Below are 144,179 nucleotides of genomic sequence, written 5' to 3'. Positions count from 1 at the left end.
ATTAGCTAAATTGAAAATGAAATTAAATGGGTTGAGGAAAACAATTACATGGAGCCATTAAAGTGAACAAGCATCTACGTCCTGAAATGCTTGGATAACAATAATGTGAATCAGAATGCAAGAAATTACCCTTTCTGTTACCAGGTGAATCTTTGTCATTGACGAATATATGAATGAGATTTTGACAAAGATTTTTTTGAGGATCAAGTCTATCATTGACTATGTGAAAAACAATTTTGTCAATATCGCGCAAAAGTCTGTGACAATGACAAATCTCAGCACTGGCCAGAACTTTACATGATATATAATGTAAACTTATATGATATATGACGCTTCATTTATGTGCATCATATCGAACAGAAATTTACACTACTTTTCGAACTGTGCAGGCCCTTCGAAGTGAGAGGCAGTCACCCTTTCCACTGCACCACCGGAGCAGCTTTACCTACAACTTCTTCTTAGACGATCAATTATAGCGTTTTCAAAATATGATTTTTTTTTTTAAATAAAACCCATTTCTTACATGAACGGCGCCGGTGGTGTAGTGGTAAGCGTGATTACCTCTCACCCCAGCAGGCCTGGGTTTAATACCAGTCGGAGCCGCTGGGATGTTCTGAGGCATAACATCTCTGATCACGCCTTCCTTCGGATGAGAAGTAAAGCCGTTGGTCCCCGGTTCATGAGTTGATGGGTCGATAGGTAGGGTCCAGGTGTGGGAGCTGCCTTCCTGGCACGTCGGTAGCATTGGTGCTCAGCACGGAAAACAAGATCGACGGAAAAAACAAACCAAAGGAAAAAAAAAAAAAAAAAAATTCTTACATGAGCCCTTAAAAAAATTAGACAGATTTTATTATGTACAATGTCACTTTGGGTAGACAACCAACATATGAGCAAAGTTTCATCACAGACAAACAGACGTAACTCTTTGAAAAAGTTTTTCTTGAAAACATAGTATCTCAAAACATAAGACCTCAGTAACGACATCTCTCGGGCTTCTCACGGAAAACAAGCATGCTCGCTAACTCGCAAACAATATTGCATAAAAGTTCTATAGAATGTATAGAAGCGTCAAAGTGATCCGATGACAGCGTTGCGGCGAATAGTTCGCGGAACTGTTAATATTTAAATCAACCGTTAAATGCGTGAATGAAAATACACAATGAAGAGTTACCTCTGTTTGTCTGTGGTTTCATTCAAATCGAAGAGAGTCATGTCCAACCGATTTGCTATTTGGCGTGGAAATGCTCTTAAACCAAAAAGCCAAAATATTACATAATAGTTTTAATTTCAGATTCTGGTTCAGCAGTCTTCTTAAATGTTAAACGAGCTTCAAATCTCTCGTTCCGACGTTTCGGTCCTGGATTTGAACCTTCTTCAGAGATCCATAACTTATTACTTTGATCTTAATTAAATTATAAATTATTAATCCGTGCACCGTGCCAAAATCGAACGAATTTAGAAAATAATGTATTTTTACTCCTTGTGATTACAATGTTTGATAAAAGATTAATTATTATTAATAACGTCTATGACATAAATATAGGGGTGAGTACGCCAATACAATGTACATATTATGGTGGTTTTGGTCACTATAGAAGTATGCGAATCCATACGAAATGGAGAAATGTAATTTCCGAGATTTTTAAGCTAAATAAAGGTCCTTCAATCCATTTTGAGACATTTTACCAAACAATTATGTTCTTTAATTTTGAAAAATATATCGATTTTTATAAATCATCTGAAAGGACTTCGTTTTCCGATCGCAACGATATTTTTGTCGATACCATGTACTTCCATCTCGATTCTTAAATCAAGATTTAAAGCAAAAAAATCACCACTGTTTGACATAAATAAAACTAACAAATTGACACATCGCTCCCATGGAAAGTACCATCGAGGGGCGCCAAGATGAAGATTTTTGCTAATGTAAACACATTTATTTAAAATAGTTCCACTGCTCCAAAGTTGATAAAATTTTAAATATCGGTTCCATATGTAATGCAGATTACGAATATGCAATTACCTCAATACCCCTAAAGAGCCCAATTCGTTGTTGCTACTTGGTGACAGATCAGAACCAGTCACGAAATTTTTCCTATACACATTTTCATAGTGACATTTTTTATTTTGTAAAAAAAAAGATATCGTTACAACCTCTAGCGCAGCCAACATTTTTTTTTTTAAATCAGGGAGTCAGAGAAAATCTGCTAGGTGAATTAGTCAATTGCAACAGTTGGCGCGAATCCAGGTACATCACGCCATGGAATGCGCCTATGGGTAGCCGGTAAGGTTATATAGCAATGTAAGCACTTCTCATTAGACTGATGCAAAATTTGACTTTTTTGCTCCACAGTGCTTAAATGGTTTCAAATCGGGTCCTGATTAGCCTCCCAAAGTTACAACTCATTTGGTTGGAAACAGACTTCGCACAAGCCATTTGAAGTTTACATGTAAATTACTATGGGAAATCTCAACTTTTTGTTCATTGCCTTCTAGTCTTTTTCCACATTGAGCTGCGAAACGCTTTGATAGCCATTCTTATAGAAAATTTGCTCAGCTACAACTTTGCTGAAGTTCGTTTCTATTTAAAACGAGACATGAAAAAGTTATTAATTATTTAAGAGATTGGTAAACTTATGACATGATCAAGCAGCTGCTCTGTAGGCAACACTGTATTTTGCAGTGTGACATAGTAGCCATGATTGTTGTGTCCTATTCAATGCCCTAGAAACACCAATGTTGCCTGCTGAGCAGTTGATTGAGCATGATCATAAGACATCAGCGCATTGAACCATTGATAACTTTCGATCCTTGCAATTTATCAGAAAGTGGTCTTCAACAAAGTTGTAGCTGGAAAAATTTACTATAAGTACAGTTGAAAGCTTTTGAAGCAGATCGATATGGTGAATTATGAGATAGACATGAACACAAATCTTGGTTTTACCATAGTAATTCCCATACAAACTTCAAATGGTTTGTGCCATCTCAGTTTCTCACCAAATGGGTTCAAACTTTGAGAGTTCAGTCAGAATCCGATTTGGAATCGTTTAAGTACTGTGGAGCGAAAATTTTAAATTTTGCATCACTCTACTTCTCATCCATATAAGAAAACCGCGTAGGTGTTAAGTTGTGCTAAGTGAATAATAAATTGTGAACATTAGTTTTTATAATCAGTTGTTTTTATGCCCAGCATTTGACAGCCAAACAAGATTTCTGTTTCTCATGTCAAAATGAGCTTCACCAAATTCTATAAAGATTATTAAATAAGCATATTATGGTCAAATTTGCTAAAGATATGTAACGATTTATTATGAAAGTTGTTACGGGATTTTACAGTGCACCAATCTTGATACAGAGCGATATTTATTAGAAATACTCAGAGGGAGAGATGAGCGGAGAGAATGTTTTGAGCCAAATGAACTACCAAAATCTGAGCCAATCGAACATTCCCTTTAGAATTTGTCCGAGGATTTCTTATTCTTGCTAGATTAAATTTGAGAGTATTGCAATCGAACAGAAATTCAATCACCTTTATGTTTCGTGTGCTTCTCAAATTCAACTAGTTTTTGGAATCAAAAACAATATTCATCGATTGGCTTGGTACATTACGAAATGTCATTACTTTACAAGATCAATCAAGGCATTGGTCATCGGGGAATGGAAGAATTGTAAACAATTGTTACCTGACTAATATCGGAGAAGCCAAAAATCAGAAAAAATTTGCTGATTTTAAACTTGATGGAAGATCAGCAAATAGCGACGCCATTGGTGTGGTGGTCAGCGTGGTTGCCTCTCACCCCAAAAAGCCTAGGTTCAATCCCAGTCGGAACCACCAGGATTTTCTCAGGCATAACATCATGGCTCATGAGTTGATGGGTCGGTCCCTGCAGTCGGTAACATTGGTACTCAGTATGGAAAACAAGATCAACGGAAAACAAATCAAGGAAAAAAATATCAGCAAACTTTACAGCAAAATAATGATTCTTTCAGCAATTTGAACTTCTGTCGAAATGACAAAAATTTATTGAGTCTTCAGTAAAATTATAAATGTAGACGGAAGTTGCGGCATACGAATAAATGACAGCTTCTATTTGATCTTCCAGTAAATTTCAGCAAAATGTTACTGAATAAACAGTTATTTTATTTCATTTAATTTTTACTGATACTTCAGCAAGATTCAGCTTTATATGGCTCGACTAGCAGCCCTTTTTTCAATAATATTATAAAAATACTTTTCAAAGTAAAACTAAGCATATAATTGTTTTATCGGTAACATTTTTTACTATTTAAAACATAAAAAAGAACTTGAGCATGGTTATTTTTGCCGTCTACGTTCTGCAAACGAAACCTGAAAAAATAAAAGATTGTTTTTTTATTAAACATCTTACCAAATAGTTTTTAACATCCCACATATCTGCTGTGAATTTAAAGACAACAATTTAAATTTCCTGTTCCATTTTTTCACCAAACATCATATCTTTATATAATTATAAAAAATACACTCGTGCCCGGAATCACGAAAACAATGACACAGTTGAAATTTCAAGCTGAACATTGCATTAGGTCCCAAGTAAAATTGATCGATTCTCTTCGTCGACTTTCTCTTTCGTTAATAACTTGAGCACATAGGGGAATTTACGTATTCTCGTCAATCTAAGCAGCGTCCGCACTTCTATTAGCATTTTCACAGCGTCACGCACATATATGACGTGTCTGTTTGTTTCAATTCATCTGCTGCTTGCTTCTCTATCCATTCCTATCGACAGAATTCTTTAAAACTGTTTGAAAGCGTTTTTACAACGCTCTAAACTTCTCAGGTGAGTGTGACTATTGTCGGCAGCCTCTTTTTCTTCGGCAACCTTTCCATTAGAACTGCGTGTTAACCAGCTGTTCTATTATCGGCAACTCGAAATCAGCCCCATTTTGTAGTACGTATGCTTCATTTGAAGAAAAATCTGGCATAACAGGATTGCTCGGTCCTACAAATATAATTAGATTGAAGCTGAAAGACTAAAGAATCGTTTGGATACATTCAGGGAAGTGTGTTGATCGTAAAACATAGTGAAATTAACGTTTAAATTTTGGCTGCCGAAAACAGTCAATGGGTGCCGAAGCCGACATTTACCCTAACTGTTTCTTGTTGTGTTTGTCATATTAGATGCTAGATAAAAGCTTCTTTTATCGATCTGTGTACCGAAAATACCTGAGAATATATTTACATGGCCATGGGAATACAAAGAGAAAGTCGACGAAGAGAATCTATCAATCTTACTTAGGACCTAATGCAATGTTCTGCTTGATTTATTGTGTTTTTATTTTCCACGAGAGTACGTATATTTGTTATAATTCAGGTAGCACCGTAGGGGTGATTCAAATATGATGTTCTCTCTTGAGGTTAGGAGGACGGGGGATTTTAGGACCACGAATTTGAGACAGTACTGCCGCGGATAAACTTGTTTGACAAACTATGAGCATGAGCCTTATTTGCATAATACAACTCATGCTCGTCCATGGTCGCACTTCTATGGTTTTTGTATAGTGCTCATAATTATTATACATTATTATAGGTATGGGAAAAGCACAACACGGGCTAGGGAGAGCACTAAAAAAATCGAAAAACTTAAAATTAAAATCATAGAAAGAACCCTATGAACATAAATAACTTCATAATGAATACATATCCTTACTGATGTTCTGTTGTCCTCTTACTGAGCGTTGAGTATGTACCATCTTTGGATAAAGATGGCATCAATAGTATTTTAACTTGAAAGCAAATATATCAGTTTCAAATATCCATAAAAAACATTATGATTATTGTAAATTACAACAAATTTTACTCATAGTATTTTTCATACCGAGAAACTCTATACTATTATTGTTCACACTAAGATGGCACCACACTACCCCACAGCTACAACTTGCACGCAATAGCTTGCGTACAAGTTATTTTCGTAACATACAACATATAGAAATAAATCCACCCTCCTTCCCAACGGCATCCGTCGATGCATTCCCCTGCATCCTTCAACACGGGGTGGGCGTCCGTCGGTGATTGGCACTAGATTGCGGAACAGAGACCGACGTTAAATAAAGGAAAGAAGAAGAAGAAGGGTCGGCGACTTGTTGCTATTTGCTTTGACTAGCTTCCACTGGTTGACCCCAGAAGCATGCTCCGGAAACAAACACACCAGTTGAACTTTTATTTTCTAGCAACCTCGACCGCACCACGTGTGGCCACAGCTCCCGTTTTAAACAGTCGCCTGTTGAACCGAATACGGAATCAACACGTGTCAAAACACACCTGCAGGATTATTGCCCTACTTTTCCCGATCGTGGAACACGTGGTTCCCGAGCGCATTGCCCTCGGTTACGATTGTCCTGGCTACTGCGATTCCGTTTACACTAGGCCAACAATCTGACAAAATTTTCACTTCCAAGTTGAAAAAATGTTAAACCACAACGGTTTTGCAAATTTTGCGGAAAAATGTTGAGAAAAGTGCGGAAAGTTAAACCTAAAGCCAAACGAAACATCGAAGATGTTCCGTTCTACAAGTTCGTATACCGGAGGGATGAACTACCGTTGGATCCAGCGAGGAACTTCATAGAGGAACAAATATGTAATTTGCGTCAAATTTTGTCTCATTTTCTTGATTGATTAATTGTTGAAATAATTTCATTGAAGCGAAAATCAACGTAATTAAACCTCCCTGCTTCAACAAGGACTACAGTCTGTACCGCTATCCGCGAGGTGACGGTCAAGGCCTCCGGGACCTCTTGCTTCCGGAGAAGATAGCTTCAATCGAAACTGCCGAGTACCTTCCATCCGTCGTCTCCTCGCTGTCCCCGCTGGAAAAACGCCTTCCGGACGTAACCAGCCAACTGATAAAACTTTACAAGGATCTGCGCCTGAAAATTTTCCATGACCTAGCCCTCACCAGACCGGTCCTGCTGGGTAACGAGTTCTTTCGCCGTTACGGTCGAGTAAATCAAGATGGCCGCCGCAAGCTGCCTGCAATACGCCGCAAGAAGCGAGCACCGAAAAAGTTTCACTTCGACGAGTTTGCCTACCGCACCCCGGAGGAGAACGACGAAGCACTGCTGCGCATCCAGCGCCATCTGGACCGGATGATTGCGAAAAGCATCCGCGAGGCGGAAAAACGCCGCCAGCAGAAGGAGGAACAAGCACGACGGCCGCAGTTTGTGAGTAATTTTGCAGTTGGTCTTAAATTTAGCTTATTACGTGATGGTGGGCTGATGTGGGAAACCTTCTATCTAGTGCACATCGTCGTCGTCGTCGTCGTCGTCATCCTCGTCTTTGAAAGGCAACCGGAACGTTTATCCGACCAAGGTGAAGCGGAAACGGCTGACTAATGAGCAGTACATCAAAAAACTCAAAGTGGATGAAAGTCTGTAAGTATATGAAGCTGCGGTCGTTTCGAAACTGGTTCGCATTTCATTTGCGCAAATTAAGTTTCATTTGAAGCATTTGGAATAAAAATGTAGAAACCGTTGTACATAATTAAAAACAAAGTAGTTTAGTTATGATACGGTACTGTAATGAGACTCGGTGCTAGATAACTCAAACAAACCCATGCTAAGTTTCATTTATTTAATGAATGTTAAATGTTATGAAGCATTCGATGGAGATGCATGGTCATTTGCCAAAGCCAAGTTTTCAAAAATTTAACCCTTCATAGTTTTTTTTAAAGAAAACTCGGTATAGTTTATCCGGTTGAACCTGATCAAAAAAATGGTTTAAAAAACATGTGAATTTCTCACATCCTCTGCATGTTTTTATACCATATGTAATGCCAGTTCTTACAGTCAACTGTAGCGTACAAACCGGTTTTTTTTTTCTAGAATTAATATTTTCGTTTATAACCTTTATATTCAGTAGCAAAAAAAAATAAACATTCAGAAGCCTGAAATTTTTTCAGCATATAGAATAAAAATTTGATTTTTTTTTTTAAATTCTGGACATAAATATATTTTTTTTGAAATTATAAATAATTATTATTTAGAAATAAGAAATTTCCAAGAATTTTTTTCAAGGTATTTTCTAAGATCACATATTTGAAAAAAAAACATCAAGATTAAGGACCTTGCATAATTTTCACGCCTCATGATAATTTCCATGGAACTCATTCCAAAGGAGTTCTGGGAAGCAGCGAGGAAAACATCAAGTGCAATCGGCTTTCATGGTAGTCCTGAAGAACTCCAGATTCTATGTGAAACCTGAATACCAAGGTAGTTCTGAGTAGAAATCCAAGTAAGCTCTGAATAGGATTCAAACGAAATTTTAGTAAAAATTCATACGAATTTCAGAAGTTAATTCCAAAGGTATTCTAAAGAGGACTACATGGAAATTCATAGAAGAATTCTATATGAATTCTGAGGATAATTTCAAAGAATTCGGAGCATAATTCCTTTTGAACTTTCGGGGGAAACTTCGGGAGTATGTTTAAAAGAGGATTACAATTAAATCTGAAAATAATTCCAGAAAAACTTCAAAAGAACTCGGAAAAGAATTCCAGGAGAGCTTTGACTTGAACGCGAAATATTCTTTAATGAGAAATCTATGGATTTTTTTACTTCACTGCAAGCGAATTCTTAGGAAACTTTCAAAGTGAGAAGAATTCCAAGGGAAAGAGTAAAATTCAAAGGGATTTCTAAAATGAATTCATTGAAAATCATGAGAATAATTCCATAGGATTTCTTATAGAGGAGCATTTCAAGGTAATTCCAAGGAAAATTTCGTTGGAATTGAATTCCAAGGATGATGCCAAAGCAATTTTAAGCAACGTTTCATGGGAATTTTAATCATGTTCCGGTAATAGCTTTTAGTGAATTTAAAAAAGAGTTCCTAGGAAATCATGAGCCCAACGAAGTCACTTTCAATCGAAAATCGTCAAGCGACGACGAAACTGTCAACTTCAATTGAAAGTCATTCCGTCATCTCTTCGAGCAGATCCCCTTCAACTTCAACAGAACCACTTTCGATCAGTTTTCATGCTGTTTGTTTTGGCTTGACTCGTGTTCATTTCGTATGTCATTGTCAAATGAACTTACTTTCGTATTGAAGCGAAATTGTTCGATCCACACTCGCGTAGATTTTCTGACTTTTGTTGATTGTTCACTCATTTAAGCGCATGTGCACGTGGACGTAAAATTTATCATTGACGGGTGGTTGGTTTTCCCATCAATATGTGTATTTTTTTTATTCGGGGTGTCGTCTAGAAGCCGGAAATCGATATCCGATGGCGGCTTCCGATTCAAGAAAATGTGGAAAATACTGTCAAATACTAGAGCTGCACCGAACAGTGCTATTTGGCCTAGTATTCGGTGAATACATGCGAAGTTTCGCCAATATTCGACCATTTTCTTACAAATGAGTGGTCGACAAAACGATTGAGTGAAATTTTGTTAGTTCAACGTTTCATATTCGGCCGAATACTATGACGGGCAAATATTCGGTGAAGCACTATCAAATACCCATCAATATGTGTATTTTTAGAAACGGGATGACGTCTAGAGAATAAAATCAATATCAGACGCCATACAAAATGACGGCTTCCGATTTCTAAAAAGCTGGAAATACTGTAAAATACCCATCAATATGGTTTTTTTTTTTTAATCTAGAGGCCGGAAATCGATATCCAACGACATTTTGAAGTCCAAGATGGCGGCTTCCGATTTCAGAAAAAGTGGGAAATACTGCCAAATGTCCATCAAAATAGGTATTTTTGGAAGCAGATTGACGCCTAGCTGCCGAAAATCGTTTCATTTTTAAATAAAAAAAAATACTACTGCCATCCATATGGGTATTTTTGGAATCGGTATGACGCATAGAAAATGAAAATCGATATTCGACGCCATTTTGAATTCCACTACCTTATTTGCTTATCCTTGACAGATACGCGTTTTTCTTCTACAATATGCAGACTATTTCAGTGTCAAAATACTGAATACTGAAAAATTCCCATCAATATTTTTGCAATCGAGGTGGCTAGAGATTGGAAAAAGATATGCGACGCCATTTTTTAATTCGAGATGGTGGCTTCCAGGTTAAGATAAAGTGGGAAATACTATTAAATACCCATCAATATGATGACGTCTAGAGAATAAAAATAGATTTCCGACGCCATTTTGAAATCCATGACGGCGACTTCTGGTTTAAGAAAAATGTCAAATTATATCCAATAGCATACATATGTTTTTTTTTAGAATCATGTTAACGTCTAGAAGCCGGAAATCGATATTTTTTTGAGAAAAAGTATCAAATACCCTAAAATATGGGTATTTTCAGAACGGGGATGACACGTAGAGGCCGGAAATCGATGTCTGACGCCATCTTGAAATTCAAGATGGTGGCTTTTGATTTCTGCAGAAGTGTTAAATACCCTACAAATGGCATCGGATATCGATTTTCGGAATCCACGCGTCGTTCCCGTTTCGAAAATACCCATATTGTAGGGTATTTGACACTTTTGATGAAACTCGATGACCGCCATATTGGATTCCAAAATGGCGTTGGATATCGAAATTCGGCATCTACGCGTTGTTCCAGTTCCGAAAATACTTATATCTCAGGGTATTTGACACTTTTTTGAAAACCAATGGCCGCCATCTTGGATTCCAAATTGACGTCGAGTATCGATTTTCAGAATCTACGCGACGTCACCGTTCCGAAAATAACCATATTGTAGGATATTTGACACATTCTCTGAAAACTGATGGCTGCCGCCTTGGATTCCATATCGATTTTCGGCATCTACGCGTCGTCTTCGTTCCAAAAATACCCATATTTTAGGGTATTTGTGACTTTTCCTGAGCCCGATGACCGCCATCTTAGACTTCAGAATGGCCTCGTTAATTTAATTTTCGTTTAAAATAAAATAACAATTTATTACCAAATATAATCCGGATGCCATCCCTATCGGCAACCGATATTGACTATATGGATACTACATTTTGATGCCTGATGACGCGACGTGTGACAAGTCGAATGGGCCCCAAATTGAAGTGAAAGTGGAAAAAACGAAGGAAGCAGTTTTCGAGTCATTCATTGCATCAATTGAAACAAGTCTTTGCTTCAAATGAAATTAACTGATGCACTTGACGAACGAAAAAAAAAAACGATAGTCATGTCATGATTGACAGGAGGAGTGTTCATCGTGACTCGATAACAAGAAACAAAATGACTTACACGAAAATGATATTGCTCAAAATTAAGCGATTCTGCGGAAAGCTCATTTTCTTTTCTTTGTTTCGAAAATGCAGTCCTGAGCAAAACTTAAAGGGAATTGCTAAAAAAAAGTTCCTTATGAATTTTTGGATAGTACAAAGTGAATGTTGATTAGAACTCCAAGTTAATGTAGATCTATGTTAGCCATGAGTATTTGAATAAAATTATCGTTCTCTTCTTTGTAGTCGTCTCCCAAGAATATAATCTTATGTAACACCTCAAACATAAAAAAATAATCATCACTCGGGAACCAAAACAACTTTTCTAGATCGTACTACAAGAGAAAACTCACTAATGAGTCAATTTTTTACCAATTAAGGAGTATCTGTTCGTCTCCCGTTCATTTCCTTAAACCCTAACGGAGCACCCATCTTCCGTAGAAAACTGAAATACCTGCAAGCCCTGCTACCGGTTCACCCGGATGATCAGAAGCGCCAAATACTGCAAAAGTACGAAAAACGCTATTCGGAAGCCACCGCCAGCTTTGACAATGCCATGCGCCAACGAACGTTGAATGTGCTCGATGAACTCGCGGTGGAAAAAATCGAACACTACCCGTCCCACTTGATCAAGAAAATTCTGCCCCGTATCGACAGTCGCATAACGTACCTAAAGCAAGCGCACAAGTTCATTCTCGAGGAGGAAAAACTGTGGCCTAACATCTACCCGGAGGTGATTCTCCTCGATTACCTCTTCGACCCGGAGCACAACGTTCACCGAGATCAGGCCGTTTACTTGATCATCCTTCTGATGGATCTACAAGAGGACTACCGCTATCACGTGAAGCGATCGTTCGTTCGTTATATCCTTCGCTCGCACGAACAACGTAAACGTCTGCAGCTAGCGATTGAGCCCCCAGAGTTCCCAATTGCAACGATGATCGCCCCCGTTCCGTGGAAATGTTCGATACAGGTCGCCAAGAACCGACTCGAAGAGGTCCTCATGGTTAATCATCCCGTCCTCCAAGCCATCAACATGCTGTGGCATAAGCTGTACGGAAACCTACTGGTGGTAGATTCGGCCAAATTCTACAGCACAGACATTCCAATGCACGCAGATAAGATCACCGAAACGATTCACAATAGTTGTCGCATCACACGGGATGTAAGTGTTGGTTTGAAGTTGCTTTTGAGCGAGGTAGATATTGACGATTCACTTCTTTCAGATACTGATCAACGATTGGATGCCCCGAGTTGCCGATCTGGTCGATGTCATGCGTAAGTACTGGAAAGATCTGGTGCCACGTAACTCGATCCACGGTGGTCGAGGTGCGATCTTCTTCAATTGTATTCACGCACTGACGTCGTACCATTTGCAAGGGCTGATCAAGAAGAGTCTGGACCATTTGGTCGAAGCACTGGAAGCGTACCGTGGGGGAGATGCTCCGAATGGGACGCAATCCAATAAGCTTAAAATGAAACCGTTTATGACGCTGACTGTTTCCGTTGTTGGTAAACCGGATACCGAGATTGAGAAGAACACGGAGAAGAGTGATATGTCACTGTACGAAGCAGACGATGATGATCCGAGTCTGTTGACATCGGAGTCTACCGACGATCTAATGGCGACAGCAGCTGACGAGCGGAGAACTTCGTTCATCATGAATAGCAGCGGAAAGATCATCATCTATCCATACATGGAAGAACTGCCTGATCTGTTCAAGAGTTACTTCGTCAAAATTTTGAAAGTCGGCTACAAGATACCACGTTTGGAGTACTACTTGACGCAGGATACGAAGCAACTGGGCTATTTACACTACATACGAGATGATAATGCTGACATGGAGAAGCTCTACGAACGAGTAAAGAGCATCGTGATAGCAAATCAAACTGGTCCAACTATTTATTTGTACCCAATGTACGAGTACTACTTCCCCGTACTTGCTGCCAACAAGATGAAGGTCATTACGGAGAGCATATTCTCCCAACGAGACCTTCCAACGCTGGATATATTCAAGGATTTGGTCGATAAGTTTACTGAATTGTTGCATGGAATATACTTCCTGCGAGATTTTATTCCTCTGAACCTGTTCATGCTGGACAACAGTCGTCTTAATCGAGTCCTTGAAAACCTGGTCAAAGAGTTGAAAGCCTTCGTCATCAACTACTTCATTACGTTGAATCAGGTCGAAAATCGAAGGTAAGCTACTAAAGGTACAGTATCCGAACGGTAACGTGATCTATGCGGTTCCAGAATTTGCGACGAGTTTGAAGACATGTCCCTGCATGCCGGTGAACGTCCGAAAGAAACTCCGGAAGTGGTCGCCCTTCAAAATTACCTTACGCAGTGCCGAGAAGAGCGAATGTACCAGCTGAAGACCGAGATCAAGCAAGTCGCGCAGCGTGTTCTCTTCCTCCTGACCTACGCCATACTCGATCGTAATATGCGGGACCCTCGATTGGTTCGGGAAAAGTACACCCTACTGATGCTAGGCTTTATATTTCCAGCCGAAGATATCAACCTGAATTCGCGTCTCTTCCTGTGGCCGCAGGAGCTGGAGAAAGTGCTTGATCTCAGCGGCGCCCGTCTTGCGGTGGTACGTGATAATCTGGAAACGGCACTACGTGAACGGCGCGCTAAATTCGAGATCTATCTGAACACAGAAAAGAAAAAAATGGACCACTTCCGGACACGCGAGATACGCGAAATGCTCTCGCTGGACGATCTGCGTGAAAAGGTCGACACGGTGGATGGTTTGATGATGATCCTGGAGGTATTCGACTATCGTGCACTAAATGACCTCTACTCAATGTTTCCGAATTGCTTTCATACCATTTCAGAAATGCAGCAAAGAGGCGAAGGAGATCAATCAGGATGAGAATCTCCTGCAAATCGATCTTTCCTACTTCCCAGCATTGAACGAAATGATCGACAGGATGGCGCCAATCGAAAAGCTGTGGCATACGGCGTACAAGTTTGACTCCTGTCACGAAGTGTGGTACTTCGGTCCTTTCAAAGAGTTGGACTCCACGGTGATTAGCAATGCCGTTGATGAAATGTTCAATGCCATAAGTGTCCTACTGAAGGAGTTATCTGGAAGTCCACAAGCGAAACGTGTCGCTGAACAGATTCGCATGAAAATTGACAAGTTCAAGATCTACCTTCCGATACTGGAAGCCATCTGCAGGCAAGGGCTTTGTGAGCGCCACTGGACGCAGATATCCGAGGAACTGGGTCAAGACGTAAATCCAGAGATTCAAAATTCCCTTGGTCTGATGGTCGACATTGACGTGATGAAGATTCAGATCCGGCTGGAAGAAATTTCCAACGCTGCCGGAAAGGAGTACGAGCTGAACATACAGCTGGTGGATATGCAGGAGGAATGGGTTGACGTGAAATTTGTGTGCGTCCAGTATCGCGATTCGGACATGTCCATACTGTCCTCGGTAGACGATATCCAAACCCTGCTGGACGATCACATCTTGAAGGCGCAAGCGATGCGAGGTTCGCCTTACATTGCAGCGCTTGGCACGAAAGCTACCAATTGGGAAGACAAACTCATTTCTATGCAAGATATTATCGATACGTGGCTGCAGGTTCAAGCTACCTGGATGTACCTCGAGCCGATCTTCAGTTCCGAAGATATCATGCGCCAGATGCCCACCGAAGGGCGGCACTTCAAATCCGTTGACAAGATATTCCGCAAACTAATGCGTCACACGATGGCCGATCCGCACGTAATCCAGGCGACAGACTATCCAGATCTATTAAACGTCCTACGAACTGTCTTGAAAGACCTGGAAGACATACAACGTGGCTTAAACCTATATCTGGAGAAGAAACGGTTGTACTTTGCGCGGTTCTTCTTCCTTTCGAACGATGAACTACTTGAAATTCTCTCTGAAACCAAGGACCCAATGCGTGTACAACCACACATGAAGAAGTGCTTTGAAGGTATCAACTCACTGCAGTTCGACCCGCAAATGGAGATTACCGCATTTACTTCAGCCGAACAAGAGCAGATTCCCTGTACCAGGAAAATCAATCCCGCGCTTGCTAATGTTTGATCTTCACCATAATCTGTTTGCTTCTTTTATAAAATATTCGATTTTTCAGGGTCTGGTAGAAAAATGGCTCAAGGAGGTCGAAATCGTAATGCTCGAGAGCGTCAAAGAACAGATTTGGCAGTCATACGAATCGTATTTCAAAGATCCTCGAAAGGAATGGGTTCTGCACTGGCCTGGACAGGTAGTGCAGGTTGTTTCTTGTTTGAAATGGACCGAAGAGGCAGAAGAAGCTATCAAAGATGACAAACTGCCCGAGTACTCCAAGCAGTGCACGGCTCAAATCGGTGACCTGGTAGATTTGGTCAGAGGAGATCTCAGCACCGGAGCAACGATCACAATTTCAGCATTAATCGTTGTTGATGTTCATGGTTCCTAGTTATATGCAACAATCTAACCAACCAGGTCTTAACAACCATTTATACATTACAGCTCGTGATATCATCGACCTTCTCATTCAGAAGAACGTCACGGATTCCGGGGACTTTAACTGGTTCTCTCAACTACGCTACTACTGGAAAATTGACGACGATGACAAACAGAGCTACGTTGCCTGTAGTATGGTAACTACGGATCTTAAGTACGGAATGGAATACCTTGGTAATACGGGACGCTTAGTTACAACTCCGTTGACTGATCGCTGCTTCCGGACGTTGATGGGAGCGTTCAAGCTGAACCTGGGAGGTGCACCCGAAGGACCCGCTGGTACCGGCAAAACCGAAACTTGCAAGGACCTTGCCAAAGCAGTGGCGAAGAAATGCGTAGTATTCAATTGCTCCGATGGCTTGGATTACAAGGCGCTCGGAAAGTTCTTCAAGGGCTTGGCACAGTCCGGTTCATGGGCCTGTTTCGATGAATTCAATCGAATTGAACTGGAAGTGCTTTCGGTTGTTGCTCAGCAGATTTTGACCATTCAGCGGGCAATTGCTGGAAAGGTCGTTAAATTCGTGTTCGAAGAAACTTCCCTGAAATTGGATCCCACGTGTAACATTTTCATCACCATGAATCCAGGCTATGCCGGTCGTACAGAGCTACCGGATAATTTGAAGGTTCTGTTCCGAACGGTAGCCATGATGGTCCCGGATTATGCAATGATCGGGGAAATTACTCTCTACTCAAATGGCTTTGACGATGCAAGGATTCTGGCACAGAAAATTGTTCATACATACAAATTGTGCTCTGAGCAACTGTCATCGCAGTCCCATTATGACTATGGAATGCGTGCAGTGAAATCAGTTCTCACGGCTGCCGGAGCGCTTCGCCGATTGCATCCGGAATTGTCGGAAGCTCAGATTGTCCTGAGGGCAATCATCGACGTAAATCTGCCGAAATTCCTGCAGCAAGACATACCACTTTTTGAAGGCATTTACAACGATCTGTTCCCAGGTGTGGAACTTCCACCGGTAGGTAGACGGTTAATGGTCGGTTTTGAGCTTTTTCAAACAAACCTTTTTCTCCAGCCAGCACGTGAAGACATCGTCCGATTACTCCTGATCGAGCTGGTCAAACGCAAGCTTCAGCCAACGCCGTGGTTCATCGATAAGGTCATGCAAATCTTCGAAATGCTACTAGTGCGACATGGTCTCATGATCGTGGGGGAATCAATGGGTGGAAAAACCACAGCATATCAAGTCCTGGTGGAAACTCTACGAGAGCTACGTAGGGAAAAAGGTCATCTGTCAGAAGAGCAGGGTGTTTCCTATAGGATCATCAACCCTAAAGCCGTATCCATGGGACAGCTGTACGGTAGCTTTGATCCTGCCTCACACGAATGGTCCGATGGAGTTCTGGCCAATTCGTTCCGAGAAATGGTTTACACCACCAGTTTTGAGCGGCAATGGATCATATTTGATGGACCGGTGGATGCAGTTTGGATCGAGAACTTGAATACTGTGCTGGGTAAGATATATATATGAGGTATGGTGAAGAGAGTGTTATGCATATTTTTTTTCAGATGACAACCGGAAGCTGTGTCTGATGTCCGGCGAGATTATTCAAATGACCAAATGGATGAACTTGATATTTGAGACAGTTGACTTGGAACAGGCTTCCCCTGCAACGGTTTCACGGTTCGAAGCTTTGAACATCGTAATTTGAAACCCCTTATTTTTGGGATCTATTTCAGTTGCGGTATGATCTACATGGAACCATCACAACTAGGTTGGATTGCTTTGCACAAATCCTATCTGCTATACCTGGAAGAGAAGGGAGTCAATGAGATCAACATTGGTCTATTCGAACAGCTTGCAGAATGGCTCATTCCTCCGGCTCTGCATTGGCTAAAGTCCATAGGAACTGTTCTCAAGATCTCCGAAATGCATCATTACTCTGTTAGTGTGCTCCATTTCTAACATATCTTTATCTCAACCATATTCTCCCGCAGATCTTCTCGACCTTCTTCTCCATATTTCTATCACGCACTACCAGCTACAACCAGCTGTGGTTTCAACAGACTTTCATGTTCTGCTACGCCTGGGCGTACTTCTCGACCGTAACGGTCGAAGGAAGGAAGATGATCGACCCGCTGTTGAGGAAAATCCTGTACGGAGCAAACGAGGACCATCCGAAACCCAAACACTTCTCGCTTAACCGAGGCCAGATGTATCCGGAAAAAATGAACTTCCTCGATTACCGTTTCGATGAACAGGAAACCTGGTGGCCTTGGTTGAAATCGGAGGAACTTTCGCTCCCAGAAAACTGTATCGTTTCCGAACTGATGATTCCGACCAAGGAAACCGGGTACATTCTGTATTGGACGGAGATGTGTGTTTCCGCTGGTATGCCCATTCTTTTGGTAGGTCCAACGGGTACCGGCAAGAGTGCAACCATTGCGAACTACATTCGCGAGCTACCGAAAGCAAAGTTCATCTCCAACATAATCAACTGTTCGGCCCGGAGCACTGCCCAACAGATGCAGGATACGATCATGTCCAAATTAGACCGTCGTAGGAAGGGAGTCTACGGACCACCCGTCGGAAAGGAATGTGTCAACTTCATCGATGACGTAGCCATGCCCGCTCGAGACGAGTACGGCTCACAACCACCTCTCGAACTAATCCGCCAGTGGTTGGATCATAGGGTCTGGTCTGACCTGCGAGATACCTCCAAGATAGAATTGATCGATCTACTGTTTGTGGGAGCGATGGGTCTAATAGGAGGCAGCAACTACATTCCGCAACGACTGTTCCGTCACATGTTTGTCGTTTCGGTGGATTCATTTGAAGACACTACCCTGCTCAGAATATTCTCCTCAATAGGAGAGTGGCATTTTTCCAAAGGTTTCCCAGAACCGGTTTCACGATTGTGCAAGAACCTTTGTCAAGCAGTTATCTCTGTGTATCGTGGAGCAATCGCTAACTTCCTGCCAACTCCGTCAAAATCACACTATCTATTCTCGCTACGAGATGTCACTCGAATCTATCAAGGAATCGTTCTGGTCCCTGCCAAAAGGCTTCCTGATCCGGAGAAACTTGTTCGTCTGTGGGCTCACGAAACATATCGCGTATTCTACGATCGATTGATCGACGATAGTGATAAACAAATGCTACTGCGCTTGGTAGACGAAGCCGCCAACGGACAGCTTCGAATGAAGCTAGAAACTGCCTTTGGAGATCGTTTGGAAGGCAGCAAGCGAGTCGGAGATAGACATATGCGCGATTTACTATTTGGCAACTACATGGAACCAGATGCGGTCAGTCGAGTGTACGATGAAGTCGATAGCTGGGTGAAACTCGAAAAGAATATGAACTTTTATCTGAGCGAATACAATACACACTCAAAGTCACCAATGAACCTTGTACTGTTTAGGTTCGCAATTGAACATATTTCGAGAATATCTCGAGTTCTACAGATGCCACGCGGCCATTTGTTACTGGTTGGACTCGGTGGAGCTGGTAGGCGAAGTTCTGTCAAATTAGCTGCCAATATGGTGGACGCCGATGTGTTTCAAGTTGAGGTGACCAGAAGTTACTCGATGAACGAGTGGCGGGAGGATATGAAAAAAATGCTCATGAAAGCCGGGAATGAAGGCAAACCAACTGTGTTCTTATTCAACGATTCACAAGCGAAAGAAGAGGCATTTGTTGAAGACATCAACTCCCTTCTGAACACTGCTGATATACCGAATTTGTTCCAAACCGAAGAAAAGGCTGTCATTCTTGAGCAGATGCAAACGATCGTCAGACAGACTAACAAGCCCATCGACTCTACAGCCCTTTCCTTGTACAACTTTTTCGTAGAGAGAGTTCGCGAGAACCTACACATAGCCCTAGCATTCTCTCCAATAGGAGATTCTTTCAAGAAACGTGTCCGCATTTATCCATCGTTAATTAACTGCTGCACGATCGATTGGTTTACTGCGTGGCCGGATGATGCCCTGCAGAAGGTTGCTGAAAATTTTATACGATCCATGGACCTAGATCAAGAAACTACCTCGTCGAGTGAGCCTTCTGCTACCTCGCTCCAAAAAGAAGACGAGGAAAAAGAAAAACAAAAGACCCGAAAGCTGACCCGTCTCGAGAGGAAGCTTGTGGAGTTGGTAATGGTGTTCAATCGCGGAGTCGTCGAAAACTCCGAGCGATTCTTCCTGGAACAGGGGAGAAAGAACTACGTTACTCCTACGTCATACTTGGAGATGCTGCGATCCTTCCACACATTGTACCGCAAAAAGCACACGGAAATCATATCCCAGCGCGATCGGTATACTGTGGGTTTGGAAAAGTTGGACTTTGCCGCTGGCCAGGTGTCGGTAATGCAGGACCAACTTAAAGATTTGCAACCACAGCTGAAACAAACTTCGGACGAGACGGAAAGGATCATGGTCAACATAGAACGTGAAACGGCCGAGGCGGAGAAGAAGAAAGAAATCGTCGGGGCGGACGAAACGGCTGCCAATGAGGCTGCCGCCTCGGCTCAGGCCATCAAAGACGACTGTGAAAGCGATCTGCAGGAAGCGGTTCCAGCACTGGAAGCAGCACTCGCGGCGCTGGATACGCTCAAACCGGCCGACATAACCGTTGTCAAGTCGATGAAGAATCCACCGTCTGGAGTGAAACTGGTGCTGGAAGCGGTTTGTGTAATCAAGGGCATCAAGCCCGATCGCAAGACGGATCCATGTAAGTCCTTTTTTTTATCGGAGCGTGGATTCACAAAACAATTCAATCTGCGAGGTAGGTATGGTAATGCGACCGTTGTTTTGAATCTTTTTTCAGCCGGAAAAGTGCTCGAAGATTACTGGGGACCTTCGCAGAAGATGCTGGGCGATTTGAAGTTCCTGGATAGTCTCAAAGCCTTCGACAAGGACAATATTCCCATTTCGGTTATGAAGAAGATTCGCGATGTGTAAGTACCGCTTGGGTCGATAGTTATTGGTAAGATTCGTTATCATTTTTCATCCTGTCAGCTACATTGCGGATCGGGAGTTCGTCCCGGAAAAAATCAAAAACATCTCGATGGCCTGTGAGGGTCTCTGCCGATGGGTACGGGCAATGGAGATCTACGACCGGGTGGCAAAAATCGTCGCCCCCAAGAAGGTCGCTCTGGCCGGGGCCGAAGCGGAGCTCGCAATGCAGATGGAAAAGCTCAACGCCAAACGGGCCGAACTGCAGGAAATTTTGGACAAGCTACAGAAATTGAATGATTTCTTCGCAGAGAAGTCCCGGGAGAAAAAACGATTGGAGGACGAGATTGACAGCTGTGAGAAGAAGTTGATTCGCGCAGAACAGTTGATCGGTGGTCTGGGAGGCGAGAAGAAGCGTTGGTCTGAGTGCGCGGAAAGTCTGCACAAGTCATTGAAGAATGTTATTGGGGATGTCCTTCTGGCAGCGGGATGCATTGCCTATCTGGGATGCTTCTCGACAGAATTCCGAAGCCGTATTATTGAGGAATGGAACCAGATTACCAAGGAGAAGGAAATTGCTTGTACCGACAAGTTTTCCATGCTAACTACGCTGGGTAATGCCATGGAAATTAGAAGTTGGTCAAACTGGGGCTTACCAACGGACACCTTTTCGGTTGAAAATGGAATCATTGTGAAAAATGCCCGTCGGTGGCCTCTGATGATAGATCCGGAAGGCCAAGCCAACAAATGGGTCAAGAACATGGAAAAGGAAAACAACCTCAAAATCATCCAACAAATGGATCCGAACTATATGAGAACCGTGGAGAACGCATTGATCAACGGTCATCCGGTATTGTTGGAAAATGTTGGAGAAACTATAGACTCTGGGCTCAACACAATTCTGGAGAAGAACGTCTTCCATCAGAAAGGTGCCAATCTCATCAAATTTGGAGATAGCTTAGTCGAGTACAACGACAACTTCCGTTTCTACATCACAACAAACCTGAGAAACCCACACTACCTGCCGGAAACGGCCGTAATGGTAACACTGATGAACTTCATGATCACAGAACAAGGCTTACGTTCGCAGCTGCTGGGAACCGTCATAATTCAAGAACGGCCCGATCTGCAGGAAAAGAAAGAATCGCTCATCATCGAATCCGCTCAGAACCAGGAAGCTTTGTACAATGCTGAAGCAAAGATATTGCAGGTCCTTTCTTCATCTGAAGGTAACATCTTGGATGACGAGAATGCGATCAACATACTAACCTCCAGCAAACAGCTTTCGGAAGAGATTCAAGCCAAACAGCTGGTAGCAGATGCTACTGAAGCGGAAATCGATGCAGCCCGGCAACTCTATATCCCGGTTGCGCGCCACTCAGCGGTTCTCTTCTTCTGTACCACCGAGCTAGCGAACATTGACCATATGTACCAGTTCAACTTGACCTGGTTCCTGAACATATTTGTGCAGACGATTCTCAAAGCACCGAAATCGGACAGTCTAGACGAACGTTTACAACTGCTGATCGATTACTTCACCAAGGCGATCTACAACAACGTCTGTCGTTCACTGTTCGAAAAAGACAAGCTTATGTTTTCCTTCGTTCTTTGCTCGGGAATCCTACGCGGAGAGGGCAAAATCGTCGGCCAAGAACTCTCTTTTCTATTGACCGGAGGGCTTGCGCTAGATAACCCCTATCCAAATCCCGCGCCGGAATGGCTCACAGAAAAAGCATGGACCGATCTTGTCCGAGCCACTTCACTCAAGTCTTTGGCAAAGCTTCGTGAATCCTTTACAGCGAACATCGACGACTGGAGCACCTACTACAATTTGAGCAATCCCGAAGAGAGTGATCTCCCGGAACCGTACTCGGAGCACGATGATCTGGTGAAGCTCATCATCCTGAAGTGTCTTCGCCCGGATAAGGTCGTGCCAGCGCTACAGAGATTCATCGTTCAGAAAATTGGTCAATCCTACATCGAACCTCCTCAGTTCAACCTACGTACATCCTACGAGGACAGCTCATGTAGAATTCCACTCATCTTCATGCTGTCCCCCGGATCTGACCCAATGGACAGTTTGTTGACCTTTGCTAGCGAGAAGTACATGGGCGACGATTGTCGCGTGATTTCTCTTGGACAGGGACAGGGTCCCAAGGCTACCAAAACCATCATGGATGCCATCAAGCTTGGCCAATGGGTCATTTTACAGAACTGCCATGTTGCCGAGTCCTACATGGATGAACTGGAGAAGTTAGTTACGGATTCAAGTCTCTACGAACACGTACATCCTAAATACCGCCTCTGGTGTACATCCTACCCGAGCAACAAATTCCCCGTATCAATCCTGCAGAACAGTGTCAAGATGACCAACGAAGCACCGAAGGGATTGAAGCTCTATATGATGCGGGCGTACCGATCGGAACCACTTAACGGTGAAGCCTATCTGGATGGGGCATTCCATGGCGACACAACGCGGGTATGGACTCGGGGTGTCTTCTCATTGGTGTTCTTCCACGCGGTCGTTCAGGAGCGCTGCAAGTTCGGTCCGCTCGGCTGGAACATACCGTACGAGTTCAACGAGTCTGATTTGAAGATTTCACTGATGCAGCTGAAGCTGTTCCTAAATCAGCACTCGTACATTCCGTTCGAAGGGCACATCTATCTGACGGGCGAGTGCAACTACGGTGGACGAGTGACGGACGACAAAGATCGTCGACTGTTGATGGCACTGCTGAATCGTATCTACAATCAGGATACCATCGACCGGGATGGCTATGAACTTTCCGAATCCGGTACCTACCGGGTACCGGTTAATCCCGTCAAGGAGGAGACCTTGGAGTACCTATCGACACTGCCGCTGACAGCCCATCCCGAGGTGTTTGGACTGCACGAGAACGCTGACATCACCAGAAACATAGAGGAAACTAATTCGGTGAGTTAGAAAGGTTCTGTTTATCTTGCAAGTTATCTGAAAGCATTGTTTTGCAGCTACTGGATCGGGTCTTGCTAACTCAAACGCAATTGTTTGCTGGCAAATCTACTGGGAGCCGGGATGAGCAAACGACCGACCCGGTCCTGGTGATTTGCAGCGAAATCATGAGGAAACTACCGGAACCATTCGACGTTGAGACCACGGCTGAAAAGTTCCCGATCCTCTACATGAACTCGATGAACACCGTTCTGCGGCAGGAACTGACTCGCTTCAATCGTCTGCTGAACTTTATCAAAATAAGTCTGGTAGACGTCCAGCGAGCAATTCAGGGACAGATCAGCATGATACCGGAGCTGGAACGGGTCTACCGTTCGATGGGCATCGGGAAGGTTCCGGAAGCATGGCTTGCGAAAAGCTATCCCTCGCTGAAACCGTTGGGTAGTTATGTCAACGATTTCGTTCAACGGTTGGCATTCTTCCAACACTGGATTGAAGACGGTGAACCGAAGGTCTATTGGATGAGTGGATTTTACTTCACACAGTCGTTCCTGACCGGTGTCATGCAGAACCATTCCCGCAAGAATAAGCTACGTATCGATGATTTGGTAATGTCATTTGAGGTAACCCATTTTGAGTCGGAGGATAAGATTCAGAAGCGCACGGAAGTCGGCAGTTTCGTGAGGGTAAGTTGGTTTGTCAATAATGTATCGATTTTCTTTGTAAACATGCTTCACTTCCGTTACTTTGTACAATTTAAATGTCATATACATTGCACACTTTTCACGAAGGATCGTCGGGGTAAAAATGAGGATTTCGTAACATTCGACGTGAGTAAGACACATAAAGGGCCGTCCATATACCACATGGAGAGTTGGGAGATGGAAGGTGGTGGTTAGTGAATGATAGATGATTTCCCACCCAGGGGAAAAGGGGTTTAAAATCTCTCATAACCTGTGGTTTGTGGATAGCCCCTAACATCAACATGCAAACACAGACAGTATTCAATTATCATCATCAAATATTAATCTGGTCGTACGCTACTCTATCGGCAGGGCCTTTACTTGGAAGGTGCACGTTGGAATCGAGAGCTGAACTGTCTGGATGAACCCCTCCCGCGGGTGCTGTACGACACCTTGCCCATCGTCTCTATGACACCGACGCCGAAGAACCGCAAACCAGAACAGCAACGATACCACTTCGAATGTCCCATCTACAAGACAAGCGAACGACGCGGAGTCCTATCGACGACCGGCCATTCAACGAACTTTGTCATGTTCCTTGATTTGGACAGCGAGCAGCAGCCCGAACATTGGGTTCTTCGGGGAACTGCCTGTCTGTGTCAGTTGGATGATTAATTCCTAAAATCAAGATACTTTTACCCATATTTTTACATCAATTTTACGTTTGCTTTTCACTAACATATATTTGTACCGAAAATTTTCAAAGACTGTGTGCGATGTTTGTACTGATAGAGATAAAACTATGCGAGTGTATACTGCTTTGGTTTGAGTATTTCAACACTGCACTCGGTATCACCATTCCCATATAACACTCATTGTGGAACATGTTCATATCTTATCTAAGTGCGATTGCCATAACTACATTTCGAATCGCATACCACCACGCGGGAGAGGGTGCGCGCTCGAGGCTTATCTTATCAGGTCGCTTGATTCACCTGAAGGGAAATTGATACGCTCGAACAGGTCCTACTATACTCGGTTCGCACTACAAGGTCTAGTATTTGTGCGACTTTTGAAAGAACTTCCAGTGAAAAAAAAGGCGAACGACGGCGGTGTGCCACTTGGTGTTTGAAGATTAATTTAAATAAGTGAAATTATATTGAGATAATCCGACTAAGAACTTCACCGATCAACATGCAGCTGTTCAAGAGGAAAGCGTTCTACTTTGCTCTACTCATAGGTATGCGTTAGGAATTGTTTCAAATAGTTATGATTTACGCCCGAGGAACGCCCTCAATTCATGAATCATCGTTCATGTGAATAACGATTTCAAAATAATTATGAGTCAGTGCTAGTGAAGTGTTTCGATATTAGAGTCAATTTGGAGAATACTATCTCAGTTGCGTGATCGCCGTAAAAAAGGGATTCAACACCCAACCGGGTTGTGCAAGATTCTCTTACCGTTGTGGATAAAAATATTGGTAATCTGTAATAATTTACCGCATATACAAATTCTACAACGCGATCTTCGATAGGCATTCCAAATAAATATATAAAATGTTGGTTGACTTATTTAATTAAGTTGATTCCTAACTAAACATTAGACTTTAAATTTTGGCATGAGGACGTTTTGTATGAAAATACTACACAGAATGTAGGAAATATATAATGCATTTAATTGTGGTATGCGCGTACGCACATTGCTAAATGCGAAACCTGTTCCCTTCTGCAGAGGAGTAAAAGCTAACGGTTTAGTGCCTGTTGAAAGTCTTATCAGTACAACATACTTTTGGGGCTTCTTGCGTATTATTGACATACAGTACAGAAATGTGTGAAATCCTAGTACAAGCAAAAAAATAAACTGATCATATCAAACTGCATGGGAAAATTCGGTCTCTTGCGCGAAGTCCACAGAAACAATATAGCCATCGTTGATTGCTTAAATATTGCTGACTAAATGTGAATTCCATCAGGCAAGTAACTTGAACGTACACTCGGGACTGAGAACAGTAGTAGAACGAAAGATGCGGAAAACAGAGAGAATGTGACAAACGTTCTCTGCCGAGTGTAAGCTCGATTGAAAGCAGACCCAAATAGTGTTTGGTTTAGTAATAGAATCGTGTTAGTAGTTTAGCTTATCTGCATCAAATATTCTTTTCTTAGTATCAATAACTCACACTTCGTGCTATGATTAATGCTAGGGGCACGCAATAACCTTTAACTCCTACGCAGGCAACGGCTGTAATTAAATTAATTCCATTAAAGGGTGTCCACGATGAAATTGCCACACACAAAATTGATTCGCAAAATTCGAGTTTTCATCCGATTGCCATCAAATTTTCAGGGATTGAGAAATAACTATTAAACTTCATTTTACCATTTTACTCGTATTTTATTTACAGTCCATACGCAAATGCCCGCACCTTGGCCTTAACCCCGGCCATAAGATTCTGCACAACCTGTGAATCAACCGTTTTTTGCATGTAAACCCATACTTTCTTCAGTTCCTCGACTGTCTTCACTACCTTAGATCGTTTAAGAAGGTGCTGCTTCATAATCGCCCAGTACTTCTCGATGGGGCGGAGCTCCGGAGTGTTGGGAGGGTTGAACATTTTCGGCACGAAATTGACCTTATTGTCCGCATACCACTTCAGCACGTCCTTGGAGTAGTGGCGTGAGGCCAAATCCGGCCAGAAGATTGTTGGGACGTTGTGGGCCTTCAGGAGAGGAAGCAGCCGCTTCTGGAGGCACTCTTTTATGTACACCTGTCCGTTCATCGTGTCCTGGGTCACGAAAGGTGCACTCCGCTTCCCGCACGTGCAGATGGCTTGCCAAACCAGGAATTTCTTCGCAAATTTGGACATCTTCTGAGTGCGGACATGCTCCGGAACGCTGAACTTATCCTTGGCCGTGAAAAACAGGTTGCCGGGGATCTGTTTGAAGTCGGCCTTCACATATGTTTCGTCGTCCATGATGCAGCATTCAACTTTCGTCAGCATGTTGAGGTACAACTTCCTGGCACGGGTTTTGGCGGACTTGTTCTGCTTCTCGTCGCGATTAGGGGCCTTTTGTACCTTGAACGTTCGAAGCCCAGCCTTACTTTTGGCCTTCTGGACAAAACTTCGGCTTAGGTGCAGCTTCTTAGCCACATCCCTAACGGAGGCGTTCGGATTTCGGTTGAAGGCCCCAACTACGCGGTTGTGATTTTTGGTGTTGTACGGAATACTTTTTCCTTCACTTCTGGGCTTCCGATCGGTGGTCAACCGTTCCTCGAACCGCTTAATCACTCGCGACACCGTGGAATTCGCGATTCCCAACGTTTTAGCGATGGAACGATGCGAGAGATCCTTGTTCTCGTGATGAATGCGCAAGATTTTATCACGCACGAGCTGTTCTTTCGACTCCATTTCCGCGAGTTTTGATCACAAGACTTTAAAACTTGCAGGATGTAAATAATGCACTATGAACTAAATCCACCCAAATTTTCATTAAATTCTACCCAACGGTTAAAAAGTTAGAGCAATTTCATAGTGTGGCAATTTCATCGTGGACACCCTTTACCTACTGCTTTAATTACATTACTTACACAATGCAGAACATTAACTAGTTTATAACTCCTTATATTAGATTTAAAATTTTGTAATTCAAGTACATTAATTATATTTTCAATACTTTTAATTACATTAATTACGGATAGATAATTTTAATTACCATTAGCACTACTTCAAAACGCATACTTTAAGAACTTTTGATTGCATTTTAACTTCAACGCATCGGTTATTTGTATTGCGTGCCCCTCGGATTAATGAATGATTGACTGTCTTTATAAAACGTTCACTCTTCCAATGCAAACTAATCCGTTTGAAAATGTCTCAGCAAGGAAAAAAAGAATCAGGATTATTAAAAATCTGTTGCGATATTTTTGAGTGAAGTGCTTTCTGTTACGATTACCTAAGCATCCCTGGATTGAATTCAACCAACAGTTCTTGCACGACAATCATGCCTCATGATTAGTTTTAGCAGTATGACCAAAACAGTGAAATATGCCCCAATCCACAAATAGGGCGAATGATATGCAAACATCAGGATTTTTCGCAAGAACTTTTAGAGATACGGGAAATGGCTCTAGTGTTGGCCGATGGATCTAAGATTGGGCCCATCGCTAAAAAGCTGCTATTTATCAATTTTATCTATATCAACGCGTTATTTGGACGGTACTAATGGATATTTTTGGGGCCTCCCTTAGCTCAGTCGGTAAAGGCGCAGCTACAAAGCAAGAGAATGCTGGAGGTGGCTGGGTTCGATTCCCGGTCCGGTCTAGGAATTTTTCGGGTTGGAAAATTTCTCGACTTCCCTGGGCATAGAAGTATGATTGGACTTGCCACACAATCATATCAATGCAAAAATGGTACAGGCATCGAAAGCTCTCAATTAATAACTGTGGAAGTGCATCTAGAACACTAAGTTGAGAGCACGCAATAAGCTAATATGCGATATGCAATAAGCTTGAAATGCGAAAAAGAAGAAGAAGTAATGGATATTTTTGGTCGCTATTGAAAATTTAATCGATTGCTGAATTTATGTATGGGCCCAAGTTAGGGACATTTAGGCCGGCATTACATCCATTTCCCCTATATACCGTGCCGATTCAAATTTTGGACACTTAAACTCGAATTTCGGACACTTTTAAAAGTTGATTATCTCGGTCGAATATGATCCACATGTCTTGTAAATTTTAAATTTTTTTGACTAGTGCCCTCCACGATCATCTAACATTATTACTTTGTTTCTAACTGGATAATATTTAATTAAAAATGAAAGTGTCCGAAATTTGAATCGTCCGAAATTTGAATCGGAACGGTAGATTAAAATCAACCTTGAGTGAGTAAAGGTGACGCCTTACAAAAGTTTAGGGCTACTTTTAAGATTTAAATCACATTCACTGAAAAACAAACAAGCATTCATTTATTTGTATACTCTTCTCTGGTGAAGTAACGCTTCGATCTCCCGTTGAATTGCTCATCAGAATTCAATTGGAATGCTCTCAGAATTCACATGGAATTTTTCTCACATTTGTTTAGCAATTATACTCAAATAATCTTGCATTTTCTTCTCAATTTGGGATTCTACTAAGAATTAAATTGAAGCTCTTATCATGTGAAATCTTTTCAGAACTACCTAGGTCCTCAGAATTACCTTGAAAGCATTCCATAGATTTTGCTTGAAGTTCTCCTCAAAACTATAATGGGATTCCAGTCAGACCTCTATTAGAAAACTCCTTTGAATTCCTTTTGCGTTCGTCTCATAATTCTTCATATATGGTAATGCCACCAAATTCCAGAATCCTTAATATTTTTTTCAAGCCCATGAACCTTCAAAATTTTCTAAAATTCATTTAAATTATATTTGTTTTCAAATCTGGGATCTTGCAAAACATTTCAAGATCCGAAAGCTGAATCTTCATTCCAGAATCTTGTAAATTTCTTCAAGATTATTCTGACCTTAAACCAGGAATTGAACATTTTCTTCAACTCTATAAAATTTCCATTTTACAGAATCAGAGGATTCTGATTCATGAATTTCCTTTGAACCTTTCCTTTTCCGGTAGCCTTGTAAACTCTTGACCTGGGAGCTGCTTTAAATTCGCCTTGACGTATATTTCATCGTTCAATATAACGCTATGCGCAAGCAAAATTTTGAAACGCTGTTCCTCTTGCTTCGACGCCATTTTGACAACTGAATAGAAAATGGCAAAAACAAAATAGAGGCACAGAAATACAAAATGAGGGGTGTTCAAGTTTTTTAAATGCACGATTAAAAAAATTCGCCAAATTTGAGTTGACCAATTTTTGACCGTTCCACCCTTTATATTCAGATCACTGCAGTTTTTTAAGCAAACTTAAATGTTGAGGCATCTGACATATTTTACAAGGATGTATCCACGTTTTTGAATGATTTGTTGGTAGTTTATGTACTATGACCTTGATTGCAACTAAAAAAAAAATAAAACTAACCCTCAAATATTATTGCAGATTTGGGAAAAGTGTTACATTTTATATAAGAATTGTCCAAGAGCTTATGATTTAGGTAACTCAAAATGATTTAATGAGCGACTATGTTGCGTGACGTTACAAAGTTTTGCACTTCTTAACTACACTACCCAACAACTATGTTAATCTTTTAAATCACGTCAATACGAGAATGAATCCTCATGATTTATCAGCGCGATAGCTTCAGAATTGTTTCCAGCATCACAAGTTGCAATGGCCATCCTAGAGCAGGTTCTGGGTTCCCCGGGTGAAGTGGCCAATTTGGGACATGACCGGAACCATATCAATATGGGTGTCGAACTTCAAGATTTTGCAAGCCAATGCCATGGTAGCTTTTTCAGGTCCGGAGTTTGCCCCTGGGAAGTGGCCAATTTGAGACATTACCGGAACCATATAAATATGGGTGTCAAACTTCAATATTGATCAAACCATTGCCAATCGAAGATTTTCCATGTCCACAGCTTGCCCCAATTACTCTGGAGCAGTTTCGGCGTACCCAGGGTAATTCATGCAAAACCAGCTCCAAGGAAACCGTAACAAGCTCTAGACCTGAAAAGGCTACCATTGGCATTGGCTTGTGTGAAAATCCGCCGATATTAATTATGGGCAAATCACCCACGACACAGCTAATCAATGACCAACTTACCCGTGCAGCAGCTTGAATCCAAATGACCTTTCACCAACTGTCAGGAAATGTGTATGAAAAGTCATGACCTGCCAAGTTATTATCCATCTCATATATTCCCTCTTATTCGGTATAAAAGTTATAAAAAGTTTTTTTATTATTTTGAATATTAATTAATGATAATGAATCACTGAATGCTGTCAGTTTTAATTTCACTAATATCATGGCGACACCCACCTTTCTCTTGGCATAATGTTAGTAAAAAAATGTATGGAGAGTTGATTTTATTTCCATGTTTTTTTTTGTTTTTTTAGCTTAATCAGAGAAAACAATATTTTGTAGTTGTGTTCCGCAAAAATGTGTTAAACCACCAGTGTCAATTTTCACATTAAAACAAGCATTTCCCATTTTTTCATATAAGCAAAAACAAATCACCGTATCTTTTTCTAGCGACACCGGCGACATTGGCTGCGTCTAGAATTAAAAATCACTTTGACAACGTTAATCGACTGGAGATTTTCACATTAGTCTAGAACCAGATCACAGTATCTGCTGTTCGACTCGGACAATTTCTGCAGCAAAGCCTCAACGCGATCATTGTTGGACACAGGGGTTGACGTTTTTACTAAAACTCGCTTCGTTGTCGTGCGCGACAGTCTGTTTGTATTCATACACTCATGCTCTACCGTCGTCTCTCTCACACAACACAAATGGTAGAATAACATTCGAGCAAAAAGAAAATTATCAAATAACTATCATATGCAAGGGGTACTCTGCAAACCTCTATCTGTACCGAGAACTTTATCTGTGCCGAAAACTGTGGCAAGCGTTGCGTTGGGTCGAGTGTGCCGAAATGTGGCAATCAAACTGTCGATCTCAGTATCCCATGAATTTGGCAACCCTGTAGTTATGACTTTTGAGATTGTTTGTTTACATTGCAAAGTTCTCATGGATGGTTATACGAGGGTAATCACTGTGCCTGTCCTGTTAAAAAGTAAAACGTGCATCAAATAACACGACTGTGAGTTTTTCTTTGTACAACATTCATTCCTCTTGCTTTAACGATGATAAGATTGGTAAGCGCGAGATCGTCGGCCACTGCTGGAACTGTTAGCCAGTATACGCTTACCGTTGCCAACCATTAAGTTCAACTCCTCCACGAGAAGGAGAAGGGTGAGTGATGGCAGAAGCTATCCATCCATGACAAGAAATGTCTTTACCGTGTCTCATTCTGGTAGACGTTTGCCGAAACCTGTGCTTATGACCCACCCGGCAAGTGGAAAATGTACCTCTACATTATCATCATGGTACTCGGATAATGCTACAATTTAGGAATCAAGAAGGAATCGACCTAAAATTCCCACTGGCGATAGTAGAAGCAGCAATAGATCTTCAGTTTTTTTTCCTCTGTTCGGGACACCACACCACTGCGACCAGTAATTTGATCTATTGTAGTATATCCCGTGTCCTTAGTTTAGTGCATGTCGTTTTACTCCATCACTATTGAGAAATGATGAAGTATTCGGTTTTGATACAGTTGTCATTCTTGCCTTCATCGCACGGAATCGATTCTAACTGAAAGGTTCCGCTATTTATACCCTTCGGAGTGTTGAAACACCCTCCAAAGGCGCGCCCCTTTGTCAGTCAAAATTGGATTCCTTAGCAACAAAAACAAGCTATGAAACCGATAATGACCATGCATCAGAACCCTAGTCTTAACCACTTCAAACTAGGGAACAACGAATAGAAGATTATGAATCACATACATAGGTGAATACTAACTAACTCATTTTTTCCTTGTTTCAAGGTCATCCTCGGTCCAGGCAACCCGAGGACTTATCACTATCAACAAGGCATAAAAAGTAACAAGGACTAAGATGTGTTCCTTTGATTGCTGAAAAAAACCTGTTCCCCTAGTTTGAAGAAGTCAGGACTAGGAATCGGTGGTAGATCTTACATCCCGTAACGTACCACGAAAAGGTGATCTACCAACGTTACGGGGCTAGATTTCAGTTACTTCCTAGTGTTAGCTTTAACTTTTGGGTACTGAATTCATCTAAGTTTGCTAAACATATTTTGGTGGGAGAGTCAATCGACTACGTCCATGGTTTTGAACTTTTGAACATCCTAATAAATAAACAGGAGATTCAGGAAATCACAGAGATTGTTCATTAACAACACAAAAATAAATAGTGCTGCTCTTCTTCATTATCATGGCTCTAAACTATTTACTTTTAATCCGTTTATCCTCACCGTCCATCAAATAATTTCCAGCAGCATGCAAATGCGTATCTAGGATCTAGATACCGGTTGCCAACGTTTGATTACTACCTTCTCTTTGTATTTGCTTGTTGTTCCTTCATAAATTTCATCCTTACTTGGTTTTGCCGGAATTGCATACTTCTCCCCTGCTGGCGGTTCCGATCGCGTTTATAAATACCGCGATTCAGATTGGCTCCGTCGAGAGCTCCGTTACCTCCGGTGTGGTTACCTTCACAATTCTGTTAGCAGCATTAAGCTGGACTCACTCATTTTCTCAGAACGGCCGTCTCGGTCGCGTTCTCTCCTGTGGCTTTGCCACGGTGAGGAGCCGATTTTTGCAAATCCGTCCTCATTTAGAACGGCCGTCCCGGTCGCGTTCTTATCCTGTGGCAGTGTCACCACGAGATGATTTTTTTTTTTTCAAATCCTTCCTGACTCGTTTTCTTAGAACGACCATCCCGGTCGCGTTCTCTCCTGTGGCTTTGCCATGGCAAGGAGACGATTTTTGCAAATTCGTCCTCACTCGCATTCAGAACGGCCGTCCCGGTCGCGTTCTTATCCTATTGTCCATGCAAGTGGGTCTCCAAGATTCCAGGTTCGTCTCCTGGCAGGATCGCCAGAAATGTGAAAATCCGCCAATATTAATTATGGGCAAATCACCCACGACGCAGCTAATCAATGTCCAACTTACCCGTGCAGCTGCTTGAATCCAAATGACCTTTCACCAACTGTCAGGAAATGTGTATGAAAAGTCATGACCTACCTAGTTATTATCCATCTCAAAGCTTGCAAAATCTTGAAGTTTGACTGCCATGTTGATATGGTTCCGGTCAGAACATGCTCCAGGATGGCCACCGCAACTTATGACACTGAAAACGATTCTGAAGATATCGCGCAGAAAAATCATAAGGATTGATACCCATATTGACGTGGTCACTTTACCGGAACCGGTTTCAAATTAATGGGTAGATCTCGGTTGTTTCTCAACAGATCTTGAATCTGTGGCCAGCATTTAATTCAAAATTGATTCTAGAAGAAATATGAAATCAAATAAACTTTCATACCTGACAAAAATACAAGCGATGAAAAAAAAACTGTTTTTGACATGACCCCCAAAAATCCGGAATATCTTCGGCCACCACATATTTTCAAATGATTTACATAAACTTTTATAATTTTTTATGTAATTTTTGCACAGAAAACGATTTAAAATATCTCAAATATTGTTTCCTGCCGAGTCGAGTTTTTCAGATTCGAAATTTGTCGTGGATCTGGTTAGTCCGTTTGTCGTTAAAAGCATACACAGAAGTGTAAGAAACCCATCCCAGCAGTTTGTTTGCATGCAGAAAGATTTATTAGATCAGGATATTGAAATTTGACTGCAAGCCTTAATCTACCAAGGAATGAAGCACAAGATCAATACTCAATTCAAAGCGACTGGTCCCTTAGACAATCCCAATACGCCTACGCCGATGCTGCCAGTATCGCATATTTTGTTTAAAATTGATTTTAATCAGCTTTGCTGCTGAATTCGTGCCGAGCATGCAAAAAGACATTTGAAATTCCGTCTTTATTTTCATCTTTTCTCTTGTATAAAAAGTTAATAGTCATCGGTAAACCGTCAAAAGCTTTCATGTGCCGCACTGTGAACGCTCTGTTGCGTACCTCGATGTGCACACTCTGTGATAAAGCAAGTGTTTGTGTTGTTTGGGGCTGAGTTTACAGCTTTTTTTTTGCAACCATTTAGTGGCTCAGAGGGGCCTCCCTTAGCTCAGTCATTAAATACACAAGCTCAACGCAAGACTATGCCGGCGGTGACGAGTTCGAATTTCAGGCTAGGAATTTTACGGGATGGAAAATGTTTCGACTCCCCTAGGCATACATTATCATTGTATATTTATTTATTTATTTGCGAGGGAAAAGTCCACTTCAGAAGGACCAACCTTGCCCCTTCTCAAGTGAGCGGAAAACCTCTTCTTTTCGTATCAACAGATAACATAAAATCCTACAGATACATATATAATTAAACTAAATCAGGAAACATTTATCTTTACTCAATCAGGATGATAAAACATTGTAAAATAAATACTTAAGGCTAGCACGGGAAGCATTGAAGTCAAAAAAGTTATAACATTTATTAAAAATTTAACACAAGCTAGTAATTGGTTCGTTTGCACCATAGTTTGTGCGAGAAGTCGGGATCGTAAAGAAAGAGTGGGTTCGCAAATTGACTCGTCTTATATTAATGTTAAGCTGTTGCAAAAGTGGACTACAGTCAATGTTCGAACGCAGGAGTGATGATGGAACATTTGGAAGCATTCAATACCACCCTATTCTTGTGACACCAAGTAGCAAAAACGTCCAGCTGTTGTTGAAGGAAAACTGAATCACTACGATCCTTTACGACCAAATACAGTTTAAAATCATCCGCGTAAGATAGCTTCGGACACCTGATTGAATAGAGAATGTCATTCAAATACAGCAGAAATACGAACGGCCCAATATGACTACCTTGGGGTACACCAGAAGAAACCGGAAACGACTGAGAAATACGGTCACCTATTTTCACTGACATTTGACGACCGGTGAGGTAAGAACGAAGCCAATTAAGAAGGGGACCATGGAAGCCTAATCGCTCTAATTTGGCAACAGCAATCTTGTGGTTCATTTTATCAAACGCAGCAGACAGATCCGTGTAGATAGTATCAACTTGTTCGCCTTTTTCAAGCTCGCGAATTATAAAAGATGTATATTGCACGAAATGTGATGCAGTGGATCTCTTCTGCATAAATCCATGTTGTTCGGAGGCAACGTAACTGGAGCAAGTGTGTTTAAAATAATCCAAAACTATCAGCTCAAAAAGTTTTGAAACTGCGCACAGAGCCGCAATGCATCGATAGTTGATAACTGACTGTTTATCGCCTTTCTTGGACAGGAAAAACAAAAGAATTCTTCCAGCCATCAGGGAAGATTCCAGAATTCAACGAGAGGTTGAATATAAATGCTAGTGGTGCGCTCAAGGCTCCTATACAGTTTTTAATCACCACAGGTGAAATTCCATCCGGACCAATACTGGAAAAAAAATAAGCGAAGGCATGCTGTTTGAACGTCATCTCTCGATAAAGGTGGATGAGATTCAACGACTGAACGTATGGAAGCCTCACTTGCTGCATCTGAAACGTGTTCGTCAGAGAGCTCCTCGTTGACGAAAACACTGCAGAAATGTGACCTGAATAGATCCGTGATACCATCCACATTAGACATTTCTCGATCCTAGTTGAACATTTTGGAGGGCAGACCCGATTCCTTTCGTTGATATTTCACGTGATTTCAGAAGCTTTTAGGATAAGTTTTGAGCTTATTTTGTTGTTGACGCTGGTGTTCTAGGTAGAGTTGCTTGTTGACCTGCTTGTACTGCTTGTTAATGCGTATGTATTTCTTTCTCGACACGTCAGTTTGCAGTTTGCAAAACTTTTTCAAGGCAGCCAGTTTAGATGATTTAAGACGTTTCAAACGAGGGTTTGACAATGGAGGGTGAGTTGGTATGACTGGAAATTTCTTCGGTACGAACTGGTCGATTGCATAAACAACAATATTCGTAAAAATAGTCGAGTCATCATCACGCAGTTCTTCATCCCAGTTTATGCTCTCGAAAAAGGCAGTCATTCCATCGAAGTAAGCCTTCCAGTAGTCATATGAAATGCTATCCATAGTGTTACGAAAAGAAAATGCCTGGTTCAATTTCAATGATATCTCCAGAGATGGGTGATGCCTACAACGCTTAACTAGTGGCTCAGGCACCCCATAAATCGAGCAACTAGAAGCAACCTCACGGCTAAGAAAACATAAATCAAGCAATCTATCATTCTCATTGGAAACACTATTTAGTTGCAGCAGTACTGTAGCTGTCCAGAAGAGCTGCTGCCAGATTTAGAAGCAGCTTTATTAACAACTGAGGAAGCGCTCAAGGACCACCAATTAAGTTGAAGACAGGCGAAATCAGTTAAGACGTTGAGACATAACATCTGTAGTCTGTCAAGATTTAACACGATATTATCAGAAAATTATCATTTCGTGAACCTTCGCCAGTATCTCTTTATTATTTTAGTCAATGATAAAGTTTCACCTTTATTCAAATAATTGTTATCCATTTTAGTAAGAACCACCGGGCCTGTTTACTTTGGTAGCCCGATCAAAAGTTTCATGATAGTGACGAATGAATGAGATTTATCATCACTGTAATTCAATTTCCCACATATGATTAACCATTTCAAACTAAAACTCACCATTCCACATCCACGATGATTCATCTACTTAAACTATCCTATTTTCAGTGGTGCTAAGCTTGTGCCTGGATGAAACCGAGGCCAGACGTAAGATCCTTCGAGGGCGCCGTACCATCACTCGTACCCAAAAGCGTAAGATTTAATCAGAGCAAATTATGTTCAGTTAACTCTATTTACTATATTACCTACGATTTCACAGGTGGGACGGCCATTCCAGCGTGGGCCATCGTCACTTTAGTGGGAATTGGTCAAATTCTAATCGGAGGACTGTCATATCTCGTATTCCGTAAACTGGTCCTGCAAACACCAATCGAGAACGTCAACTCATACACTCCGGCGATGATGCAGGACGATTCGTAACTGTACTCTATTCGGTAAAACATAGCTTAAGGTTCTCCGTAAGAAATCGAGTTCAAAGAGTGTACAATCCAAGCTAAAGAAGTTTCAACAGTATCATATCTTCAGGTATTAAAATGACTTGTATCTCTTCAATAGTCAATAAACGATGAAAACACTTTTCAAACCGATAAACTAAGTAAACAAGCAAGTAAATTCATTACAAATCATCGATTATATCATTGAAATTTTTTCTATGCTACTAACATTAGTCATAAATTAAACTCTTTCCCGAAACGATTCCCTTTCACTCATGGCACGGGCACGCTTCTTCGGCAGAATCGATTCAAGGACCGCGGTCTCAATTGCTGCTCCCACAAATTAAAAATGGATGCTTCTCGCCATTTAAATCAATTGTACTGACCGCGTGCGGACCAACCAATTTACCAAGTAAATGTGAAATGTGATATGTGTTTGATCAACAAATTGCTTTAGGAACTTGAATTTTTTATCAACAAGCACGGCAGCTCAAGGGTCTGTCTGCTTTTCCCAACATGCAACATTTTAAGCTTAAGAATGGTAGTTTTACCCATAGTCGATACCGCTGGTTTTTCAAGATTTTCCCTGCCGGAAATAATAGGATTACATTCAATATTAGCTCGGGCAAACTAGCCGCTCTATGCTAAGTAGCATTCAATTTTAGTTTGCGAGTGTGAATTTCAGCTTATTCGATCTAACGACGACGACGGCGGTGGTGGCGGCGGCAACGATTTACTGTTTGCATAATTTGTTTACTGGCGCATTTTCACCTCTATAGGACCGGCGAGATAACGCAGCGGAATGGATCTCCCGAACAATTTCTAGATCCATCGTCTCCACATAGTCCAACGATGGCCTGTGGACCGTACATGCGAAGGGGTTGCTTACCGTACAATTTAGATTTAATTTATCACCACAAAAAGTCAGGCAAGCAGTCAGTCAACAGCGAGCGTTCTTCGCTACTAGGGGGGCCTGGATACAGCGAGAGGAGAGATAATCCACTTCAGAAATTTGTTTGCTGTCCATCAAAATAATCATAATGTTACGGTGCGCGAATCATCCCGTGCGCCATATGCGTTGATTTGGATGCTTTTTCGGGGAGATCAACCGTTGCAAGTCGGTCGTCGGAATCAGTCTGCTTCGAGCGGTCGAACCGATAGCGGTTGGAAAATTCGGGATTTGGAGATTTGAATTTTCTTCGCGCCTGTGAACTTGTGATCTTTTTTTCTGCTGGACAAGAACAAGTGAAATCACATCAGAATGCATACGCCAGGATCTTCCGTGTCCGGATATGTCCTGCTGCTTTTGGTGCAGATAGTGTTCATAGTGGTGTTTGGCTTTTTCACGGATTACTCCAAGGAGCTACTGCCGAAGAATGCGACCGTTGCCGCCGAGATGGAGGAGGAGAAGCCATTATCTAAGTATCCACGTGAGTTGATTTGCGATTTCCTGTCAAAGAAGGGTAATAAAGGTGGCATCTTTTCGGTGTGTTATCTTAGCTAAAGAAGTCGACTGATGATCGGAATTATGTAATCATTAGATCTTCCTCTTTGGATTTATTACGTCCCCAATGGGACTTTACGCCGAGCACTTTCACAGTTGTTAATTGAGAGATTTCTCAGCTGAATACTTTGAATCTGTTTCGCTTGTTTTAGGTTTCGTTAAGTTTCGCTTAAAGCGGACAATTTTGAGAAGATTTTTTTAATTTTTTTTTTCGAAATGTAACGGAATTTTGCAAAAACCGTCACAGATCTGATATTACTGTGAGTTCTGATAATTTGACGCTTTCGTTCGTCCATTATGGTTGAGTTAATTATCTTCAACTTTCCGAAAGTTGTCTCGAATTGCTTACAGCAATCAGTTACAGTATGCGCCAGTAAATCGTGATTTTTAATTTCTACGCCAATCCTGCAGCAGTTTTAATCGTACTGAAGAGTGAAGTTAAGATAACTATATTATATTACAGTACAATAAGCCAAAATATTCAAAGTAAGGACGATATGGTATTAACGAATATATTTAAATTTGGGCTCAGAGAACAATAGAGACTCAGTTCTGATTATACTACATTTTGAAGAGATAACATAATAATAAATGTAATTCAATAAGACCCGCAATATCTTTTCAAGTACAAATTCTTAAATCTGATTCTACAATTCCAGTTTCTGAAAAAAAAAACAGCCGGAGCATTTTTTTGAAAACAGGGTCGCTTAAAGCTGGAACTACATTTCAACTAAATAGTATGCTTGATATGTTCGCTTACAACCACTTCAACATTTCTGTATAGTATAGTGCATTCTAAGCCTTGTTCAAAAGATAGTCATATAAATGCTATATTCGATACGGATACATAATAGGAAATTGATTTGAAATATAACTGCGAATTCTCAGCAATAAACAAATTATAATACAGTTGGAGGAGCACATACAGTGGTAGAGGCAACAATAGCTGCAATTTCCAAAACCTACGACTAGATGCCTCCCTTCCAGCGAATCCAAACACGTAAAGCAACCAACGATACAGACAAAACGGTTGCTACGTCTGCCATGATAAACTCGCTCTGTAACATAGCTCGATCGGAGTGGTAGAAGGATAATGATAAATTACTTGCCTGCTTTGTTGCAATTTACACGGATGAGGACATAGCTTGATCTGAATCGAGAAAAAACATAACAAAAGAAATCCCATTAACACACGTGTATCATCTTCGGCTCTACTTCGTGAAGCAGCTTGCTAACAATTTGCTCGTTTCCTTCTACCGCCCCGAGTTAGCTGTGTCGTACGGGTTGCCTATCATGAAAAAAGCAAGAAGATTATATCATTATTGCATTCCACTTCTGACATAGCGTTATCATTCGGTTCGTTGATCGCTTGTTATTTTGTCATTTGAAGATATTTTTGATTCCTTGCTCCCTTCAGATAACGACGAACTGTTTCAACACATCGTAGGTACATGGGCAAATCGGTGATCATCTTTTTTTGCCATTGGTGGTGGGGGGAATACCCCTCTCCATCCCTCTCCAACTGGGGAGTTTGGTAAAGAGAGCTGATCAAAACGATTTGTACCTTCCTAAAAAGTTGTCCTTGTTCGCTTTCTACTCTCTATATACAATTTTCACACTGCCGCACTCTAACGGAACTATCAACTCTATACTTTCAGCTCCTCATCTATCGTATAAAAATTACCAAGTTAGTCTGTTATTTGAAATTAGCATCTTCAACTATGTAAATCGTTCACTTCACGCAGAACAAAATAGTTAAATTAAATCATAATATCAAAAATTAGAGGGAATAATCTATTCAGAGTAGAATAACCAAAACATGGAGAGCTTTCGGCAGCTTGGAACCTTTGATAGCCTAGTTAAGGATTCTTAATCCAGCCAGTGATGGCGGGTACATTAAAGAAGTTTGATCATTTATTGAACTGCAATGACCCTAGACACTAAGTATACTTCACTGATTTCTGTGATTTGTAATCAGTTGGTTACAATCCGTGGATTTTCGTCTGTATGTATGTGGGGTTTCTGGGATGTTGGACTGCCTCCGTTCAGTACCTCGTACCGTAATTAAAACGGTCTCACACGGCTCGGCTCGGAATTCAAGATGGCTTCCGAGTCTTATAGTAAATGATCCTCGATCGTCCATCAGGGACGATTCCCTCAGGCCGATGGCCTTAATTACCAAGGAGGGTCCCGTCTCGGCTCGACCAAGGTGGCCACTGAAATCCGTTAACTACAAAAATGATCCAAATTGAGCATTTCACTAAAATTTAACTTACTAAAACTTCAAACTGCTTACAGACTCAGTTTTAAATTTTATAAATATTTTTTGCCATTCCATAGCAAAACGGTATAGAATTCAGAATTTCATAAAACTTTGTAGTTTTGATCCTTAATGCAAAATATTATAACTTTATTTTTCGGAGTTGGTTGGAAATGCTAACATGAAGCTTTAGTATGATGATTTGTTAGCTAGAGAATGATCTTTAGAAAAGGGTAGGTGGATAGTTCCGTTAGAGTACGGCAGTGTGAAAATTGAATAGAAGTTGAAAATGAGCGAAGGGCCATTAATGCGACAGTTTTTTGAAGATAGACGCACATCTTTTGCCCGTACGATGTACGCGGAGACTTGAAGTATGTCTCCAAGTCTACAGGCAAAAAATGTGCGTCCCTCTTTTGCTCATAAACTGACTGCGGCTGTGGAATAGTTCTAGCGACGTTTTTCATCACTACCTAAAGCCCCACGCTGCGAGAGCATTTCCAGTCGATGGTGTGTTATAATGCAGTTCTTCTTTACCCAACTATTGTGTTGCTCCTCTCGTCATGACCAACGTGATCATCTCAGAGAGAAAGCAGTAGGGTGGTTGTTGCGTGCTGTACCATCATCAGCATTGTTGACGGCTACTCCCGCCTTGAGTTGTTACATTCTTAGTGTTTTTATGTTACTTCATACGTGAAGTTAGCGATTTTCAGAGTTGGTTGGAAATGCTAACATGAAGCTTTAGTGTGATGATTTATTAGCTTTTGTTATTTTGTCATTAGGGGACCAAAAAATTTTCCTTGAAAATTTAGGCTATTTTTACAAGATGTGTTTTTGTTTTTCGTTTTTGAGTTATATTTGTTTGAAGTTATCAAGTTTTGGGTTTTCACTCAATACTCCTATGCAAATAGACAACCATGCGTCTCCATTTATTTATAGCGACTGTAACATGGTCCTGACTCATGGTAGTCTAATCGCATAGAAGTATTGAGCGAAAACCCAAAACTTGGTACCTAACTTCAAAAAAAAATATAGCTCTAAATCGAAAAAAAACGCAAGGCTGAGTTTTTCATTTGTTGTGTAAAAAAGGCTAAATTTTCAAGGAAAAATGTTTGGTCACCCTAGTGACAAAAAAACACGGCTCTAACATTTTGCATAAAGGAATAAAACTACCAATTTTTACGAAATTCTGAGAACCACTATATAGTTTTGCTATGGAATGGCTGTATATCGACAGTGAGCATGCATAAAGGCGTAGCGCGATGATCGATTCTCTTAGTCGACTTTGTCTTTTGTTAATAACTGTCCAAGCTCAAGTCTCCTCTAGCAAAAACTAAATGCGTTATGCTTCTTGGAATAGATCAAACTGAATTCCACAAGCAATATAAAGCATAATTATGCTTAGAATAAAAAAAAAATGCATAATAAGTTGATCAATGAAAGTTATAAAAGCATTAAAAATGTATAAGATTTGCACAAAACTTGGGTATCATTGGGTTTGTGATTATTGTGATTGTTATTATTGTTGTTGTGATTAACGTTTGTTGATGATTGGAATATCGAATTCAGTTACTGATAAGCAAGCTTTAAGAAATTTAAAAATAATGCATGGTGACCAGCTAAACCCGATTAGCAATTGTCCGGTATTTCATGCAAACTTCAATTTCTTTGCAATTGTACCACTAAAAATAAAAGATAAAGTTAAAATACGATTCCCTTTGGTATTTTTCCCGGATCCTTGAATCGTCTTCACAATCGTAATGGAATTTCCCACAGAGCTGAACTCACACAATTGATTTGGGATCCCTAATAAAAAATACCATACCCAATAACCCAAATGATTGAACTATTCCATAAATGATTTGGATGATACCCGTCGGAAACGTCGTTAAGCAAAATAACCATACAAATTTTATTAGGGATTCTAGTCAAAACTCTAATAGAGCTCAATTGGAGTGAGGAGTAGGCTGTGTGTGTGATCGAACCTGACGTTTGTTTTTTTCCGTGGAGTTTTTTTTTATCTATAATCCATTGCTGATCCGGCCAAAACCAGGCCCAGGAGACAATTTCTAGTTTCTCAATCCCTATTATTTGCCGCTGAGAAGCTGTTCCGAAGCCAAGTAGAACCTCCACGAGGCGTCCCATCATTAGTTCCATCATTCGTTGAGTCGCAGAGTTGATCCTGACTATTGGCCAAGAAAAGGCTTGCCAATTATTTGCCGCTGAGAAGCTGTTCAGAAGCCAAGTAGAACCTCCATGAGGCGTCCCATCATTCGTTGAGTCACAGCGTTGAACCTGACTATTGGCCACGATCAAAAATCAACTAAATACATCATTTGTTTATCTCGACGGAAGACATTGCACGCAACTACCATAAACCGGACTAGTTCATGTTGATCTTCATCAAGCTTTGTCTACAATTTGGACTTCTACATCAACACATGTCAGGTAGCATTCAGGTTCAATTGGCTAAACTTGGTGAGTTCGTTCCATTTTGTAAATTTTTATCTTTTCAAACCAGTAACATTGGGAGATCATCTTTTTTTGTGGTGCGTTACTGGTATAAGATCTACCACCAAGCCCTAGTCGTGATAACTTTAAACTAGGGAATCAGGATTTTCCAGTAATCAAAGGATTAAATTTTAGTGCTTGTTACTTTTTATGACTTGATAATAGTGACAAGACTCGGGTAGTTACCACTGCCGTTATGCAGTGCTATATTGTATATTTCAAAACAAAAATATTGTTTATGCTCATAGAGTTTACATAATCATTTTCCCTTTGTCCCCTTTGTCCTTCTCCTTTTCATTTCCCTCTTCTCTTTTCACAAAGCGAGTAATGGCGCTATAGCCATAAGCCATAAAAGGCTAGAACAAGAGTTAGTGCTCATGTCCCAACCGTCAGAAGAAAATGGAGCATCACTTAATCTTTCTAGCTTTGATGCTTCCAACAACCAATATCATTATCAAAATCGGAACGTACTGTACGAGATGTCCACGTTTCATCCATTTATTGGATTCTGAAGTATCGGCCCGATGTTTTCTGAATCATCTTGCCCCTTAAATGCTGCACAGTAGGCCTGGCCGTTTTGATATGTGTGACGCATCTTTGATGTGAAACTTGTATCAAATAGACAAGAAAAATTATGGAGGTAAACCATCATTTTCCAGGATGCTTTCAAGAACTGGCTGTGTTGGTGTTGGATTAGATTAGATTAGATTAGATTAGATTAGATTAGAAACTCTAATAGAGCTCAACCCAAAACTCTCTAAAACATTTTCTCAGAAATACCTTGCCGTTATCTCTAGGGTTCATTCTAAAATCTGCTCAAAACTGCTTTGGAAAACATTCTAAAATTTTCGAGGACTGTTTGTGACTGTATCCTGAAAAGCTAGTCCAGTCCAATGATCTTAATTTTTTTTTTCATGGTCAAAAATGATGTTTTTTTTTTCGAAGAGAGCACGAAGCATATTTTTTCCAATTTGTTATTTAAATTCCCGGTTTTTCCCGATGACTTCAAATATCCGACTTTTTCCCGGTTTTCCCGTTTTCACAGCTCCAATGGCCCCAATTTCCTAAGTAAATGATTGAAACAATTGCAAACTCATGCACATTCTATGATTTCTTAATTTTGTATCGAAATTCTCGACTATTTCCCACATTTTTCCCGGTGCTTTTCCCACATTACCCGCTTTTCCCGAATAGATGGTCTCCCTGAATTTGTCATGCAGAGTTAAAAATTGCTGTTTTTTACTATGCCCGCACTCAGACAAGTATTTCACGAAATAGCTACTAGTGGCGCCGGGTAAGTGGTAAGCGTGATAGCCTCTCATCCCAAAAGGCTTAGGTTCAGTCCCAGTCGGCGCTGCCGGAATTTTCTGAGGCATAAAATCTCTGATCACGCTTGTTAGTCCCCGGTCCATGAGTTGATGGGTCGATAGGTAGGGTTCAGGTGTGGCGTCGGCAGCATGGTACTCAGTACGGAAAACAAGATCGACTAAAAACAAATCAAGGAAACAAACTAGCTTCTCAAAATCAACCCCTAGTGACCAGTTCCAGGATTAAAAAATTAAAATTTTGACTAGACCTTCTCCGATTGAACTGCATTGAACTTTGCATAATTATGTTTTCTCAGGCATTTCACATTTTTCAAAAATTCGCTTATTATGAATGTAGTATTTTTTAAATGGTGTCTGAGATAAAGTTGGTTTGAAAAGTTTAGTCTAACTGGGAAAATATATACGGTAGTAATTTTAATAATTTTGAGAAAAAATTGAAAAAAAAATGTTAAAAACTGGAATATTACAAATACTCACTATGCCCCACCTGTTCACTGTGCCCTTCCTTCCCCTATATGTTCAATATTTATAATTTATTTTTTAATTATAGCTCATGAAAAATGCAAACTTTTGGAGTATTAAAAACCATTTCAAGCAAAATTGTGGTATCTAAAAATGAAAATGCAAGGAAGTAGGTTTCGCCATACTAATTTCCATAGAAATTTCGAATGCAATGCGGAAAGCCGGGTTACAACCAATCGTCCCCAAATTAAGGACAGTTGTTTGGCACCCCAAATGGAACCATAAAAGGGTTGTTCTCTATAATGAGAGAGAGAAGGATTAGTATTTTCCATTTAATTCCACTACTTTATTTGCTTATCCTTGACAGATACGCGTATTTCGTCTACAATGTGCAGACTTCTTCAGTGTCTTGTACTAATACAAGACACTGAACAAGTCTGCACATTGTAGACGAAATACGCGTATCTGTCAAGGATAAGCAAATAAAGTAGTGGAATTAAATGGAAAATACTAATCCTTCTCTCTCTCATTATACAGGTATTCCACTAAGACGCCCACATTCATCAGGAGGGTTGTTCTCGCTTGATGAGGACGATTTTGCGTTTTGCCATATAACCGTGCCTAACCCTAATGGGTAGGAATGTGTTGACGTGATACTGGCTTTACTGGAAGCCAGGAAATCCTCTGCACTTTCACGAGAAATCACAGTGTTGATAAAAAGGATGGTTTGCAGCAGGGTTTATTTTGGGTGAATTGAAGTGTTACATGTTAAGAAAGAACATGACGAATCTGAGATTAAACCCATCAAGTTCTGCACAGTAAGTAAAAACGGTCGCTCTAAGGCCACCGAGCCCCTAATAGCACTTCACGACACTCATGATCGAGCTGGTGTTGTTGTAACCATTCAAATCCGGCACCCATGACGACGACGACAAGATTCTCAAAACACACGATGAGCAAGCAATGTGACTCTAAATCTATTGATCCCACGATTTTCTGCTCAGTAACAAAAACGGGTGTCTAAGGCAGCCGAGCTCATCATGTCACAACATGCCTCTTATGATCGAGTTGATTCTGTAACCATTCAAACTAGACCATGGTGCCCCTTTCGAACCCGGTGACATGAAGCTACGAGAAAGCACCTGGGACTTTACTAAATTCTACTTTTAAGCTATCTTTATTGTTTTGATTTGGTCAATACGTAAGATGGGAACAGAACTTTTAAAGCCTCAATATTTTTTATGAATTTTTCAAACAAGATGATACACCAAATTTGGTCACAATTTGAGATTACAGGATCAATTCTAAGGGAAGAAAAAAAAATCGCTTTAAGAAAAATCCAGAGCCAATTTCAAAATTCAAAACAGAATAGTACATTATCTGACTGCACACTGAACAACGTCAAACAAATACTCAATCAACCACTATACACACAAATCTTGTGTTTCTTAATCTATGGGTCGCTGCCCTTTGGACAACTTAGTCAGAAGCATTAAAGTTTTCTTATGCTGATTTAAGGGGGGAAGTACAATTAGAATTTTTTTTTTCGAAAAAATTTTTGTTGGCTTAATTTACTCTATATGTATCTGGGAATGAGCCTTTAAAAGCATAAAGCCGTCCGGAACTTATTTAAAAAGTTATACGCAATTCAGTGAGTGCATGTCAAATGGCTGAACATGTCAAAGTTGAACTCTAAATGCTTCTACTGAAAAGTAGTGTTTTCAAAATCGCCGTGCAATGTACAGGTCAGAGTTTTCATTCAAATCAATTCCGGTTTTCTGTTTTATGTTCATAATTAAATTATCCACAACATGAATAGAAAGATTTTTTAGATTTGTTTGTTATAACATGTTTTTTTTTATAAACAAAGTCGAAAAAATAGGGTTTTTTAATTTTTTTTTTTCAACTTTAAATTTTGTGAAAAAAACATTATTTTTACATACGAATTAATTCATGTTGTACGCTGTACCTTCAAATTTAATGTGCTGTTTTTTTTTGTTTCAGACGTGATCATGGACGTAGGGACTGCACGGCGCGAAGTGCTGCTTTAAAAAATTGACTTCACATTATTTATAATAATTGGGCTAAATTGCAAAATTTTAAAAAAATGTCACTGATAATTAATCTTCATTAAATCCTTAATAACATAGGGTAAATGTCGGCTTCGGCACCCATTGACTGTTTTCGGCAACCAAAATTTAAACGTTAATTTCACTATGTTTTCCCATCAACACACTTCCCTGAATGCATCCAAACGATTCTTTAGTCTTTCAGCTTCAATTTGATTGTATGTGTACGTCTGAGCAGTCCTGTTATGACAGATTTTTATTCAAATGAAGCATACGTACTCTAAAATATGGTTGATTTCAAGTTGCCGATAATAGAACATCTGGTTAACACGCAGTTCTAATGGGAAGGTTGCCGAAGAAAACGAGGCTGCCGACAATAGTCACACTCACCTGAGAAGTTTAGAGCGTTGTAAAAACGCTTTCAAACAGTTTTGAAGAATTCTGTCGATTAAAATGGATAGAGAAGCAAGCAGCAGATGAATGTAAACCAACAGACACGTCATATATGTGCGTGACGCTGAGAAAATGCTAATAGAAGTGTGGACACTGCTTAGATTGACGAGAATACGTAAATTCCCCTACATAAAGAATCGCTAACATTCATTTATTTCCCTACTCGCAATCCACTCTCAAAGATAGGCCTCATTTTAGGCCTTCTAATTGTACTTCCCCCCTTAAATCTCTTAACGGAATCTAACTCCTTGAAATATATTGGCGCTTTAAAATCACTAAAAAATTGGAATGCCATTTTCGCGTTTAATTAAATATAAAGGGTGTATTCGATAAAAATGACACAGCGAAAATCTTCTGTAACTTTCGAACCGTATGAGAAAAAAAACCCTGAAAATTTGAGTAAATCTTATTCATAGTGTATTGTTTACATCTGTCAAGTTTCATAGTTATTCATACAGTAGTTCCAGTCATGTCGTCGAAATAAGAAATTGCCCATGACAAAATGTTGTGCACTTACAATCAAAATCCAAAGGCGTCCCACCGATGGATCGCTCAAAAGCTTGGAATTGCAAATACAACTGTTTCTCGTGTGATAAGATCCTTCAAGGAGCGTCTGAGTGCCCGAAAGAAGGAACGGAGTTTTCTTACAAGTGGTCCAAGTCTAAGTTCGAAGTTCCGGAGGATGTTCGAAAGAAGAAATTACCGAAATTTGCAAAGAAGTTCCTGATCTGGCAGGCGATTTGCGGATGTGAAGTTGAATAATTTGTTTGTAAAACAACATTGGGAAAATCAAATGTACAAAATTAGATGGGTGGAGTGAAAAGGAAGGTGCGGGCAGTCGGGATGGGAGACGAAATTGAATAAAACAAATTTTACAAATCATAACTCATTAGGGGCTGTCCATAAACTACGTAGACAGTTTAGGGGGGGGGGGTGACAATTATCCACGGTCCATACAAATTTTAATTTTTTGTATGGGCAATTGTCTACGCATGGGGAGGGGGGGGGGGGTCAAGAATCTCAAAAAACTGTCTACGTAGTTTATGAACAGGCCCTTAGTAGTTTTTCATTCCCTGTAAATTTCAAGAAAATCCAATAATCGGTTTAATTTTGGTGAGCAAATATGTGTTTGCCATTTTTATCGAATACACCCTTTAAACAGGGCGTCAGCATCTACCAGCATGAGCTTTCAGGAGCAACTGAGATTTGTGCTAGTTGGTTGAGCTAGTTGGCAGAGCTGAACCAGCATAATGTAAACACCAGCATGGAATTGAGACCTCACTCCGTGCCGCGTCATTATTAATACGAATACAGGAGTGATGATAGCGCATCCACACGACCACGATACAACTGAAATGGATTGCATTTGACGGCTCCATACGTGAATTCGCTACTTTCAAAAGACACCTGTATTATCCAAACCCAATTCTCAAACCAACATTTTCCCTTCTATTATTCCAGATTTCCAGGACATCCACGTGATGATCTTCATCGGTTTCGGTTTCCTGATGACGTTCCTCAAGCGCTACGGCTTCAGTGCCTCTGGACTGAACCTGCTGGTGGCGGCCTTGGCAATCCAGTGGGCCATCATCATGCGCGGTTGCTACGAAATGGAAGATGGCAAGATTCCCCTGTCACTAGATAATCTCATCGGAGCGGACATTGCCGCCGCGGCCGTTTTGATCAGTATGGGTGCACTGCTCGGTCGCACTACTCCGATGCAGCTGTTGGTGATGGTGATTTTCGAAATTGCCATCTTTGCCGCCAACGAATTCCTGCAGATTGAGTTGATGAAGATCACCGACGTCGGTGGATCGATTACGGTGCATGCCTTTGGAGCGTACTTCGGACTGGCGGTGAGTTTTATACTCAGACCTAGTAAGGAGAACGCCAAAACTGGACCCATGGAATGCTCGTCATACGGTTCGGACATTACCGCCATGATTGGAACGATCTTCCTGTGGATCTTCTGGCCAAGCTTCAATTCAGCGCTGGTGGACGGAGCTGAACAGGAACGAGCTATCATCAATACCTATCTGTCACTGGCGGGTGCGACCGTGACAACTTTCGTCCTGTCTGCAATTATATCGCATGATAAGAAATTTGATATGGTTCACGTGCAGAATTCGACTCTGGCCGGAGGCGTGGCCGTTGGATCGATCTGTAATCTGATGATCCATCCATTCGGGGCTCTGTTGGTGGGTGTAATCGCTGGAATGATCTCGGTCCTTGGATATCGATTCCTGACGGTAAGACAGTGTGTGTTTGATTCGATGTGTACAGAAATAATCAAGGTTAATCTTAACTTACAGCCAGCCCTGCTGTCCAATCTTCGAATCTCTGACACCTGCGGAGTCAACAATCTACACGGCATGCCAGCTCTTTTGTCCGCTGTATTCTCCGCCGTCTATGCATCACTGGCAACGACGGAAACGTACGGTAATACGTTGACCAGTGTTTTTCCGGCTATGAAACTGAATTCTACCCTGACCGAAGAGGAAATGCACGAAATGGTTATTGGAGTAAGATTGTTATTTTTTATTCCGTTGAACCGCAATCTTCATGAAATACTTTGAACTTTCAGGGTTTCGGACGAAGTGCTGCTAAGCAAGGATCTTTCCAATTGTTGGCAGTTTTACTTACCGTGGTGATTGCTATTGTTGGAGGTCTTGCGACAGGTACATGTCTCTTCCGACAATCATCGAATTAGTAATCCTACTAACAACAAACATTTTAACCACTAACAAAACACTAACCCAGGTCTTGTGCTAAGGCATCGCTTCCTCGGAGGTGTACTAAAACCAAAACGCCACTTCATCGATGACCTTTGGTGGACGGTGGATCCACTCGATTCCTCCACCACCGTCCAGAGCATCGTGGATACACCGCGAGCCACCGGTGCAGGTGTACGAATGTCAAACTCACAGGTTCCGTTCATAATCCTCAAAGCGGATATCATATTCAAACGAGCATTGAAAAAAAGTAGCAACTAATTCGGACTTCACGCTTTCCAAATTCCATCGACGTTTCGGTTTGTGTCGTGCTTTTTGCTTGAACTTGAGTTAGATCGGGAATTGCCATATAGCAGTTCCACGGAAAATATTCCCAGAAAAGCTGAAATCTGACGCAATCTTTTTCGATTTAAATGAAACCTTGTCTATGTTGACTAATATGACTCTTAGAGGTCATTTTTGCTCAAGCGCCATATTTTAAAAGAATTTCAAAGGGCACTATGTTTGAGAAAAAGTAAGAAGTTGTATCCAAGATACGACCATACATTTGACGTAGGATTACGAAAGGTAGTTTTGATGCCACAGCAAAAGTATAGTAAATATTAGAGAGGGTCTAGTATAAGAGAGGAGCGAACTGGCTGGTTTTGAGCCAAACGAACTGTCAGAGCCAGAGTCAATTGAGCAGCGCCTATCTTGATTGCATTGGCAGTGTTGCTAGAAATTGATTTCTTATCATCTTGTTATCAGTGAAAAAGTTCGATAGGTTGAAATTCGGAAGCAATTTGAGAAATCTGTTTTGAGGTGCTCTGTCGGTGTCCGTGTAGTACAAGCCAATCCTGGACAATACAAGCTCTGCAAAGGCCTAGAGAGGGTCTAGCATAAGAGAGGAGCGGATTCAAAACAAACTGCCTTGGCAACCTATGCCTAGGTGATTTCTAGCAACACTACCAATGCAATCAAGATAGGCGCTGCTCGATTGGCTCTGGCTTTGGCAGTTCTTTTGGCTCAAAACCAGCCAGCCCGCTCCTCTCTTATACTAGACCCTCTCTACAAAGGACCGATGGATTGAAAGCTCTTACTTGAACTTTTTATTTAACTCTTTTATCAGTCATTTGTGGTCCTGAAAAGGGCCGATGGGTTGGAAGCCAGTTTAGAACTGTGTACTGTGGTATTCGGTCATTGTGAGAAGTTATGTACCACTTCAATACTGTTACGTGTTTGACCAAAAACGTTTGATTGCTGGGTACATTATCAAAGAGCTTTGAAGGTAATGTGGCTGGCAGCAAGGCGAGCGAAAGTTCAATGAAAGTTAACTATTAAACAACAATAATTTATGGTGGTCCTGAAAAGAACCGTTTTGTCGTGATGGTTGAGTAATGCTGAGCTATTAAGGTGTTCAACACGGATAAGGCTGGCGAGCTTTATGTTGTTTGGAACGAGGGTGACGCGCTTGGCATAGATGGCCCACAGCGGCTCACGACGCGCAACTGAATCCGATCAGTAGCGGTGCGACTTCTTCCTCGTTCTTCGGTGAATGGATGCTCATGTGGGCTGCAGCTTTCGTTGTGTACTAGAGATCAATTTTCAACGCCACGCGCTGAAAGCACTGCTGCTGCTGCTGATGATGATGACGACCGCCCGGACACCAGCACACACGGTGACTGAATAAGCACCATTGGGCAAGAACGGATGGAATTCGATTTTAAAATCTGTGTTAGGGAAAGCGGTTTTTGCATGCAATCGGTGATAGTTTTGATCATCATTGCAACAGTTGGACACATGTGTAATTCTCAATATTGACATATTTAAAATTGATTTAGTGTTCATTTTAACAGATACGTAGAAAAAAATGGCGACGGGCACCGTTCTTTTGGCGGTGATTGATAACAATGCAGTTGCTTCAATTGCCACGAACTGTAATATTAAAAACATGTTCATCAGCAATGGATTTTCAACCACGGGAACCTTTTGGGACTAATTAATTTGCATAAAACCCTACAGTGCCAGTTATTTAGCTTGTAGAACAGCTTGCTAGTAATAATTCCACATTTTCCAGTTCCGGATGGTGTTGCCTTTCCTTTGTTGCAATTGTGCTTTCTGGCGCTTACACCAACCATTCTCCACTTCATAATGAATAAAGATTGAGGTTGACTTCAACTGTGAGCTATCGAAGCTCTTTACAGTGTTGGACGCAATGGCCGTGGATACCGTTCTTCTACTAAAATAAAATGATAAATACGTGGTTGCTTCATTTGCCACATGCTCTAAAACTAAAAATATTTTTAATTGTGAAATGTATATAATATTGTACGATTATTACATACTGCTTCGGAGTCTTTTCAGTATTGGAATTTCAAGTCTGGGATTTCCAATCCACACATGCTGCAGCTTGTTTTCACTGTTTTATTTTGATTGAAATAGTTGACAGCACGAGGGAATGACTGAAAACACCGAAGTTCTAATAACACAAACAAACATAACTCCGACACTTCGTCAAGAGGTTCATCGATACGCAACAGACTCAACGACAACAGACGCAACAGGCAAGGGTGCCAGGCAGCGTTGTCATAATTGTTTTCAAATTTAAATTTTTGCCATTTTCGAAAGCGAAAATTTCAACTTTTGGACTAAGGATCGACCTTTCCAGGAAAGTCGGAAGAAATTTTGGAATTAAAGGAAGCCATAAAAAAACTTCCACAGAAAGATGAAAGAAGCTCTTCTGGAGGAAGTTCGAAGTCGTAAAAACATCCGGGGAACTTGCAAGAAAAATATTGAGAAACTTCTGGAGAAAATTTAAAGAAACTTTTGGAAAAAGTACGATGACACAAGATTTTGGAAACCGGAAGAAAATTCTCAGAAGTTGCTAGAAGAAGTTCGGAAATATATTCCGATAGAAGTCGCTTAAAACCTCCGGAAAAAGCCCATGGAGAAACTTTCAGAAGAAGACGAAAGAAACTTCAGGGAGAATTCGATAGATACTTCCGGTAGAAGTTTAAAGGGACTTCCTGCAAAAGACGGGAGAAACTTCCTGGGGGCGACCCCGGAATAGTGGTTAGCATCCATACCTCTCACGCCAAAGTCACGAGTTCAAATCTCACCCCCGGACAAGTCACGAATGACCCAAGAGCGTTAAAGTGACTATAATAATAAAAAAAAATCTTTCTGGAGACCCTGGAAGAAAATTCCTGAGGTAGTTTGAAGCAACTTTTGAAGGAAGTTGGAAGCTTCTCCCGGAGGAAGTCAAAGGGGTTTTACGGAAAGACGAATAAAATTTCTAGGAGAAGTAGGGAAAACACATTCCGGCAGCAAAGAGACTTCTGGAGGATGACGAAAGAAATTTCCGGTGGAAATCGGTAGAAGCTTTTAGGGAAAGTCACAAAATGTCGGGGGAAATCGACCGAAGCCAAAAGAAGCTTCCAAGGAAAGTCGAAATAACTTCCAGGAGAGATCGAAAATTAGCTTAAGGTAATTAGGAAATTCCAGGAGAAAGTTTAAAGAAGTTGGAGGATGGTTAAATGAACTTAAGAAAGTTAAAAAATGTAAATTCGTATGGAACTTTCTGGTCACATCAAATATAAAAGTATTTCATTTTTCGATTCCTGGGTAGCCAAAAACGGCTAGGAAATGGAAACACTAGTATAAAGCATAATAAATTTTTAGAGATGAATAATTTAGACATATTCAAAAAGAGAAAAGTCTCTCACAATACTTTTCTTTGAAATTTGAGAGCAGGCATGCAATAATCATTTTTATTTATTTTTTTAAATCGGTATAAATCGGTATAAAATCTTAAAAATAGGTATTCTCGGGCATCTTTTTTTTTTTTTTTTGTTTTCCATCGATCTTGTTTTCCGTGTTGAGCATCAATGCTACCGACGCCAGGGAGGCAGCTCCCACACCTGGACCCTACCTATCGACCCATCAACTCATGAACCGGGGACCAACGGCTTTACTTCCCTTCCGAAAGAAGGCGTGATCAGAGATGTTATGCCTCAGAACATCCCGGCGGCGCCGACTGGGATTGAACCCAGGCCTGCTGGAGTGAGAGGTAATCACGCTTACCATTACACCACCAGCGCCGCTTTTCTCGGGCATCTAATCTGTTTGATAAATCAGTATATATGGCAACGCTGGTACAGGTGTTTTAAAAAAAAGTCTTCAACGAGATCGAAAAAATGTCTTCACATACCTTCACCGCTTCTTCGTTGGAGAGCGGAAAGTGGGGGGAGGGGGGTGGTCTTTCATATTATTTTTATTTATAATTGAAGACATTATTCATAATCATAAAATCATAAAACATGGATACAGAGTAACTACAGTAACTTAATAAATTGTCAGAATTTTGAAAATTTCGTAAGTTCAAGAATCTTGAAACATTTAAAAAAAATAATTGATCAAAGTACCTACCTACTAGAATTTAATTTTTTATTTCATGAGCGCAATCTTGAAAAATTTTCAAAGTCTCTGATATTTAAAATATCATAGAAATTTTTCGAAATCTCTGAACGCTGCTGGGCTAAATTGATCACTAGCAGGAATTTTATAAAGCGAAGTAATGGACCTTAATTTTTTTATTTTAAATTGAATCAATTGAAATTTGAGCAGGATTATTGAAATTTCAAACTATGAACATCCTGACTAAAATTCAAAAGATTATTTAAGCATAGTTACAAATAAATTATGTAAATAATCCCAAGGATTCTGAGACTGAAAAGTTCGTTGATCGACGAAAAGTACGTTTGATTGAGCTATATTCGCGTCTGTTATGACTCAAATTTATGTCAAAATTGACGCTCGTATATGGCACTCTCAGAGCACCTAAATTTACATGATTTTTTCTAAGTGTGTAGTGATAAAATTTGTAGCTTATATGAAAACCTACAAAATCTCCATAGATCATTTTACTGAATTCTGTTGATGATAAAAGTTAGAGGCAAATGAGGCAAATGCCTGACAGTCAGATTCGATGTTAGAATAAGAGTCCCGCGAACAACTAGCATATTTCCTCCTGTCGGAAACGTAGGCAAAGTTTCATTTAAATCGGAACAACTCAAATCTGATCATTTACCTATTTCACGTGGAACTGCTCCATAAAGAGTGTTTTCACTAATCGAAACTGTTGTTTTTTTTTTTGTTACAGGCCTAATCCTGAAGTCACCAGCGATGCGTCAACTGGAGAAAGAAGAACATCACAAGGATGATGCCTACTGGGAAACGCCCGCTGAACCCAACAATACCGCCGCAACAACGAACTCCAGCTAAATGAGTTAAAAATTAGTCAGTGTCCATTTAGGAAGGATGAAGCAGCTCGACAAAGATATGATATAAACTTGAACTTGAGCTAGCATGAGTACAACACAAAGATGCCTTATATATCTAATGTAAAAAAAATAATAGCAAACAAATGGCAAAGGTACAAATAAATAAATAATATAATGTGCGTGTATTCACAGAAAATTGTTTTCAATACTCGTTGAGCCAACATATGTTTCCCTCTAAAATCTTCTCACTTGGCCATTGTGCATGATTGAACAACTAAGCAACAACCATAATTTTCAGTTCATTGGACATAATCCCCAACGAAGCTCATCAATGATAGCAAACACTTCTAATTTTGCCGATGGCGGTGCTGTCCACCATCATCAGGGTCATGCACGCAAGCGATAATCCCAGATTTGTCACACACTCGTACACGTTGGCATGAACCTGTGAAAAGGTAGTGCGAAAAGTAACACTTGAACTTGCACTCCCTGCCTGCGCGGTGAAGGGTGACCGATGGCCGTTGTCACAACTGACAAAGCAGCGCAGCACAAACAAATTTTCCAAATTACTCGAATAAGCAGTTCCGAGAAGAAAAAAAAAACCCGAATAAGGCCACCTATGGTGAGATCTGATCCTACTTACTAATAGATATCCCAACAAAAGTGTGCAAACAAATAGTTGAATTCTTATGAGATATCACATGATGTATTTTTACCCTAGTCAGAAATTGGTGACTTCTCCGGAGATACCCCGACCATGGGTAGATGTGGTCAGTATTGTCCTAGGCACTTCAAATGGCTTCCATTGATCTGGTTGTTTTTAGTCTCATTTTAAAAAATACCCAAAACCGATCTATGCGACCTTACTACCTTTCATTGGTAGTGGTGGTTGTTGCGTCCCATTAGGTTCAGTGGTTGCCGAAAAACACGACTTATTTCCTAAAATATGTATTCACCGGAACTTGTTCCAGCCATATCTCCGGAACCAGATGACCGATTCGAAAGCTTATGAAAAGCGTTCTATGGTACCATGATACCATTCATTTGACGGTTGTTGCGTTGTTGCTGAAAAACACGACTTAAAAGAAAATTTATTACGCCCACACACACTCACATACATTTTTCGATCTCGAGCTAAGTTGATTGGTATGTGGCACACGGCCCACCGAGCCTCGGATCGAAAGTCGGTTTTCCATGCGGGATGTATACCCTTCTTTGTAAGAATAGTAAAAACACCACCATGACCACCAAACTATGAGCCCATGAGTAGCTTCTCATCAATAATTGCGAATCTAAGCTCCGCGCAATGTACATTAATCCAATTTACCACAGTGAGCTACCCACATCGAACAGCGAGCAGGGATTTTCCGAAAATTGCGGCAAGGAGGGTGCTCTTAGTGGGAAATTTGTGGAGGTGGAAACGGGATTGACCCGATGACATCGAGCTTCGCAGGATTTGGACCGTTGTTGTTGTGCTGGACATCGTTGCTGGATTGTGGAATCAATTGTGGTGCATCAATTCAATTAGGGCGGTATACGACCAGACGTAAGCTACCGTGAGCCGGAAGCAGGAATATACGTGCAGTGGACTGAAATTTTCGCATGTTTTCGCAATCACGGAAGTAAGCAGTTTAACCGAAATAATACATATAACCGAAAATATTTCACTGCAAATATTTTTTTCAAAAACTAACTCAAACTAGAACGGCCCTACTGTTAAAATCAGAACAAGCACTTTGCGATTGAGAGCATCTAATAACATCGGCTTCTAAAGTAAGTAGCGAATGCGCTGCTCGTCATATGCAGCTCGCTGATACCAGCCTAACACCAATCCTAGGAAATGGGCACACACCATCGGACGCAGTAGAGAACCAAGAGCTAGGCAAACCAAACCGAAGAAGCCATACAGTGGTTGCTAATTTTCCAATAACACAGTTGCGCTGTTAAGAAATGAGAATAAGTCGAAACTGAATGAATGAGCGGGCGGTGATTGGAATTCCTATGGTGGACGATACCTTTGCAGGTACAACGTTTGATTTGCCCTGTTGTATGTAAAAATGTGATTGTATGACAAAAGTTCGAAAGGACGAAAGGTCAAAGGTTGAAGGTACAAAAGGTCGAAGGTACAAAAGGTCGAATGGTGAAAAGGGGGACAAAAGGTCGAATAGACTAAAGTTCGAATGATGAGAAGGAGGACAAAAGGTCGAACGAACAAAAGGACGAATGGACAAATGGTCGAATGATTCAACGAGAGACAAAAGATCTAACGATTCAAAGAGGGACAAAATAAAATGGTCGAATGGACAAAACGTCGAATAACAAAGGGTCAAATGGACACAAGACCGAATAATTCAAAGAAGTTCAAAACGTCGAATGATGAGAAGGACAAAACATAAGATAGATGAGAAGGGGAACAAAAGGTTGAATAAAGAAAAACGCCGAATGATTCAAAGAGGGGCAAATGTCGAATTGGAAAGCCCCCTTGGCCAGATGATAAATAGTGAAAATAATACTTGACAGACTTAAGACACCGTAACGCTGAATATTAAATTACTAATCATAAAAATCGATATTTGTCTTTCGACCATGTCCTTTTGTCATTTGACAATTTGTCCATTCGACCTTGTGCCAATTCGACCTTTTTCACATTCGATAATTTGTTCATTCAACCTTTTGTCTCTATTTTAACCATGCGAATTTTTGTACATTCTACCTTTTTTCAATCGATATTTTGATCCCTCGGCCTTCTGTGCATAAATATTCTAAAATTGATTTGTCGTGACTCATGACATTATTTTATGCTATGCTCCCCTTCCCTCGTTCTTTAAAATTAGGTTTTCATTGATTTTGTTAATCTTGAATGATATAATAAAAATGACTATCTATTCGGTACACCCTTCTTAGAAAGTTTAATCGTGAGATTTATTTGAGATACTGTGATTGGAATTTACGTTTAAGGCATTGATTTTTTAAAATGTACACTTTGAACTAGGGAAAACTTGTGAGCTTTAGGATTTTGAAAATTGATGAGAAATCAAATCGTATATTATTATTAGAATTTTTCGAAAAAAATTGCTTATTGCTCACAATATCTGCGGTTCAAAATTGGTTACTGATTCATTAATTTTTTGATTTTATTTATTGTTTTATTAATTTATTGGTTTATTGATTTATTGATTTACTGATTTACTGATTTACTGACTAACTGATTTACTGATTTACTGATTAACTGATTAACTGATTAACTGATAACTGATTTACTGATTTACTGATTTACTGATTTACTGATTTAATGATTTACTGATTTACTGCTTTACTGTTTTACTTATTTACTAATTTATTGATTTGCTGATATACTGATTTACTGCTTTACTGTTTTACTTATTTACTAATTTACTGATTTGCTGATATACTGATTTACTGATTTACTGATTTACTGATTTACTTATGTACTGATTTACTGATTTACTGATTTACTGATTTACTTATTTACTGATTTACTGATTTTCTGATTTACTAATTTACTGATTTACTGATTTACTGATTTACTGATTTACTTATTTACTGATTTACTGATTTACTGGTTTACTGATTTTCTGATTTACTAATTTACTGATTTACTGATTTACTGATTTACTGATTTACTGATTTACTGATGTACTGATTTACTGATTTACTGATTTACTGATTTACTTATTTACTGATTTACTGATTTACTGATAAACTGATTTACTGGTTTACTGATAAACTGATTTACTGGTTTACTGATTTACTGATTTACTTATTTACTTATTTACTGATTTACTGATTTACTTATTTACTGATAAACCGATTTACTGGTTTACTGATTTACTGATTTACTGATTTACTGATTTACTGATTTACTGATTTACTGATTTACTGATTTACTGATTTACTGATTTACTGATTTACTGATTTACTGATTTACTGATTTACTGATTTACTGATTTGCTGATTTACAGATAAACTGGTTTACTGATTTACTGATTTACTGGTTCACTGGTTTACTGGTTTACTGATTTACTGATTTACTGATTTACTGATTTACTGATTTACTGATTTACTGATTTACTGATTTACTGATTTACTGATTTACTGATTTACTGATTTACTGATTTACTGATTTACTGATTTACTGATTTACTGATTACTGATTTACTGATTTACTGATTTACTGATTTACTGATTTACTGATTTACTGATTTACTGATTTACTGATTTACTGATTTACTGATCTGCTGATTTACTGATTTACTGATTTACTGGTATACTGATTTACTGATTTACTGATTTACTGATTACCTGATTTACTGATTTACTGATTTACTGATTTATTGATTTACTGATTTACTGATTTACTGATTAACTGATTTACTGATTTACAGATAAACGGGTTTACTGATTTACTGATTTACTGGTTCACTGGTTTACTGGTTTACTGATTTACTGGTTTACTGATTTACTGATTTACTGATTAACTGAATGTCTGATTTACTGATTTACTGATTTACTGATTTACTGATTGACTGAATTACTGATTTACTGGTTTACTGATTTACTGATTTACTGATTTACTGATTTACTGATTTACTGATTTACTGATTTACTGATTTACTGATTTACTGATTTACTGATTTACTGGTTTATTGATTTACTGATTTACTGATTTACTGATTTACTGATTTACTGATTTACTGATTACCTGATTTATTGATTTACTGATTTACTGATTTACTGATTTACTGATTTACTGATTTACTGATTTACAGATAAACTGGTTTACTGATTTATTGATTTACTGGTTCACTGGTTTACTAGTTTACTGATTTACTGATTTACTGATTTACTGATTTACTGATTAACTGAATTTCTGATTTACTGAATTACTGATTTACTGATTTACTGATTTACTGATTTACTGATTTACTGATTTTCTGATTTACTGATTTACTGATTTACTGGTTTACTGATTTACTGATTTACTGAAATTGCTGATTTACTGATTTACTGATTTACTGATTTACTAATTTACCGATTTACTGATTTATTGATTTATTGATTTATTGATTTATTGATTTATTGATTTATTGATTTATTGATTTATTGATTTATTGATTTTTTGATTTATTGATTTATTGATTTATTGATTTATTGATTTATTGATTTATTGATTTATTGATTTATTGATTTATTGATTTATTGATTTATTGATTTATTGATTTATTGATTTATTGATTTATTGATTTATTGATTTATTGATTTATTGATTTATTGATTTATTGATTTATTGATTTATTGATTTATTGATTTATTGATTTATTGATTTATTGATTTATTGATTTATTGATTTATTGATTTATTGATTTATTGATTTATTGATTTATTGATTTATTGATTTATTGATTTATTGATTTATTGATTTATTGATTTATTGATTTATTGATTTATTGATTTATTGATTTATTGATTTATTGATTTATTGATTTATTGATTTATTGATTTATTGATTTATTGATTTATTGATTTATTGATTTATTGATTTATTGATTTATTGATTTATTGATTTATTGATTTATTGATTTATTGATTTATTGATTTATTGATTTATTGATTTATTGATTTATTGATTTATTGATTTATTGATTTATTGATTTATTGATTTATTGATTTATTGATTTATTGATTTATTGATTTATTGATTTATTGATTTATTGATTTATTGATTTATTGATTTATTGATTTATTGATTTATTGATTTATTGATTTATTGATTTATTGATTTATTGATTTATTGATTTATTGATTTATTGATTTATTGATTTATTGATTTATTGATTTATTGATTTATTGATTTATTGATTTATTGATTCATCGATTTATTGATTTATTGATTTATTGATTTATTAATCTATTGATTTATTGATTTATTTATTTATTAATTCATTGATTTATTGAGTTATTAAGCTATTTTTTTATTGATTTATTGATTTATTGATTTATTGATTTATTGTTTAAATTATTTATTGATTTCTTGATTTATTAATTTATTGATTTACTGATTTATTGATTTATTGATTTATTGATTTATTGATTTACTGATTTACTGATTTATTGATTTATTGATTTAATGATTTATTGATTTATTTTAGTTAGTTAGTTAGTTAGTTAGTTAGTTAGTTAGTTAGTTAGTTAGTTAGTTAGTTAGTTAGTTAGTTAGTTAGTTAGTTAGTTAGTTAGTTAGTTAGTTAGTTAGTTAGTTAGTTAGTTAGTTAGTTAGTTAGTTAGTTAGTTAGTTAGTTAGTTAGTTAGTTAGTTAGTTAGTTAGTTAGTTAGTTAGTTAGTTAGTTAGTTAGTTAGTTAGTTAGTTAGTTAGTTAGTTAGTTAGTTAGTTAGTTAGTTAGTTAGTTAGTTAGTTAGTTAGTTAGTTAGTTAGTTAGTTAGTTAGTTAGTTAGTTAGTTAGTTAGTTAGTTAGTTAGTTAGTTAGTTAGTTAGTTAGTTAGTTAGTTAGTTAGTTAGTTAGTTAGTTAGTTAGTTAGTTAGTTAGTTAGTTAGTTAGTTAGTTAGTTAGTTAGTTAGTTAGTTAGTTAGTTAGTTAGTTAGTTAGTTAGTTAGTTAGTTAGTTAGTTAGTTAGTTAGTTAGTTAGTTAGTTAGTTAGTTAGTTAGTTAGTTAGTTAGTTAGTTAGTTAGTTAGTTAGTTAGTTAGTTAGTTAGTTAGTTAGTTAGTTAGTTAGTTAGTTAGTTAGTTAGTTAGTTAGTTAGTTAGTTAGTTAGTTAGTTAGTTAGTTAGTTAGTTAGTTAGTTAGTTAGTTAGTTAGTTAGTTAGTTAGTTAGTTAGTTAGTTAGTTAGTTAGTTAGTTAGTTAGTTAGTTAGTTAGTTAGTTAGTTAGTTAGTTAGTTAGTTAGTTAGTTAGTTAGTTAGTTAGTTAGTTAGTTAGTTAGTTAGTTAGTTAGTTAGTTAGTTAGTTAGTTAGTTAGTTAGTTAGTTAGTTAGTTAGTTAGTTAGTTAGTTAGTTAGTTAGTTAGTTAGTTAGTTAGTTAGTTAGTTAGTTAGTTAGTTAGTTAGTTAGTTAGATAGTTAGTTAGTTATTTACGGTAAATTTTTATGGTTATTCTGACCAATCTACATACCAAACTATCTCATAAAATGTTCTTCCAATGTTCCATGCAGTTTTCTGGTTACCATTGAATTTTTTAACTGTCTGGCTACATCTTGTTTTTTTTTTTCATTTTCTACAACGATTAAAACAAATGCCATCATTCTGCAACTTTCCATATGAGTTACGTTTTCCCTTTGGCTATAACATCCCAACTTCCAAGGCTAACGATAGGACACAATTTGAATTAATAAATACTAAATATGTCTCGACATTCACTCACAACGCCATTCCAATGCTTTCCCACATCCGCATGCCAAAATTGGAAAACAGCGGAAAATCAGAACAAGCGAGACTGTCATTCAATTAGTGCAGCACCACCGCCACCCACCCGGGCAGAGAAGGAAAACTTCAACCTTATGCATACACTTACAACTGCAACGCGACGAAGAGGAGGAAACCGAAACGAAAGCCCGAAGCCTATGCCTCCCCCCCAAGAAGGAGCCAACCCAAGTAGCAGTCGCTGTCATGCACCTGTCGCGTAATGTAACCTAGCGTTCGTAGTCATCATCGTCGCGGTCGGTATTGTCGTGTTTACCAAAGGTGCAGCTCCCGGATAAATCGAAGAGCCTATATGTATATACCTATCAGCCGATCCGACAGTTGCGGTTACGATAGCAGTAGAAATTTCATCCGCCAAATCGATACAACATCTCAGTGACCCATACGGTAGTCTAATCGTAACCGTAGATCTCGTCTACCGTCTGACTGAATCGGAAATGCTCTCTCACGTGTAAGGGGTACCTTTCAATTCCTACGTGCCAAAGGCAAGGCGGTTCGCACGATTGAGCTCGAGTCGAGATGCATGAATGGATGGAATACTTGAAGAGAAAAGTGCAATCAAACATGAACATGGTGGAAGTGAGAGTGCCACTTTGGTGATCGATAATGATCAGTAGACGTGAATAATAATAATAAGGGCAGGCAAATTGTGTGTGTCGGAGAAAAGCTGACTGGAAAATGAGAATGCCTTGCCAACACGATTGCGTGGGAAAATGGAATGCAGAAGAATGGTGATGATTGGGGATTACGGATGATGTGATCCGAGTGAGAAGAGAGTGGAGATATAACTAAATTAGTTACAATTACAACATGAGCCAATTGAACGAAAATGCACAAAAGTGAACGGTTTTTTGTAAACAACATTTTGCTACAAGATGTTCGCTGAAATGCAACTAATGAACAACCCTACCACCCAACTCGCAACACATAAACACATCGCTGAGGAAATATGGGAGCGGATATATACGAAATACGGTTCATGTTGTGGTAAAGCCGCAGAGAATAGTGTATACTAACATTGGGGGGAAGTTTAAACGGCACGGAAATAAACCTTTCGTCTGTAGGTATTAGCATCTAGGGATTTATTACTTCGATGTAAATAACCTGAACATGTCCAATAAATATTTAATGCTTAATAGTGGCTTATTCAGATAAAAATTAACTTTTTCAGCTAAAATGTTTGTCAGATGAGCTTTCAAGTTAAAGCAAGTAACTACTGGAAGAACTGAACTGTCCACTATGCAATAGGTCGTGTTGACAGCAACCTTCTAGTCGAGAAGTAGACTTAAGCAAGCCATTAGTATCAAAGGGCACTTAGTTAGTGATTTTTCCGAATGTGATACGATAGGCCATTTCTTTTAAAACAGCTTTACTTGAGACATCAAACTTCTATCTAGTCGTAGTGTCAAGTTAAAGCAAGTAATAAAATATAAAATTGCATACTAGTGTTTCCAGGTGAGTGAATTCATAACTGAGTTGTTCATTATCCAGTAGGTCTTATTAATCAGAACAACTTTGTCCAAGACAGCTACCTTCTATCTAGTCGAGATCGCAAGTTAAAGCAATAAGAAGTTTAAAAGTATACTAGTGTGATGTACACCATCCAATAAGTATCTTTCACCTGAACAACTTTTACAAAGACAGGCACCTTCTATCTAAACAAGATGTAAATGTCAATCTCAATAATTTGATAACAAATGGCATATTCGTGCCACCTGGAAGACTTATACTGAACCCAACTGTTCACCTTCTAATAGGCCTTATCCATCTGAACAGCTTTGATGAAGACCGCAACCTAGTAATGTCATGGTGAATTTGGAACTGATTACTCATTTAGAATTAGAATTACCCTTTGCGCCCTTAAAAATAAGGTTTATTTTCAATAACTGACTACCATGGAAGGTCACCAGTTCTAACCACCAGAAAGTAAGTAAAAGTCTCTTAAGAAATCAGCTCAAATTATGACAAAAATCGAGAAACAATTTACCCATTACTACATGGCCCGTAAAAGTCGAATTCAACTCAAAATTGCATTGTATTGCGTAGCGCCATTGGGCACTGTAGAGGTGGCCGTTAAACAAATTCAAAGTGAGTACCGTTTAAATACAATTGATGCTAAACAGGGTTCTGCGGTATTCAAGAAGTTTGTCCTGGAGAATCGAGGGAAAAATTATTTATTCACTGATTAACTCAATTTTTTTGCAATTCTGAGTCAAATTGGAATCAATTTTGACTAGCTTTCATTGGCCACGTACTAGTATACTCCTAAACTTAAAAGTCGTACAGTTACCCTTAATATAAAGCAGATTTTTGCTGAAAATCGAGGAAAATTTTACTCACTTAGTGAGTAACCCCACTTTCTAATATTATGAGAGAATGCCTACTCAATTTTGAGTAAGTCTCATCGGCCATACGTCTAAAAACTGACAAAATGTACAGGTAAGCTTTTTTATAACCTCCCAATTGGCTCGTCTTTCCCTGTTCTCTCGATAGTCATAACAAGCAAGAACGTGTTTGGTTGTTTGCGGCCAAAGAGTTTGAACAATTTTCAATAGTTTACTAATGATAAATTACTATAATGTGTATACCAAACACCTCTTACATCAAATCTGAATCAAATGGTGTGAAAAGAATTGAAATCCATCAATAAATTGCCAAATTATAAGCGTTTAAAACCTGACACTAATTCGTCTCACTATTTTTTTCGATTTGCACCCCAGTATAGTCCACAAAGACGTAGTCCTACTTCGATAAACGATTGATTTGGTGAGCTCGTTCCAGTTGAAAAATATTCGCATGCATTTATTATCATTGAATTTGCTTCTTTTTTATGTTAATCAGCGGAAAAACCTCGATTGCACGTGATTCATTGTTCGGTTAGTGCGGTTGTGATGTGTTAAGCTTTCGTTCATGTTGAAACTTGATGCGCTTTGAAAAAATAGATACCGAGATCACAATCAAACATGCAGGCTTCACTAGACTAAATGGATTGGCAACGCAATATTAAAACGATTAAATGCTCCATTAATCTTGGAAAAAATATCCTTTAATTCAATAAATATTCGGAGAATGTTTCCAAAGGGTTTCTTATTGTGGTGAATTTGAAGATAATTCAGAGGAAAACTAAAAGAAAATTGAATTCGAAGCATCATCGAAATGTTGAGGTATATTTCAATGGAAATCAGAATGGACTATTCTGAGATCTTCAAAACTACTTGAAAGTTCCCAAAATTTTCCAGAAGTTAATGAAACTGCTTTGCAATTCTTTTTTGTTTGAGAAACTAGCCTGATGCTCACAACACTTCTCATTAAATTCTTACTCTTCCCTGAACTTTATAGGACTTCCTAAAGTTTCCTCAATTTTTCTAACGATCATTGATCTTTTTTAAAGCTTTAAAAATTCGCTGAAGTTCTCTAAACTTCTTTAAATCTCTAATGTTAACAGAACTGCTCTGAGGTTCTCTGTTCCTTTCTGAAATTCTCAAAACTTCGCTAAAGTTTTTGCAGTTTTCATGAATTATTCATTTAATTTCTAAAAATTTTTAAGCTTCATCTAAGCTCATAAGAAGATCTAAATTAAATTTTTAACGTATCTGAAGCTATCTGAAAATCTGGGAACTGCCTTGAATTTTAACTCATTATTTGAAACTAATGGAACTGACCTCCCTCTGAAATTCGAAGCTTATTAAACTTCTTCCAAATGCTCCCGCATTTTGCTAATGTTCATATAAATTCCTGAAGTTCGTGGATCTGCTCTTAAGCTCCATAGATTTCTATGAAGTTCTCGAAATATTTCTGAAATTAACTATCCTTCTGTGATGATTTCGAAGTTTTTCTAAATTTCTGGAACTTTTGTGCTCCCGCAATTTTCATGGAATTAGAACGAAATAATGAATATAGTTCTATGATTTTCACTGAAGTTCTCAAGATTTTTCAGAAGTTAATTAATTGACACTAATTTTAAAAAATTAAATCGTCTAGACTTTGCTAGTGGTATTGAAACTACCTAAACGATTATTGAATTTCCTTAAAGTTCACTAGACTGCCCTGAATTTATCAGTATTTTTAAGAACCCACAAATTTACTGAAATTAAATGATTTGCCTTGAATTTTCGACAATTTTCCTTAAGTATTATAATCATTATAAACGCTCACTAATTTTCCCTGATCTTATCTATGCTTACCTGAAGTTCTCTTAATTTGTTTAATTATCCGGAAAATCTGATATAGAGGAAATGGATGTAACGTCGGCCTAAATGCCTATAATTTGGACCCATACATAAATTCAGTAATGGACTAAGTTTTCAATAGTGACCAAAAAATATCCAGTAGTATCGTTCATCTAGATATGGAGGCGAACCAGCCCCAGGCTGAAAGCCTCCCTAATAAAGATAAATCAATCAATCAATCGTTCATCTAGATAAAACTGATAAAGATCAGATTTTTAGCGATGGGCCCAACCTTATATCCATAGACCAACATTAGAGCCATTTTCCCTACATTGATAATTCCCTGACGCTTTTGACGTTTTCGGATCAATCATAGAATTCTTGAAATACCCCATAATTCACGGAACTCGTTCGAATAAGTCGCTTCAAAATTGCTTAAGTTAATGGAATTATTCTGAAGCTATCTGATCGTCCTCGAAGTACTCGGAAATTCGCTGAATATCATGAAACCATCTAAAAATATCTAAATGTATTAAAATTTCTCTGGATTTCCTTGAAGCTTGCTAAAAGTTCTCGCATTTTTTTAATTAATGGAACTTCGTTGATGTTCTCTAATCAACTATGCTAAATTTTCGCATTTTTTTATGTTCTTGAAATCTCCATGAAACCTCTAGAATACTCTCACGTTTTCCGGATGTTCATATAATTTTTATCACGTTCCAGAAATTCTTTCGGAGCTTTGCTGAAGTTTCCGGAAATTCCCTGAGTTTTCGAAACTACTTTTAGGTTTCTACAATTTCTTTGAAATTATTCGAACTACCCTTCGATTCTTTGATCTGCCTTGATGTTCTCCAAATTTCTCTAAAGCTCTAAATTATATTGCGGATCTCAGTTCTTCTCGAAAATAAATGGAATTCCCGTAAACACCTTTAAGTTTCCCTGAAATTCTCTGGACTTTTGTGAAGTTTCTGAAATATTTCTTAAGTATGCATAATTTCTCTGGAGGTCTCTTTACATCCCTGAATCGGAACATCTTAAGGGTTCTCGATTTTTTTTTCAGCATATCATGGAACTATGCTGAATTTTTCTAAATTTACGATTATAGATCTTTAAACTGGTCTTAAGATCTGAAATTCCCCAAAGATCTCTAGATCTAGTTTTTCTGAGGTAAAGGGTGTCCACGATGAAATTGCCACACACAAAATTGATTCGCAAAATTCGAGTTTTCATCCGATTGCCATCAAATTTTCAGGGATTGAGAAATAACTATTAAACTTCAGTTTTACCATTTTACTCGTATTTTATTTACAGTCCATACGCAAATGCCCGCACCTTGGCCTTAACCCCGGCCATAAGATTCTGCACAACCTGTGAATCAATCGATTTTTGCATGTAAACCCATACTTTCTTCAGTTCCTCTACTGTCTTCACTACCTTAGGTCGTTTAAGAAGGTGCTGCTTCATAATCGCCCAGTACTTCTCGATGGGGTGGAGCTCCGGAGTGTTGGGAGGGTTGAACATTTTCGGCACGAAATTGACCTTATTGTCCGCATACCACTTCAGCACGTCCTTGGAGTAGTGGCATGAGGCCAAATCCGGCCAGAAGATTGTTGAGACGTTGTGGGCCTTCAGGAGAGGAAGCAGCCGCTTCTGGAGGCACTCTTTTATGTACACCTGTCCGTTCATCGTGTCCTAGGTCACGAAAGGTGCACTCCGCTTCCCGCACGTGCAGATGGCTTGCCAAACCAGGAATTTCTTCGCAAATTTGGACATCTTCTGAGTGCGGACATGCTCCGGAACGCTGAACTTATCCTTGGCCGTGAAAAACAGGTTGCCGGGGATCTGTTTGAAGTCGGCCTTCACATATGTTTCGTCGTCCATGATGCAGCATTCAACTTTCGTCAGCATGTTGAGGTACAACTTCCTGGCACGGGTTTTGGCGGACTTGTTCTGCTTCTCGTCGCGATTAGCGGCCTTTTGTACCTTGAACGTTCGAAGCCCAGCCTTAGTTTTGGCCTTCTGGACAAAACTTCGGCTTAGGTGCAGCTTCTTAGCCACATCCCTAACGGAGGCGTTCGGATTTCGGTTGAAGGCCCCAACTACGCGGTTGTGATTTTTGGTGTTGTACGGAATACTTTTTCCTTCACTTCTGGGCTTCCGATCGGTGGTCAACCGTTCCTCGAACCGCTTAATCACTCGCGACACCGTGGAATTCGCGATTCCCAACGTTTTAGCGATGGAACGATGCGAGAGATCCTTGTTCTCGTGATGAATGCGCAAGATTTTATCACGCACGAGCTGTTCTTTCGACTCCATTTCCGCGAGTTTTGATTACAGGACTTTAAAACTTGCAGGATGTAAATAATGCACTATGAACTAAATCCACCCAAATTTTCATTAAATTCTACCCAACGGTTAAAAAGTTAGAGCAATTTCATAGTGTGGCAATTTCATCGTGGACACCCTTTACTTAGATCTTCTTAAAAATTAGCACAATACCCCTCATATTTTCTATATTTCTCAAGTTTGCTTGACACCTCTGAAGTAATCTGAAATTCTAGGAACTTCATAAAAGTTCCTGAAATTTTTTCGATGCTAAAGGAACCGCTTTGAGGTTCTTAAAGTTTCCAGTAAGTTTCCCATATTTTCACTGAAATGTTCAGCATTTCTTTTCATTTCTCAGAACTTCTCCAAAGTTCCTACAAATTTTGGGAAGTTAATGGGACTGCATTTAAGATCTCTAATTTTTCATCAAATTAATTACGAACTTGAAATAAATCATTTATTTTTTTTTCCTTGATTCTGGAACTTTGAAAATTTTCAATATCTTGAACTTATGCATGGAATGCGAAACTTGAAGATATTGAATAATTTTAGATCTTGTACTTACTCAAATTGAGTAAGTTTTTTTTTTAACTTTATAAAGTGAGAAATTAAGTAAATGTTAAATTTCACCATTCAATGGATTTGATTGTTAAGCTGTTACTTTAAAACTGATTGCCATGTCTTAAAAACGTTTGGGTAAATTGCTGTTGTTTTTGATCTACAAAAACAAACATATTTTTAACGCATTTAAAAAATAGCTTTCTTATTATAAGCCTGGAATTTATCCGTTAAAGTTCTGGAAAACTCAGGTAATTTTATTTAGAATGATGAGTAGACACCCTGTAGATAGAGAAAGACGATTAAACGTCACAAAGCAAAGAATTCTCGCGTCACTTTTCAAATAGACCAATGTAACAAATGTAAACAAATCGAGTTAAGCGATACAAACTATTGCTCTTCTATCATTGCATGTGATACAAAAACATCCATCCAAATTTACTTTCTTTTATTTAAAATAATCAATGATCAAAAATTGTATAATGTACAGTTTGAAATGATGGGTATATGATTGTTACTTCGGTCATTCGGACTGCCTAACATGATTGGTGCTCATTTTCCAAAGGCGGGGCCAATCTAAAGTTAGGTACTATTCTCTGAAATCTGTGAAAGGGAATCTAGTATCATGTAGACAAAACGTCCAATGTAACACTGATTGATTATGTCATTGAGAAAAATCGTCCGATGTAACATGTCCGATGTACAACTCGACTTGTCAAAACGTCCTATGTGGTTTTTTCTATGTTGTAGCATGAAATTCAAAGTAAAATTGTGATTTTACCGTTTCTTCTGAATTTTCAACGTTATTATACACTGACTACATTAAAAATAGTATTGCAAAATGTATTGTTTTTAAACAGTTAAAATAATAATCTGTCGAACTTCAACTTCGATTTTCTCAAAATGGTGGATATGTTACATTCGTCTATTTGAAAAGTGACGCGAGAATTACCAACCAAGAAAAAGTGACTTTAGTGACTTGGCCTTAAAAAAAAGAGAATTTTTAGTGACTGGCTTGAAAAAAGTGATCAAGTCATGAAGAGCTTTGAGTGGGTTGGTTTATTTACTTTAAATCCCGATATAATTGCTTATCTTTTGACAGATACGGGTATTTCGTCTACTACTTGCAGACTTCATCAGTACCAAGTACTCAACACCACTGCAAGTAGTAGAGGAAATACGCGTATCTGTCAAAATATAAGCAATTATAACGGAATTGAAAGGAAATAAACCAACCCACTCAAAGCTCTTCATAAAGGGATTCTGTTTAAGAGGTTCGACAAATTTAAAGGTGTAATCAAGTCACTAAAAAGTGACTTGCTACCAGCCCTGCAATTGTTGAAAACTCGGACGGTACGGTATCGAAAAAAATAAGGTAAAGAACTACTTCAGCATAAGCGCCCGGTTCCGTCATACCGAGCAGAAACATCAAATATTGATTGATTGATTGATTTAACTTCATTTAGGAGGCTTTCAGCCTGAGGCTGGTTCGCCTCCACGCATCAAATATATCAATGATTTCGATTAGAAAGAATCAATCATACATTTGGTATGATAGTTTAGTTCAAAAGTTTTTAAACAGTTAACCGAGAAATCGGGAAAAAGCTGGGAATTCGAATTCACCGGGAAAAGCTATGAATTTTCGATGAGAAATCGGGAAGAAATATACTGTGTCCTCTCTCCAAAAAACAATATTTTGACCCTTAAAAATATTTGAAGAGCCTTAGATTGGACTAGATTCACAGGATAGTCACATTGAAGAACTAATAGGAGAATTTTAGATTTTTTCCACATACATTTTGAGGAAAATTTAATATAAGTTCTAGAGATAACACCAAGGTATTTCAGATAAAATGTCCCAGGGATGAATCCTAAGAGTGTTTTGGTTTTCGATTTTTAAAGTATTTGAAGTTCGGGATAATTGACAATGTTTTTTTTAGCAGACCACTGGGTGCAGCCGTTACGCGAACGCCAGAAGAGACAACCATACATACATACATTTATTTGTACAACATCACATTTAAGATAAGACATAATCAACAATAGTACGCCACAATACTCGGTTTGCGGCTGCCGCTCTCCATCCTCGGTCATGCCCAATGCTCGCTAGATCACGCTCTACCTGTTCCGCCCATCGTGCTCTCTGCGCTCCACGCCTTCTTGTGCCAACCGGATCAGTAGCGAACACAAACTTTGCAGGGTTGTTGTCCGGCATTCTTGCAACATGCCCTGCCCACCGCATCCTTCCGGCTTTGGCCACCTTGTGGATGCTGGGTTCGCCGTAGAGTGCAGCGAGCTCGTGGTTCATTCTTCGCCGCCACTCACCGTTCTCCTGCACACCGCCGAAGATCGTCCTTAGCACACGTCGCTCGAAAACTCCGAGTGCTTGCAGGTCCTCCTCGAGCATAGTCCATGTCTCATGTCCATAGAGGACCACCGGTCTTATTAGCGTTCTGTAAATGGTACATTTGGTGCGGGGGTGAATCTTTTTTGACCGTAGTTTCTTCTGGAGCCCGTAGTAGGCACGACTTCCACTGATGATGCGCCTTCGTATTTTACGACTCACATTGTTGTCAGCCGTCATTAAGGATCCAAGGTAAACGAATTCCTCCACTACCTCGAAAGTATCCCGTCTATCGTGACATTACTTCCTAGACGAATCCTGTCATGTTCGGTTCCGCCTACTAGCATGTACTTTGTTTTTGACGCACCCACCACCAGTCCGACCTTTGCTGCTTCGTGTTTCAGGCGAGTGTATAGTTCTGCCACCGTTCCAAATGTTCTTACGATAATGTCCATGTCGTCCGCAAAGCTCACAAATTGACCGGATTTCGTGAAAATCGTACCCCGGCTGTTAAGCCCGGCTCGTCGCATTACACGTTCTGGAGCGATGTTGAAGAGTAGGCATGAGAATCCGTCACCTTGTCACAGTCCCCGGCGAGATTCGAATGAACTGGATAGTTCACTCGAAACCCTTACGCAGTTTTGCACACCGTCCATCGTTGCTTTGATCAGTCTGATCAGCTTCCCAGGAAAGCCGTTCTCGTCCATGATTTTCCATAGCTCTGTGCGGTCGATACTGTCGTATGCCGCCTTAAAGTCGATGAACAAATGATGTGTTGGGACCTGGTATTCACGGCATTTCTGGAGGATTTGCCGTACGGTGAAAATCTGGTCAATTATCGATCGGCCGTCAATGAAGCCGGCTTGATAACTTCCCACGAACTCGGTCATTTTAGGTGATAGACGACGGAAGATGATCTGGGATAGCACTTTGTAGGCGGCATTTAAAATGGTAATCGCTCTGAAGTTCTCACAAATGGTCGCCTTTCTTGTGAATGGGGCAGATTACCCCCTCCTTCCACTCCTCCGGTAACTGTTCTGTTTCCCAGATCCTGACTATCATCCGGTGCAGGCAGGTGGCCAACTTTTCTGGGCCCATCTTGATGAGTTCGGCTGCGATACCATCCTTACCAGCTGCTTTGTTGTTTTTGAGCTGCTGAATGGCATCCTCGACCTCAGCGTGGGAGTTGGGTCAGTTCCGTCCTCTGCTGCACTGACGTAGTCGTTTCCTCCATTGCGCTGGTCTCCCGTCCCTACGTTCTCCTCACCATTCAGGTGCGCATCGAAGTGCTGCTTTCACTTTTCAATCACCTCACGTCCGTCCGTCAAGAGGCTCCCGTCCTTATCCTTGCACATTTCGGCTCGCGGCACGAAGCCGTTGCGGGATGCGTTGAGCTTCTGATAGAACTTCCGTGTTTCTTGGGAACGGCACAGCAGTTCCATTTCCTCGCACTCCGCTTCTTCCAGGCGGCGTTTTTTTCTCCCGAAAGATGCGGGTCTGATGTTTCCGCTTCTGTTTATACCATTCCACGTTCTGTCGGGTTCCATGCTGCAGCATTACCGCCCGCGCTGCGTTCTTCTCCTCCAAAATCGCTCTGCACTCCTCGTCAAACCATTCATTCCGTCGACTTCTTTCCACGTACCCACGGCTGCGTTGGTGATGGCTGCTATTACTGTACTCTAGCAGTCCTCTAGAGGGGGCACATCAAGCTCGCCCTCCTCTGGCAACGCTGCCTCGAGATTCTGCGCGTATGCTAAGGCGACATCCGGTTGCTTCAGTCGCTCTAGGTTGTACCGTGGCGGGCGTCGGTACCGTACATTGTTGATGACGGAAAGTTTTGGGTAGTGGTCAGAGTCGATGTTAGCGCCACGATAGGTCCTGACGTCGATAATGTCGGAAAAGTGCCGTCCATCAATCAGAACGTGGTCGATTTGCGATTCCGTCTGCTGTGGTGATCTCCAGGTGTAACGATAAGGGAGGCTGTGTTGGAAAAAGGTGCTACGTATTGGCCATGTTCTTGGAGGCGGCGAAATCGATGAGTCGTAGGCCGTTCCCGTTTGTCAGCTGGTGGGCGCTGAACTTTCCAATCGTCGGTCTGAATTCCTCCTCCTGGCCTACCTGAGCGTTTAAGTCTCCTATGATGATCATGACGTCGTGGCTTGGGCAGCGATCGTACTCGCGGTCGAGCTGTGCGTAAAATGCGTCCTTGTCATCATCAGTGCTTCCGGAGTAAGGGCTGTGCACGTTGATTATGCTAAAGTTGAAGAATCGGCCCTTGATCCTCAACCTGCACATTCTTTCGTCGATCGGCCACCAACCGATCACGCGCTTCTGCATTTCGCCCATCACGATGAAAGTTGTACCCAGCTCGCGTGTGTTGCCGCAACTCTGGTAGATGGTATGTTTACCTCTAAACGTTCGCACCATGGATCCTGTCCAACACACCTCCTGCAGCGCTACGATGCCGAATCCGCGGTTCTTCAGTAGATTGGCGAGTATTCGGGTGCTCCCGATGAAATTGAGAGATTGACAGTTCAACGGGCCGAGTTTTCAATCGCAAGTCCTATTTTGTTGGCGTTGGTCTCGGTTCGTATTCCTCTGATGCTGTTTTTCCGTTGCAATGCTTTTTTACGGCTGGCTCGCAGGGCCTGACACCAACCCCCTAACTTTCCGGAGGACCAGGTGGTGGATAACCAATGGTGGTTAAAAAGGCACTGCTAACACATTTGAATGGGGATCTATTGCGATTGTTATTGCCGGTGCCTCGGACCGATTTCTTCGCCAAAATCGGTTCCTCTCATGATGGGGTCCTTATCACTGAATCCGGAGAAGTCTGAAGGAACTAGATCTTCTGTTTCACTATCCCAGTCAGAGTCACTGCTAGTTTCAAATCCCGACTCCACTATGCTACTATACAGATTGTTAGTGGTTTGTTTGAACTTGCTCCTTTATTGTGCTATATTCTGCCATACTTCAATGGGAATTAACCACTTCATTCGAGAAGTTAAAATGACGTTTACTACCACTCGAACTTTTTAAATAAAACATTATTTTGAGATTTTTTCTTCTAGAACCAAGAGAAAAGTAGCAACCTTTGTGCGTTTCATAAAAAAAATATAAATTAGTTGGTCCAGTATTGTGAAATCGCTGGTAGAATGTCACACCAAAACTTCTTGACAAAGTGGTCAATTTAGCTCCTGTCCACGTCCTGTCGAATGCAGGTTTTCCTGGTATATACCAGTTTTCCAATTTTCTTGGGTTCTGGCATTCTGTACTTAAGTGCCGTTGATGGTTCTGTTTTTATGATAATAAAATGATGTTCTATCCCTCTATCATAGCTTTATGTTGATCCAGCATGCAGATAGTTAATATCGTTGTCTTCTTCAATACTTCGTCGTCTTGATCTAAAGAAAAGAAAATCGGCACTCGATCAAGCTAAATTCAAAGGTAGTACCTGTGTGATGTCCACATTATTAATAAAAAATTGCAGCCAGTAGACTCAATTAATTAGAAGAAAAAAAACAATTCATAGTTAAAGTCATAATTCTATGCTACATAATTATTAAATTTTGGCAAGTAGTTAAATTCGAACACACTTTTGGACCGGTACATCACAACTGGTATCACTAGTGTGCATCTTCCAAAATGTAAAGATACAGACAATCCCTGGGACCTGGTTGCAGTTAAGCCATCCTCAAGGCTATGCCAATGCCCAGGGAGTTCGGGATAATCAACGAAGTTGAACTAAAATTTTCCTGGCTGTTAGAATTTATGTTCATAACTCAAAATTAAACTCTCCATCATCGTAATAATTTTCGATTTCAGATTATAATTTAAATAGATTGCTGAAATAATTTCCTTATCATACGATACTTGGCTCATGAGTTATGAATTTACAAAGTACGCGATGTCCGGGAACATCCAAAAACTCTACCTGTGGGTGAAATTGCATAGCCTTCTGAAAACCTTCGGCCCATTTTGCCCGAAATTTAAAAAAAAAATCCCAAAGTATAGAGAAAATTCCATGGCCACGGGTACGATTGCAAAGGAATTCTGCGAAGAGTTTTAAAGAAATTCCGAGGAAATTTTCAAGGGCATCACGAAAAGAATTTCTAGATAATTTTAAGGAGAATTCCAAGTGACTTTAAAACTACTGATTCACCGGACTGAGAGCATGAATTGCTGCAAATGTGCAAATCTTGCTGGACCTGGTCAATCAAGGAGTAGCAACTACGATTTGTACGGTCATCAATGCCCATGCTAATGCTCATGCTCATGCTCAGTGTGTAGATTCAATCAGAAAAATTGAACCCAATTCATTGATAGCATTCCGTTTCTTGGATTTTCTACCGCACGTTTATCCACCCACTCACGTATATCAATATACATTTTGCAGCAGTAGCGGACTGTGGTATAGCGCACCGTGTACACAAGCGGGCATCCCCAATCACCATCATAGGCAAGGCATTATCGTCGTCGTCATCGTCGTCGAGTCGATGGATGATCTCACGCGGCGCGGCCACACAGCCCTCTAGAGGGTATTACCAAAACATCGGCTTCTCTGTCGTGTGTGCGGCGGCTATGGCTAGCTAAAGTGCGTTGAAGTTTCGCGTGATACCTATATCCACGGGGTGTGTTTATTCTCAGACAGAAAAGGCAGCTTGGGTGTGTTTCGTACAGCTGACAGCCGACCCGATTCTGAGACAGCTCTCTATTTGCGTCAAATATTCCAAATTACGCTACCCCACAGTGTGTGTTTGCTGGCCATCGACGACGACGACGGAGCATTAGTGCAGTGTTCTCGCAGCTTTCTACGACGCAAACTAAATTTGAACCTTTTTCTGCTTGAATCCACAGCATAATAGGTGGTCGCGCAATCAGTTAATGTGGAGTATTAGTTTATGTGATTTTCCTGCAAACTAAGTGCCAATCGGAACGATAAATCAGGTGTGAATTGCGTTGTGATTAGCAGGAAACGCTTTTACGGTCGCGAATTGATTGAGATGACTCGATTGAAACGCTGCAATTTCACGGCCACCGGAGCATTGAACAAGTGGAACAGAGTGGCATGCAGTGAAGCTACTGTAAATCATTCAGGAAGCTTACCGGTGAATACGATCCTAGAATGTGAAATCTAATATAGCTACAAATCATACAAATCCCAGATCTACACAGGTAAACGCTTGACGAAGAAGTTTGTAAACAGATATTGCACGTGAAAGAGTTGCTGAACGCGATATATCATAGTGAGTTAGTTAGCAAATTGGCTAGATACACTCGTTCGCTAATTTGGTTCCACCGACTTCTTTTGCACATTATAACGGGTGTGCTACGCCCTCCTCCTACACAGCAGTGGAAATTCGTTCGAGTAATTGCCGCTGAACAAACAAAAACGAAGCAAGAGTTATAAAATGTGCAACGAAGATTAGAGTGAAAAACAGAGTGAGTGTTGTGAAAATTTCAAACTGCGAACGAAGCAAAAACGCGAAACACTAATGGATACGACAATGAACAACAGGATGGAGCGATAGCAAATTTCCACAATCGGGCGAACAAACAGCTGAAGATGCAGAATGAAGGCGAAAGGAAGCTAATTTAGTGCTGTGAACTGGATGAACAGCGGTAATTGATACGACGGCGGATGATATATTGAGGTAAATATGAAATCTAATCGGTACAAATGGGACTGGCTTCTTTATGATGTTTCTATATCTTGCACTAGACCGGTACACAGTGCACTAAAAAAGTTTACTTGAATTAGTGTATTGCTTCTTTTGCGGAAGTTAGTATCAGGGATGCCAGGTGCATTTTGAATAAATCTTCAACGAGATCGAAGCAATGTCTTCACATGTCTTCTCCGCCATTTTCCAACTTTGAGAGTAGGGGAATGTTTTCAATATTTGAGATTTCTAAATCGAACCCTTTAAAGACGTTCAGACAGCTTCTTAGAAATCTAGGGTAATTTGTGGAAGTTAAGACGACATCATTTGATTTTGGTGGACTTCGTAAAAATTCAGGGAACGTTGTAGAGCAGGCCTGTCCAATAGACTGATGCAAAATTTGAAATTTTCGCTCCACAGTGCTCAAACGGTTCCAAATTGGGTCCTGATTATCCTCCCGAAATTTGAACTCATTTAGTAAGAACCTGACTCGGCACAAACCATTTGAAGTTTATATGGAAATTACTATGGGGAAATCATAATGTCGGTTCATATCTATCTCAAAATTCACTTTATAAAATGATAACTGCGCTTGTTAAAAAATTGCTCAGCTACAAGTTTTTTGAAAACCACTTTTCGATCAAAACTAAGGAACACAAATTATTAATGATTCAAGTTACTGATGTCTTATGATTATGCTCAATCAACTGTTGAGCAGGCAACATTGGTGTTTATGGCGCGTAGAATAGAGGACAAAAATCATGACTACTATGTCACACTGCAGAATACAGTGTTGCCCACAATACAGTTACAATAAGATTATCAATCTCTTAAACAATTAATAACTATTAAATTTTACGTTTGGCTGAAAAACGATTTTATACAAAGTTGAAGCTGATTACAATTCCCATGAGAATAGCAATAGAACTTGTTAACAGTACAATATGTAAAAAGACTAGAAGACAATGAACAAAAAGTTTTTTTTTCCCATAGTAATTTCCATATAAACTTCAAATGGTGTGTGCCAAGTCAGTTTCTTATCAAATGAGTTTAAACTTTCGAATGCTAATCAGGACCCAATTTGAAACCGTTTGAACACTGTGGAGCGAAAGTTTGAAATTTGCATCAGTCTCCTGCCCAACCTTTCTAAACTTGCTTTTTAATTGATTAGTTTTCCGTCGATCTCGTTTTCCGTGCTACCGACGCCAGGGAGACAGCTCCCATACCTGGACTCAACCTATCGACTTATCAACTCCTGAACCGGGGAGCACCGGCTTTACTTTCCTTCCGAAGGAAGGCGTGATCAGAGATGTTATGCCTTAGAACATCCCGGCGGCGCCGACTGGGGTGAGAGGTAATCACGCTTACCACTACACCACCGGCGCCATTATTTTAAAAGGTTGTTCGATGAACATGTTTCAATCTACATTTTATTTATATCTCATTCATTCTGGGCTAAAATTCATAATGATGAATAAAATTAAACAAGAATGATATCATTGATGAGATCCGTGGACCACACGTTGGGTAGCGCTGTTATAGAGCCTCGAAGAATTTCTCTCTCGAACCTTCATGAAACGACGTAGAACTTTGGGAAACTTCGAAAAAGTTCAGGAAACTGCGCAGAATATCCGAAAAGTTTCTAGAAGTGGTAGGAGATAAGCAAATTTTGTAGAAGTTCCGATTACTTTGTAGAACTGCATCAAACTTTGTAGAAATTTAGCGAACTTTATAGAAGTTTGGCTAATTTCGTAGAAATTCGAGGAACTTCGTTGAAGTTCAGGTACTTTTCTTAACCTTTAGAGAACTTCATAAAGCTTAAGGGACTTCGTAGATGCTCAAAAAACTTCGTAGAAATTCGGAAAAACTTCGCAGAGGTTTAGAGAACTTCGTAGAAATTAAAATAATTTTACAGAGAGTCGGGAAAAATTCGTCGAAGCGGGAACTTTGTGCAAGTTTGGGGAGCATATTAGAAGTTAAGGGAACTTTGATTAATTTCAAGGAACTTCAGAAAAGATCAGTGACCTTTTTTAACTTCATGTTCGTTCAAATTTAATCCCATTCGTACTGTAAAGGAATTCTGAGGAATATTTCAAAAGAATATTAAAGAAAATCATGCTGAAAAATTCAAGCGAGTAATTTCTAGAACCGTTAAGAATTGGAAATGAGTTTTAGAGATAATTCAAAAAGTTTTCTGGGGAGAATTCTTACATCACCATAACATTTAATATTAGAATCCCAAGATTATTCTTGAAAAATCTTGACAGGAGCTCTGAGAACATTGGGGCATTCAAAGCGAATTCTTTCAAAAAATTGTGGAAGACAACTTAGGAGAGTTCTTTGGAAGTTTACAGGGCAGAAAGATTTAGAGAAGAGCTTCAAGACTGTTCTTAGCAGTATTCTATAGCAATTTTGATAAGAAATCCATGGATATTTTAATGGGTATTGCAAAGAAATTCTAAGGGATATTTAAAAAAATAAGAGAATCATGCTAAAAAATTCAAGCGAGTAATTTCAAGAACCGGGAGATGAATCAGCCTGAGGCTGAAAATCTCGATAATTAAGACATAAAAAAATCAAGAACCATTAAACATAGGGAAAAAGTTGTACAGAGAATTCCAAGAGATTTCTGGGGAGAATTCTTAAATCACCAGAACATTTAATATTAAAATCCCGAGATTATTCTTGAAAAATTTTTACAGGTGCTCTGAACAAATTGGGAAATGATTATAAGCGAATTATGATTATAATTCAGGCATTGAAAAAATTGCATTCCAGATTTCGTTTCCACCCCGTCGAAGTATGTGGCAGACCCACCTCCACTTTCGCTCTCGAATTTCTATTGCTTTCGGCTTCTGATGACATCGACGATGGAGCTTGGCATTCGAGATCCAGTTGTGAGGCCACCAGGCACGAATTATGTACCGCGGGCATCGGTTGATGAAGACCTACAACTTTTGAGTGTTCTCCGCTGATACACATCACGTTTCGCTGGCGTATAACAACACAGATTTCACGTTCGAGTTGAAAATTCGAATCTTCGTGCAATGACTTATCTGGTTGGATCTCCATACATTTCGTAAACTCGCAAAGGCAGCCCTAGCCTTTTTGATTCGTGCACCTATGTCGCTCTTGGTCCCGCCGTCCGACGCTATTTGGCTGCCAAGATATTGGAAACTTTCGACCTTCTACACTGCTTGCCCCGCTACCGTAAAGTTGGAAGGGTTGCCCATGTTGATATCCAACGATTTGGTCTTGTTGACGTTGATGGTGAGACCCGCCGCAGAGGAGCGTTCGGCTAGGTCATTGAGCTTACTCTGCATATCAGAGCGTCGTTGTGCTAGTAGAGCAATATCATCAGCCAAATCGAAGTCGTTGAGATGCTCCATGGTGATAGGCTGCCAAAGCAGCCCACGGTTTGGTACACGGTCAATTGCACCTACCATGATCTCGTGGATTACGATGAGAAACAGTAGCGGTGATAGTATACATCCTTGTCTCAGACCAGCGACTACCCGGATAGGGTCGGACAAGGCTCCGTTATGCAGAACTCTGAACGTGAAAGCCTCATACTGCGCTTCGATGAGGTTGACGATTTTATCCGGGACTCCCTTGCGTCTCAGGGCGCCCCACAGATTCTCGTGATTGAGACGGTCGAAAGCTTTTTAGTAGTCAATGAATACCAAATAAAGGGACTCTTGGAATTCATTGACCTGCTCCAGAATGATGCGGAGCGTGACAATATGGTCCACACAAGATCTTCCGGCACGGAATCCTGCCTACTGCCGTCGGAGAGTCGCGTCGATCTTCTCCTGTATCCGATTCAGGATAACTTTGCACAGAACTTTGAGAAAATGACATGATGCCTCGCCAATTGTCGCACACAGTCAGATCCCCCTTCTTTGGGACCTTCACTAAGATACCCTGCATCCAGTCGGCCGGAAAAGTCGCGGTGTCCCAGATATTACAGAATACATTTGCGCGGATAGCATGGGGTCAGCTTTGAGCATCTCTGCTGATATGCGATCGACCCCTGGAGCCTTGTTGGATTTCATGCTTTGGATAGCTGCTTCAATCTCCTGCAGTGATGGGGCCTCGGAATTGACGCGAGTGATGCGCCGCACCCTAGGCGGATCATGTAGAGGAGGCGTATATCGCCAGTGTTTGCGGCTTCCTCCCCTTCGTCGGCCAGGGAGTTCAACCACGCTCGCTTGTCCCGTCTGCAAGAGCGCTTGACTTCCTTCTCTAGAGCCGAGTACCGTTGACGGGCTTCGTTCTTGGCTCCTCTGGTTCTCGCCCACTCTATCGCGGCTTTTGCTTCTCTACGCTCCTCAATCTTCCGCCAGGTTTCATCTGTGATCCACTCTTTCCTCTGGGTGCGCAGCTCACGCAAGTTGTTCTCGCTTCTTTCTATAAAGGCATTCTTGATGGCCGTCCATTGTTCTTCTACGCTGCCACCTTCTGGAACGTCCGCAGCTCGAGTCTCAAGCGCATCACTTGCCTGGACGCTAAGTAGGAGACCAACTCCACCAACTCCAAAGTTTGGTCAACGAACTTCACTCAGTCCCAGGATGTCTAGCTTCATGCGTCGCGCCTCGTTGGCGAGTTGTGCCAGTTTACCCTGCTGGGCTAACGTCAATACATTCCATGATCCAATTAGTGTCCGTTGTTTTGCGCTAAAAGTCGTTGCCGTTAAATCAGCTCGTTGTCTTTCTCTGTTGGTTTCTGTAACAATTGTAAAGGTTTCAGAGACAGTAGGTGGTTGGCTTAAGATCCGCCGTGATGGGGCTGCCATCTTAGGTGTAGCTTCCGGGAAGAGCATTTCTTATTCAGCCGCTGGATGCCAGTCAGACGCTGTTTGAGCCGCACCTCCATGGTGAACAAACGCTCGGGTTGGCGAAGCATTTCCTCTATCACCGTGCTATGGTTACCGCGCCAGTGTTCGCGTCGCACCTCCTCACTCTGCTATTGTCGGATTGACAACATTGCCCAGGCTACACCAACTAGCTGTGTCCATGTTTCAGCTAGCAGTCTTTTGTGATCATATGACTCGTGGAAGCGTGAGGTAGGAACTTGTGTGGACCGCAGCTAGGTGTATCGCTCCTTCCAGATTGTCACTCACCATTTTGTAGCCCATATTTAATTCATTTTTATGACCTAATTTAAACAATTAAGAAAGGGGCGCCAAGAGCGTAGCAATCCTTCACTACGTCTATGGTATCATCAATTGTTTTTGACACTATAAATACGGAGTTTGAACGGTCTTTGAAGAGGTCCCAAAACGGTAAAACTTGTGTGAGGATCGAAACCGAATGCCTCCCCGCATAAACGCGAACCATAACTTAATCTGACCAAGAATGGTTTATGGGATGAAGTTTTAACCTTATGTGTTATGGTTTTTTTTTTTTTTAACTGGACCTAACAAATAATGGGTTGTTAGGAACCATTACCATTCAAAATTCAGGATTTTTTCCATAATTTTTCGGAAAAGGGATCTATATTAGAACCTTTTTATGTAACGGCGCCGGTGGTTTTCTGAGGCATAAAATCTATGATCATGTCCATGAGTTGATGGATCGATAAGGTAAATTTTGGATCGCATTTATGCAGGTCGCCTCGAATGTTCTTCGCTGATAAGTGAGGCCTCATAAAACAAATTTAGTGTTAATGTTAAAAATTTTAATCGATAAGCTGTTCAAAAACTTCGACAAAGTAAATGCATATCTGTACTACTATATATAGCACCGTTATCAATCTACAAATCGAAAAAAAAATGCCTTGACACCCTTGCCACAATCTCAATATTCACTTTCATATCAATTTTGCACCTCTTCCCAGATGGATCACCCGAAATTTGAGATAGCGCTATCGGTGGACGAGGAAAACGCCCTCACCTTGTACGAGGAACTCGAACGGACCGACGTCAACAACCTGAACCTGAACGTAGACTGCTGTTGTGGTCTTCTTCGATCGTCGCCCTTCCACCAGCCCAAATCCAAATCTAACTCCCGGGAACGGTTACGGGCCGATTCCGGGGTGTCCAGCGACGATGAAAAAGACGCCGATAGTTGTTCACAATCTTCAACAGCAGAGCACAACAGTGAGTGTCGCGAATTGAAATGCGATCACGATCACAGCCTCCATGATCACAGCTACTTTCATCTTCGGAGCGGTATGAGCCGCTATGGTCATCGAAGCAAGTCAAGCTTGGACCGCCGAATCGAACGATACAAAAGTTTCGGCCTACTAGAGTCGAACATTCTGAACAGTTTTCAGTTGCAAAACTACCGGCGGAAAACTACCGGTGGATACGATTCGGCCAGCTCCTCTGGGCAGACAAGCTACAGTTCAACGACGTCCAGCATGATTGAGGACATCTCCGACAAGATAGAAGAAATAGGCAAGCTGGGCAGCAATATCCATTCGCTAATGTACAAATCGGTTGAGGTGCATAATGACATACTGGTAGGACATCTAAGATTATCCAATGTTGGTATTATAATGATTTTAATGAATTCCAATTGCAGTCGCTGGAAGCAACCACAAATCGACTGCTTGCGGATACTAGGAAACTATCTGAAGATCTCGATGATGTCCGCTACCTGGACGAACTGATAACGATTCTGAACGGCGACATTGGGCCCGTAATTCATCGCGAATGGCCGTACCAAATCCTGTTCGACACCCCGATAGAGGAAGGCACTCCGGTTACGTGAAGCAGTTTGCTTTTCCACGAAACCGTCACGCCGCTATAGAATAAATCCGATTTTACGCATTATATAGTTATTAGGTAGCATTCAATTGTTGATTTGACTAGGAGGAAATTAGTATTTTATTATTAGCGAAAGTTACGAAATCAGTTACCATTGTAGTCAAACCAGCTTCTAGTGTCCACCCAGTGGACAAGGAAAAGGACGTGTATACTAACCAAAGAGTTTATTGCAGGTACGAGAAGAACATAAAATGAAGACGAAAATAAAAGTAAACCATGTTTACCTAAATAGATATAAATTAACATCCGGTTCCTAATTGGATTGCCTTTCTTTCGGTAAGAGCTTTGGTTTTGAACACTGTGTGCAGATTTTGTTTTCACATCCGTCACAATGACACACGCAAAGCGACAAGTGTCGCGACACCTTACGGCATACGCTGTGTGTGGTATGATTTGATTGACGGCGACGAGGGTTCCTGTAACATTTGGCTGGTGTTTGGTTGATTTGGTGCGATATTCTCGGCAATACTAGTCACATGTTGGCACAAGAAGCAATAGATTACGCTATTCTTAGAAAATGAGCTCAGAACAAGAAATATACAATGTACGTTTTCGAGGGTTAGCTAAAGAAGCAGACAAGGGACCGTATTGATGGGACATACATCTCCCTTGCTTGGGCCAAGTGATGTTTAGTTCACACTAGAGCCCATAAACGTATTCTGAAAGTTATCGACAAGAACAATTTCATCAAAATAGCCTTGAAACATATCATAACTCTCTAGTCTGAATATCCGTACTAAGGTTTTTTTTGTGTGTCGAACGCCAATTTATTCCCAAAGTTTATAGAGCCAAGATGACTTTGAAGACACTAGAATGGCTTTAAAATGCCATAAAAAAAGTCTTGTTAAAATGCATCAAAAACAAAATAGCAGAGCAGCCCCAGGCCAAATAGCAAAAGATTCTGTCTCTCCGCATAATTGTAGCTGGAATTCGACCATTTTGGCTCCTACCATATTTTTCAAAATGGCATATTCGATAGTTTTCAATAAATCGTAGTACGAAAACGGCTCATCTAATCGAAATGACGACATAGATTGGATTTCTAAAACACCTTTTTATTGGAAACATCATAACATTAACAATGGACACTTCAAAATCGTAGAACATTATTTTGATTTTTTCCAATAAGACAAATTTTTTAGACCAGAAAGTCGCTTCAAAATTAACCAACATCGTAAAACTCAACTTATAATAAAATATTTGAACTTTTTTTTTCACTTAATATTTATGTGATTATATTATGAACAAATCACATAAATATTAAGTGAAAAAAAAAGTTCAAATATTTTATTATAAGTTGAGTTTTACGATGTTGGTTAATTTTGAAGTGTCCGTTGTGTCCATTTCAGAAAAGTTAGCATTTAGTAAAAACTTTCAAATGAACATCAGTTAGTTGCTCTTGTTGGAAACAGTTTTTTTTTCATTTTTTGACAAAAAATGTGATTTTTTTTTTCAGTGCATATTTCTTTCTGTATAGGCAAACCAGTTTCCTACAACTTTATTCCAGACATTATTTTGATTAGATGAGTCGTTTTTGTGGTATAATGTATAGCGAAATATCGAAAACACCGTTTTGAAAAAAAATAGGCGAGCTTAAAGTTCTTTGTCCGAATTCCGGCACAAGGATGATCGATACGCATGGTCGATAAAGCGTCCTGAAAATTCTCAAAATAGTATTAAAAACGCCAAAATAACCTCAAAAACGTTAAAACGCCAACAACGGTCCACAATCGCTAAATTAGCCTTGAATTACCAAATTGGCATTAACTTGCTAAAATGACCTAGAATAGCTTGGAAAACGCCATATGGCCCTCAAATGCCTGAATCTGCTTGACAACTCTTATAATAATCTAGAAAACGACTACTCTTATAATAATCTTGAAACGTCAAATTGGTCCTAAAGACAACATTCAAAGTGTTTGTTTGTAACTTCATACGTGAAGTTTACGATTTTTTTGAGTTGGGAGTAGTGAAAGCATAATCATTAGCAAATTGATATTTTTCCGCTCTCATACACTCTGAATATCACGTGTGATATTGAAGTATAATATCATGCTCGATATTTATTTTACAAGCTCCTTTGGAATTGCGATTGACTATAAAGTTGAAGCTGAGAGTTGAATCGACGCAAAAATGATTCCGCCCAACTAACAATTTTAGCTGCAGATTAGCTTATACAGCCAAAAATTGGCTTATACAGCTAATTTTTGCCTGTATAAGCTAGTCTGCAGCTGAAATTGTTTGTTGGGCGTTGCACCTCGTTTTCTTAGAAAGAGAAGGTATAATAATGCTATCTCTTTTTTCTCTTCACCGATACGATAGTTCAAGCTGAACATTGCATTAGGTCCTAAGTAACATTGACAGATTCTCTTCGTCGACTTTCTCTTTGCATCACCACAGCCATGTAAAGACATGCCCAGGTATGTTCAGCACACAGATCGATAAAAGAAGCTTTTATTTAGCATCTAGCAAGACAAACACATTAAGAAACGGTTCTGTGCTCAAGTTATTAACGAAAGAGAAAGTCGACGAAGAGGATCGATCAATGTTACTTAGGGCCTAATGCAATGTTCAGCTTGAGCACAGAACAGAAGGGGAAGTGCAAACAAATAGGTAAATCAAAAGTGGTTCGTTTTTCTGTTCAACAAGCGATGTGTTGTGGTAGCGTTCCACACGGGGTTTCTATGTGCACTCACACTATCATAGCATGCTGCCTATCTTAACTGCAGGCAGAAGATGCCTTCTACCGCTAGGTGCGCTAGTGTTCGCAAATGACAAGTGGAGCCACTTCTGATCCGAAGTTCCACTCCTATAGCTTGAGTTCAAGTCTCCTCATCCATTAATGTGAGTTAGGTAAAGGAGTGTGCGATTGACTACACACTTAGAAAAATTGATGTAAAGTTAAGTGCTCTGAGACTGACATGAACTTTTCAGTCTCGGAGAACTTAATTTTACATGACATGTTTGTTTACGTTCCATCAAATATATTATATTAACAATATGATCCACTCTTTCGCTTAACTGGCGAACCAAATTTTTAGCGATGAAAGCACCTTTGTGGCCAAAAAGGCTACCAATGTATTTGTTTATCGTCACGAGGGGTAAACCTAATGAAAATTTGTTTAATATTTCAAATGAATGTATTTCAGCATATTATTTTATTTGATGCCCACAGTGACATGTCAGACAAATTTTAAAGTAATATACACAATGTAATTAATGAAAATAATGTGACTCTTACTTTTGTAATAGGTGCTATATTCGCGCCCCTTGATTGTAATTGAATGATTGTTGCTGACCTTTTTCAACGCTAGATGGTGCGTGCAGCAATATTTTGCGGGTCGCCATTGCAATATTTTGAAAAGGCATGAATGGATCATATTGTTAATATGATATATTTGGATTCATCCTTTATATCAAAGATGGATTCCATCACGTGTAAGATTAGGTATTTCTAAGTGTGTAATACTGTTGCATTAATGGCCCTGCGCTCATTTTCAATTTCTATTCAATTTTCTTACTGCCGCACTCTACCTACCCTCTTCAGATCTTTCTCTAGCTAATAAATTATCACACTAATCACTTCATGTTGGATAGCATTTCCAACCAACTCTAGTATAAACAAATTTAAACGCTTTTGAGAAAGTAGTCTGAATTTCCGCGACTCTCACCTAAGGGCAGCCCGTGACATAGTGGATCAGATGGGCGAATTTCAGGAAAAGAAAATAAAATCGCATGAAGATGAAGTTTAATCAACTTCAGATTAGTTTTTAGTTGAAAGAAGGCGCATTTGATGAAGGGGTAGTTCATAAATTATACTTACTGGGACGCCACTTGAATATTCTAACTTTTTTAACTGACGATTCTCGATATTGCAATGTTTTTTTTTTAATTGTAGAGCCCATCATTTTCATACACTTTTCTAAAGCCAAACATTTGCTAGTATATCATTTTCATTGAGATATGAAGCATACTTTATGGAAACCCCCTTAAAATCGATTTTTCGGATTTAACTTTATTGTTTGATTTTTCCAAAGCATACTATGTTCAGGAAAGTTTTTTATTTGACTTAAACACACTTTTTTTTTTCAAAAGACAGCAATACGCTACTATACTATGAGCCCAATTATGTAAGTCGATTCGAGCGTCACTTCTGGTCGCTGGTCTATTTTGGTATTACAGAGGTAGTGACCAGTAACAAGAAGTGATGCTCGACTCGACTTACATAATAGGGCCCTATGTCTTAAACAACAGGTGTCTCAGTCTCATTACCCCATAAGTTTCTTATTACCCCGTTATCCCCTATCTAATAAATAAGCTCCGCCTTCTTCGCCACAGTTGGTCAGAAGACGCTTACGGTTATGTATTGAGTATAATACTTTTTTCCATGTTAATACCACTTTAAATGTGTCAAGTTATTTTCTCCTGCTCGGGTAAACTTCCTATATTCGGGTAAAGTTCTATGAACTGTCCAGGAACTCTATAACCTGGACAGTTCATAGAACTTCCAAGGTATTCATAGAACTTTCGAGATGTTCGTAGAACGTTCGAGATGCTCATGGAACTTCTGATATGTTCATGGAGCTTCTGAGAATTTTCGAGATGTTATAGAATTTCCGAACAATTCATATAATTTCCAAGAAGTTTCTAAAACTGCCGTTCCGAGTAGTTCATAGCACTTCCGAGCAGTTCATGGAACTTAAGAGATGTTGATAAAACTTTCGAGATGTTCATATAACTACCAAGATATATTATTATTATTATTATTGTCTTTATTAAAACACATCTCTCATTGAACTTCCGAGCAGTTAACAGAACTTTCGAGATGTTTATAGAATTTCCTAAATGTCCCTAGAACTTCACAGGACTTTCTGGAAATTCATAGAAAATTCGAGATGTTTATAGAACTCCCGAGATGTTCAGAGAATCTCCGAGCAGTTCATAGAACTTCCGAGAAGCTTATAGAACTTCTAAAACTCTCATAGAACTTCCTAGATGTTCATGGAACTTCTGAGGTGAGCATGGACCTTTCGAAATCATCGTATAGACCTGAGCGCCGCCGCCGACACTTTTTTCACACGCCACCGCTGCCGATGATTTTGAATCGGCGCGCCGCCGTGATCATTTTTGACACGCTGACGATGAAAAGGCTTTAATTCGCTTCTAAATGTTATAAAAGTATTCAAAAACAATATCTTTTATTAGTGGAAAAGTGCCTAGAACCATAATGGCACATATTGAAGAAAGGGGAATCAAGTCGAAATTTTAACAATCGGTTATCTCTTAAAGTCATAGGAAAATTCATTCCAATAGAGCAGACAAACCGCCAAATTGATGATATGTCACTCCTTTACCCAATTCAACCTCTTTAGCAAGTATCAGGCACGTTCCGAGAATCAGGGGCTACAGCTAAAACCCTAAATTAGCGTAACATACCCAAGCAACATTTTCGGTTTTATCATGGCTTTGAAGAGGTTTAGAATAGACTTGAAGACCACAATAAAACCTTAAATGTTTTAGATAGTTGAAGATGCTAATTTCAAATAACAGACTAAAGTGGTATTTTTTATACGATAGATGAGAAGATGAAAGTATATAATTGATAGTTCCGTTTAGAGTACGGCAGTGTGAAAATTGCATATAGAGAGTAGAAAGCGAGCAAGGAAGGTACAAATCGGTTTTATCATCTCTCTTTACCAAACTCCCCCTTTGGAGAGGGATGGTGAAGGGTATCACACTCCCCCCCCCCCCCCCCCAGCACCACTGGCAAAAAGGATGATCACCGACCGCTCAAGTACGTAAAACGTTGCTTGGGATAACGAAGTTTTGGCCTCAAGCCTGTAAAAGCACTCACAATTAGGATTATTGTTATGCGACTAGACTACTATGCGTTGTGACCATGTTACAGTCGCTATAAATCGATGGAGACGCATGGTAGTCTAGTCACATAGGAGTATTGAGCAAAAACCCAAAATGATAACTTAAAAAAAAACTCAAAAACGAATAGAAAATACATTGCTGATTTTGTGATATGTGTAAAAAAGCCTAAATATTCAAGAAAAAATGAAAACCATAAAAAACAAATACAATCAATGTTTTTCAATACAACATCTGAATTTTTTAATTAGTATTTTTAATTACCTATCATTTGATATTTTAATCTTTGAAATTGGTTGTAATTTTTTGAAAAAAGTCATTTTTGAAAAAAATCTTTTTTTTTACCACCCTAACATGGAAATGGTCATTACAGAATCTATACATGTCGCGAAACATTGCAAATACTGCATACTTTTCAAGCAAATCCGTAATAGGATTTATCATTTCCCGATTGGGTGTACACATGTCACTCCAATAGAGGAACTGCCAGCAAACTACAACTACTCTGCCATGACAGTTACTGCAGTCCTGTACTCACGACATTAATTATTATTTTGCCATTCCGTGGTACGACTGGAATGAAAAATTGCCGTCCCCTATTTAAATAAATAGCGAAACCAATTAAACACTCACACTGAGTCCATTGTTCGCTGAAACTCGTCACTGTCATACAATGCAGACTTCTTCGGTTGGTCCCCTGGTTCTGTTGAAAATATGTACAAGGGAACCTACAGGTTATAGCTATGTAGAAAAATGCAGATTACTTATTAAATTAGCAGGTATTATTAACCTGATTCAGTACGGTACCTACTTGAGGACAAACAAAAACGGCATAATTTATTATCAAGCTACCCTCGCGAGCCGTAGTTATCCACTCTTTGAATGAACATGCCGTAAACCGGAAACATGTCTGCAAAGTTTGTCAACCAGTTCACGTCGCTTCCGGGACCGACCACATCATTCTGTAAGACAACCGGATACAAAGTACTGAAACCCGACATAATAAATTTAAATATGAGTGACTGGTATTTACAAGAAGATGGCTCATGCCATTTGCATGCCACAGAGAAGTTCTCTCATATTCCCCTAAACCGAATGGCACGCTACATCATTTCACATTCATGCGTTTAATAGCCATTCAAAAACAACGCCACAAACCTGCCAATTTATTGAACCCCCACAAAAGGGGTAGCATCGAAACCACCCACTTAAATTCCGAAGAACCTACCCCTTTCCTGCCATCAAGTACTTGACTCGGGAATAACCTTTACGAGCGTGACAAACCTTCAGCAATTTCGCCACACATCTATCCACCGAACGTACAGATAATGGCATTCCAGCTCTCTGATCCTGTACTACACATACGTTAATGGGCTTCATTCTATCATATATTGGTAAAAGTCACACCACAAAACAACTACGCCGATGACAACGACGACGACCGAACGAAAAGTGATTTTCCGCTCCGAAAAGAAATGGGTGGAAAAATTGAAAAACTACCACCCACACAATCGAACGCGATCAACATTTCGCGATTGAGATACGGAATTTTCATTGATGAATCCGACCGAGGGGTGCTTCGGATTGTTCGATACCGAAGCGGACAGGATCGGAATTCCCATAGGTTCACCCCTCGATTGAAACAGGTTGGTATATTTGCACAAATAGTTCACCGCACCACCGTTCATATGAGCAACGGTAACTCTTGCAATCTGATCAGCGCAATACCGGACTAATTCCCCTAGCAGGCATAGTGTCTAGAAACTCGCAGGATACACAGCATTTGTGATACCTTGCCGGGAGCGGTACCAGCTGGTTGCCTGGTGCACGCTAACAGCCATAAACACACTCGAGCAATTTTCCCTAACAACATTCGCCAAATTGCTAGGGATTTTGTTTATGTCTAACCTCAATAGGGCGCGCATACACTCGGCACGCGCAGCAGAAGGCACAGACAAACTCACACATTCACTCACGACCTGCTGCAGGCAGCATGGCACGGGCGAGGCGAGATCCTCACGAACAGTAAAACAGCACAAGTCTTGCCAGCATACACTGGAACACGGTTCAGTTCACGGCACGACGACACGAACGGCGCACGCGAATCGGTGATCCGGAAAGTTTTGCCAATTTCTTCATCACGGGACGAGAGACAGACCGATACAGCGAGTGAGAAGTGGGCTCTCCAAGGAAGAAAAGCGCCTGGAAATAGGCAATAGTGCGTGCAGTTAACTGGGACATGTTATGCGTCGTGGCTAACTCGAAGGCGCTCGGCAAGTGACCACGTGCCGATGGAATGTGATTGTTACTGATCTGCAGCACAAGTGAGAGAAAAAGTTTGATTCGTTATGAAATCCGATTGATTCTTCTTTGGAAAATTTTATAGCAATGGGTTCATGAACAGTCTACGAGTGAGGCATATCAGCAGCAGCAGAGGAAGAGAAGAGAGGTTGCGCGCGGGGGTAACGAAATAACAGCAGCACTACCAACACCACTGTGCTCCACCATCAGGTGGAAGGGCAAAACGCTACAAAACAACAAAGGACGAAAAAAAAATCGCCAAAAACAAAACCAAGACAAAAACAGCCAGTGCAATAAATTCAAATGAGTACATCTAAACTACGTGGAAAGTCGGCAATACACATCAATGACAGCGTAATCAGTACCAATCCCAACAATTCGCACAACACGTTGCTCAAGATTGAATCCGTTGTGCCAAAGCTGACCACTCGCGTCGCCAATACAAGCAATTTTAATCACTCGTCCAGACTGAAGACGTTTCACCGATCGCACAGCACGCTCAGCACATCCTATCTGAAGAAAGTCAGCGAGAAACGAGTATTCGTACCACGCGAGGCTGTAGGTAACGATCGAGGCCGAGAATCACCAAGGGACCAACAGCCGGCTAACAACCTAAACGAACCGCAACCAGACGGATCGGTACTGGTTCAGAATGGAGTCACCACCATAAAACGTTCGGAGAAAGATCGCGACAAGCATCCCGACCGTGTCAATCTTGATCGTAAAGGCCTCAGCTCGATTCCCATCATCGACGATGAACCAAACCTTCGGCTGCTGTCTCTGCAACATAACCTCATCAATACCTTTCACATACCGGCCGAAACCGATACGAATAACAATGAACCCAAGACACCGTCATCAACGCCGCCATCGATGCACAATTCTCCCAAGACGACTCCTACCGGGTTCCCGACGGGCGGAACGAACACTACCAGCAACACTGCAGCTAAAGATAGCTCCACCTCCAGTCCGATAAGCTGCAGCCCTCCTGCAGTTACAGCCACAACCAATAGCAATTCACCTTACGCTACCAACCGCAATCCAAAGCAACTTCTGCGGCAAAAGTCCACATCACGAAGTCAGCTATACCTGAGCAACAACAACATCAACTATCTGGCTGGCAAAGTTACCTTGAGCGCCAAGCCCCTCAACGGTCAGTCCCCTGCATGTGCCACAAGTCCAACCAATGCGTTCCTGCAGAAGCCTTCATCTATCCTGCTGAGCGCACAACACCGCAATCTGCTGAAAAAATCCAACAGCTTCATTAGCAATGCCACACTGTTCCCATCGCCACCCGCTCACCAACAGCAGCCCACCAACGTATTGAAGCTCAAAAACAAACTACTACTAACACCTTCCTTCAGTATCGATAACCTAAATAGCGCCAACGAAACAACCGCCGTCCATGAATCCAACACCAGCAACGGCAACAGTAACAACAACAGCGGAAAAACCACCCCTATCAATCCACCCCCGCCGTCCAACGGGGCCAATCACTTCGTTAACCCACAGGCTCACATCTCTCCGATACTCTCGGCCGCCGAACCGCGCTACAACCTTCAGAACCTGGTGTTCCTCGATCTGTACGACAACCAGATCGAAAAAATATCATGCCTCGATGGCCTAAAATGTCTCACAGTGCTGCTCCTGGGCAAAAATCGAATCACCGATATCAGTGGACTCATCTCGTTACGACAAACCCTCCGGGTGCTAGACCTACATGGCAACAAAATCGCCAACATAGCATCGAGGATCAACCAACTGCAAGAGCTCAAATCCCTGAACCTAGCCGGAAATCAACTTCGTCAGATTCACACCAACGACTTCAACGGACTCGTCAACCTGAAGGAGCTGAACCTGAAGCGGAACCGAATCAAAAAGATCCATGGATTCGATGACTTGCGAAGTCTCGAGCGCCTATGGCTCTGCCACAACGATCTCCAGTGCGTCGAAGACATGTCAGCGATCGCCAAAGCAATCAATCTCAAGGAGGTCACCATCGAAAACAATCCTGTTTCGCTAGCCGGAGACTGCGTTTCGTTTTTGGTGAGTTACCTACCCGGATTGGTGTCGCTTAGTCAGATGCAAATCACCGAACAGGTGCGCCGAGCTGCTTCCGCCTGGCGCAAGAACAAAGAGCTGTCCGACATGAACTATTCCAATCTGTCCACCGACGTGTGCCAAAGCATACGACGGGAGGAGATCATCTCCAATGCCCGCACCAACTGGGAACTGTTGAGATCTCAACAATCAACTGCCTGCCGAAATGTCCAGCGAACCGCCGCCGTGCCCAAAGAAGTCGAAATGGATCTCAATAGCAACCTCTCGGATATCAATAGGACTGCTAAACCTAAAAAATCCTCTGGCAATACCAACGGCACTACAGCAATGAACAACCACCGGGCTTCGCGAGCTTCTGTGAAGAAACCCCCTCCCAGCAGGAAACTGGTCCGGTCATCTTCGCAGGACAATTCCGGCTCGCAACTATCCGAACAGGGCGGTGAGGATTACTTTCGACTGCCACCAATTCTTGCGCCATTCCTTGAACAGAGTCCGCCAACTATTGCCTCGACTAGTAAAATAGAATCATCCGAGTCCAGCACTGGACTGCATGCGGACTCCAGCATCTCCAGTGCTCTCAGTTCCGACAATGAAGAGCTGAACGTAAAAGAAATCGAAAAAGATGTAGATAAAGCGAACCTGGAGACGGTCGAAACTCCGGTGAAAACGTCCGAATCGCCACCACTGAACGATTCCGCCGTCGAACAGCCGAGTAAACCGCTTGAAAATGGAAACAGCAATTCGGATTCCGGAAGAGGGACATTAGATACGTCATCTACCGCAAATCAACCGGATGAACTGAACAACGACAAAATGTCCACCCTATCGACGGTATCTGCCAAAACGACATCCGACTCGGTACTCACGACATCATCCAACTCGGAAAACGATTCAAACCGAGCTACTATTTCCCAAAAACCGAAGCCCGTCGCTCCCGTGAAGCGGTACGGAATAGGAACTCTGATCCGCACGAACACCACCCGCAGCAATACGGTCATAAACAATGCCAATAGCCTGGCAAACTCGTCAAATCTAGCGAGCTCAACCACCATCAACTCCAACTCCTCCAACACCGGCGGTTCCAGCATATCAGGAAACGCCACAACCAACAGTAACTATGTACCACCGTCCAAGCCAAAAGTGACGGAACGGGAACGGGAGCAGGGCGGTGACTATCTCATCGAAATCTGCGGACGATACCTGAACGTCTACGGCATGGGCGCCCTCAAGTTCATCGACAAACAGTGGAACATGACGAAGGCCTCGGACGTGCATACGGTAAAATTTAGCTATATCAACTTCAACAGCATCACAGCGGTTCTCTGCCGGATAAAGATTCGCTTCGTAAACGCCGAAAACTTTATCTTCCGTGAAACGAACATCATCTGTCTGGGTCAAATCAACGCACTTGCCGAAAGTCAAGGGATAGCTTCGTTGACCATCGACCCGGAAGGTAACCCCATCACTAGCAAACCTTGGCGCAACTACGCCATCTACCGGCTGTCTCACTGGGGCCTAAAACAGATCAATGGCATTGAAATTACCGAGGAAGAAGTACAGGATGCTGAAATCATGTACGCCGGTCTATCGGATCTGGTTCTGTGGTCCCTACCCGAAGGTCTGCTGCAGCCCCTTTTGCAAAGACTTCGACTGGAGGAAACGGCCCATGCCACCAAGATGACTGCCAAAGAGTGGTTGATGCAGGCCGACTCCTCGCTGAAGAACATTGTCGGAAAGGAGGCACTCCAGTGGAAGAAGCACAGCACTAGCCAGGACGATGCCATGATGCGAACCAAGGGTAAGGCTTACTTCGCACGAATGCTGGATAACACCTGCAACGCCGTCGACAAGCTGCAACAACTAGAGAACACGTGGCCGACGCTGCTACTGGAGCTGATACGGAACACCCTGATCGACTACTCGCAGATCGACGTCTACGTGCGGAATATGCTGCTAGAGCTGCTGAAATGATGCACTGCCGCTGGAAGAACGTAAGTTTACACACATAGACTATCCTTGGAAACGACGAAAAATACATAATCATTCCTTCTACCCATTTCAGTTATCTTTCCAGCACAACTGCCTATAACGCTACTACTATTACTACTACTACTACTTCTACTTGTACTGCTACTACTAATACAACCACCCCTGCTACTACCAAAAGGGTCCTGGTACTGAGACGAATCAAACAACGTTGCGAGAAAAACTAGAGACGTTCTCTTTTCTCTCACGTGTCACCTGTGTTCAGATATTGCGAATTATCGTCGCAATCGAGGATGCTCGATTACGATCTATGATGATGACGTGTAGATTTTACATTTCCCGATAAATAGCTGATTTTTTTTAGAGCAGAGAGAGGTTGCGCTAAAATGTAGTGATAGAAAAAGATCAATAGAAGCGGTTTGACTAGGTTTTGTTTTTATTTTTTTAAGTTGAATGAGCAATGCTAGAACAGCGAATTTCTCACACATACACATTTAGATTGTTTACTATTTGTACAAATGAGATTATTTGAAAACTAAATAAAGAAATCTTTGACACTAACATGCAGGATGTGCGTTTTGTTATCTCTCGTAATAATAGGTAAGTATAGCCCATTGTGGGCCTTAGATAGTCCAGCTAGTTAAGGCACGGTATAAGCACAGACAAACAGACATAACACATTGAATATTTCTCACTGTAAAACATCGTTGTTACAACATTACCGCCATCTGTTGAATACACAGTGGTGGGTACACACAGGTGGCGGTACTACCAACTACGATGCTTTTAAATTGACCGTTAAATGCTTGTTCGATGAACAACTTGCGAGTTGTATGTCTGTTTGTCTGTGGTATAAGCAAGCCGAAGCCTTTGCTCAGTCGATAAGGACGCAGCTACAAAGCAAGACCATGCTGGAGGTGACCTGGGTTCGATTCCCGGTCCGGTCTAGGAATTCTTTGGGTTGGAAAATTACTCGACTTCAATGGACATAGAGTATGATTGTACTTGCCACACAATTGGGTTGTTTAGGGGTAATTAGGTAAATACATGTTCGTTATCTGTATTGAAAATGGAACCTAAATCCAAAATTTCATCAATTTCGGTACACTTCAACTATTTTAAATTAGTACTATGATATTAGCAAAAATCACCATCTTAGCGCCCCTTGGTGGGCTTTGTATGCACTGTACGAAAACATCCTCAAAATTTCGAATGATTATTGAATTGCTCGAGCCCTTTAACAATATGCATCGTCGTCAGATCCATATGACATATTTATGTCATCCAAATAAAGGATGATTTTTATTTGGAAGTTGGCTGTCAAACATACAGCGCTCAGAGTACAAGAATTTACGAATAGTATGACATGTAAGACATACTTTTAATAAGATATTTAATTCGATTGTTTATATTTCCATTCTGAATAGCCATAATCAGCCATTCCATGGATTCAAAAATTTGCCGTTGGTAGAGAAAACTTCCTCCACCACAGAATAGACAACCTTCGGTTTCCATGCTTTACCCAAGCTCGTATTAGCTATGATAGCAATGGCTATGCTTCCACCTCGTTTGTCAGCTCAGATCAGCAAATGACGGTCGATAATCATTTTGAATGATTTCCGTTATGGGGCTGAACCAGTACCATATCCATTTCAGTTAAGGATGACAATCATTCTGCAGGGATCATTACACATTTCAACTGAAGGCTCTATCCCTTTTCATAACATTGTTCATCCTGTATTCGAGTGGAAATTCATCGGATTACAAAACATCCGTCATCCGGTTGCAGCCGAGGTTGCAGCTATCATTCGGAAAAGCGATTTAGATGTTTCGGTTGGAATGGTATGAGGTTTCATTCGAACAGAGGATGGTATTTGTGTACAGTGTGGGAGCGAGCTGTCAACAAATAGATTTAGTGTCAACGATCAAAACTTTAAATCTTTATTTAAAAATCGAGATGAATGTCTACGGGATCGATACAAATATCGTTGTGCTCAGAAAACGAAGCTTTATCAGATGATGTATAAAAATCGATATATTTTCCGAAGTTAATCAACCCAATTATTCTAATGCAAACATGGTACAGGCATCGAAAGCTCTCAATTAATAACTGTGAAAGTGCATCTAGAACACTAAGCTGAGAGAACGCAATAAGCAAATTTGGGATGAGCAAAAAGCTTGAAATGTGAAGCCACATAGCGTAGAGACCTACTTCGGCCTAAGCACCCATTTTGGGCCTATCAAGCCGAAAACATCAAATAAATCCATGATTTCGGTGTTAACAGGTAAATTATGCGTTTAAAGGGTGATACGGTCAAAATTTGGTCAAGAGAAAACGCGTGTAAATCGGTGAAATCGCTTATTTAAAAAATCAAATTAAATTTCTTTTTCAAGTTCAATTAGTATAAATTCAGGAAAAATATTCAGTTAGGCTTCCACTTTTCCAAATCCGAATTGCCGGGCCTTACGCTTGACCCCTGCCATCAGATTTTGTACAGCCACCTTGTCCACCTTCTTCGCCGCAGAAAGCCAGTTTGCCTTGAACTGCTGCTCGCCCTTAGCAGTTTTTTTGGTCTTCTTTAAGTTCCGCTTGACAATAACCCAGTATTTCTCAATTGGGCTTGAAAACATCTGCTACCTTTCCCCTTCCTTTTGCCGTATAAAACTCCTGTCCCGGAAGCTGCTTGTAGTCGGCTTTGACGTAGGTTTCGTCGTCCATTACCACGCAGTCAAACTTCGTCAGCATCGTCGTGTACAGCCTCCGGGATCGCGCTTTGGCCGTCGTATTTTGTTTATCATCGCGATTTGGAGTCACTACCTTCTTGTAAGTCGATAGTCCGGCTCGTTTTTTGGCTCGATGCACGGTTGTAGACGATACACCCAGCTTATTTGCGGCATCTCGGAGAGAGAGGTTAGGGTTTCGCTTGAAACTACCGGCAACTCTCTTTGTCGTCTCAGCGGCTTCCGGTTTTCGATTTCCCCCCGATCCAGACTTCCTGGCTGTCGACAAACGTTCCCCAAACACTTTAATTACATTTGTAACGGTTGATTTGGCAACTTTTAGCGATTTTGCCAACTTTGCGTGCGAGTAGCTCGGATTTTCGCGATGCGCGAGCAAAATTTTGATACGCTGCTCTTCTTGCTTGGACGGCATTTTGACAACTGAAGAGTGAATTCCAAAATCAAAATAGGAGCAACATTCTACACACACACACCTTCAAAATGAGGGGTGTTCAGGTTTTTTAAATGCAAAATTGAAAGAAATACGTCAAGTTGATATTGACCAAATTTTGACCGTATCACCCTTTAGTACGATACGTTAGTTCAAATGCTACCGAACGAAGTCAATAAGAACGCGTGATATGAATGTTTGCACCCAATATTCTCAAATACAAATAAAGCGCTCCGACAAAAATCAATCTTTACCTTTGTCCTATAGGCCGAAGTGAATGCATTGGTGTTTCAATGTCGTTTCAATGCATTAGGCCGAGTTTGGCGTCGCAGTGTTAGACTTTTAACAATATCTCAACAATTTCCCAACAAACAATTTTAGCTGCAGCTTAGCTTATACAGGCAAAAATTAGCTGGATAAGGCAAATTTTGGCTGTATAAGCTAATCTGCAGCTAAAATTGTTTGTTGGGTTGTTTCTCTTTATCAAATCTTAAGGTACGTACGGAAAGGTAAATAAATTTGGAAGCCATCAGTTATAATAACATCATAACATTTCGTTTGGTGCTTAACTATGCTAGATTAAGAAAGACTAAGTGCGGGTTGTGCCTAATAGGCCGGAAATGGGTTATTTAACCCTACATATCGGTCTAGGAATTCTATCGTTGGAACATTTCTCGGCTTACCTGGGTATCATCACACAGAACACATTGGTTGGCATAGAAAGCTCCCAACTTTTGACGTAGGATTACGTCTTTCGGTAACATGTACCACGAAAATTCTCGCAATGACCGAATAACCACATGACCTTGTAAATTAACCACAAACACTTCGCATTGAGTTAAGGTTTTCTCCAGGACGCTATAAAAATGCAAAAAATCTCGAATTTATATAATTGATCGCGAATATTCGCGATTGGAAAATTTTTGCAAGAAATTCCTTTAATGAATTTTTGCTTTTTTGATTATCTATTAAATAAACCAAAAATTCCGAGGGTTTTTTGCACGAAATGCAAAATTTTGTTATCAGAAAACAAGGCGTTTCCGTGATGGGAAAAAAAAGGATCTCTAACACAGTCGCCGAATATTGATACCGAGCTCGTAATCTTACGTCAAATCTACGGTCGTGTCTTGGATACAATCGGCCTATATTATACACAACCCATACAAATTTTAATTTTTTTGTATGGAAAATTGTCTACGCAGGGGAGGGGGGGGGGTCAACAATCCTAAAAAACTGTCTACGTTGTTTATGAACAGCCCCTTGTTAAGAACTATGTCCAAATAGCTTCATTGATAAATTCACGAAATTTAGGGCCTCCCTAGCTTTAGTTCAGTCGCTAAACACGCAGCTATAAAAGCAAGACCAAGCTGAAGCCGGTCCGGTCTAAGAATTTTTCGGATTGTAAAATTTCTCGACTTTTTTGATCTAATTTCCATCCTACGCACCTCTCTTTTTCGAGCGGGTATGAAAAAAATGGAATAATTCTACTGCTGATGACTAACAAATTGATCTACATTTCCATAAAAAAATAAAAAGTCACATAACAAAGTTGTAGAGAAAAATAATGTTTTCCTGTGAAAAATGAACAAGATATGTTTTGATTTATTTATGTTATGTAAAAATAAAAATAAATAAAACTTAAAAACTCAAGTACACTCAAAAAATTGCACACTTCATCAACTTGTGTGTTACACTTCATTTTGCACTTATTGTGATGAATCTTATGCTATTAACCATGTATGAAACCAATTGATTCGAATTGTGACACACTTGGATTCTATGTGCCTCACATGGTGATGATATCAATAGCTTTGCACATCACACTTCAATGTTTTACAATATTCTACTTTATCGCCTTCTACTTTACCGACTCTAAAAATGAAGCGACAAATATATAAAAACAAAATGCTGTATCAATTTTCTTACCAATTCTAATACAGAGTGAGGAAAAATTATCCGTGTTTTTTTTCTCTCAGTGTATAGCTCGAATTTGACAGATGCTGAAATGAGCACGCCTCTGTCAATTGAGACCTTGATACATAATAAACAAACGCTTGTAGTTTCGTTTGAATCGGTTCACGTGTATTGCCGTAATGAAGTCCAGTCCACTATGAAGTGCGGTAATTAAACTTTATAAACAAGGAATTCGTCCGGCACGTATCATATCTCATATCATAACTTACATAATATTTATCCGGAATTAATCTTAGGATTAATCGAGATTCTAGACGGTCTATCCGAAAAATGGCGGAATCATTGAAAATCGACCCAAAGTCAGTCAAACTATTCTACGCAAGGATTTAGGATTGCATTCTTAAAAATTTTCGAAGAACCATTACCTAAATGACAGGATGAAAAAGAATCGGTACCAAAAATCCAAGATTTTATTGAAAAATTTCGGCAATGGACTGTTGAGCAATACCTCAACCACCAAAACGATCGCCAGCTATTGCCAAAGGGTTCTTCTAACCGTACGAATGTTGCCGGATCACATCATCGGTTATGGTTTGGCCGGGAATTACGGCTTCCGGTAAAACTCTCTTAATATTTATCGAAAAAGGCGTCAAAATCAACCAAATAGTCTACCAGAAGCTGCTGACGGACACAGTTGCACCGTAGAGGTAACTCTAAGACTAGTAGGTTCCGAAGAAACGCGCTCAACTTTTTGGCTCAGCTCTAGTACTCTCTTCGGTCCCAAGCTAATCGATTCACCCCTCGAAACATAGGAAAAATCAATAACCCCTCATTATTTTACCTGTCAAACTTTCATAGCGAATCAAAACAAACATTGCGTAGTACTAGAATTTCGACTAGAATGGGATACGTTAATCGTTTGCTTGGAACCAATAGGCTAGTCAAGTAGTGAACCAATTTAAAATCGTTAGTTTCGTATTGATTGTTGGTTGCACCATAGAGGTAACTCTAAAACCAGAAGGTCCCGAAGAAACGAGCTCAACTTTTTGGCTCAGCTCTGGTACTCTCTTCGGTCCCAAGCTAATCGATTCACCCCTCGAAACATAGGAAAATCCACTAACCCCTCATTTTATCTGTCAAACTTTCATAGCGAATCAAAACAAATAGTACTAGAATTTTGACTAAAATGGGGTACGTTAAACGATTTGCTTGGGACCAATAGGCTAATCAAGTGGTGAGTCAATTTAAAATCGTTAGTTTCCACCGGTTGCACCTTGGGCACGTACGCAATTCGGTAACAACGATTGGACATTTCAACAGGATTGGGAGCGAAAAAGACGCTGCAGCTTTGTAGCAAACTTTCTCCTAGATATTTGACAAAAGATGAATGACCTTTAAACTCTCCTGATTTAAATCCAATGGACTATTCTTGAGTCCAAAGCCTATACTAAGTCACGCATATCTTTAGATCATCTGAAAGCAAGTTTGACAAAAGTCTGGGATGTAATATCTGTGGAGGAACTAATGTCCATCGTCGATAATTTCCCTAAGAGGTTGAAGGCGTGTGTACGAGTCAAAGGAGCACATTTTGCGAAATTGTTGTGAATATCATAAACTATGTTGGTGTACCTACATTTCCCATAAATATGTTGTAATTCAATACACAAGCAATAAAGTTTAAATCATTAAACAAGGATAATTATTCCTCACCCTGTATGCCATATTTTTCGGCGTGAAGTCTATTTGTCATATTTCTCCGACAATTTCGAATTACCAGACAAAAGTAAATACTTGAAAAAATTGACACAAGTAAAATTTTTCAAATTAAATTTGACAGTTGTTATATGCTAAACCATTTCCGTGACCATTTCTACCGTAAGACGATTCCTCTCATCACTTCTTTGAGATCTAATCAAAGAAAAATGCGCTGATAGTTTGTGTTTTGTCCCGGTATTGACAAAAACTACTGAGTAAAGGGTGTCCACGATGAAATTACCACACACAAAATTGAATCGCAAAATTCGAGTTTTCATCCGATTGCCATCAAATTTTCAGGGATTGAGAAATAACTATTAAACTTCATTTTACCATTTTACTCGTATTTTATTTACAGTCCATACGCAAATGCCCGCACCTTGGCCTTAACCCCGGCCATAAGATTCTGCACAACCTGTGAATCAACCGTTTTTTACATGTAAACCCATACTTTCTTCAGTTCCTCGACTGTCTTCACTACCTTAGGTCGTTTAAGAAGGTGCTGCTTCATAATCGCCCAGTACTTCTCGATGGGGCGGAGCTCCGGAGTGTTGGGAGGGTTGAACATTTTCGGCACGAAATTGACCTTATTGTCCGCATACCACTTCAGCACGTCCTTGGAGTAGTGGCATGAGGCCAAATCCGGCCAGAAGATTGTTGGGACGTTGCGGACCTTCAGGAGAGGAAGCAGCCGCTTCTGGAGGCACTCTTTTATGTACACCTATCCGTTCATCGTGTCCTGGATCACGAAAGGTGCACTCCGCTTCCCGCACGTGCAGATGGCTTGCCAAACCAGGAATTTCTTCGCAAATTCGGACATCTTCTGAGTGCGGACATGCTCCGGAACGCTGAACTTATCCTTGGCCGTGAAAAACAGGTTGCCGGGGATCTGTTTGAAGTCGGCCTTCACATATGTTTCGTCGTCCATGATGCAGCATTCAACTTTCGTCAGCATGTTGAGGTACAACTTCCTGGCACGGGTTTTGGCGGACTTGTTCTGCTTCTCGTCGCGATTAGGGGCCTTTTGTACCTTGAACGTTCGAAACCCAGCCTTAGTTTTGGCCTTCTGGACAAAACTTCGGCTTAGGTGCAGCTTCTTAGCCACATCCCTAGCGGAGGCGTTCGGATTTCGGTTGAAGGCCCCAACTACGCGGTTGTGATTTTTGGTGTTGTACGGAATACTTTTTCCTTCACTTCTGGGCTTCCGATCGGTGGTCAACCGTTCCTCGAACCGCTTAATCACTCGCGACACCGTGGAATTCGCGATTCCCAACGTTTTAGCGATGGAACGATGCGAGAGATCCTTGTTCTCGTGATGAATGCGCAAGATTTTATCACGCACGAGCTGTTCTTTCGACTCCATTTCCGCGAGTTTTGATCACAGGACTTTAAAACTTGCAGGATGTAAATAATGCACTATGAACTAAATCCACCCAAATTTTCATTAAATTCTACCCAACGGTTAAAAAGTTAGAGCAATTTCATAGTGTGGCAATTTCATCGTGGACACCCTTTAATCTTCAAAATTTCGGCGCTACCGAGCATAAGAACTTCTTGAGGTTGACGAACTGATCGAAAATCAGATTCTCGTAGATGCAGACATCTTTATCTTTCAGGAACAGAACAGTTTTCTCGACGTCTTCATACTTAATCGTCGGATTTTGGAAATCAAGCCACCGGAACACCTATAATCCAAATTATTAAGCGTTGTGAATTATTTCATGCTGCTATGCTCATAGCCTCATATTAGAAAGAGATTCCGTCCACTCCTCCAAATACTGTTTAGTTGCTCTGTAGACTTCCTGAGTAACAGCATCGAATTCCAAATATTTTCGGTCCTCGATCCGACAGAGTTGATTTTATGCTTAGAGGTAGGAATTTAGCTTCAAATCTCTTCTCACGAGAACCACGCACTTCATCAATCGTTCGCAGTACCTCTGCTCCCTCTCAAGAAACTTGATTTTTTCACTGAAAAGGGTCATCCGTGAGGGCGTAAAAAGCAAGTAGCATTCACTTAATTCAACGTGGAAAAATTGGTCGATGAGTTTTGGTGGCTGGTCTTGCGATAAAAAATACGATTTCAACGCCGGAAACATTTGCAGAATTCGTGATACTGTGATACTGCAGGTTACGATACTCAATTTCCACGAAATCGCAGAACTCAGCTGTTCTCACAGTGTAGATCGAAAAGCAGTTGTAAATGTTAACGACAAAAGAGTCCATGTCAAAAGTTCCCAACTGATCAAGACCGTGGTGAAGCGTGTTGTGCAGAACGGGAAGAGGGCATCCTAAACCAATAAGGTTGGAATTGAATGTCTGTTGCAGCAAGTGAAAGACGTTCTCCAAAACGTCACCAAAATTCGTATTAGTGTTGTCTCCACTGAAAGCTACTAATTTGTCTTGCAAATTGTGGTTTTTGAATACATGATCAATTATTTCAGTGATCGTTCCAGCTTTCTCATTAGCCAGTTTATGGAGATCCAAAATCCTCACTTGAATGCCCCTTTTTCGATGCATCGAAGTACTGCACAACGATGGAAAATAGCTTTGTTTCCGTGATTGCTCCCGTATGTACTTACACTAATGAAAGGAGTTCCGGAGAGTTTCTTCAAAGTAACGTCGATTGAATGCGGCAAAGGAACTCCAGTGATGATGGCTTCTGCCTTAGTACGAGCGCAGCTAATCTTTCTGGTAGCTTCGGAGCCGTCGAACATCATACGCAACAAAGCGGGCGTACAATCCATCAATTTGAAGCTGTTGTGGTGCATTACCGTGGGAAATGCAAGAGTTTCTTCTGCTGCCCAAATTTTCAGTGCCGCTGGAGTAGACTTTTGCACCACAAAGTTCAGGATGGACTTCGAAGTCGATGCCATCTAAACATTTTTAGAATGCTTGGGTGTTTGGATATGCTTTTTCAAATCCGATTTACCTGAGGAGGTTTATGATTTATTTGAGTACATTATTCCTCACCTCAGAATCAGGACATGTCTTGCTAAATCATGACGGATGGTATCCCTTGCTAAAAAGCATAAAATAACGTACCTTATAATTACAACATACTGGAGATGATTGAGTTCTGCTTTCTCTACACTCTAAAAAATCTTAACGTCCGATTTACGTGAAATATCACGTACCTGTTCTGTATTTAGAAAATCTCAAATGTAACGTGACGTTAGTAACTTTGATATGCATTACACGTCATGTCCACTAAAAATGTTGGTGAAATTGACCGTATAATCACGTTAACAGATTTAGTGTATTTGTGTTTGTGTATTTGGGACTTCGATATTTCCGTGAAACGAGATTTACGTGATTTACAGGTACGCAAAAAAAATCAAAGATGGCGTCACCGAGCATGGTGGAAGAATTCCTCAAAGTTTCAAAATTCCTCAGCGCTTGTTTCAAATGTTGGACGGTAAATAGATTCTATTATATTAATTTAATTAAGGCGAACCAGCCGAAGGCTGAAAGCCTCCCTAATAAAGATAAATTAATTAATTATTAATTTATTTATGATTATATGTAGCCTTTTTCTAGTTTTATAATTTCAGACGGCGACATCAGCATTTTGAGTCTGCAACAATTGTTAATATTTTGTCAGAAATAAAAAAAAAACTCATACACGTTTCTACCTTATAATAATCAATTAGTCAATATTTCACAATTTTATGAGTAGATATAAGTATTAATTTAAACACGTGAAATTTATATCTTCCCGATAAAATTGCATAATATTGGCTGGTTCTATATATACTTCCGGTTATTCTCATTAAAAATTCACATACAAATTACATGAAAAGCATTTAAAACCAAACGGAATGTCACGTAAAAGTTACCAGATGTCCAGTAGTTTTCACCAAAATTTCACGTAAGCAGTACGTGGAAATCAGGTCTTATTTACCTGAATAATCACGTAGATAATTGAAGCTGAATTTTGATCGGTTACGTGCAATTCCGGTAAAAGTTACGTGAAAAATAGGGTGGACGAAAACCACCTATGTTTTCACGTTAATAGGACGTGAAGATTTTTCAGAGTGTACATACAGCTACATATCAATTCCGGAGTGATTTGAGATTTGGGCGTAATTGCATTTGTAAACAAACACGTCAACTGCCGATTTCTCGCGAATGAAAACTCAATTTCGAAAACTAAGATCACTTTGAGGTGAAGGAATTATTCCTCTTTCATTTGGCATAGCTTGTTTAACAGATTGAGGTTTTATTCACGAAAAATCGGCGGTTGACGTGTTTGTTTGCAAAAGCAACTACGCCCAAATTTTAAATCACTCTGGAATAACACCTTCCACCCACTCTTCTTACTGAGAATTCCTTGCAGCAATTATTGTTTCAACCGACAACGTTTATCACTTTCGAAATTATTTTTAATCATCATCAAGCACTACCAAGGGCTTTCGGAAAAGCAAAACAACTGCAACTCGTCAAGCTTTCAATTTTCAATTCAACAACAAAACCCATTATCACTGCTCAACCACTTCCTTTTGTTTCTTCTTTTTCTTCTTATCCTTCTTGGATTTCACTTTCACATCACCTTGCTGCTGTTGCTGCTGCTGCTGCTTCAGCTGTTCCTTGCCCTCTTTGGACAGCTGCTCCAAAGTGATGCTCAAAATGGCATCACAACCGGGATAGAGCACAAAATCGGTACCTCGAACCTTTCGCTGACCTATGTAGCTCAGCACTGCCTCCTGCTGGAAGGCAAGATCCAACGACTGCTGATGCGTCAATTGATTCAGATCCCTGGTTGGAACCTTGAGAATGCAACACTCGAAACCGTTGACCTACAGGGGTAAACGAAGGAAGAGGGAAGGGATATTAGTTTGGCGCGTAGGTATTGAGCATTTTGCACCAAAGCAGGACTCCAGCACTGGAAATAATCCTTCAGGCAAGCTCTATATTAAATTTAAAATGATTTAATTTCATTTTTACTGACCTGAGCGAAAAGTAATGTTGAAGGATTATTTTCAGCGCAGCAGCTGAATTTCGGGCATACATTTCATCAGAGAGAAAGATATTTATACATAGGTACACAAATTCCCTAATGATCTTATCTTTTTGTCATTCTGATCAGGTTATTCAGACTGTTTAGTTTGCTGGTTTTAATCGGTTGGTCAACTGATATTCTAGTCTTTAGGTTCTGATTTAATATCCCCACACCCCTCGCTCACCTTAAATGTCAAATCCAGCGCATAATCCTCATCCGCCGTGGGCCATCGCTGCTCAAACACTCCCCGATCCCATTGGATCTCTTCGGAGCTGGGATTCAGCCGGTGCGGCAGTGCACGAAACTGCTCCCAAAGTTCCGAAGCGAAGTGCGGCGCCATCGGTGCCAGCATAATAATCTGCGCTGCAATCGCTCGCTCATACTGCCGGCCGAATGTAACCACCTCAGGACTGGATCGGCGGATGGCATTCGTCAAGCCTTGCTGTTTGGAAATTCCCACACTCAGTTGGTGGGAAAACTTATAGTTGAATGTAGCGCCAGCGGAAAAGTAATTCCGCGCGTCCCACAGCTTGCGGTCCTGCTGCCGGAATTCTTCCGTGTCCGGTGCGGTTTGACCCGGTTGGATGGCCATCCGCAATAACCGATAATCATGCACGGTCATCCAAATGCGCTTCTGCCAGTTGAGAATGCCGGGGAATGCTGAAACGATGCGAGGGAAATTAGAACGAAGTCTTAATTTCTGAAAATCGCCGTCTACTTACTTGCTTCGGACCAATTCCGGTGCGAGGTGGGTGCCACGTCTCCGAGCAATATAAGTCGCAAGGTATCACAACCATGTTGCTTTAACACATCCAACGGATCCACTCCGTTCAGCTTGGATTTGGACATCTTCTCCCACAGGGCCACTACCGGAGCTCCGGTCGCCTTTTCGATTGCTTTATTTTTCTTTTCATCAACAACTTCGACCTCTGAGGCAGGTAGATATTTGCCACTGCCTTTGAGGCGATAGGAACGACCCATGACCATTCCTTGAACCAGTAGACGTTTGAAGGGTTCCGGTGAAGATACCAGCCCCTTGCTGTGCAGATAGTGGTTCATGAAACGAGCGTAGTACATGTGCAAGACGGCATGCTCCTTGCCACCCACGTACAGATCCACCGGCATCAGCCGGCGAGACAGTTTCGGATTCACAATCTCGGATTGATTCTTCGAATCGAGGAAGCGCAAAAAGTACCACGAACTATCGACAAACGTGTCCATTGTATCCGTTTCCCGTCTTGCGTCCGACGAATAGCACTTTGGACACGTTGTTTTGTGCCATTCCGTGTTTTGTGACAAAGGAATGCCTACCGAGTCCAGAGGCAGCTTGACAGGTAGATCAGAATCAGAAACTGGAACCGTTCCACAATTTTGACAATGAATAATAGGAATGGGCGTTCCCCAGAATCTTTGCCGGGAAATCAACCAATCTCGCAGCTTTGAACTTACAGGGTATCCACCTAGGTTCAATTTAGAAGCTTGATTCAGAACATTTTCACGCAGTTCGTCGGTTGTTTCTTGCGATGAATCACCTAATGGGATTTGGTATTGATTTGCAAGTACGCGATCTTCTTCGACAGAAGCCACTCCCAAATAGCAATCGTTTCCTTCGGGGAAATTTACTTTCTCAGTCACGATTACCGGCAGATTCCGCCCCATTATGGGATTCTCTATCTCTAGACCAAGCTTGCCTTCATTAACTTTGCTACTGTTCAGAAGATTCGAAGGTTGCACAGCTACAAAAACCGCTTCCTTCAGATGTTCCGGATGCTTGGTCCAAATAGGAACCGTCCTATTCTCTCCTGCGACTTTTAGCTCAAAATTGAATCCATCACACTCACCAATCCAATGCTTCTGCAGCTTGATGATATCCTTCCAATCCTCCAGTGTCGGATCAGCCAAACCATCATACAGGGCTTTAGCGAACTTGGTCGTTTTAACGAACCACTGCCTCAGCACCTTCTTTTCCACTTTCGCTCCAGACCGCCACGAGCACCCATTATCGTCCACCTGTTCATCGGCCAGCACCGTTTCATCAACCGGGTCCCAATTGACCTGTGCTTCCTTTTGATAAGCCAACCCGTCTTTGAACAACATCAGAAACAGCTTCTGCGTCCACCGGTAATACTCCGGATCGCACGTGGCAAACTCTCGTTCCCAGTCGAAACTAAACTGCAACATTTCCAGCTGTTCCCTCATCTGGCCAATATTCTGCTGCGTCCATTTGTCCGCTGGAATCTTCCGCTGCATAGCAGCATTTTCTGCTGGTAACCCGAACGCGTCCCATCCCATCGGATGCAGCACGTTGGCACCGTTCAATCGATAAAACCGTGCCATTGCATCGCTGATCGTGTACACTCGAACGTGACCCATGTGCAAGTTTCCCGACGGATACGGGAACATTGCAAGAACGTACCGTTTTGGTTTGCTGCTCGAAGGATCGAATCTGTAATCTCCCAAATTGTTGCGCCATTTTTGCTCAATTTCCAGCTTCATATCCGATGTTAACTCTCGTGTCTCCTTCGAAGAAACAATCAAACGAGTTTAAAAAAAAAATCATCATTCATCACAAAAACTTAGCACTCACCAGTAGATTGCAACCGGCAGTTGTTGAACACATCCGCCGAAGCCATTTTTCACCGCCACCAGCAAGTATTTTCTGCTGCAAAGATTTTATTGCACCCAACTGGATCAGTCTCATTTCGTTTCCGCCGATTTCAACGCGATTTTAAGCGACTTTTATGGAATTATTAATCATTAAACAAACCATTACACCATTACACAACGCGCTCATGAGCACAAAACTGAAACCGAAAAAGACCACTAACAAAACGAACGAAATGTCAGAAGGAAGCGATCATAACAAACGAGAAATGAAAACAAACCTAAAGCGCATGCGCCGCCTTTGCGTGCGCTGGAGGGGGTGTAAGAAGATGAACAAAACAAACAAAAAGCACGTGCTGTTCTGTTTTTGTTTTAGCCGATCAGCTGCTGTTTCATCGAGTGTTTTGTAAACAAAATTTTAGTCGGCGAGATCAGCTGATGTTTACATTGCTGCAGCCCTACTAAAATCGATCCAAAATAGCACGACTACTGGATAAAACACAATTTTAATCAATATTTACCCTATTTAAAGTTGTACAAAATTTAATGATCCCTACACACTGAATTCGGAACTTTAACACAGCAAAAAAAAAAGTTATTGAATATTACATTTAAACTGCTGCACCCAGATCATTCCATCAGTTGTGTGATATTACGTATAAATTACATCTCGGTGGAAGTCTAATCAAATTGCAATATGCATAAGAAATTCCATTGGAAATTTCTTCGCGAGTGTGAACGTTAAATACAATATGATACATTCAAAAAATAAATCAAATTTCCAATGGAAAATATCCATTAGAATTTCACATAACTTTCATGTGATCTCATAATTGGGAATCGCACTACATAAACACATGAACCTTATGTGTGCAATTAAATTTATGTGATTTATCACATAGAATTTATGTGATCATATGAATGTTATGTGAATTTCAGATAAAAATCATTAATTTTGTTATTGGAAAAATATCATGTGCGTTCTCAATGAAAACTATATGAAAACTTTTTTCGGTGTACGTTTACAATACTGAAGGCCCAAGCGCAATGTGGGCGGAAGCGGAATGGAAACGGAAAGTTTGACAGTTGTCACAAATGACATCAAGATGCCTAACCGAAGTCGATTTGGTTCTAACTAGTTTTCAATCCGACAAGTAGGCTTTCTCAGACCGGGCTTTTCCGCTTCCACTGTCATTGCGCTTGGGCCTTGAGGCTTACTCATATCGGACTTTTCCGCTGCCGCTGCCGTTTCGCTTCTGCTGTCATTAAACTTGGGCCACTAAGGGCTGAACACAATAATAGCGGCACAGTGGCATAATTGCAAGCGCAAATTTTTCAATACTCTGAAATCCATTTGACAACCCACATTGAGCGCGTTGTGGCAAAAGCGGCATTGTACTAAAATGCGTTTTATTCAATATTATGGAAAAAACTCGGTGCGGTTGAGCCACCGACAAACCAACATGAAACTTAAACTTAATTTTCGCTCAAAAATCTATAGCAGTCGATTGAAATGTGCAGCGATCCCATCTACATAGATAAAAAATAACTTGTCCAGAATAGATCAGACACGAACCAACTCATACATTTTGCACTCGTGTTCGTGGCTTAGATAAACGTTTTTCGTGGACACGGAGACAGGTGTCGGTAGTGTGCTTTGAGCAGAAATTTCGTCGTAATTTCTATGGTTAGTTTGTCGGTGGATGAGCGGCAACCTGAGAAGTGTTCAATGTTTTCATATGTATTTTTTATGTAATTTTGAATTAATCAGAACCTTCAAGATGTGAACTAAATAATAATAAATAAGTAATCAGAACCATGTTGGCAGCATCCGGACCCCCGGGGAAGTGGTTAGATTCTTCTTGATCGAACACCCTTATGTGAAACCTCAAACTACAGCAGAATTCAAAAATAATACCATTGGTGACAATATAAAGTAATCAGGACCACGGTTGCTGCAACCGGGCATGTTTCCAGGGACGTGAACAGGTTCTTCATGAACCAACACCCGAGCCAACACCCTTATGTGACACGTAAAACTACATCAGAATTCAAAAATATGATCATTGGTGGCCATACTAAGTACTCAATACCACGTTGACCAGATCCGGACATGTTCCGGATACCCCCGGAGAAGTGAAACTTGAACGTACATCCTAATGTTACACATGAGACACCTAAGGACATATTAAGTACTGAAGACCACGCTGGCCAGCCATGTTCTGGCTGCTCCCGGGGAGTTTCATAAATTTTCCGAAACTTTCCTGAGCTCAATGATACGAGATGAACTAGCCAAAGAGCTAAAATATCGCTAATAAAGTCTTTAAATAAATAAGTCAATGGAACTTCTCTGGAGTTCTCAGAACTTAGCTGAAATTCTCTTCAGAACTACTCTGAAGGTCTTCTCAGAACTACTCTGAAACTCTCCACATAACTACTCTTCCGTTCTCCTCAGAACTACTCTGAAGTTCTCTTCAGGTTTGCTCTGAAACTCTCCACAGAAGTTCTCATCAGAACTACTCTGAAGTTCTCCTCAGAATTACTCTGAAGTTCTTCACAGAACTACTCTGAAGTTCTCCTCAGAACTAAGTTCTCATTAGAACTACTCTGAAGTTATCCTAAAAACTACTCTAGATCTTCGTAGAAATTTTCAACATTTTCCTGAAATGTACGAAGTTGTCTGAATATTTTCTTGAAGATCTTTTAACTTTCCCGATAGTTGAGACTTCCCTAAAAATAGTTCGTATGAATAAAAGCGTTTACTTTACTTTTCCCGTAAGAAAAGCACGGGAAAGTAAAGTAAACTCTTTTTATTCATACGGCCCAATATCTTTGCACCCTAGAAGTTCTTTGAACTTTTCAATAAATAAGAGTTCTCTAAAATTCACAGAAATTTTCCTCAGCTCCCACAATTTTCCTGATATATATATAGCTCTCCATATTTTCCCACGGTTCATGGCACTTCTTAGAAAGTGCTTCCAAATTTTTTGTAGGTAATGCAAATTGAGAGATGATCACTGGACTTCGGAGAATTTCAAAGCCCCTTAGATATTTTTACAAGGATTCAGATTGATCAAATCTTCAGAAAGACCTTCTACTGATCCAATATGATGTCTGATCTACTACTTGTTGCTGTGATTCGAGGTCAGATTAAACCGAAACAGACTGATCCACGCTGGCTGAAATAATCAAGATAGTAAAGTAAAATTAATTTTTTTTTTCCTTTGGTTTGTTTTTTCCGTCGATCTTGTTTTCCGTGCTGAGCACCAATGCTACCGACGTGCCAGGAAGGCAGCTCCCACACCTGGACCCTACCTATCGACCCATCAACTCATGAACCGGGGACCAACGGCTTTACTTCCCATCCGAAGGAAGGCGTAATCAGAGATGTTATGTCTCAGAACATCCCGGCGGCGCCGACTGGGATTGAACCCAGGCCTGCTGGGATGAGAAGTAATCACGCTTACCACTACACCACCGGCGCCGTTGTGTAAAATTAATTTGTTTGTCTTGATTTTATTATAAATAATTGTCAAAAGTTCGATTTTAATGTGTCCCGCGAGAAAAATAAGCGTAGCTTTAAGAGATGTTTGCGTTAATTTTGTGTTTGAAGCAGTTTTGATGTTTAGATATAGAAAATTGTCATTAGGGTAACTATGTTATCTGTTGACAAGTAGAAATAAATAAATATACTTAAATATACTTAAAAGCAAATCTCCATTTGCTTGCATTTTGCTAGTTGCGTCCTAATCACAATTTACTCCGGAGTTATTCATTTATTTTGATTAAAAACTTTTCAGCGTACTTAGAAAATCGACGAACCAAGGGTTTGGCAACCCTCTGCCAAAACGATCTGTCATTGTGCTGTCAAATTTTCGGTTTTCTCTTTCCACTTGTCACAAATTTTCTGCCGAGTGCAGACGTGTCTAACCGTTTTTTCCGTGATAAATAAAATCGATCGAAAAATAAAAGATTGTGCAAAGTTTGCGAGCTTAATATCTCCGTCTGAAGTGAATTTCCCATTCGGTATTGGCGATGGGAGACTCGCTGGAAGCGACCGTGGGCAGCATGGGCAGCGATCCGCCCCAGTCCGTGGTGGACGCCGAGTCGGTCGCCATCATGGACTACGACGGCTTCACCAACTACATCCGAAAGGCGGTGACCATTCTGCTGCCGGAGGAGGACGTCGTTCCGGTGCCGCTGAATGCCGCCCTCGACGATTCGTCCAACCAGGAGTGCATCCGGAAGTTTCTGAGCGATCCGCAAACTCAGGCCCTGTACATCCAGCGGTCCTGTTTTAAGGGTAAGTTACTTTTTTCACTTTTGCAAGATGGCGTACCGTAAGTGGGAGTGTACTGTTATTCTGTTATGGACGGGTATGTGTGTTTGGGTGAGTCATCGCTGCTTCATATTGGGGATTGCAGCTTGAATTATTGATTTTCGTTTCGCTGTGGTTTTATTCGTCGTTGTCTCGTTTATTATAGCGGAACAGTCATGCAATTTATTTTCTTTTTTCGATTTCAGATGATGAAAATGAAGCGCCGACCGAAGGAGAAGAGGAGAAAGATGCCGTGACGTACTACATCAGCAACGATGTGCACTTTTCCAACCAACGAATGGCTTCGTTGGTTTGCATCAAGCGTGGTATGGTGATCGAAGCGGACAAGTCGATCCATTCCCAGATCCGGTTGATTAACTTTTCCGAGGGTTCGCCGTACGAGACGTTGCATTCGTACATCAGCAAAACGTTGGCTCCGTACTTCAAAAGCTACGTCAAGGAATCAGGCCGCGCGGATCGCGATGGCGATAAAATGGCACCCTCGGTTGAGAAGAAGCTTGCCGAGCTGGAAATGGGTTTGTTGCATTTGCAGCAGAACATCGACATTCCGGAGGTTACCTTGAACATTAACGGTACCGTAGCGCAGGTTGTGAAGAAATGCGCTGACGAAGGCCGCAAGGCTAAGATAACTGATTTTGGCGATAAGGTTGAGGATTCGACTTTCTTGAACACGCTGCAGAATGGTGTCAATCGTTGGATCAAGGAGATTCAGAAGGTTACCAAGTTGGATCGTGACCCTTCTTCGGGAACGGCTCTGCAGGAGATATCCTTCTGGTTGAACCTGGAACGGGCGTTGCATCGTATTCAGGAGAAACGCGAATCACCGGAAGTTGCACTCACCCTGAACATTTTGAAACATGGTAAACGATTCCACGCGACCGTTTCCTTTGACACCGATACCGGATTGAAGCAGACCTTAGCGATGGTAGCCGATTACAACCCGCTGATGAAGGATTTCCCGATCAATGATTTGCTGTCGGCTACCGAACTGGACAAGATTCGTCAAGCCGTTCTATCGATCTTCAATCATCTGCGCAAGATCCGTAGCACCAAGTATCCGATTCAACGTTGCCTACGACTGATTGAAGCCATTTCCCGGGATCTCAGCCAGCAGCTATTGAAGGTGCTCGGAACTCGCCGGCTGATGCATATTCCATTTGACGAGTTTGAACGTGTGATGAACCAATGCTTCGAGGTGTTCAGTTGTTGGGATGATGAGTACGACAAACTGCAGGGAATCCTACGCGATATCGTCAAGAAGAAGCGAGACGAACACATCAAGATGGTTTGGCGCATTGCTCCGGCGCACAAGAAGCTACAGCAACGCATGGAACATATGCGCAAGTTCCGTCGTCAGCACGAGCAGCTTCGTACCGTCATTGTTCGGGTTCTGCGTCCGGCCCGCCAACCCACTGGAATGTCCGGCGGTGGAGACACCACAATCGCCGATCCCAAGCAACCTTACAGCTTGGACACTGCCGATGCTAACGCAATCGAAGAGGTCAATCTGGCCTACGAGAACGTGAAGGAGATCGAGTGCTTGGATATTTCCAAGGAAGGCTCCGAAGCGTGGGATGCCGCAATCAAGCGATACGAGGAACGAATCGATCGCGTTGAGACGCGCATCACTGCCCATCTGCGCGATCAGCTGGGAACGGCCAAAAATGCCAACGAAATGTTCCGCATATTCTCGCGCTTCAATGCCCTGTTTGTGCGTCCTCATATCCGAGGAGCGATCCGAGAGTATCAAACACAGCTGATTCAGCGTGTCAAAGATGACATCGAGGCTCTGCATGAGAAGTTTAAGGTAATGGTATTCAACTGGTAATGTTGTTAACAGGAGTTCAACTATGGATTATTTTTTTTTTTTCGTAGGTTCAATACCCTCAAAGCAAGAGCTGTCGCCTGTCGGTCGTCCGCGATCTTCCCCCGGTGGCAGGTTCCATCATTTGGGCCCGTCAGATCGATAACCAGCTGACGATGTATCTGAAACGTGTGGAAGACGTGCTCGGCAAGGGTTGGGAGTCTCATATTGATGGGCAAAAGTTGAAGGCCGACGGTGATAGCTTCCGTGCGAAGCTGTCCACGGCGGAAGTGTTCCAGGAATGGGCACGCAAGGTACAGGAGCGCAACACCGGAATCACCGGGCGAATCTTCCTGATTGAATCCACTCGCTCCCGTACCGGTCGTGGCAACACCCTGCGGTTGCGCGTAAACTTCCTTCCGGAAATCATCACCCTGTACAAGGAAGTACGCAACCTGAAGAGCCTGGGATTCCGCGTACCGTTGGCCATTGTCAACAAAGCTCACCAGGCGAATCAACTGTATCCGTTTGCCATTTCGCTGATTGAAAGCGTCCGCACCTACGAGCGTACACTGGAAAAGGTAGGAACTCTTATTCTCATTCAACCCGTGCTTTCATTCTTCACCAATCGATCAAGTAAAACTGGTCATCAACACCAACAATTTTAAACATCGTTACCCCCGTTATCATACTAAACAGTTAGAGATTTGAAATCACCCACACTCACATAGTTCATCATTCCCACCTCACCCAACCACTTAATATTGCTCCGTCCCGAAAACAAATCAAAAACCAAACCAGTAAAAAAACGTATTGTACAACGATATTGTTTTTCCATGCAGCTAACAAATAGGAGTTTAGCACAAAATTCAGTATTCAAGGTAGAACTAGCTAAAGCATTAGCATTAGTTGTTTAGTTTTTATTATTCCGTTTATTCTGTTTGTTTTATTACTACTAGTCTTATTTATCTCCTTTCTATTGTTTGGCAAACCGGAGGCAGTGCTTCTTTGGATCGGAGTTTATGTTTTGATCGATGGGATTATTATTTTTCTGTTGCCATCCGCTGAAACGGGAGCTTCTTGTTATTGATTTGGTCCTAATATTGCCACGGTAGATTGCTTTATCTAGTTGCTTTCGTTTTGTTTCGGATCCTGCCGTATTTGTAGGTGGCTTAAAAATGGTAACAGCGAAGGTATGAATTTCACGTTAGGGGGGGGGGGGGAAAGAGGGGCATTGAATGGTAGTACTGTTGAACAGGCATGGGTAGCTGTCCAGCTGAGCGATCACACACTGTACTTATGTGTGATATACATTGCACCCGACCGAGTTCGCAACATTGAACTTATCGAAACTCATTGTCGATCCGTTTCCACCATATTAGATTGTGCGTCACCTATCGATGAGATTATTGTTCTGGGCGACTTTAATCTTGCTGGTGTTTCGTGTAAACCTTCCCACAGTGGCTTTCTCTTTCCGGACCCCGCTGGTTCTGCTTTCCATCCTGGATCAGTTAGCCTTCTCGACAGCTATAGCGCAACGACGCTATCTCAAATCAATCTCGTGGTTAACGAGAACAATCGTAGCTTAGACCTCTGTTTCGTAAGCGCTCAGGATACGGCTCCATTCATCTCGTCGGCTCCTTCTTCACTCGTAAAGGAAGTTCCTCATCATCCTCCTTTGGTTATTACTGTTGAAGACAATCACATTCGGGATCTCGAAGACATCTCCAACAGCATCGTCAGGAAGGGGAAAATTTCCCCTACCCGATGTTGCTGTTGTGTCGCGTGGGTGTACTTCAAGTAGTGAGTAAAGGGCCCACAAACCATTTGTTTACAAATGGCTTTTGTGCCGTTTTCAAATGTTAGCACTGAGTTAGTCGCAGTTTTGATCGTCACGTTGCATGGAATAAAAGCATTGCATGGAACATGAAATGTTTCTGTAAGTGGAAGAAATCAAAAATTCGGTTGGTTTTTGAAACGTGCGTGGATCCGGAAAGACATTAAAACACAACGTAGGGCCTGGTCACCGCTCGATGGAACACCGATCATCGTAGCATTGCCGATGTGCTGTCAAGCATTGATTGGGAAAACATACTCGATTCTGATAACGTCGAAACTGCAGCTCAAACTTTTTCACATGTCTTGGCTTATGTCATTGACAGACACGTACCTAAGAGCGTTCACCAGATTGCATCGCACCTCCCTTGGCAGACGAACGAATTGATGAAGCTGAAATCGATCAAGAGAGCCGCGTTGAGGAAATTCACTAAATATCGAACGATGTCACTGAAACGTCACTACGCTAAGCTCAATTATCTGTTCAAGCGAGTCAGCCGTCAATGCTACTTGCATTATCTGCGAAGGATTCAAAGGAAATTCAAGTTGCACCCGAAGTCTTTCTGGAAGTACGTGAAGGAGCAGCGCAAAGAGTCCGGTCTACCATCATCCATGATATTGAACGGCGAAGTCGCTTCCACTCCACAGGAAGTCTGCCGCCTGTTCTCCAACAAGTTTGCAAGTGTCTTCTCTGACGAGAGCTTAACCAACGAATACGTGACTCTAGCAGCAAGCAACGTTCCACTTTCCGGTCAAGCTCTGGGTGGAATTGTTGTCAACGCTGAAGTGATAACGAATGCCGTACTAAAACTAAAGCCTTCTATCAACTCTGGACCGGATGGTGTCCCTTCAGTCTTTCTGAAGAAGCATATCGCTTACTTACTGTCACCGCTACAACATCTGTTCCGATTGTCCATATCGTGTGGCATTTTTTCCATCGAACTGGAAATTTGCGCATATGTTCCCTGTGTATAAAAAGGGTAGTAAACGGAACGTGGATAATTATCGTGGAATTACATCGTTGTGCGAAATTTCGAAGTTATTCGAGTTAATCATCATAGAGCCTCTGGTCTCCCATTGCAAGCAGTATTTAAGTGAATATCAACATGGCTTCACCTCTGGTCGATCTACTACCACGAATCTACTGTGTCTGACATCGTACATCACGCAAAGTATGGTTGAAAGGTCACAAACAGACGTCATCTACACTGACTTGTCTGCTGCCTTCGATAAGATAAATCACGCCATCGCGATCGCCAAATTCTATAGACTTGGGATAGCGGAAATCTCTTGAGATGGTCTCGCTCATATCTCGCCGATCGTCAGTTGGTGGTAGCCCATGGTGACTGCCAGTCTGACATTTTCGCAGCTACGTCAGGAATACGTCAGGGTAGTCATCTGGGACCGTTGATTTTCTTACTCTACTTCAATGACGTGAATTTAGTTATCGAAGGTCCACGACTATCGTATGCAGACGATCTCAAAATCTACTTACGGATCTGCTCGATCGATGATTGTCAATTCCTCCAACGTCAGTTTGAAGCGTTTGCCAGCTGGTGCCATTTGAACCGAATGACAGTAAATCCTGCGAAATGTTCAGTCATCACTTTTACCCGAAAGAAAAAACCAGTTATTTTTCACTATGCTCTCCGGGACACCATTATTGAACGTGTGAGCCATGTAAAAGATCTAGGTGTCATTCTGGTCTCTCAACTTACATAATAAGCAATACATCTCGTACGTCGTCGACAAGTCGTCAAGGACATTGGGCTTTATCTTCAGAACAGCTAAGAATTTCTCCGACATCCATTGCCTCAAGTCACTGTATTGTTGTTCCCTGGTACTTTCCATTCTAGAATATTGTTCTGTGGTTCGGAGTCCGAACTACAACAATGGTACTGAGAGAGTCGAGTCCGTTCAACGGCGCTTTCTGCGATACGCGTTGAGAATGTTACCGACCCGTTTCATTTGCCCAGCTATGAAAGTCGCTGCCAGCTGATTGACTTGGAGCTTCTTCGCACCAGAAGAGATACTTCAAAAGCCCTGCTTGTCGCGGACACGTTACATGGCAGAATTGATTGCATGGCAATCTTGGAGCAAGTTAACATTAACGTCCAACCCCGAATGCTTCGTAACAATGTTATGCTGAGAATGCCACTACGTAGGACAAACAGGATATCATTGAACTCGCGCCCCTGAATATCACTTGGGCGTCCCCGTTAGTAGTAACCATCAAAGACCACAACAAGAATGTGCGACTTTGTGTGGATATGAGAAAAGCGCCCTATTCCGGAGAAACGTCCTTTACCAACCTTGGAGGAAATAATGCCTAAACTATTCAGCGAAGTGGATTTCGTGAAGGCATTCTATCAAATCGAAATATCGCCAAATTCTCGAGAAATTACGACGTTTGTGACGCAAGATGCTTATTATCGCTACAAAAGACTAAGGTTTAAACATGGTCATCGAACATAGATACAGCCATTTGAAAAAAACAAGTTTTGAAAGGTTGGGCCGACCTGATCTACGTGAACATGGCTTCACTATCAACGAATCGTAATGCGAGTTCGATAAATCTACGGTTTGCTACAAGGGACATCAAAATTCAATGGCATTCTGCCTACAAATGACAAGCTGAACGCGTTCCAGAACTATCATCGTCCTCAGAGCTTGACCGACATGCGTAGTTCTGGGTCTAGTAAACTACGTTGGGAAGTTTATTCCTACGCTATCGAATGGTAAATACATGTTTGTGCTAGTTGATTTGTATAGCCGTTACGTGATTGTCGAGTTCATGTCCCACACTACATCGTCTGATGTAATACGATTCTTGCAGCAAATTTTCACGACAATGGGACAGTCGATTGTGTTGACAACGCGAAAAACTTTTCAAGTCAAGAGCTCATGGACTTCTGTGTTGATTACGACATAAAACTCACTCACACGACACCTTACTGGCCTGCTGCGAACGGAGAAGTGGAACAGCAGAACCGTTCACTCATGAAGGTGCTCAAGATCTAAAAGGAAGATGAGACAACTGGCTTCTTTTTGTCTGTGACGTGTTCTTCTTCTCTCGCGGAAACGACCGTGCAAAAATCATTTCATTATGGGCTGTCAAAATACAAGAAAATAGATTCCCTGTTTTAAAAATTCTTGCGCTTATATACGTTCACCCGACCAATCAGACGCTGGTTCATTGTTTTTAGTTAAGTATGCGAACAATAGAGAGATCTTAGACAGTAGATATCAGTGAAGTTTTTAGCTATCCTAAAAATGAACCCTAAAGTTCTTGACGCCTTATCAACAACATATGCAATGTATTGCTTGAATGAAAGCTGCGAATTCAAGATCACACTCAAGTCTTTCACCAGATTCACGCGTTCGATTGTCGAGCCAAGCAGGTCATAGCTAAATATTATCGGTTGTTGTTTTCGTGAGAACGTAATAGCGGAGCATTTGGCTGGGTTCACTACCATTCTGTTTAACCTGCACCAACTAGCGAATACATTCAGCTGACGTTGAAGAAAGTGACAGTCAGCAATGGAGCAGATTCGTAGGAAGATTTTGAGGTCATCTGCATATGATAACCGAGGAGCTTCGATGACCAAATGCACGTCGTTGAAGTACAGTATAAAAATTAACGGTCCCATGTGGCTTCCCTGAGGTATACCTTATGTGGCGAAGAAGCTAGCTGCTCTGCAATCTCCTTTGGCGACCGGTAAGATATGATCCAAACCAACTCAGAAAATTACCGCATACACCGAGCCTGCCGAGTTTAGCAATCGCAATAGCATGGTTCAACTTGTCGAATGCTGCGGATAGGTTTGAATAAATAACGTCCGTTTCAACCCGATCCGACATGCTTTCGGTTATATACGGTGTGAGACACAACAGATTGGTGGTTGCAGAGCGGCCGACAGTAAACCCATGCTGATCAGCACTCAAATACTGCTTGCAATAGGACAGCAACGGTTCCAAAATCACTAGCTCGAATAGCTTCGAAACGGCACTTAACGATGTAATTCCTCAATAGTTATCCACAGCTCGTTTCCTTCGTTTTTTGTGGACTGGAAACATGTGCGCAAATTTCCAGCAAGATGGAAATAAGCCACTGGAGAGAGCCATTCGGAACAGGCGAAGAAGCGGAATTAAAAGCTAGCAATATGTCTCTTCAAAAATACAGATGGAACTCCATCAGGTCCAGGATTGAAGGATGACTTGAGCAGAGTCGCGGCCTTAGAAATCATCTCAGCATTAACATCAATTGCACCCAGCGTTTGATCATTTACTGGAACGTTCCTGGCAGCCAGGTTAATATGGTCGTCAGTTAGTATCTCATTAGTGAATACACTGGCAAACTTTTCGGAAAACAGGTGGCATATATCCTGAATGGTGGCAGCAACTTCTCCGTTGAATTCCATAGACGATGGGAGGTCGGATTCCCTGCGTTGCTCATTCACGTAGTTCCAGAAGGATTTCGGGTGTAGCTTAACTTTCCGCTCTCCCTGGAAATCACAGATAAATAAGGCAATAACTGACCATCATCAAGTCTCATTGGATACTCGCCATAGTGAGTGGGTTGGAAGACCCCCTCGCCACATCCGACAGCAGGTCCGGAACGACTATGATGAACGAAGGCTGCTGATGGCAGGACTGAGACGGAGGTATTGGGGGCTTCCATGGGGCTTTCTTCGGCGCGTTCCAGGTTTCCAGGATTGGGAGTTACAGAGGCATCACTGCAATGACTAACATAGTCAGAATTGCTGAAAATTTGATCGGCATCAGGCAGTGAATAGTCAATATATTGATTGTACTTGCTTGTAGTGGCAAGGTGGAAGACTCCTGATTCATATCCAGCCACAGGTCCAGAACGACTATGCTGAACGCTGGCAGGAATCGGCACGACTGGGCTGGAGTAACCAGGAGCTTCCAAAGAGCGGTGAATTAGGATTGTTCGAACAGAATAAATAGAACGACTTTGATGGCGGGAAACAGCTAGCGCGACTGGATCGAGTGGTTCGAGGTCTCCCATAATACGACAGGCAGTGCGTTCTGGTTTACAGCGTTGCAATTCTGAATCAGCATACTGGGTCTAGTCCGGAGATGGGAGTTGGCTGACGTGTTCAAACGAGGCATCCACATGTTTTTTGAACCGTCTTCAAATTCACGAAACAAAATTCCTTTCTGCCATGTATCCGATGTAAGAGCAACTGCACGTAGTTTGGGAGCCCCGACTTTGTACGATATGTAACTCATACGGCTGATGTTGGATGCTTTTTAACTAGAGGCACAACCTTAATCGGATCTTCGCACTGTACACAACCTTTGACCAGCTTCTCGATTGATTCCGATTTCACGCTAGGATGTATGCGAGAAAGGTACAGCCCAAACAGCTCGGTAGGTTCAGGGACAGTAAGGACCTCGGTAAAGACATTGTCATCCGTTTCTGCTTTAGTACCACCAACAAGTGGTTTGCTGGTGAGCGAGCCTTCATCGTGGCGCCGTTTTAATGGCGGTTGACGCATAAGATCGCCGGAAATCAAGTGTGTTGGAGTTGTCAATGCGATTCGTTTCGACAGCTGAGCGATCTGCTGTCCTTGCTTAGTCATTTCTTTCCTAAGTCCAGCGTGTGCGATTTCCTGTTTCTCGGTGATAGAATTAATCGCACTACCAAACGACGAAACAGTAGTTTTGAACCGGGCACATTTCATCAGCTTCGCGCACTCGTTGTACATCTAAAACAAGTTCGGGCTAATGTGGACAATGTTCAGAAAAGCCTCGTTCAACTTTGTGCCGCCGCATTTCAGGTGAATCATCCTGTCGCAAAAAGCCATGCAGCAGACGGATTCTTCATCGCCTTTAACTGATTTAGCGCATTGGTCACAAGCGGAAGTCATGCTGACTCAGTTTCCAAATCTAATTTAGAAACAGCGGTGGAGAGGCTCTAATACGCAAGGAGGAGTTGGATTCTGCAGAGCGTCTGATATCGACAATAACAACAGTAAACTCTACAAGATGACCGATTAGATAACTTTTTCACTGTTTTCACAACACGTAATATGCTCCAAATAGACGATTATCACAACGAACTGCACTTTCCACTAACAACCGGTAAAATTATGCAAGTCTAGAGAACGGGAAAAACAAAGAACGATAGCTCGTGTGATAAAACATCATCAAATTTAACAGCGCAAAATCACGGCGATGTGAATAACAACAACGATTGTCAACTTATGCATAGTTGATATGCTGGTCTATGGCCCTTATTACCGATGTCAGCTCACGGTGAAGTGACAAATTATCACTCACGGTGAAGTGATTCCCATTTGATTTACACGTAAATCACTTCATCGTGAGTGCCAACTGATCACTTCACTTCGTTTTCACTGTGAAGTGACACCCGTAATAAGGGCCTATGGGTCTTCTCAAGAAGAACACGATAGAATGCTCAAAGATGCTCTCGATCGTCTACGTCAGCGCTGCCCAACGGAGAAGTGGAGCGGCAGAACCGTTCACTCATGAATGTGCTAGAGAGCTAAGAGAAAGAGGAGACAACTAGCTTCTTTTTGCCTGTGACGTGTTCTTCTTCTCTCGCGGAAATGACCGTGCAAAAACTATAAGCAAGATTACACGCAACATAACATATTGTTGATTCAGAGCTTTCAATAGATAATATTATTGATTCACAAGTATTGTACGACACTCAAGAGGAACGGTTCGAGCCAAAAAAAAAGCTTAATCAATAGATTTTTCTACCATCATTGCCATCTCACATGAAGTCAAACGTGAAATACCTACTTATAATTCGCTGTATTATTTTTCCGCTTGGGATTACAGTAAGTGATCCAATTCTCCGAATGAGTTTTACGCAATTAACTACCAACCATCGTCAAATCTAATGAACTATTTTCAATCTCTACAAGGGTTAAAAATATATATCGAAAAACATGTTCAGCCAACTTTGATCCCATTCGGAAAATTGTATCACTCACTCCTGTACCTGCAAATTCCAGTATGTTTATGCTTTCTATAGCTGTTTCAATGGTTAGGTACTTTCAAATACTACGAGTACAAGTAGCCAATGTCATCTCGAAAACAATACTTTGGAGTTTCCTTCTCGATCGATAGCGCTGTTGTTGGACTTATCTACTATTCCTATTAGGCATTCGAATCCAAATTCAAAATTCATGCAGAGAGCATTCGCCATAAAATAAATCAGTACACGCTTATGCCGCCGTTATACTCATTTCTGCACGAACCGTTAAATATGTTTCTCGCTTATATACCTATACTATTAACCCAGGAAGCTTATGACCAATATAGCAACATGTACCCACCCGAACAAAATGGCACCAACTAACACACTCTTTCTACGTATCCCAACAGATCGAGGATCGCGCCAGCATCATCCCGTTGGTGGCCGGATTGCGCAAGGAGGTGCTCGCCCTAATCTCCGAGGGTATCGCCCTGGTTTGGGAGAGCTACAAGCTGGATCCGTACGTCCAACGGCTGTCGGAGAATGTAACTTCCTTCCAGGAGAAGGTCGAAGATCTGCTGGTCGTCGAAGAACAGCTGGATGTCGATGTTCGTTCGCTGGAGACGTGCCCGTACAGTGCGGCGACGTTTGCCGATATTCTGTCCAAGATCCAGCATGCCGTCGATGATCTGTCGCTGAAGCAGTACTCCAATCTGCACGTTTGGGTTGCCCGCCTGGATGAGGAAGTTGAGAAAAAGCTGGCCGCCAGGCTGCAAGCCGGTATCCAGGCCTGGACCGATGCGTTGACGGGAAACAAGAAAGAAGTCGATCTGTCGATGGATACGGATGCTCCGGTACAGCCGACCATCAAACCGGGTGGCGATCCACAGATTCAGAAAGCGATCCACGAGATCCGTATCACCAACCAGCAGATGTATCTCTACCCGTCGATCGAGGAAGCTCGATTCCAAATCATGCAGCAGCTGTTTGCATGGGAAGCAATCGTTACGTCGCAAACCCGGCTGCAGAGTTCTCGCTATCAGGTTGGATTGGACAAGCCTGTTTCGCAGACGTACAGGAATCTTCTGACAAAGTTGCCCGGAGGTTCGGATCCATTGGAGGGAAGTTACGGTGCAATCGAGAATCAGATGTCCGAAGTTCGTAACTACGTCGATGAATGGCTTCGCTATCAGAGTTTGTGGGATCTACAGGCCGATACCTTATACGGTCGTCTGGGCGAGGACATCAATCTTTGGATCAAGTGTTTGAATGACATCAAGAAGTCGCGTACGACTTTCGATACTTCGGATACTCGTCGTGCTTACGGTCCGATTGTCATTGATTATGCTAAGGTGCAGGCGAAGGTCACGCTGAAGTACGATTCCTGGCATAAGGAAGCGTTGAGCAAGTTCGGACAGCTGTTGGGTAACGAGATGAGCACTTTCCACGGTAAGGTGTCCAAGAGCCGCAGCGATCTGGAGCAGCAAAGTATTGAAGCTGCCAGCACGTCCGATGCAGTTTGCTTCATCACGTATGTGCAGTCGCTAAAGAAGGAGATGCTAGTTTGGGACAAGCAGGTGGAAGTGTACCGTGAAGCCCAGAGAATCCTCGAGCGTCAACGTTTCCAATTCCCGAACAATTGGTTGCATGTGGATAACATCGAAGGAGAGTGGTCCGCTTTCAACGAGATTATGAAACGTAAGGATTCCGCTATCCAAACGCAGGTTGCCAGTTTGCAGGCCAAGATCGTTGCCGAAGACAAGGCCGTAGAGTCGAGAACGTTGGACTTCCTGAACGATTGGGAAAAGAACAAACCAACCGGTGGACGTACCCGTCCGGATGATGCTTTGCAGCAATTGCACATCTTCGAGACTAAATTCTCCCGATTGAAGGAAGAGCGTGACAACGTAGCCAAAGCCAAGGAAGCTCTGGAACTACAGGAATCTGCCGTTCCAAACAACAGCACCGAACGTATGTGTGTGGTTTTGGAAGAACTCCAGGACTTGCGTGGAGTATGGAGTGAGCTCTCCAAGATCTGGGCTCAGATTGATGAGACACGCGAGAAGCCGTGGTTGTCGGTGCAGCCTCGCAAGCTCCGTCAATCGCTGGAAGCCATGATGAACCAACTGAAGGATCTACCGGCCCGTTTGAGAATGTACGAAAGCTACGAATATGTGAAGAAGCTACTGCAGAGCTATATCAAGGTGAACATGATGATTGTTGAATTGAAGTCCGATGCCCTGAAGGAGCGTCACTGGAAGCAACTGACCAAGCAGCTACGCGTAAGCTGGGTCCTATCAGACCTGACACTCGGACAGGTCTGGGACGTGAACCTCCTGAAGAACGAATCCATTGTCAAGGATATCATATTGGTCGCACAAGGAGAAATGGCGCTGGAGGAGTTCTTGAAACAGGTTCGTGAGAGCTGGCAGAACTACGAACTGGACTTGATCAACTACCAGAACAAATGCAGGATCATTCGTGGATGGGACGACTTATTCAACAAGGTTAAGGAGCATATCAACTCGGTGGCAGCTATGAAACTGTCTCCGTACTACAAGGTGTTCGAGGAGGAAGCGCTAACCTGGGAGGAGAAATTGAACCGTATCAATTCGCTGTTCGATGTGTGGATCGATGTTCAGCGTCGCTGGGTCTACCTGGAGGGTATTTTCTCCGGAAGCGCTGATATTAAGGTGTTGCTGCCGGTGGAAACTTCCCGTTTCCAAAGCATCAGTTCGGAGTTCCTTGGACTGATGAAGAAGGTTGCCAAGTCGCCTAAGGTTATGGACGTACTGAACATCCCAGCCGTGCAGAGATCGCTGGAACGTTTGGCCGATTTGCTGGGCAAGATCCAGAAAGCCCTGGGAGAGTACTTGGAACGCGAGAGAACTTCTTTCCCGCGGTTCTACTTTGTTGGAGACGAAGATTTGCTGGAAATTATCGGTAACAGCAAGAATGTGGCTCGTCTGCAAAAGCATTTCAAGAAGATGTTTGCCGGCGTTGCTTCGATACTACTGAACGAGGACAATACGGTTATTCTGGGTATCGCTTCTAGAGAAGGCGAGGAGGTGAAGTTTATCAAGCCGGTGTCGACGATTGATCATCCGAAGATCAACGAATGGTTGACTCTGGTCGAGAAGGAAATGCGATTCACTTTGGCTTCTTACTTGGCTCAAGCTGTCCAAGACATCAAGCAGTTCAAGGACGAGATCGACCCGCAGAAATATATGGAGTGGTGTGACAAATACCAAGCTCAGATTGTGGTGTTGGCTGCTCAGATTTTGTGGTCCGAAGACGTGGAAGCAGCTCTGCAGCAAGCATCAGATAGCCCGGGTAATAAATCCCCAATGCACCGTGTGTTAATCACCGTCGAAACAACACTGAACGTACTGGCTGATTCGGTTCTTCAAGAGCAGCCGCAGCTCCGACGCAAAAAATTGGAGCATCTGATCAACGAGTTCGTACACAAACGTACCGTAACCCGTCGTTTGATCAACCATGGCGTGAACAATCCAAAGTCCTTCCACTGGCTGTGCGAGATGCGTTTCTACTTCGATCCTCGCCAAACGGAAGTGCTGCAACAGTTGACGATTCACATGGCCAATGCTCGTTTCTACTATGGCTTCGAGTATCTCGGCGTGCAGGATCGCCTGGTTCAAACACCGTTGACCGATCGTTGCTACCTAACCATGACGCAAGCACTGGAAGCCCGACTCGGTGGATCACCGTTCGGACCAGCCGGTACCGGTAAGACGGAATCGGTGAAGGCTCTCGGTAATCAGCTGGGTCGCTTCGTGCTCGTGTTCAACTGCGACGAAACGTTCGACTTCCAGGCCATGGGTCGTATCTTTGTCGGTTTGTGCCAGGTCGGCGCGTGGGGTTGCTTCGATGAGTTCAATCGTCTGGAGGAACGTATGCTTTCGGCCGTTTCGCAGCAAATCCAAACCATCCAGGAAGCGCTCAAATCGCAGCAGGAGGGTAAGATGAAGGATGCGCAGAGCATTACCGTCGAGTTGGTCGGCAAGCAGGTTCGCGTGTCCACCGATATGGCCATCTTCATCACCATGAATCCTGGCTATGCTGGACGTTCCAATCTGCCGGACAATTTGAAGAAGCTGTTCCGTTCGCTTGCTATGACCACCCCGGATCGCCAGCTGATTGCCGAAGTTATGCTGTTCAGTCAGGGTTTCCGTACGGCGGAGAAACTTGCCTGCAAGATAGTACCATTCTTCAAACTGTGCGACGAACAACTATCCAACCAATCGCACTACGATTTCGGTCTTCGTGCACTGAAATCCGTACTGGTGTCGGCTGGTAATGTGAAACGTGACCGCATCATGAAGATCAAGGAAACAATGAAGAACCGTGGGGAAGAGAACATCGACGAGGCATCCATTGCGGAAAATCTTCCGGAACAGGAGATTCTGATTCAGTCGGTTTGCGAAACCATGGTACCGAAGCTGGTCGCAGAGGATATTCCGCTGTTGTTCTCGCTGCTGAGCGACGTGTTCCCGAACGTAGGCTACACCAGGGCCGAAATGAAGGGACTGAAGGACGAAATCCGCAAAGTTTGCGCCGAGGAGTACCTGGTCTGCGGAGAAGGCGACGAACAGGGAGGCGCTTGGATGGAGAAGGTAAGTTGATGCGAAACACGTTTTGAGCTTTGACTCAGAACACTAATGTTACTAACAGACCGAGAAATCAAAACATGTGTATCTTTTCTTTATTTCCCATTCTAATCGTTCTCAAACTAACCATATCCATACGTACAGGGAGTCGGTGAAACATGGGTGGACAAAGTGAGTTTTACCCGCTTAGACTGCCTCAGTGTGTCGTTACTCTTTCTTTTGGTTTCCATGTTTCATGTTCGTTAGACTACCTACCAGCCACTGTCTAATATGCCTTTTTTCCAAATCGTTCAGGTTCTTCAACTGTACCAAATCTCCAATCTCAATCACGGTCTCATGATGGTCGGTCCGTCCGGTTCCGGTAAGTCTACCGCTTGGAGAGTGCTACTGAAGGCGCTGGAACGTTTCGAAGGCATCGAGGGTGTTGCCCACGTTATCGATCCCAAGGCAATTTCCAAGGAAACCTTGTACGGTGTGCTGGATCCGAACACTCGCGAGTGGACGGACGGTTTGTTTACTCACATTCTGCGTAAAATCATCGATAACGTACGTGGTGAAATCAACAAACGTCAGTGGATCATTTTCGATGGTGACGTAGATCCTGAATGGGTTGAAAATTTGAACTCCGTGCTGGATGACAACAAGCTTCTGACGTTGCCGAACGGTGAACGTCTATCGCTTCCGCCGAACGTAAGAATTATGTTCGAAGTCCAGGACTTGAAGTATGCCACCTTGGCTACTGTATCTCGGTGCGGTATGGTTTGGTTCTCCGAGGATGTCCTGTCAACTGAAATGATCTTTGAAAACTACATGTCGCGATTGAAGAACATTCCATTGGAAGATGGCGAAGATGAGAGCTTCACCACTCAGTCCAAGAGTGCGGAGAAGGACGATGAGTTGACTCCGGCCTTGCAAACGCAGCGAGAAATGGCATCTCTTTTCCATCCATATTTCACTTCGGATGGTTTGGTTGTGCGCTGCTTGGAGTATGCTATGGGTCAAGAACATATCATGGACTTCACTAGGCTGCGTGCTTTGAGCTCACTGTTCTCAATGTTGAACCAGGGAGTACGAAACGTGTTGAACTTCAACCAACAACATTCGGATTTCCCTGTCCCACCGGAACAGCTAGAACAATACATCCCAAAGTTGCTGATCTATTCCCTGCTGTGGTCGTTTGCTGGTGATGCTAAGCTTAAAGTCCGCTCCGATCTAGGCGACTTTGTCAGAAGTGTAACAACGATCAATTTGCCAGTCCAATCTGGCAATCCAATCATCGACTACGAAGTGAACCTTCAAGGTGAATGGGCTCCATGGTCCAACAAGGTTCCGGTTATCGAAGTGGAAACTCACAAAGTAGCTGCCCCGGATGTTGTCGTTCCCACACTGGACACCGTGCGTCACGAATCGCTGCTGTACACTTGGCTCGCCGAACATAAGCCACTGGTACTCTGTGGTCCACCAGGTTCCGGTAAAACCATGACTCTGTTCTCGGCTCTCCGTGCCCTTCCTGATATGGAAGTGGTAGGTTTGAACTTCTCGTCGGCCACCACTCCTGAATTGCTGCTGAAGACGTTCGACCATTACTGCGAATACCGCAAGACACCGAATGGAGTCATTCTGGCGCCGGTCCAACTCGGCAAGTGGCTTGTCCTATTCTGCGACGAAATCAATTTGCCCGATATGGATTCGTACGGTACACAACGCGTCATCTCCTTCTTGCGGCAGTTGGTGGAACACAAAGGCTTCTACCGTGCCGCCGATCAATCCTGGGTGTCGCTTGAGCGTATCCAATTCGTGGGAGCTTGTAATCCACCTACGGATCCGGGTCGTAAGCCGCTGTCTCATCGCTTCTTACGCCACGTTCCCATCATTTACGTGGACTACCCTGGCGAGACCTCACTCAAGCAAATCTACGGTACGTTCAGCCGGGCTATGTTGCGTCTGATGCCGAACCTTCGCGGTTACGCCGAACCACTCACCAACGCCATGGTGGAATTTTACCTGTCATCCCAGGATCGCTTCACGCAAGATATGCAACCGCACTACGTTTATTCGCCGCGTGAGATGACACGTTGGGTACGAGGTATTTGCGAAGCTATCCGACCGCTGGACAATCTGCCCGTTGAGGGATTGGTCCGTTTGTGGGCCCATGAAGCGCTTCGACTGTTCCAGGATCGTCTGGTGGAGGAATCCGAACGTCGTTGGACAAACGAGAACATTGATTTGGTCGCGATGAAGCACTTCCCTAGCGTGGATCGCGAGAAGGCTCTGGAGCGACCGATCCTTTACAGCAACTGGCTGTCCAAGGACTATACGCCGGTCAATCGGTCTGAGCTGCGAGACTACGTTAAGGCACGTCTCAAAGTGTTCTACGAAGAAGAACTGGACGTTCCGCTGGTGCTGTTCGACGAAGTTCTGGAACATGTTCTGAGAATCGATCGTATTTTCCGTCAACCGCAGGGACATCTGCTGTTAATTGGTGTCTCGGGAGCTGGCAAAACTACACTATCGCGCTTTGTTGCCTGGATGAATGGACTGTCGATCTTCCAGATCAAGGTTCACAACAAGTATACCAGTGAGGACTTTGATGAAGATTTGCGTTGCGTGCTGCGTCGTTCCGGTTGCAAGGACGAGAAGATTGCATTCATTTTGGACGAATCGAACGTGCTGGACTCTGGCTTCTTGGAACGTATGAACACACTGTTGGCGAACGGTGAAGTTCCTGGATTGTTCGAGGGCGATGAATACACGACGCTGATGACGCAATGTAAGGAGGGAGCCCAACGCGAAGGACTCATGTTGGATTCCAGTGACGAGCTGTATAAGTGGTTCACCCAACAGGTCATGCGCAATTTGCATGTTGTCTTCACCATGAATCCGTCTACCGATGGACTGAAGGATCGTGCGGCTACGTCGCCGGCTTTGTTCAATCGTTGCGTGCTGAATTGGTTCGGTGATTGGTCCGACTCGGCCCTGTTCCAAGTGGGTAAGGAGTTCACCGTGCGAGTGGATCTGGACAAACCGACCTGGACTGCACCGGACTTCTTCCCGGCTGCTTGTCCTCTCATCAACAATACACCATCGCATCGGGATGCCGTCATCAATGCATGTGTGTACGTTCACCAGACGCTACACAAGGCCAATACACGGCTGGCCAAACGCGGCGGCCGCACGATGGCCATTACACCCCGGCACTATTTGGACTTTATTCATCACTTTGTCAAACTTTACTCGGAGAAACGAAGCGATCTGGAGGAACAGCAGCTGCACTTGAATGTCGGTCTGAACAAGATTGCCGAAACGGTCGAACAGGTGGGTTGGTTTGAAGCGATTGTAACGTTAGAAAGGACCCTGAAAAAATATGCCATTTTAGGTTGAAGAAATGCAAAAGTCGCTGGCGGTTAAGTCTCAGGAATTGCAAGCGAAGAACGAGGCTGCCAACGCTAAGCTGAAGCAGATGTTCAAGGACCAACAGGAAGCGGAAAAGAAGAAGGTTCAGTCGCAGGAGATCCAGCAACAGCTAGCAGAGCAAACCATTAAAATCGAAGAGAAACGCAAGGACGTCATGGCCGATCTGGCGCAGGTCGAACCGGCTGTCATCGACGCCCAAGCAGGTAGGTTCTATTGTTTATCCTTTTGTTTCGTTTGTTTCTGAGTGTTTCAGCACCCATTTATCAAAACAACCTGTATTACAAAATTAGCTGTGAGCAATATTAAGAAGAAGCAGTTGGCCGAAGTTCGTACGATGGCCAATCCACCGGCACCGGTAAAGCTGGCGCTGGAATCGGTCTGTTTGCTCCTCGGGGAGGACGACCGCGGTGGAGATTGGAAAGCAATCCGTGGCATACTGGTTAAGGACAGTTTCATTACGTCCATCGTCAAGTTTGACACATCACAGTTAACGTAATTATCGTTCGATTTCAACTAGCTAAAACTATTTACTCCACCATATTATAATCGAAATTTGTGTACGATAATCGTTCGCTAATAACGCTGAAAGACTTAACTCCAACAACGCAGTGTAGCTTCAAGTGATGTGATCAATACATATAGCCAAAATATTATACTCAAAACGTACTCGTATTGTGATAACGCCGGCACGAATGCGGAATGAGGAGCGAACGAATTAATATCCTATACCTACAACCTGGGAAGGCAGCTAATTCAAATACAAATTCATCTCACACATTCGCTCCATTTGAAATAATCGCCAAATACTCACGTCAAAGTAACTAAATGTTGTAATATTTCTCTTTTTCTTTCTTTTTACCATCATTGTCATTTACCAACACACACCCACTTAACATCCAAACAATTTCTACCATAATCAATACTTGTCCGTTTAACCACCAAATATATACATATATCCAACCGATTCAATACTAAAATCCTAAACCCAACAAACAATAATAACAACAACAACAACAACAACTACAACGAAAAACAGCGGTCAAATCGATCAAGAAGCAGCATCTCGTCGAAGTACGTTCGATGGCCAATCCGCCGGCCGTCGTCAAGCTGGCCCTGGAGTCGATCTGCTTGCTGCTAGGAGAGAACGCCTCCGACTGGAAGTCGATCCGTGCCGTCATCATGCGGGAGAACTTTATCAATTCTATTGTGTCTAATTTCAGTACCGAAGACATAACGTAAGCATGATGTTTTCTCTCTATTTACCGCTATTTCTCAACACTTTACAACAATTTCTACTATATCGGTAGCATTCCCCCAAAATTTCACTACTACTTCTGTTGTTGTATTTTTGTTTTGCTCCGTTGTGAACTGAACTAGGTACCAGGCATTGCTATACGTTCCAATTATGGCATATGCGAATGCCGTAAGCCATAATAGGAGCGTATAGCCATAATCGGTACATCTTCGCTACTCTTTTGTAAACTTTCTTTCTCTTCTGTTTTTGTTTGGTTTTTGTAGTGCCGTTTTTCGTAGGTAATTAGAATTGTTGTGGTCCTCGAATGTTACTGTTGGACTTTTTCAAGCATGAGTTCCTGGATACAGCGTTCCCTTAAAAAGATCGTTTCTTCCTATTGATAATTCGTTAAGAAATTGAATCATAAGAGCTTCAAAAAATGAAACATGAAATTTACTAAATTGGCAATCGTGCATACCTTAATTATGATGTCTGTGCTAGGAAAGTTTGCTTTCACGACCATCTGAAAGCGAAATCGTTTTTTTTTTGTACTTGAAATTGATGTCTTAATTAGGGAAACACCATACTTCTATACAGCTTTGGTTTATAGTCACTATATTCAAACTTGACTAAGTGATTAATTTTTCGTGCTCGTTTCGTTGCTCCCATTTTGAAACACCTTCTAAAAGTTGAGCGTCGATTTCAGATCCTTTAAGTGCAAACAAAGTTCTTTTCTATTACTCAATGTACAAAACTCACCACCAACCAGACATCTCCTATAGGAACGTGTGAAGTTCATAAAATGCTGATAAATAATGCCGTTGTAAACAGCTTCATTGCATGATGGTTGCGGTTGCTTGTTGTGTAATCTAACAAACGTATATATTTAGTTAATATATTCAAGTACCCCTAACCTCGCTTCACCGCCGACAAATCCGTGGCGCGACTGATTACATCTTAATATTTTCTACCCCACCAAACCGCAATCCGAAAATAGCGATGACGTTCGCGAAAAGATGAAGGCCAGATATCTGAGCAATCCGGACTACAACTTCGAGAAGGTGAACCGTGCTTCCATGGCTTGCGGTCCTATGGTTAAATGGGCCATCGCTCAGGTAAGTTATTTGCGCCAGGCTTGGCGAACGGTGTTCCCAAATCAGTACCTCACTCCCATCGCTCTTTCAGGTCGAATATGCCGATATGTTGAAACGCGTCGAGCCACTTCGGGACGAGCTCAGCTCTCTGGAACGGCGTGCCGATACCAACATCAAGCACGGTCAGGAAGTGAAGGAACTCATCACCCAGCTCGAGCAGAGTATCGCCTCGTACAAGGAGGAATACGCTCAGCTCATCTCCCAGGCGCAGGCCATCAAGACCGATCTGGAGAACGTTCAGGCCAAGGTTGACCGTTCAATTGCTCTACTGAAGAGTTTGGTCATCGAACGGGAACGTTGGGAAGCGACGAGCGAAACGTTCCGTTCGCAAATGTCAACGATCCTCGGAGACGTTCTGCTATCTGCAGCGTTCATCGCGTACGGTGGATACTTCGATCAACACTACCGTAGCAATCTGTTCTCAACCTGGTGTCAGCATCTGCAAGCCGCTAGCATACAATTCCGGGCGGACATCGCACGGACCGAGTATCTATCCAATCCGGACGAGAGACTTCGTTGGCAGGCCAATGCTCTTCCGACGGACGATCTTTGTACTGAAAATGCGATCATGTTGAAACGCTTCAACCGATACCCGTTGATCATCGATCCATCCGGACAGGCAACGGAGTTCATCATGAACGAATTCAAAGATAAGAAAATCACCAAAACTAGCTTCCTCGACGATTCATTCCGTAAGAATCTCGAATCGGCCCTGCGTTTCGGTAATCCACTGCTGGTACAGGACGTCGAAAACTACGATCCTATTCTGAACCCGGTGCTGAACCGTGAACTACGCCGTACTGGTGGACGTGTGTTGATCACTCTTGGCGATCAGGACATTGATTTATCACCATCGTTCGTGATCTTCCTGTCAACGCGTGATCCAACGGTGGAATTCCCGCCAGACATTTGCTCACGAGTAACATTTGTCAACTTTACCGTTACGAGAAGTTCTCTGCAGTCGCAGTGCTTGAACCAGGTATTGAAGGCCGAACGACCGGATATCGACGAGAAGCGATCCGATCTGCTGAAACTGCAGGGAGAGTTCCACTTGAGATTGCGTCAACTGGAGAAGAGTTTGCTGCAGGCATTGAACGATGCCAAGGGTAAGATCTTGGACGACGACTCCGTCATCACCACCCTGGAAACGCTGAAGAAGGAAGCTGCCGATATCGGCCAGAAGGTTGAAGAAACCGACAAGGTTATCGGTGAAATTGAGACTGTGTCCCAGCAATACCTGTCTCTGTCGCAGGCTTGCAGTAACATCTACTTCACGATGGATAGCTTGAACCAGGTGCACTTCCTCTATCAATATTCGCTGAAAATGTTCCTGGATATCTTCAGCACCGTATTGCACAACAATCCCAAGCTGGAAGGCAAGACCGATCATACCGGTCGATTGTCTATAATAACCTACGATCTGTATCGAGTATGCTACGATCGCGTTGCTCGTGGTATGCTGCATGCCGATCGTCTCACGTTTGCTATACTGCTTTGCCGAATCCATCTCAAGGGAACGTTCGAAGCGAATCTGGACCAAGAGTTCAACTTCTTCCTACGCAACAAAGAAGGTTTGATCTCCTCTTCTAACCACATCGATGGCGTCAGCGCCGAGCAGCTAGAGTCGGTCACTCGGCTTTCCAGCCGTCTGTCCATCTTCCGAAAATTGCTGGACAAGATTCAATCCATGCCGGAACTGGCCGCCTGGTTGCAGCAAGGTTCTCCAGAACAAAACGTACCGAACCTCTGGGATGAATCTAAGGCCCTATCCGCGGTCTCTGCCTCTATGCATCAGCTTCTGCTGATCCAAGCATTCAGACCCGATCGGGTCATTGCCGCGGCTCACATTTTCGTATCCACAGTCCTGGGAGAAGACTTTATGCCTCAAGCCGAAAAGGAACTTGACTTCTCGACCTGTGTGGAAAAAGAACTCACCAGCAACACTCCTGCTCTGCTCTGTTCGGTCACCGGCTACGACGCTTCGTCTCGTGTGGATGATTTAGCCGTCGAATTAAACAAACAAATTACCAGTATCGCTATTGGTTCTGCCGAAGGTTTCAATCAAGCCGAACGAGTTATCAACATGGCGTGCAAAACTGGACGGTGGGTCCTGCTCAAGAACGTACATCTCGCCCCTCAATGGCTTGTACAGTTGGAAAAGAAACTCCACTCTCTTCAACCGCATGCCGGTTTCCGACTGTTCCTTACCATGGAAGTCAATCCGAAGGTTCCAGTCAACCTTCTTCGAGCTGGTCGCATCTTCGTTTACGAACCTCCACCAGGCATTCGGGCTAACTTGCTGCGTACATTCTCTACGGTTCCGGCCGGTCGCATGATGAAACAGCCTAGTGAACGCGCTCGTCTATATTTCCTGCTATCCTGGTTCCACGCTATCGTACAGGAACGTTTGCGCTATGTACCGCTGGGATGGGCTAAGAAATACGAATTCAATGAATCGGATCTACGCGTTGCTTGCGACACCTTGGATACTTGGATTGATGCTACTGCTATGGGCCGGACCAATCTCCCCCCGGAGAAGGTTCCATGGGATGCCTTGGTAACTCTGCTCTCACAGAGCATCTACGGTGGCAAGATCGACAACGACTTTGATCAGCGCCTGCTGTCATCGTTCCTATCCAAACTGTTTACCGCTCATAGTTTCGAGGCTGAGTTCGCTTTGGTTGCCAATGTGGACGGTGTTGCCGGTGGACCGAATGGTCAACGTCACATCACCATGCCCGACGGTACACGCCGGGATCATTTCCTCAAGTGGATCGAAGCGTTGGCAGATCGCCAAACACCATCCTGGCTGGGATTGCCAAATAATGCCGAGAAGGTTCTTTTGACCACCCGTGGAACTGATTTAGTCAGCAAACTGCTAAAGATGCAACAACTAGAGGACGACGACGAGCTCGCTTATAGTAATGATGAAAGTTTGGATGCGGTTCAGACTCGTCAGGAAGACGGACGGCCATCGTGGATGAAGACATTGCATAACAGCGCTCTTACCTGGCTGCAACTGTTGCCGAAGCAGTTGGCTACATTGAAACGAACTGTGGAGAACATCAAGGACCCGCTCTATCGCTATTTCGAACGTGAAGTCTCATCCGGAGCGAAGCTTCTGCAAACCGTAGTTAGCGATCTGCAGGATGTAGTGTACATCTGTCAGGGTGAAAAGAAACAGACCAACTACCACCGTACTATGCTCAGCGAGCTGGTCAGAGGTATTCTTCCCGCTGGATGGAGACGCTACACTGTTCCCGTAGGCTGTACGGTCATCCAATGGGTTACTGATTTTAGCCACAGGGTACTCCAGCTGCAAAAGGTGTCCATGCTGGTTTCGCAAGCTGGTGCCAAGGAGCTACAGGTGATTGCTTAGAATTAATTAGTCCAAATTCAAATTTCTATCTTACTGTTGATTTTTCTTTTCAGAGCTTCCCTGTTTGGTTGGGTGGTCTGTTTAATCCGGAGGCATACATTACGGCCACTCGTCAATGTGTTGCGCAAGCGAACAGTTGGTCCCTGGAGGAGCTGACCCTAAACGTCACCATTACGGAGAACGGTTCCGACGGATTCGATAATCTCAAAGACAGCAGCTTCGGTATTTCCGGACTGAAACTACAAGGCGCCCAGTGTAAGAACAACCAACTGTTGTTAACGTCGGCCATCATGACCGAACTGCCGTTGACGTTGCTCAAATGGTCACGTATCGATGCCGAAACTGCCCGGGCAACGAAGCTGACGCTTCCAGTTTATTTGAACTCCACGAGGACCGAGCTTCTGTTCACGGTTGATATGACTGTAGCTCCAGGACAGGATCCACACAGCTTCTACGAGCGCGGTGTTGCTGTGCTGGCTTCGACTGCATTGAATTAATACGGAAACGCTTGATTATGCGTAATTATATCAAATTGTCTGCATATTTAAATAAAATATTCGATGAAAATATTTATCACGTGGGTTCAAGGTTTAGACATCATTGGGACTATGATACTAATAGCTTATATATCCAATTTAAACACATTAACTAAATAAAATTTGCTTCGTCATGAAAAAAAATGTCAACGGTTTAATATCTTGGAATGTTCCTTTCAAAGCCTTTATTGTGGTAAAATGGCACGTAGGGTCTAATGGGGCAAGAGTGCCACCTTAACAATTGTACGTTCTATGTATGTTTAATAGTGGATATTTATAGGAGTTTCTACGCCGTATTGCAAGTTCATATTATTGCCTTCATACATGAGCAATGTAATGCAAATTAAATCTCGTCAAAAGTTGTTACGATTTTTTTTCAAAATGTCATCTCAAATCTTTTTTTGATACGGAAATGGGGCAAGAGTGCCACCCCTATGAGCCAAAAGGGCCTTGCGTCTTAAATTGAGTGAAATCGACAAATGCTTGTTGAAGCCTTTTGATTACTAATCATGCTAGCAACAGCTGTTGTTGTTTACTCAATTTAACAATTGAATTTTACAATATTATCCAATACATATTGTATGTAGCTGTTTTTGCCAAGTTGGGTGAAAACAAGCTTACCGAAGACTGAAATGCACAATGAAGCAATTTCTTTGACATTTTTTTTTTATAATTTTATTCATAAATGTAAGGGTGGCACTGTTATAACTACTATACCATAAGTTCATAACCAACTAGGTACTACTATACAATAATCATTTAATAGGAAGTTAAAGTTATTTTTACAACATTTCCTTAGCAGATCCGAAAAGTGGGAAAAGCATATCTTTCAACAATGAAGGTAAGTGCAACCAACAATCAATACGAAACTAACGATTTTAAATTGGCTCACTACTTGACTAGCCTATTGGTTCCAAGCAAACGATTAACGTACCCCATTCTAGTCGATATTCTAGTACTACGCAATGTTTGTTTTGATTCGCTAAAAGTTTGACAGATAAAATGAGGGGTTATTGGTTTTTCCTATGTTTCGAGGGGTGAATCGATTAGCTTGGGACCGAAGAGAGTACCAGAGCTGAGCCAAAAAGTTGAGCACGTTATTTCGGGACCTTCTAGTCTTAGAGTTACCTCTATGGTGCAACCATATAGTTAATAAGGTGTTTCGTGTTAATTTCCAATCCATGATATAAATGAGTTACGTATGGAAGAATCAAACGTTGTGTCGATAGAAGTTTTTGACTGTTACGGCATTGATGATGTTTCAATGCCAGAAGTGGCAGCTGAAATCAACAATTTTGTGAAGGTGACATGCAAATATTAAAAAAAAAAAACTGGGAAAACCATAATCGGACCATGTCATATATGCTTGAAAGCAGTCGTGGTTACTTCGATAGCCCCTTCAGTTTTTTTCTACCGCGCTCGGCTGTGCAAATCTCGGCAAAAAAAGATTTACTGAGATCTCAGCAAACATTTCATTTGTTTGCTGAGATTCAGCTAAGCATTATCCGAGACTCAGCAATCAAATGTCAGTTTCGCTGAGATCTCAGTGAAACTTTTTTTTTGGCGAGATTTGCACAGCCGAGCTCGGTAGAAAAAACTAAGTGTGTAGCGAGGTTGTTAAGAGACGTGTAAATGTCCAAAGAATCACGTGAATAGATGAAGTCGCCATTATGCCTTATTATCATAGATGTAATCCTATGTATGAGTGCTCATTGCAAGACAGCCTATATTACATGATATAAGCCATAGTCTGTCCAGGGTATAAATTGGCTCACTACTTGACTAGCCTATTGGTCCCAAGCAAATCGATTAACGTACCCCATTCTAGTCAAAATACTAGTACTACACAATGTTTGTTTTGATTCGCTATGAAAGTTTGACAGATAAAATGAGGGGTTCGTGGATTTTCGTTTGCTTGGGACCAATAGGCTAGTCAAGTAGTGAGCCAATTTAAAATCATTAGTTTCGTATTGATTGTTGACCCCATTCTAGTCGAAATTCTAGTACATACTACACTATGTTTTGATTCGGTATGAGTTTTTCCCTTGATTTGTTTTCCATCGATCTTGTTTTCCGTGCTGAGCACCAATGCTACCGACGCCAGAGAGGCAGCTCCCACACCTGGACCCTACCTATAGACTCATCAACTCATGAACCGGGGACCAACGGCTTTACTTCCCTTCCGAAGGAAGGCGTGATAAGAGATGTTATGCCTCAGAACATTCCGGTGGCGCCGACTGGGCTTGAACCCAGGCCTGTTTGGGTGAGAGGTAATCACGCTTACCACTACACCACCGGTGTCGCTACTCTATAAAAGTTTGACAGATAAAATGAAGGGTTCGTGGATTTTCCTGTTTCTAGGGGTGCGTTGCCTGTTTTACAATGAACGCTGCATCTTCTTTGCCATCCTTACGTAATTACGTTTGGATTGCACATGCAAGTTCATCTGTTGGGTAGTTAGACCATGTAATGCAATATTTTTCATCACTGACTTTGCCGAGAGGGCGACTCTATCTACGATGCAGGAAAAATTGTGTTTTGCTGTGC

At 41.5% G+C, this 144,179-nt stretch overlaps 7 protein-coding genes across 14 annotated transcripts; 6 read left to right on the top strand and 1 right to left on the bottom strand.

Moving 5' to 3' along the window:
• Nucleotides 1–6,411: 6,411 nt before the first annotated feature.
• Nucleotides 6,412–24,913, top strand: Dnah3 (dynein heavy chain 3, axonemal). The gene is made up of 18 exons (XM_065220675.1): nt 6,412–6,617; nt 6,683–7,200; nt 7,277–7,410; nt 11,626–12,349; nt 12,411–13,384; nt 13,439–13,623; nt 13,693–13,958; nt 14,026–15,246; nt 15,302–15,620; nt 15,682–16,652; nt 16,710–17,148; nt 17,204–17,318; nt 17,375–17,579; nt 17,633–20,363; nt 20,460–20,589; nt 20,651–23,522; nt 23,579–24,205; nt 24,575–24,913. The coding sequence occupies exons 1-18, from the start codon at nt 6,485–6,487 to the stop codon at nt 24,875–24,877; spliced, it is 12,867 nt and encodes a 4,288-aa protein (XP_065076747.1). The 5' UTR covers nt 6,412–6,484; the 3' UTR covers nt 24,878–24,913.
• Nucleotides 24,914–25,288: 375 nt separating this feature from the next.
• Nucleotides 25,289–37,956, top strand: hoka. The gene is made up of 3 exons (XM_065220673.1): nt 25,289–25,442; nt 37,474–37,557; nt 37,625–37,956. The coding sequence occupies exons 1-3, from the start codon at nt 25,397–25,399 to the stop codon at nt 37,783–37,785; spliced, it is 291 nt and encodes a 96-aa protein (XP_065076745.1). The 5' UTR covers nt 25,289–25,396; the 3' UTR covers nt 37,786–37,956.
• A 1,019-nt stretch (nt 37,957–38,975) lies between these two features.
• Rh50 lies at nt 38,976–56,390 on the top strand. Its single transcript, XM_065220593.1, has 5 exons — nt 38,976–39,229; nt 49,845–50,632; nt 50,696–50,905; nt 50,968–51,061; nt 56,256–56,390. The coding sequence occupies exons 1-5, from the start codon at nt 39,061–39,063 to the stop codon at nt 56,375–56,377; spliced, it is 1,383 nt and encodes a 460-aa protein (XP_065076665.1). The 5' UTR covers nt 38,976–39,060; the 3' UTR covers nt 56,378–56,390.
• Nucleotides 56,391–78,663: 22,273 nt separating this feature from the next.
• LOC135700172 (uncharacterized) lies at nt 78,664–85,902 on the top strand. The gene is made up of 3 exons (XM_065220592.1): nt 78,664–78,885; nt 84,730–85,356; nt 85,419–85,902. Exons 2-3 carry the CDS (start codon nt 84,730–84,732, stop codon nt 85,605–85,607), a joined length of 816 nt encoding a protein of 271 aa, XP_065076664.1. The 5' UTR covers nt 78,664–78,885; the 3' UTR covers nt 85,608–85,902.
• Nucleotides 85,903–93,943: 8,041 nt separating this feature from the next.
• LOC135700171 (GATA zinc finger domain-containing protein 7) lies at nt 93,944–98,223 on the top strand. The gene is made up of 2 exons (XM_065220591.1): nt 93,944–97,893; nt 97,965–98,223. Exon 1 carries the CDS (start codon nt 94,145–94,147, stop codon nt 97,871–97,873), a length of 3,729 nt encoding a protein of 1,242 aa, XP_065076663.1. The 5' UTR covers nt 93,944–94,144; the 3' UTR covers nt 97,874–97,893; nt 97,965–98,223.
• Nucleotides 98,224–109,159: 10,936 nt separating this feature from the next.
• Nucleotides 109,160–112,499, bottom strand: LeuRS-m (Leucyl-tRNA synthetase, mitochondrial). The gene is made up of 4 exons (XM_065220590.1): nt 112,316–112,499; nt 110,451–112,248; nt 109,913–110,388; nt 109,160–109,525 (listed from the first exon to the last, which is right to left on the bottom strand). Exons 1-4 carry the CDS (start codon nt 112,427–112,429, stop codon nt 109,208–109,210), a joined length of 2,706 nt encoding a protein of 901 aa, XP_065076662.1. The 5' UTR covers nt 112,430–112,499; the 3' UTR covers nt 109,160–109,207.
• Nucleotides 112,500–116,239: 3,740 nt separating this feature from the next.
• Dhc64C (dynein heavy chain, cytoplasmic) lies at nt 116,240–141,737 on the top strand. Of its 8 annotated transcripts, none has more exons than XM_065220611.1 (12): nt 116,240–116,635; nt 116,857–118,478; nt 118,547–119,056; nt 119,318–119,356; nt 127,698–131,921; nt 132,060–132,086; nt 132,210–135,230; nt 135,292–135,532; nt 136,366–136,564; nt 137,561–137,678; nt 137,749–141,084; nt 141,150–141,737. In XM_065220611.1, exons 1-12 carry the CDS (start codon nt 116,368–116,370, stop codon nt 141,591–141,593), a joined length of 14,049 nt encoding a protein of 4,682 aa, XP_065076683.1. In that variant the 5' UTR covers nt 116,240–116,367; the 3' UTR covers nt 141,594–141,737. The 8 variants fall into 8 exon arrangements, with proteins under 8 accessions (XP_065076683.1, XP_065076682.1, XP_065076687.1 ...); XM_065220610.1 differs by lacking the exon at nt 136,366–136,564 and adding an exon at nt 135,620–135,821; XM_065220615.1 differs by lacking the exon at nt 119,318–119,356.
• The last annotated feature ends 2,442 nt before the right edge of the window (nt 141,738–144,179 follow it).

This window comes from Ochlerotatus camptorhynchus, unplaced genomic scaffold (genome assembly GCF_037179485.1).
Source record: "Ochlerotatus camptorhynchus isolate MF236.1 unplaced genomic scaffold, CSIRO-AGI_Acam_v1.1 ptg000130l, whole genome shotgun sequence".
Lineage (NCBI taxonomy): Eukaryota > Metazoa > Arthropoda > Insecta > Diptera > Culicidae > Ochlerotatus > Ochlerotatus camptorhynchus.
Note: the sequence above shows the minus strand (reverse complement) of the source record. Positions and strands in the feature narration are given on the sequence as shown.

Bases quoted from the DNA above. Each gene is read 5' to 3' on its own strand.
- Rh50 (XM_065220593.1), top strand. From the start codon at position 39,061: ATGCATACGCCAGGATCTTCCGTGTCCGGATATGTCCTGCTGCTTTTG. The intron at 50,633-50,695 runs GTAAGACAGTGT...CTTAACTTACAG, and splicing joins TTGGATATCGATTCCTGACG to CCAGCCCTGCTGTCCAATCT. The intron at 50,906-50,967 runs GTAAGATTGTTA...TTGAACTTTCAG, and splicing joins TGCACGAAATGGTTATTGGA to GGTTTCGGACGAAGTGCTGC.
- hoka (XM_065220673.1), top strand. From the start codon at position 25,397: ATGCAGCTGTTCAAGAGGAAAGCGTTCTACTTTGCTCTACTCATAG. The intron at 25,443-37,473 runs GTATGCGTTAGG...TCCTATTTTCAG, and splicing joins CTACTTTGCTCTACTCATAG to TGGTGCTAAGCTTGTGCCTG. The intron at 37,558-37,624 runs GTAAGATTTAAT...ACGATTTCACAG, and splicing joins CATCACTCGTACCCAAAAGC to GTGGGACGGCCATTCCAGCG.
- LOC135700172 (XM_065220592.1), top strand. From the start codon at position 84,730: ATGGATCACCCGAAATTTGAGATAGCGCTATCGGTGGACGAGGAAAAC. The intron at 85,357-85,418 runs GTAGGACATCTA...TTCCAATTGCAG, and splicing joins AGGTGCATAATGACATACTG to TCGCTGGAAGCAACCACAAA.
- Dnah3 (XM_065220675.1), top strand. From the start codon at position 6,485: ATGTTGAGAAAAGTGCGGAAAGTTAAACCTAAAGCCAAACGAAACATC. The intron at 13,959-14,025 runs GTATTCGACTAT...ATACCATTTCAG, and splicing joins GTTTGATGATGATCCTGGAG to AAATGCAGCAAAGAGGCGAA. The intron at 20,590-20,650 runs GTAAGTACCGCT...TCATCCTGTCAG, and splicing joins ATGAAGAAGATTCGCGATGT to CTACATTGCGGATCGGGAGT.
- LeuRS-m (XM_065220590.1), bottom strand. From the start codon at position 112,429: ATGAGACTGATCCAGTTGGGTGCAATAAAATCTTTGCAGCAGAAAATA. The intron at 112,249-112,315 runs GTGAGTGCTAAG...GTTTCTTCGAAG, and splicing joins CTGCCGGTTGCAATCTACTG to GAGACACGAGAGTTAACATC. The intron at 110,389-110,450 runs GTAAGTAGACGG...GCATCGTTTCAG, and splicing joins CCGGAATTGGTCCGAAGCAA to CATTCCCCGGCATTCTCAAC.
- Dhc64C (XM_065220610.1), top strand. From the start codon at position 116,368: ATGGGAGACTCGCTGGAAGCGACCGTGGGCAGCATGGGCAGCGATCCG. The intron at 119,357-127,697 runs GTAGAACTAGCT...GTATCCCAACAG, and splicing joins CACAAAATTCAGTATTCAAG to ATCGAGGATCGCGCCAGCAT. The intron at 132,087-132,209 runs GTGAGTTTTACC...CAAATCGTTCAG, and splicing joins GTGAAACATGGGTGGACAAA to GTTCTTCAACTGTACCAAAT.
- LOC135700171 (XM_065220591.1), top strand. From the start codon at position 94,145: ATGAGTACATCTAAACTACGTGGAAAGTCGGCAATACACATCAATGAC.